The sequence below is a fragment of the Haliotis rubra genome, unplaced genomic scaffold (genome assembly GCF_003918875.1).
Source record: "Haliotis rubra isolate DU_JTF1 unplaced genomic scaffold, ASM391887v1 Scf413, whole genome shotgun sequence".
In the NCBI taxonomy this organism is placed as follows: domain Eukaryota; kingdom Metazoa; phylum Mollusca; class Gastropoda; order Lepetellida; family Haliotidae; genus Haliotis; species Haliotis rubra.
In genome coordinates, this window is record NW_025767095.1 from 22,610 (window position 1) to 166,788 (window position 144,179).

At 45.3% G+C, this 144,179-nt stretch overlaps 3 protein-coding genes across 5 annotated transcripts in view; all 3 read left to right on the forward strand.

Annotated features, from left to right (window-relative positions):
• The first annotated feature begins 28,779 nt into the window (after positions 1-28,779).
• On the forward strand, positions 28,780-33,768 carry LOC124288169. The gene is given in 3 exon segments (XM_046724748.1): positions 28,780-28,850; positions 31,194-32,410; positions 32,413-33,768. Coding segments are annotated over 2 exon segments (1,329 nt in total). The 5' UTR covers positions 28,780-28,850; positions 31,194-31,218; the 3' UTR covers positions 32,550-33,768.
• A 24,892-nt stretch (positions 33,769-58,660) lies between these two features.
• Positions 58,661-86,654, forward strand: LOC124288167 (major egg antigen-like). Of its 3 annotated transcripts, none has more exons than XM_046724745.1 (2): positions 58,661-58,848; positions 83,980-86,654. In XM_046724745.1, the coding sequence occupies exon 2, from the start codon at positions 84,010-84,012 to the stop codon at positions 84,964-84,966; it is 957 nt and encodes a 318-aa protein (XP_046580701.1). In that variant the 5' UTR covers positions 58,661-58,848; positions 83,980-84,009; the 3' UTR covers positions 84,967-86,654. The 3 variants fall into 3 exon arrangements, with proteins under 3 accessions (XP_046580701.1, XP_046580703.1, XP_046580702.1); XM_046724747.1 differs by lacking the exon at positions 58,661-58,848 and adding an exon at positions 74,985-75,236; XM_046724746.1 differs by lacking the exon at positions 58,661-58,848 and adding an exon at positions 74,986-75,242.
• Positions 86,655-116,365: 29,711 nt separating this feature from the next.
• Positions 116,366-144,179, forward strand: part of LOC124288165 (di-N-acetylchitobiase-like) — a 119,868-nt gene continuing 92,054 nt past the window's right edge. The window contains exons 1-6 of the mRNA XM_046724744.1: positions 116,366-116,680; positions 126,402-126,543; positions 129,230-129,444; positions 129,626-129,803; positions 132,330-132,427; positions 133,721-133,903. Coding sequence (XP_046580700.1) covers positions 116,531-116,680; positions 126,402-126,543; positions 129,230-129,444; positions 129,626-129,803; positions 132,330-132,427; positions 133,721-133,903 — 966 coding nt within the window. The 5' untranslated portion in view covers positions 116,366-116,530. The remainder of the gene's footprint in view (positions 116,681-126,401; positions 126,544-129,229; positions 129,445-129,625; positions 129,804-132,329; positions 132,428-133,720; positions 133,904-144,179) is intronic.

The window sequence follows — 144,179 nt, forward strand, 5'->3', positions numbered from 1 at the left end:
GGATATCTAGGCCTGTCGGTGTACCCAAACTTCTTCCCCCGAGAGCCTAGACCCTACCAGTGTGCCGGATTATCGATTGTTTCCAATCACACTGCCTGTACTCTCCGCTGACCTTGACCACACGGCAATATACACATCCCCTAGACAGTTCCTACAGACGTCCTGGGTGTAGGGAGCGGGCTAACATGTAATGTGGATATGTATAGGGTTAAATAAAGACGATTCTATGTGGGATCCCTCGCGTATTTAAGAAGGCAAAGGTGTCTTTATTTTAAGCTAGAACGTTAAAAGGGATAAACATTGGCTGTTTGAGCTGAGAAGGGGAGGTTTGCTAGAGCTGATAAGGGATGAGTATAGGCTGCTGAAGGGAAGGTGATGGATGAGGGCTATTGTTATATTAAAATATAGTCTTCGAGCACCAATAGACTAGATACAGAGTAGGACAAGACTGGCTTATTGGGGAATCTCCACAATACACAGACCCCTAAGAAAGGAGGCATGTGTTGCTTCAGGTGGGGGTATCTGCCATGTTTATTGAGACGAAGACAAAACAGTCATACAGAGTCAAGATATAACTGAGAGACGACATACCCTACACCTAACATTATCTAGAGAAATAATCAGGTTTGAGAACGCTGCTTCCACGTGGCCCCTCGCAAATAAGTGCTGTTGGGAGACTCTCCATTATCACCACTCTAGACACGTGCTGTTGTGCGGCACTACCTCACCACCACCCTAGACACGTGCTGTTGTGCGACACTACCTCACCACCACCCTAGACACGTGCTGTTGGGAGATTCTCCCTCACCACCACCCTAGACACGTGCTGTTGTGCGACACTACCTCACCACCACCCTAGACACGTGCTGTTGGGAGACTCTCCCTCACCACCACCCTAGACACGTGCTGTTGGGAGACTCTCCCTCACCACCACCCTAGACACGTGCTGTTGTGCGACACTACCTCACCACCACCCTAGACACGTGCTGTTGGGAGACTCTCCCTCACCACCACCCTAGACACGTGCTGTTGGGAGACTCTCCCTCATCACCACACTAGACACGTGCTGTTGGGAGACTCTCCCACATCACCACACTAGACACGTGCTGTTGGGAGACTCTCACTCACCACCGCCCTAGACACGTGCTGTTGTGAGACTCTCCCTCACCACCACTAGACACGTGCTGTTGGGAGATTCTCCTCACCACCACCCACGTGCTGTTGGGAGACTCTCCCTTATCACCACCACCCTAGACACGTGCTGTTGGGAGACTCTCCCACATCACCACACTAGACACGTGCTGTTGGGAGACTCTCCCACATCACCACACTAGACACGTGCTGTTGGGCGACTCTCCCTCACCACCACCCTAGACACGTGCTGTTGGGAGACACTCCCACATCACCACCCTAGACACGTGCTGTTGGGAGACTCTCCCACATCACCACACTAGACACGTGCTGTTGGTAGACTCTCCCACATCACCACACTAGACACGTGCTGTTGGAGACTCTCCCTCACTAGACACGTGCTGTTGTCCTACCTCACCACCACCCTAGACACGTGCTGTTGGGAGACTCTCCCTCATCACCACCCTAGACACGTGCTGTTGTGCGACACTACCTCATCACCACACTAGACACGTGCTGTTGGGAGACTCTCCCTCACTACCACCCTAGACACGTGCTGTTGGGAGACTCTCCCTGACCACCACCCTAGACACGTGCTCTTGGGAGACTCTCCCTTATCACCGCTCTAGACACGTGCTGTTGTGCGACACTACCTCACCACCCTAGACACGTGCTGTTGGGAGACTCCCCCTTATCACCACCCTAGACACGTGCTGTTGGGAGACTCTCCCTTATCATCACTCTAGACACGTGCTGTTGTGCGACACTACCTCACCACCCTAGACACGTGCTGTTGGGAGACTCTCCCTTATCACCACTCTAGACACGTGCTGTTGGGAGACTCTCCCTCACGACCACCCTAGACACGTGCTGTTGTGCGACACTACCTCATCACCACCCTAGACACGTGCTGTTGGGAGACTCTCCTTATCACTACCCTAGACACGTGCTGTTGTGCGACTCTCCCTCACCACCACACTAGACACGTGCTGTTGGGAGACTCTCCCTCACTACTACCACCCTAGACACGTGCTGTTGGGAGACTCTCCTGACCACCACCCTAGACACGTGCTCTTGGGAGACTCTCCCTTATCACCGCTCTAGACACGTGCTGTTGTGCGACACTACCTCACCACCCTAGACATGTGCTGTTGGGAGACTCCCCTTATCACCACCCTAGACACGTGCTGTTGGGAGACTCTCCCTTATCATCACTCTAGACACGTGCTGTTGTGCGACACTACCTCACCACCCTAGACACGTGCTGTTGGGAGACTCTCCCTTATCACCACTCTAGACACGTGCTGTTGGGAGACTCTCCCTCACGACCACCCTAGACACGTGCTGTTGGGCGACACTACCTCATCACCACCCTAGACACGTGCTGTTGGGAGACTCTCCCTTATCACCACCCTAGACACGTGCTGTTGTGCGACACTACCTCACCACCACCCTAGACACGTGCTGATGTGAGACCCTAGTTTACCAACCCTGTCCTTATCTTCATAAGGTTTTACACATGTGTTGTTCAGATGGCACCTGGCGGTGAAATTGTACTGTGGAGTTTATTTGTTAGTATTAAACAAAAGAAGAGAGAACACTTGTCCTGCAGTTCTTGTTTCAACCAATCCTAAACAAGTGGATATACCTTGTATATTACGTCATGATAGACACGCAAACACACATTGATGTAGAAACATGCAGAACACGTCGCTACAGTAGCCCCGTAATGTTGGGGACCCGTGAAGGTCCGGGTTAGAATACTCATTTTCAGTAACCCATGCTTGTCGTAAGAGGCGACTAACGGGATCGGGTGGTCAGGCTCGCTGGCTTGGTTGACACATGTCATCGTTTCCAAATTGCGCAGATCGATGCTCATGCTGTTGATCACTGGTTTGTCTGGTCCAGCCTCGATTATTTACAGACCGCCGCCATATAGCTGGAATATTTCTGAGTGCAGCGTAAAACACAACTCACTCACTCACCGTAATGTTGGGATTCACAGATCAGGGGAATGTAGGTGTTTATATGAAGACTTAACCACCACTTCGTATACGATGCTCCGGAGATAGCGCTGTGAGGACCATGACACAAACACATGACTGTAACATGACACACGGCAACATCACGCCAACACTGCCGCACATGTTACGCATGTCTCTAATATGCCATGTATTTCTGGCAAGGTGTTCAGTCAGAACATTAGCTGCCATACACCTCGTCAAGTAGCATCTGGTGATGCATTAACACTGGAATATCTACACTGACGCTTACTCTCGGAAAAATATATCGTTTAATGAAAACATTCTCCTGTGAGACGGGAGATCCTGAACATGACTTAATGCTATGGCATTACAGAAGACGGACTGCCTGACTGAGTTTGGTTTTACGCCGCTTTTAGCAATATTCCAGCAATATCACGGCGGGGGACACCTGAAATGGGCTTCACTCATTGTACCCATGTTGGGATTCGAACCCGGGTCTTCGGCGTGACAAGCAAACGCTTTAACCACTAGACTACCCCACCGCCCCATTACAGAAGAATGAGGGCGGAAAGAAACATAATTTGGTTCAGGGAGTGAGACGACTATGGAGTCCTATGACATGTATATTGACAACTTGTCGGTTTGTTTACCGGAGAAAGACGTCATAAAGCTCTGACTGGGATGAATAGGGAGCGATCCTTTCACCTGGTAACGGCACACTTTGTATGAAGGACTGCACTGCTTGTACGTGCTACTCGCGGGGAGGGGTGTGCCTGTACAGTCATGATAGTGCTGTTAGGGGGAGGAATGCAATACTGGAGGATCCAGATTTACAGATCATGTTCCGACTTCCTGCCTCCCCTCGGGGTAACTGAACTTTGACCAGTAGAGTACGACCATTCAGTAATTTGCTTGACCGATCCATCAGTCCAGCTGTCCGCCATGCTGATGACGTCACTGCTGGCAGACGGTGCGGGAATGTTATGGCACGTGCCAATTGAGACCTGATAGTCCGTGTTTGAGGGGAGAAGAGTGCACATGTAGCGTTATGAGGTGCGATAGTGCATCATACACGATTGTATGTTGTCTGAACCACGCGGTATACGTTCAGACATCAACATCAGGTTGGGAACAACCCTGATCTAACCCAGTCCAGCCTGTGTAACAAACAGCCGATAGTATCTTAAGTAGAGGCTGACATCTGCTGGTCTGTCAGTCACTGTGACGGATAGGCTTCAATTAATCTCTTGATTAATGCTCTTGCCATTTCTTACTCCTGACTGTGACATCTGGGCCCTTATTTCAACACCATAACCATATGATATAGAACACATATCACATTCTCGCCGACAATAGATGACAGCCATTTGATATTGAATTGAACACATATGACATTCTCACCGACAATAGATGACAACCATTTGATATTGGACATATATCACATTCTCGCCGACAATAGATGACACCCATTTGATATAGAACACATATCACATTCTCGCCGACGACATTTAGATGACATAAACCATTTGACAATAGATGACAACAATGATATTGAACATAAATCACATTCTCGCCGACAATAGATGACACCCATTTGATATATAGAACACATATCACATTCTCGACCGACAACCATTTGGTTATAGATGATCTGTCACCGACAATAGATGACAACCATTTGATATAGAACATATATCACATTCTCACCGACAATAGATGACAACCATTTGATATTGAACACATATCACATTCTCACCGACAATAGATGACAACCATTTGATATTGAACATATATCACATTCTCACCGACAATAGATGACAACCAATAGTACATATATGACAATCACATTCTCACATTCTCACCGACAATAGATGACAGACCATCACCGACAATAGATGAGAACCATTTTGGTATAGAACATATATAACATAGATATATCACATTCTCACCGACAATAGATGACAACCATTTGATATTGAACATATATCACATTCTCACCGACAATAGATGACATCCATTTGATATAGAACATATATCACATTCTCACCGACAATAGATGACAATAGATGACAACCATTTGATATAGAACATATATCACATTCTCACCGACAATAGATGACAACCATTTGATATAGAACATATATCACATTCTCACCGACAATAGATGACAACCATTTGATATTGAACACAAATCACATTCTCACCGACAATAGATGACAACCATTTGATATAGAACACATATCACATTCTCACCGACAATAGATGACAACCATTTGATATTGAACATAAATCACATTCTCACCGACAATAGATGACAACCATTTGATATAGAACACATATCACATTCTCACCGACAATAGATGACAACCATTTTATATTGAACACATATAGAACATTCTCACCGACAATAGATGACAACCATTTGGTGTTATTGAACATATATCACATTCTCACCAAACAATAGATGGCAGCCATTAGATAGAGGAACATATATAAAATTCTCACCGACAGATAATTTGATGACAATCACATTCTCACAAAAAATATAGGAACACATATTACATTCTCACCGACAATAGATGACCAACCATTTGATATAGAACAATATATATCTCACCGACATTCTCACCATTCTCACAATAGATGACAACCATTTGATATTAAACATATATCATATTCTCACCCATAATAGATGACAACCATTTGATATAGAACGCATATCACATTCTCACCGGTAATAGAGGACAATAGATGACAACCATTTGATATTGAACACATATCACATTCTCACCGACAATAGATGACAACCATTTGATATTAAACACATATCATATTCTCACCGACAATAGATGACAACCATTTGATATAGAACATATATCACATTCTCACCGACAATAGATGACAACCATTTGATATAGAACATATATCACATTCTCACCGACAATAGATGACAACCATTTGATATTACATATTACTATCCTAATGGAGAGCAACTATAGTCGATATGTATTATACTCAACTACGATGGCTGCCATTTGATACTGAACATGTAAGACCCATTTTTATCACCAATACAGGGAAACCATTTCACACTGAACACATTCTGAACATCAACTGAGTACACTTAGTTGATACTGAACATGCACCATACGTCCTTGTTGTCTATACAGTATATTACTCATTTGGAACTGTTACGTGTTGCACATTCTTATCGTCAATGCTGGGCATCTGTTTTCTGTGGACTGCGCTTTACTGCATACTTTATTAATTATGTTTACCTTGTTTGTGTTCTGATTGATGTTTGTTGGTTTAGTAAATGGGGGAGAAAGTAACCCGTGTTATGTTGCTGTCAGTCTGTTGTTCCCACTGAGAAGAGTAACAGGGGGCTGGTGTCGGACACAAGTGGGCAGGAGATGTGGCAGCGATAAGGAGGTCAGCCATCTTGAATCAGTCAGGTGGAGATAACTCTCAACTCTCACCATCAGATAACAAGGCGCGAGAACAGATAGTCACCTGCCAGAGAGGCTGATATTATTTCTGTAAATATTGTGAATTGCTGTCAAAAGGTGGAAGCTATACTTTCAGGGCAGCAGATTCACTTAGTACACGGCTGGAGTGAGGGCATGTCTCACAGTCCCTGAACCACATTATTTCCCTACTGCCAAGCCCTCTCTGCAGTGCTAAAGCCCTAAATAAAGCAAGTCTAGATTTCCTCAGGTTCTGAATCTTTGGTCTCCCTGGGTCTTCTTTTCAATTTAAATGAGCTTGTTTGTTACTATCAAAATTATATATATTCAGAGACTAAACGTTAGTCTACGGGACTTCCATCCACCTCCTCTCTGTGTCCGTGCGGCACGTGCTGTACAGGGTTGGATCACCATAGGGGTCATAAACGTAGTTGTAGTGGGGTTTTCTTTGCTGTCAACGACTTGGATATCTTCTCAATCTTTGTACACAGTTGTTGCCGATAGTGTCTGTAGAATCAGTTCATGGACACTAAAATAGCAGGTAATTCTATTCTGCACTGACTCTACTGGTGGTTCTCATAGTCTCTGAACCCGTGAACATCCGGGTTAGAATTGATCTTCAGTAACCCATTCTTGTCGTAAAAGGCGACTAACGGGATCGGGTGGTCAGGCTCGCTGACTTGGTTGACACATGTCATCGTATCCCACTTGCGTAGATCGATGCTCATGCTGTTGATCACTGGATTGTCTGTCCAGACTCGATTGTTTACAGACCGCAGACATATAGCTGGAATACTGCCGATTGCGGTAAAACTAAACTCACTCACTCACTCATATTATCTGAATATTAGATTCTCCGTTTCATCTAGTCCTACATCTCCCATCTGACTAGCGCCCCTTTCTATTTATAAATGGAGTTGTTTATTTCTTTAAAAATTATATATTTTCTGAGGCAGTGTTGGTCTATGGGTTGACCTCCTTCATATAAACCCGTGTCTTGAATCATTGAGTCTGCCTATCAACACATGCACTCCATGTTGTATATGAAGGAGCCGGTTTCCGGTCTGCAATGTCTCGGTCGGAATGGCGGATACGTCTGTGAAAAACATCTACCTTCTGTATCGTGTTAAGAGAAGGACATGAACTTCCTCCTGGGTCTGGTGTCGGACTTCTCATAGACATCTAACCAGGCGTGGCCACGTGCCGTCAATCTGGGCTATTAGTGCCCAGCGGGGCGTCCCAGCATGATGTCATGGTTTCTACCTTCACTCCGACTTCCTGTGTTATCACACGGGGCTACATCAACCATATCGCACACAGGTTATCTTGTGGATCATATCTCACGGGGGATGACTGATGGGGCTGCGCGAGATGAGGTGTGGGGGTATTTTACCTGCAGATAACCTTCTGATGTCTGTAATTAGGTTTCAAGTTTGAGATCGGTCGCAGTCAGAATGCTAATAAGAGGCAGGAAGATTATCAGCAGCAGGAGCAGGAGCCAGCTCTCGGACTGTCCACTAGATCACGGACAGTAAGAGAAGGGTCAGTTCTTAGTGACTCGACTTGGGGACTGTATCTTCAGTGGGGCATCTTCAGGTTCTTTCCGTGGCTTTATTTTGAGAAGTTGGTGAGTCAGATATGGACAATCTTTATGGATGAACAACTTTATGCAGGTGATGCGACGTTTCGATACAGATTCTTGTATCGTTGTCAAGCTGGAATGGATCAGGTGGAAAACAGGGTGTTTCTCCTTATCTGTCTTCAGGTTGTTTATACATTTAGAATGACAAGCTCAGTTGTTCAGACTTGCATATCAGCCATGTACGTGGATCGTTTATAAATTGATAATGCTATCTTGAGAAAAGTGTCTATTCCTGGACATGTATCAGTCTGGGATGAATAATGGTTGTCCTTCTACCAGCATTAGCAGACAGGCCGCGGGTGGAGTTCAGAGATCGGATGGATCAAATTATTCTCACCATACATAGGACACAGCATGTAGTCGCTCCTTACAATACCTAATGTCGCTCCTCAACATATACATATAACATCAGCAAAGGATCGCTCCTTACCATACATAGAACATCAGCATAGGATCGCTCCTTACCATACATATAACATCAGCATAAGCTCGCTCCTTACCATACATATAACATCAGCATAGGCTGGCTGACTGGCTGAGTATGGTTTTACGCCGTTTTTAGCAATATTCCAGCAATATCACGGCGGGGGACACCAGAAATAGGCTTCACAAGTTGTACCCATGTGGGGAATCGAACCCGGGCCTTCGGCGTGACGAGCGAACGCTTTAACCACTAGGCTACCCCACCACCCTCAGCATAGGCTCGCTCCTTACCATACATATGATATCAGCACAGGCTCGCTCCTTACCATACATATGATATCAGTATAGGCTAGCTCCTTACCATACATATGATATCAGCATATGATATCAGGTATGGGCTAGCTCCTTACCATACATATGATATCAGTATAGGCTAGCTCCTTACCATACATATGATATCAGCACAGGCTTGCTCCTTACCATACATATGATATCAGCATAGGCTAGCTCCTTACCATACATATGATATCAGCACAGGCTTGCTCCTTACCATACATATGATATCAGCACAGGCTTGCTCCTTACCATACATATGATATCAGCACAGGCTTGCTCCTTACCATACATATGATATCAGCACAGGCTCGCTCCTTACCATACATATGATATCAGCACAGGCTCGCTCCTTACCATACATATGATATCAGCATACGCTCGCTCCTTACCATACATATGATATCAGCACAGGCTCGCTCCTTACCATACATATGATATCAGCATAGGCTTGCTCCTTACCATACATATGATATCAGCACAGGCTCGCTCCTTACCATACATATGATATCAGCACAGGCTCGCTCCTTACCATACATATGATATCAGTATAGGCTCGCTCCTTACCATACATATGATATCAGCACAGGCTCGCTCCTTACCATACATATAACTTCAGCATAGGCTCGCTCCTAACCATATATATGATATCAGCACAGGCTTGCTCCTTACCATACATATGATATCAGCACAGGCTCGCTCCTTACCATACATATGATATCAGCACAGGTTTGCTTTTTAACGTCTATATTACACAGAAAGTAGGTCGGACTAAAAGCCTCATTCGTTGCTTGAACTTGCGACTACAGCCGGACTGATTTAGATATCTGATCAATAACTTCATCCATTTACATTACACAACTGACATCTCAAGTTATTTGTGGGAATATAGTGGGATTTGATCTCTGAAATACTTGCGCTTACAGGCTAGATGATAATTGTTGGAGCTCAGAGAGGAATGTGTACAGAGTGATTGTGATTGAGTTTACCGAGAGATGCCAGGCTAGATGACACTTTGAGGTATCAGGCTAGATGCCACGTTGAGGTACCAGGATAGATGCCACGTTGAGGTACCAGGCTAGATGCCACGTTGAGGTACCAGGATAGATGCCACGTTGAGGTACCAGGCTAGATGCCACGTTGAGGTACCAGGCTAGATGCCACGTTGAGGTACCAGGCTAGATGACACGTTGAGGTACCTGGGTAGATGCCACGTTGAGGTACCAGGATAGATGACACGTTGAGGTACCAGGCTAGATGCCATATTGAGGTACCAGGCTAGATGCCACGTTGAGGTACCAGGCTAGATGCCACGTTGAGGTACCAGGCTAGATGCAACGTTGAGGTACCAGGCTAGATGCCACGTTGAGGTACCAGGCTAGATGCCACGTTGAGGTTCCAGGCTAGATGCCACGTTGAGGTACCAGGCTAGATGCCACGTTGAGGTACCAGGCTAGATGCCACGTTGAGGTACCAGGCTAGATGCAACGTTGAGGTACCAGGCTAGATGACACGTTGAGATACCTGGCTAGATGCCACTTTGAGGTACCAGGCTAGATGCCACGTTGAGGGACCAGGCTAGATGCCTCGTTGAGGTACCGGGCTAGATGACACGTTGAGGTACCTGGCTAGATGCCACGTTGAGGTACCGGGCTAGATGACACGTTGAGGTACTGGGCTAAATGCCACTTTGAGGTATCAGGATAGATGCCACGTTGAGGTACCAGGCTAGATGCCATGTTGAGGTACCCGGATAGATGCCACGTTGAGGTACCAGGCTAGATGCAACGTTGAGGTTCCAGGCTAGATGACACGTTGAGGTACCTGGCTAGATGCCACGTTGAGGTACCAGGATAGATGTCACGTTGAGGTACCAGGCTAGATGACACTTTGAGGTACTGGGCTAAATGCCACTTTGAGGTATCAGGCTAGATGCCACGTTGAGGTACCAGGCTAGATGCCATGTTGAGGTACCAGGCTAGATGCAACGTTGAGGTACCAGGCTAGATGCAACGTTGAGGTACCAGGCTAGATGCAACGTTGAGGTAGCAGGCTAGATGCCACGTTGGGGTACCAGGCTAGATGCAACGTTGAGGTACCAGGCTAGATGCCACGTTGAGGTACCAGGCTAGATGCCACGTTAAGGTACCAGGCTAGATGCCACGTTGAGGTACCAGGCTAGATGCCACGTTGAGGTACCAGGCTAGATGCCACGTTGAGGTACCAGGCTAAATGCCACTTTGAGGTATCAGGCTAGATGCCACGTTGAGGTACCAGGCTAGATGCCACGTTGAGGAATCAGGCTAGATGCAACGTTGAGGTACCAGGCTAGATGCCACTTTGAGTACCAGGCTAGATGACACGTTGAGGTACCAGGCTAGATGCCACGTTGAGGTACCAGGTTAGATGCCACGTTGAGGTACCAGGCTAGATGCCACGTTGAGGTACCAGGCTAGATGCCACGTTGAGGTACCAGGCTAGATGTCACGTTGGGGCACCAGGCTAGATGCAACGTTGAGGTACCAGGCTAGATGCCACGTTGAGGTACCATGCTAGATGCCACGTTGAGGTACCAGGCTAGATGCCACGTTGAGGTACCAGGCTAGATGCCACGTTGAGGTACCTGGCTAGATGCCACGTTGAGGTACCGGGCTAGATGACACTTTGAGGTACTGGGCTAAATGCCACTTTGAGGTATCAGGCTAGATGCCACGTTGAGGTACCAGGCTAGATGCCATGTTGAGGTACCCGGATAGATGCCACGTTGAGGTACCAGGCTAGATGCAACGTTGAGGTTCCAGGCCAGATGACGTTGAGGTACCTGGCTAGATGCCACGTTGAGGTACCAGGATAGATGCCACGTTGAGGTACCAGGCTAGATGACACTTTGAGGTACCAGGCTAAATGCCACTTTGAGGTATCAGGCTAGATGCCACGTTGAGGTACCAGGCTAGATGCCACGTTGAGGTACCAGGCTAGATGCCACGTTGAGGTACCAGGCTAGATGCCACGTTGAGGTACCAGGCTAGATGCCACGTTGAGGGACCAGGCTAGATGCCACGTTGAGGTACCGGGATAGATGCCACGTTGAGGTACCAGGCTAGATGCCACGTTGAGGTACCAGGCTAGATGCCACGTTGAGGTACCAGGCTAGATGCCACGTTGAGGTACCAGGGTAGATGACACGTTTAGGTACCAGGCTAGATGACACGTTGAGGTACCAGGCTAGATGCCACGTTGAGGTACCAGGGTAGAAGCCACGTTGAGGTACCAGGCTAGATGCCACGTTGAGGTACCAGGGTAGATGACACTTTTAGGTACCAGGCTAGATGACACGTTGAGGTACCAGGCTAAATGCCACTTTGAGGTATCAGGATAGATGCCACGTTGAGGTACCAGGCTAGATGCCACGTTGAGGTACCAGGCTAGATGCCACGTTGAGGTACCAGGCTAGATGCCACGTTGAGGTACCAGGGTAGATGACACTTTTAGGTACCGGGCTAGATGACACGTTGAGGTACCAGGATAGATGACACGTTGAGGTACCAGGCTAGATGCAACGTTGAGGTACCATGCTAGATGCCACGTTGAGGTACCAGGCTAGATGCCACGTTGAGGTACCAGGCTAGATGCCACGTTGAGGTACCAGGCTAGATGCAACGTTGAGGTACCAGGCTAGATGCCACGTTGAGGTACCAGGCTAGATGTCACGTTGAGGTACCAGGCTAGATGCCACGTTGAGGTACCAGGCTAGATGACACGTTGAGGTACCAGGATAGATGACACGTTGAGGTACCAGGATAGATGACACGATGTCAGGATAGATGACACGTTGTTATAAAGGAGAGATATCAGTAACGATGAGGTAAAAAGGATGACACGTTGAGGTATTTAGAGAAGGGAGAAGAAAGAAGTGTCGACGTCGTTATGTGTCGTTGTCAACGTCTTCTGTGGAAGACGTGGCTCTATCTTACTGTCCATCCTGTGATCTGCAGCCTGAGTTTCTGACGAATATTACGCCGAGTTTATACATAGATTCAAACCATAGTCTCGATTCTGTAAAGGTTCTGACCTGGTACTTTCTGTTACATTCTGGTACAAAGCTGCGCACATCAACACTGAAACCAGTCAAGCAAGGTTTCCAAGATTAATTGCGCATGTCGACATTCCACTCGTACCAGATGTGCGTCTCCCACGTGACCACAACAGAGTGCAGGTACATGAACTGCGTAATGCCCATCAGAGATGGGATTGTGGTAAATGTTTTGTTTAAGCACGATCAACAAAATGAACAAACGATTAAGCGTTTTGTCTGACTGTATAAATACACTGACATTAACACCAGTGTTCCTGAAGGCCGCGAACAGTTAGCTCCATGGTTATAGAATGTTGTCACGTGGTCTCTGGGATACGCTGGAGACAAATGTTTGACTACCGCATGCAAGTAGAAAGACATCATGCCGGTTGCCATGGCAGAAGGAGAGAAAATCTTATGTAATCAACTTTTATTTGTTATTTATACCAATTGTTCACATTTCGACATCACACTCGCTATTTTACTACCTCTTCCTGGAATATTATTTCAGAGAGCAACTGTCTACGTTGGACTGAAAGGTCTTGCAATACACAAAATGTCTATATTTGGCACCTCTGAGATGTATTTATCGATACAGCCATTACCGGAAGCTGGCAGTACATCCATCACTTGTCCCTGACAGGATATTGTACAAATCAATGTCCCAAGTAAAGAACCAAAACAAGCCTATCTCAGACTCAGACTGTTTGCCTTGTTCTCGGCGGCTGTAGTCGTCGTATAGCTAATAGTCCGTCAACCATGTCTAACACAAGTCGATATGTTACGAACGCGAGTCTGTGTTCAGTTGATTACATCGTCATAAAGGGGCCCCTGCGGACATTGCTGGTGTATGTTGCACATTTCGTAGAATAATTGATTAATCGCACGCGGAGTGTGTGGATGTTGAGGAACTTCCGGTGGTGCGAAGCCTCGTAAAGCAGATCATTACGCGGCGAGGACGGCGGAGCGCACCTGACGGTGAAGGGGTTGCATGCACTGTGGATATAAAAGTGGAAGAACTTGAAACAGGTTGTAAATCCGTCAACTTACAACACACAGTTCGTGTGCAGGTATGCGTTCTCAACAGGGTATAAAACTGTATTACCCCTCCAGTATATTACATGTTATATAACAGCAATCGTTCATTTGTATCGATCATTGATTGACAAAAAATCGATCTGTTGATGGTTTTAATACTTTTGTTTGAAGGTGTCAGGAATGTTGTATCGGTCTGTTTTGACTGCTAGAAATGAGTCATATCGGTCTGAAGTGTTCGATATTACCGTCCTCTATGGCGTGTTATGATACAGCAACAGGTTATGGTCTTGCTTGTTGGAAATCTCGGTCAGCAGGCAGAGATACGATACGCGTTGTGGTGACAGCATATTAAGGACAAGTGTGCCTTTAGTTCATCACGTCAGGGCTATGGTATCTTAGATCATCACGTTAGAGCTTTTGTGTGTCAGGGTCAGTGTGTGGACAAAACAACACTTAAGTGTAACTTCACTAGTTCTAAACTAAGACTAAAGCTTAGTCTCTGTATGTATATAACTCCATTTAAATTTTAAAGGAGCCAGACTGAGGTGGTAACTGTCTCGACACGACATCACGTTAGGGCTAGTGTGTCGGCAGGACATCAGGCTAGGCCTAGTGTGTCGACAGGACATCACGTTAGGGCTCATGTGTCGACAGGACATCACGTTAGGGTTAGCGTGTCGACAGGACATCACGTTAGGGCAGGTGTGTCGACAGGACATCACGTTAGGGCAGGTGTGTCGACAGGACATCACGTTAGGGCTGGTGTGCCGAAGGGAGGAAATCATGTTAGGACTCGACTGAACATAATATGCTCCTCCAAAGTGCAGGATAGAATAGATTTAAACATAACTTCATACAACGTTTGCATGGTGCATTACGTCATGGTGTTAGAACTGATCCCCAGCAACCTGCACTATCGTAACAGATCGGGTGTACAGACCCAGCTAGGCTGCTGGCGGGACGAATGGGGTATTGTGAGGATTAAGGAGTTGCATCCGTACGATTAAAGCTCCCTGGTTTATCAAAGACATAAGGAAACACTCAGAGCATATGTTCCCCACCATTTGAATACATTCTTTCTGTTGGCGTAGATTGACCATGTCTGAGATAGTCGATAGGAACACGTTGGAGCCAAGATTAGCTCTATCACATTTAAAGTGATCACCTGTTTCACTGATAGCAGAATGGTATTTCCCCAACAAGAACTGTTAATAATACCTGATCAAGGAGGTATGTGACTATTTCCGTAACAACTGTTAATGTCGGAATGTCAGTGTGAGGCAGCTGCGGGGAAACCGAACCCTGTGTGTGTGTGTGCGCTTGCGCGCACGTGCATGCGTTATTAGAAGGCACATGTTTATTTTAGTAGTAAATTCCAAGGTTAACCTTTGACGTCGCCTGGCACCCATAGCCGTTAGAACCCTGTCACTGATGGGCAGATAAAATCTGCTGAGGGATTTTTAAAAGTTTGCACTCCTACCTTTAAATTCAGGTCGTCACTGTGGAGACTGCTCCTGTGGCGCCATATTTGTGCATGTTTGTTCAGCCAACGAAGTTTTGTTGTCGCTGAAGTGGTCGTTGTCGGCACAGGTAACTACAGATATGTACCCCACGTACGTTTCTGTATACAGAAATTACCCGAAACAAAGTCAAAATACAGAAGCGTACGAGGCCAAAAACCGAAACTGTATGTAGCTGTTCCCGTTCAAGTGATGGCGAGTGGCATTGTGCATCGCGATATATTCCTTACGGTGTTTGCTCGTTTCTTATATATTGCCAAAGTGACTGTAAATTTCAACTCACTCACTCACTCGTTTCTTATATAACGCAATCAAATGTATCTCATACAGCATTATGACAGTTCCAATTAAGAAAGGGACACAGTGCAGAATGGAATCGTCCTAGGGTACGTTTCTGTATTCTGATTTTGGCATGGTACATTTCTGTCTACAGCAACGTACCTGGGGTACACATCTCTAGTACCCGACCCCCTCAGCATTAATGTTCCATATACGTTTTCTAATGGCGTTGCTATTGGTGTATTTCCCTACCACGTGACGTTACCACATGGTATCTGGGCACGTGCACTATGTATGCATCCAATGAAATATGAAGGTGGGACGAGACCACCCGTTTGCCTGTGAAGTACTGAAAGTCTTTACAGGCATCAACTCTCGTCCAGTAGACACACAGGTTTAAATTGTCGGGCTCTGCCTGGCGGTCAGATAAACATGGCGGAATCGCCACTGACCACATCTGATTTGTTTCAGTGAGGAGGCCGTCTGTCTGAGTTAACGAGGTTTAACACCTGAATGCGCAGCCTCCTGAATACGTTTAATACTGATTCTTGATATTTACCGTAACTCACTTTATAATGGACAGTTCCTATTATTGTAGTGTAGTGTAGTGTAGTGTAGCGTGGTGTGTAGTGTAGTGTAGTGTAGTGTAGTGTAGTGTAGTGTAGTGTAGAGTAGTGTAGTGTAGTGTAGTGTAGTGTAGTAGTGTAGTGTGTAGTGTAGTGTAGTGTAGTGTAGTGCAGGGTAGCACTTGTAGTGTAGTGTAGTGCAGTGTATGTAGTTACATGGTAGGAAGTCAACGGTCCAGTTGAGGTCCTAAGAACTCCAGTAGTTCAGTCTTTTCTTAGTGTAGGCCTTGCGGTGTCAGTAGTGTTTGCAAATGTTTAGTCCAGTAGTTCACCCTTGTCTCATGTGTATGGCGGGAAGTCAACCAGTTGAGGTCCTAAGAACTCTAGTTCTCCATTTTGTGGATATTTAGCCTTTTGTCTCAGTGTGGTTCTTGGTGTTTCTCCAGTAGTCCACCCTTGTCTCAGTGTAGGCCTTGCGGTTCTTGTTGTTTCTCCAGTAGCTCACCCTTGTCCCAGTGTAGACCTTGCGGTTCTTGTTTTTCTATTATCTGTGTAGGGCTTCCGTTCTTGTGGATATTTAATGATCGATTCAAACTCTTTTCTCCCATTGATGTAAATCTAGACTGTGATACTGGCTATCACTATCGCCATGTGTATAGGACACATGAGGCCGCGCATCTGAAACACTAAGACAGTTTACTACTACCAGGATCTGATACAGAGAAATGTATCTGGTTGTTGAGAGAGATCTCCTGCTGGAGGCGGAGGTGCAGGTGGTCAGTGATATCGGGGTCAAGCAGGTGCCCGTCAGTCAAGTGTATTGCCTCGGACAGGGAAACTAAATCAAGCCTGGAAGTGTGGGGATGAACCTTCCGTGAATTTGAGTCAAATTTACTCTTCATAAATTACCCCAGGTTGCAAAGGGTTTACGTGCACCTTGCCTATTGTAAACCCTGCCGTCGACATGTGGTCTGTTCGTCCTACTGGAAGACAACTGGCAATGGGTTTGCAACAGAAGCTCGTTGGGAAACCTTTACCAGGTTAAACTGACCAGACGTTTCTTTGTACGTAACATTTACCCTGATATTAAACTCCTCCATGTCTCGGTATGTGTGATGTTGAGGATAGTCAACATGTGATATTTAACCGTGGTATGTGTTTCATGCTGTGCACATTCCACGACATGCAATGTATCCAGTCACGTGTTCGAGCGTTTCTTCTCGCAGACAGAGGTGCCTATCACGGGAGATGGTGAAATATTTGAAGGGTATTCGTGGTTTACACTTGAGTTGAGATCTTCATCTTCGTCTAATGAGGCACAGCTGCTGGGATACGATAACGAGGCTCACCGCCTCACACCGTCACCGAGGTCATCAGGGGAGCCAATCAGGAGCCACTTTGATGTAACCAGAGATCACATGATAAGATCTCTGATGTAACAAGAGTCAATACTTTAAAAAGCCAGAATTATTTTAATTCAAAATTACTCATTATGGTTTATTTCGAGGTACTTTCTGATCCCAAATTGTTTTATCATGAAACGTTGTGAACGACATTAGTGTCACGACACTGATATTCAGTGTCACGTACATCAGACTGACAGAGAGTCTCACGTTGTCCTGGTTTCACCATAACCTTGTACATCACACACTGTCACGTTATCCTGGTTTCACCATAACCTTGTACATCACACATACAGTGTCACGTTGTCCTGGTTTCACCATAACCGTGTACATCACACAGACAGTGTCACGTTGTCCTGGTTTCACCATAACCGTGTACATCACACATACAGTGTCACGTTGTCCTAGTTTCACCATAACCGTGTACATCACACATACAGTGTCACGTTATCCTGATTTCACCATAACCGTGTACATCACACATACAGTGTCACTTTGTCCTGGTTCCACCATAACCTTTTACATCACACACTGTCACGTTATCCTGGTTTCACCATAACCTTGTACATCACACACTGTCACGTTATCCTGGTTTCACCATAACCTTGTACATCACACACTGTCACGTTGTCCTGGTTTCACCATAACCTTGTACATCACACATACAGTGTCACGTTATCCTGGTTTCACCATAACCGTGTACATCACACATACAGTGTCACGTTGTCCTGGTTTCACCATAACCGTGTACATCACACAGACAGTGTCACGTTGTCCTGGTTTCACCATAACCGTGTACATCACACAGACAGTGTCACGTTGTCCTGGTTTCACCATAACCTTGTACATCACACATACAGTGTCACGTTATCCTGGTTTCACCATAACCGTGTACATCACACATACAGTGTCACGTTGTCCTGGTTTCACCATAACCTTGTACATCACACAGTGTCACGTTGTCCTGGTTTCACCATAACCTTGTACATCACACAGTTGTCACGTTATCCTGGTTTCACCATAACCGTTGTACATTCACCACATCACACAGTGTCACGTTGTCCTGGTTTCACCATAACCTTGTACATCACACAGTGTCACGTTGTCCTGGTTTCACCATAACCTTGTACATCCACAACAGTGTCAACCGAGATCCTGTTAAAAGCCAGAATTATTATTTTAATACGAACATTACATACAGTGTCACGTTATCCTGGTTTCACCATAACCTCGTTGTACATCACCTTGTACACAGTGTCACGTTGTCCTGGTTTCACCATAACCTTGTACATCACATACAGTGTCACGTTATCCTGGTTTCACCATAACCTTGTACATCACACAGACAGTGTCACGTTGTCCTGGTTTCACCATAACCTTGTACATCACACAGTGTCACGTTGTCCTGGTTTCACCATAACCTTGTACATCACACAGTGTCACGTTGTCCTCGTTTCACCATAACCTTGTACATCACACAGTGTCACGTTGTCCTGGTTTCACCATAACCTTGTACATCACACAGTGTCACGTTGTCCTGGTTTCACCATAACCTTGTACACCACACAGTGTCACGTTGTCCTGGTTTCACCATAACCTTGTACATCACACTGTGCGGGAGGCGGCTCCCATCTGTAAACCTCATCAGCAAGAACACCTCGAGTCAGACCAGGCTTTACTTCCAGGGAATGTTCATTCATGTGTTGCTCTGCAGTTTAAAATATGTCTTTCTTTTTTAGCATCTGCTTAAAGTCATCGTTATGGAATGTTCTTAAAAAAATGTTTAGATTTGTACACATGCCAGTGATCGTTGGCACAATGCTAAGTACTGTTTTACCAGTGTGGTGAGCTGCGTCCCTTAGCTAGTCGTGAGTTTGAATCCAGTTTTGATTTTTTCATGTTTTTTATAGGTTACGCCGAAGTCTGAGGTTTGAGTCCCAGTGGGCTTTCTCCCGGCGTTAATCTGACAAGGTGGTTCTGTTGTACCGCTCCATGCCACACAACCGACATGATCATAGTTCACCGTTGTCACTTGACATCTCATTAGTTTCAGACCCTTCAGGCTTTTATATCGTTCTAATGTATCTAACATTTCAACAGACAGGCGACGTGGTGTTACATAGCGTTACACAGTGTTACATTGTGTTACATATCATGTAGAATGTCATGTAAACAGTGTGTTCCAATATAGTGGATATATCGTGTATATCACATCATGTGATATTACACATATCTCGGACTGCACATGCTGCTTGGTATCACGCTAACGTGTCTGTGTGGAAGTAACGGTCTTCGAGTCTTCAGTCGACAGATGGTGTGGCGCAGGTTAATGTGTTGTGATGTTATCAAAACAACAGTTACTTGTCAATATGTCTGTGTCTGTGGCTGGCTAGAAAGTGTCAACACTATCAATAAGTCAGCATATTTACATGCACAGTCGACATGTGAATGTACACGTGTTTCCAAACCACTTGTCATCTATTTTTATGTGTGTAAATATATATGCTTGTCATCACATGCAAATGCTGAGGTTTGTCAGTGGATATCTGTTACACATAGGGCAGCGTAGAGTTTATCATTTTGCAAGTTATTTTCGACCCAAAATTTCGGAGGGTTGATTTGTTGTTTAACGCCACTCTCTGCAATATTCCATTATATGGCGGCGGTCTTTAAATAATCGAGTCTGGACAATCCAGTGATCAACAGCATGAGCATCGATCTGCGCAGTTAGGATACAATGTGTCAACCAAGTCAACGAGCATGACGACCCGAGACCAATTCTAACCAGTATCTTCATGGGTCTTTACCCAAAAGGAGTGAGTGAGTGAGTGAGTGAGTGAGTGAGTGAGTGAGTGAGTGAGTGAGTGAGTGAGTGAGTGAGTGAGCGAGCAAGCTAGCTAGCTTCTCCGTCAAGCAGGACGTTTAATACACTCATTAGTCAAGAAGGGACGTACAGAATAAATTATACATAGCCTGCATCAACGCTGTGTCTGAACTTCAGCATGTGCCTGTGCATTGAGTCCGCCTAGCTGGTGATCAGGTAAATTAATTACCTGCTCATCCTCTCTGACAGTGATTGACAGCAGCCTGTGTTGAGTGACAGCACGTGTCTATATCACGTCGATCTTGCTGTATGTAGCGACATGCTGGTGTATCTGTGTCACGTGGATTGCGTTAAGCGGTGTACATTTCACTCAGCTGTAATAAACGTTATTGATTGTAATGTCAGAGGGTAATCTGTGTTGATGGGCTTCCAGATAGACGGGGCAACATGTTGTCATTAACCCGGCCACATGGAGCTTGCTGTCTTACTTTAATCCGTGTTATAGACAGGTGCTTGTTATATTGTGAATTTAATTGTATAACAAGTAACTCTGAATAGTTTTAATGTTAGGATATGGGCGATCAGTTAGGATCGCAGCGTTTTTTTCGACTTTGTCTCCGAAGGATCCCGTGTAGAGAAAAGATTTAATTTTGGGAAGATGCAGTCTAATTTAACAGGCAGACCAAGCCGAGGTGTAGATCTTTGACAGTTCAAAGACTAGACTATTTGTCTGTCTATAGCGGTATACAGATCTCGGTCTCCATGGGCTACTAATACGATCGGTGTTGGTTTCAACTGAATGGCCTATCTCTTCACAATCAGGCGACATGAACGGCATGACATGCTCACTACACACACAAACCTCCCCCACTCCCTCACCTGCAGGTCGCGCGGGTGCACGAGGGTTAGTGTGTCACGTGACAGCGATGTCATATCTCGGGAGTGAGTATATGATAAGACATGTATATGTTTGTGAAGTGTGCTTACTGCACCCAACACGTAAACAACTTCAGATACTCCGTGTTTACGTCAGTGGTTAGTGTTTATTAGTTGTCGTAACTATGGTACAAGACGATATCCAGCGGCTCAGGAAAGATTACAGGCCCGCGTGCACTTGGTTAATTATGTCCACAGTTATTCATATCACGAGTTTCAGAAATAAACCAAACCATGCTGTGAATAGTCCAGGGTCTAGTTATAGCACGGATATCTTGGTGCATTTCTGATGTCTATGGTATAAATATCCCCGGAAACGACGCAAAGACATGTGGTATTTATCTGCTGTTTGCACTTACCCAACACAGTACATTATCTGTTCCACTAAATGATATAATTTCTAAAAGTTTCCGATGTAAGATGACGTCAATGAAGGCAAATTCAGCATAGAGTGCCATTAGAAAGTATTAGAAAGTATTGTGGTGATAATTCGTTGTGGTAGTGGAGTTATCTCCCTTTAGTTCTGCATATTCAGCGTAAGTTCGCGTCAGCGTTTTTGACGTCACAGAACTGAAGTTATAAACGCGAATGATATTGCAAATGACTTTATTTGGGCGCGCCAGAAAGTTTTGGTGCGGGGTTCGAATCCCATTTGATCTTTGTTATATGTTCCAAGGTCTGTTAACACAATGCACGTGATGGTAGATTTCATTAACATTGTAGACGTCTAAAATTGCTTAACTTCAAACGTTCCTACCACATCAGAAGGACACGCTGTCAGTTAACTGATATGACGTGGTGGATTTGGTGGCATTAAACCTTACACACTCACGCCCTGTTGACGACGACCCCCCCTCAGCTCGTCACGGATGACTGGGTTCTGGACTCCGGCACAACAGACACAATGTGTTGATAGAGTATCAGCTTTAGACGCACATAAGTAGATATTCATGCTTTCCTCTATCGTCCTGACTGAATGACGCTCAGTCAACGGTATTGTGTATAGAGGTATAATAACCGTTTATATCCCTCTTGTTTACTTGTTTACTGACTTATAATGCGTGGATAAATCTTGCCGGAATGAATCCAATACGACTTTGACTCAGTTCGATAACTCGTGTGCAACAATGTATACGTACCCCAGACCTCTTAATACCGCTGTGTATGGCCGGGACAAACACCGTGAATCACAACACTATATATGTGTTGCTGTATAGTGAAATGTTAAAGGAATGTAAGTGTTCATTGTGTTTTATCCACACAGAACGACAGAGTGGGTTAGACTTGATTGATCAACAACTGCATGTATATTGGACAGTTATGTAGAGAGCGGCCCGGGAGGGTGCGGGACTAGCTGACCCCTGTCAATACGCTCGTCATACCTACTCGTCATCCTGGCTTTATAGGTATTGTGCTGCACGGGCTTTATGTGAACACGCCAGGAGGGTATATAGGCTGTACATGGTGTAGACATAGCTAGGACTGGCCCCTCCACCGCGAGGCAGACATGTAAGTACGCCATATCATTTACCTGTGTGATTGTTATTACATAGTCGTAATATGTGTGACTCTACGGGCGTAATGTGTGTGATGATGTTTTACCGAGATGCTATGTCTGATATGTACATACTTAACTGACGTGTAGATATTGAAGGCCTTTAGCATGAAGAATTGCGTCGCTAATGTATCTGTTTGATGAACATTGGCTCAGTCTGATGTAAACATTTGAAGACTAATCAAGGATATTCTCAGAGAACCTGAACACAGCTCTTCATGGTCTCTGTGGAACAGACGTCGATCACGCTATGGTCCTGGATACCGGCACAGTCAACACTGCTGTTGATGAGGACGGAGAATTAGACGCCCGGCTTCTGTAGTGGTCGGTCCACGGAGTTGCTGTGTTATCTGTGATCAGCGCTGGTTCAGCCACCCCCAATCCTCACCCCACCTCCTACTGCACGCTCATGGGGATTTCTGATTACAATAGATCTCCAGCAAAGTGAGCTAGTGTCCCTGTGGGGATCCATGGTTACAACAACCTGTCCTAGTCTCTGTGGGGATGCAAGGCTACAAGAACGTGTGCTGGTCTCTGAGGGATCCATGGTTACAACAACCTGTGGTGGTCTCTCTGTAGTTGGATCCATGGTTACAACAACCTGTGGTGGTCTCTCTGTAGTGGGATCCATGGTTACAACAACCTGTGGTGGTCTCTCTGTAGTGGGATCCATGGTTACAACAACCTGTGGTGGTCTCTCTGTAGTGGGATCCATGGTTATAACAACCTGTGGTGGTCTCTGTAGTGGGATCCAAGGTTACAACAACCTGTGGTGGATCTCTCTGTAGTGGGATCCATGGTTACAACAACCTGTGATCTCTCTGAGTCTCTCTGTAGTGGGATCCATGGTTACAACAACCTGTGGTGGTCTCTCTGTAGTGGGATCCATGGTTACAACAACCTGTGGTGGTCTCTCTGTAGTGGGATCCATGGTTACAACAACCTGTGGTGGTCTCTCTGTAGTGGGATCCATGGTTACAACAACCTGTGGTGGTCTCTCTGTAGTGGGATCCATGGTTACAACAACCTGTGGTGGTCTCTCTGTAGTGGGATCCATGGTTACAACAACCTGTGGTGGTCTCTCTGTAGTGGGATCCATGGTTACAACAACCTGTGGTGGTCTCTCTGTAGTGGGATCCATGGTTACAACAACCTGTGGTGGTCTCTCTGTAGTGGGATCCATGGTTACAACAACCTGCGGTGGTCTCTCTGTAGTGGGATCCATGGTTACAACAACCTGTGGTGGTCTGTCTGTAGTGGGATCCATGGTTACAACAACCTGTGGTGGTCTGTCTGTAGTGGGATCCATGGTTACAACAACCTGTGCTGGTCTCTGTAGTGGGATCCAAGGCTACAACAACCTGTGCTGATCTCTCTGTGGGGGGATCCATGGTGGGATCCAACAACCTGTGGTGGTCTGTCTGTAGTGGGATCCATGGCTACAACAACCTGTGGTGGTCTCTCTGTAGTGGGATCCATGGCTGCAACAACCTGTGCTGATCTCTCTGTAGTGGGATCCATGGCTACAACAACCTGTGCTGATCTCTCTGTAGTGGGATCCATGGCTGCAACAACCTGTGCTGGTCTCTCTCTGTAGTGGGATCCATGGTTACAACAACCTGTGGTGGTCTCTCTGTGCAACAAGTGGGATCCATGGTTACAACAACCTGTGCTGTCTCTCTGTAGTGGGATCCATGGCTACAACAACCTGCGGTGGCTGTCTCTCTCTGTAGTGGGATCCATGGCTACAACAACCTGTGGTGGTCTCTGTAGTGGGATCCATGGTTACAACAACCTGTGGTGGTCTCTCTGTAGTGGGATCCATGGCTACAACAACCTGTGGTGGTCTCTGTAGTGGGATCCATGGTTACAACAACCTGTGCTGGGATCCATGTCTCTCTCTGTAGTGGGATCCATGGCTACAACAACCTGTGCTGATCTCTCTGTAGTGGGATCCAAGGCTACAACAACCTGTGCTGGATCTCTCTGTAGTGGGATCCATGGCTACAACAACCTGTGCTGATCTCTCTGTAGTGGGATCCATGGCTGCAACAACCTGTGCTGATCTCTCTGTAGTGGGATCCATGTCTGCAACAACCTGTGCTGATCTCTCTGTAGTGGGATCCATGGCTGCAACAACCTGTGCTGATCTCTCTGTAGTGGGATCCATGGCTGCAACAACCTGTATTGTTCTCCCTGTGGGGATCCTTAGTAGAAGAACCTGTGGTGGTCTTTCTGTGGGGAGTTCTGGCCTCAACAATCTGTACTTGTTCCTTGTGGGGTATTCTGGCTTCAACAACCTGGAATAATTCCCTCTAGGAAATTCTAGCTACAACAAGACGTGGTGGTCTCTTTATGGAGACTTTAGGTTACAAGGACCCGTGGTGGTCTGTAATGATAACTGGGTGGACAACATGAAACGGCTTGTGTCGTTGTTCATGTGATTTAATCACTGGATTGTGTGGTCAGGATTTACTCGTCACTGCGACCCCCTCCCGACGCCCACCCCCGATTATATGCCTGAAATATTAACCACCAAATAAAACTATCACCACACTTTGTGTAGCCGGCTATTGTTCGCTCCACGCTTCACCGGGTCAGGGAATCAGTGAATCGTAGCCGTAAGTTGATTAACCGCTATCGTATTAACACGATGTAGGTGAACCACCTGATGCTTAGCTTCGTATTACTGATCTATAATTAGTTCCTGGCACAATAGTACTACTTATAAGCTGCTGAGCCGAGCATCGCAACACAAACATTACCCACAGAAGTCACCCAGCCCTGCAGTATAAGACGAGTTCCCATATCTGTAGATACTGCAGTCATCACTACACGAACATACCCGGGACAACTCTCTGGTACTACTTTCATGACTCCTTATTTTTGTGCCTAGTAACCGTCAGACGGTCGGGGCCATGGTGTGGGACATCGTATGCGGCTAGATGAGAGGTGAAGGTCACTCAGTGTATATATACAGGTGTATTATCTCACAGGCTGAACAAATATCTGGCTTTATACAGAAGCTTGTAGATTTATTGAATTACTTATATTGGGGCTGTCGAGTTTAGTCTTCACTGGTGTCAAACGATTCGAGTGATAAGAAATGTGAACAATGACATGTTTCTTGTCGACCTTTCCGCAGTAACTCGTGTCGGTGTTGCAGAAGATACAGGTATCTACATTACTGTATTGTTGATTACAGGTGCTATTTCATATTACAAAGTTATTCGCAGTAAATAATGTTTGACATTACAGTATTATTCACTATATGTGCTTTATGACATTGGAATATGGTGCGCTTTAAGTTGACATAACAATGCTGTTCTCTTTAAGTGCTCAATGACATTACAATGCTGTTCTCTTTAAGTGCTCAATGACATAACAATGCTGTTCTCTTAAAATGCTCAATGACATTACAATGCTGTTCTCTTTAAGTGCTCAATGACATTACAATGCTGTTCTCTTTAAGTGCTCAATGACATTACAATGCTGTCCTCTTTAAGTGCTCAATGACATTACAATGCTGTTCTCTTTAAGTGCTCAATGACATTACAATGCTGTTCTATTTAAGTGCTCAATGACATTACAATGCTGTTCTCATTAAGTGCTCAATGACATTACAATGCTGTTCTCTTTAAGTGCTCAATGACATTACAATGCTGTTCCCTTTAAGTGCTCAATGACATTACAATGCTGTTCTCTTTAAGTGCTCAATGACATTACAAAGCTGTTCTCTTTAAGTGCTCAATGACATTACAAAGCTGTTCTCATTAAGTGCTCAATGACATTACAATGCTGTTCTCTTTAAGTGCTCAATGACATTACAAAGCTGTTCCCTTTAAGTGCTCAATGACATTACAATGCTGTTCTCTTTAAGTGCTCAATGACATTACAAAGCTGTTCTCTTTAAGTGCTCAATGACATTACAAAGCTGTTCTCTTTAAGTGCTCAATGACATTACAATGCTGTTCTCTTTAAGTGCTCAATGACATTACAAAGCTGTTCTCTTTAAGTGCTCAATGACATTACAAAGCTGTTCTCTTTAAGTGCTCAATGACATTACAATGCTGTTCTCTTTAAGTGCTCAATGACATTACAATGCTGTTCTCATTAAGTGCTCAATGACATTACAATGCTGTTCTCTTTAAGTGCTCAATGTCATTACAAAGCTGTTCCCTTTAAGTGCTCAATGACATTACAAAGCTGTTCTCTTTAAGTGCTCAATGACATTACAAAGCTGTTCTCTTTAAGTGCTTAATGACATTACAATGCTGTTGTCTTTAAGTGCTCAATGACATTACAATGCTGTTGTCTTTAAGTGCTCAATGACAACAGCATGATTCGCTTTAGTGTTCTGTGACATAACACGTGTATTTCTATGATATTACAGTACTGTTCGCGTTGTATTTGGTATAGTATACCCTCACTTATCCACTCAGAACGATCAGTCCCACGTGGTAGGTCATCTCTTGTACGTTCTGCGTGGTGACAGTACACTACACTATGAACCCAGTCTGTCTCATGTCCGTGAGTGAATCTCCCTGCTGAGGAGTACCCGGCGACCTCTGACAGAGCACACGGAGGGAGCCGACAAGAAACCTAAACACCCAAAAAGTAACTAAGTGTTTATATTTGTTGATCCTGCGTGTTCATACTTTAAGAGCAGTATCCCTAAACCCAGTTGAAGAAGTATCCATATAAACCCTGTTTAAGCAGTATCCTTGAATAACACGGGGTGCAGCGGCAATACGACAGCATACGCCCTTTATCGCTGGAGATGATGTCGTGTTGTTGTAGTTGGTGTAGATGAGGGTCAGGACGGTGCATCGGGCGAAGGCGATGATGGGGTTATTGCTGGCCATGAGTCACGCTGCCATTCTCTGGCACTTCAGCCTCCAGGGATAGAATTTGAACTTCCCTGGCTCCATGCTGCATATACAACACATTTCCCTAGCTAGACGCTGTGAGAGAGCGGACATGTTCCCTAACATTTAGCAGATTATCATGAAGATAACAGAACTGCTGCATGTCATCGTCTCCCAGTGGCTAAAGTCGATCGATGCCCATGATATCAGTAACTGGTGTGTTTGAGCCAGACTCGAATATTTACCTATCTCCTTATGTTGCTGGAATATTGCTTAGTGTGGCGCTAAGAACAAACAAACAAACATCAGCCATAGAACAGTGCGATCAGAAAGTCCAGAGAAAACCGGTAGAGAAACAAAATAACCCAGTAACACCGAACACATTGGCGCCCGAGTAACCAACCTGAATTGTATATTGTCTTTTTCTACAATATTTCTTGCCTTGAAACCTTGAACCAAGCTCTAAGGAATAATAAATACTAAAGAAATTACTCTACTTACTTCGTAACTACATGTATAAGTTTGTCAGAGATAATGTTACATTGTGTGGATGGTGTTCCTAACCTACTTGTTCCTGCAAACGGGCACAGCGTTCGGTTGTCTGGTTATGCCAAGTTAGTACCGGTCTCCAGCCTGTCTGTCGTCATGGCTGCATCTTACATGCATGGATCTCCCCACCGGAACCACTGCAAGCCATGGGGGTCAAGTGGACGGTATTTTTAGAAACGGGCTGTTGAGCATTAAGCAGGACGAATGTAGACATTATAACCTTTATACGCACAGCGGGTGATGGTGGCACCATCGTGTAAGTATTTATAATTACGTGTAGGTCTAAATATTTGACATATTTCCGGGTTGGTACTGTACACAGGGACGGTAGTCACATGTTGCAGATCTACTGCCAGGTAGATGTATACATAGATATCTAGTCTCCATCCCTAGACCCCCCGTATCACAGCCAGATAGACCGCGTCTATTTATTCAGTGTTTGATAGCAGGCGCGAGATGCGGTCAGGGCGGAGTGATATCCACGTGTGCACGTGCTGTGACCTTCTCACTGCGGCAGAAGGTGATCGTACACCTCGGGTCTGATCCAGAATTACATGTGATATTTGTCAGAGATAATAATACCTGACCCATCGCTTACACCGGATCCCTCCGCCACACGAATGAACACACCTTGCTCACTCTGTGTTCCCGCGTTTGGAAGTGTCCTGATTGCAGCTACAACAGCTGACATTTCCTGGGAGGACTTCCGGGATGGGTACCACACCCGGCTCGTCCAGTGTCTCAGTTTAGTCACACAATGTGAAAAGTGTCTCATTTTAGTTTAAAATAGTCACCAGTGCCTCGTTTAGTAAAAACTTGTGACCAGTGATGTATTTTAGTTCAAAGGTGTCACCAGTACCTCAATTTAGTTCAAAAGTGTAACCAGTGCCGTATTTTAGTTCAAAGGAGTTGTCAGTGCCTAATTTTAGTTCAAAATGTGATCAGTGTCTTATTTTAGTTCAGAGTGTGGACAGTGTCTTTAGTTGAAAAGTATCAACAGCGTCCCGTTTTAATTCTAGAGCAGTACTATGTGACAGAAGCGGTTCAGTTTTACGAACCACATTTACTGAAAACTTCTAATAAGATTTTGGTGAAATCTGACACGTGGTAGTATATACAATATACATGTACATGCGGCCCTGCTGCTACTACAAACAACAAGGAACTTCACTCACATTCAGCCATGCCGCGTGGATACAGAGGCCTGGACCACGTCAGGTTACATGGCAGATCTTCCCCGGGGCACAGGGCTAATGACTGACACGGTTAAAATAAATTATTTATTACATACGGCTGTTGTGGCATTTAGTTCTATGAATATTTCAGTCATCGTTGTTACATTGATGTGGAGTCGGGCAAAAAATAGTATGAAGAACCCGGATGTGTCTGGGTCATCGATGTAAACTGGTTACGTCCCAGAAGAATGATGTGGACTGGGACACGTTGTAGATGATTAATTTTGATGGAACACATACCTTGGTGATTTGTAATATATGTAATATTTTTGGATGACGCTTTTTGAATGAAGTACAAATGATGATACTTTTTGGGAGTGATGTGTGTGTGTGTGTATCGGTGTGGGGTGTGTGGGTGTGTGATGGACTTGCGGATTGATGTAGACTTGCACACGTGTTCAGCCTGCACACCAGTCCGACAGTATTGCTGTCTTACTCAGTCTCAGGGACATTACGCACACTAAGTTCCTTGGATATAGCCGTCAAGCATGTACTGGTTGAAGCGTCGAGAAATCCTCAATCAAACTGAAAGAATCGCCATGTCGGACACCTTCAGTGTTCTGTTTTCATATCATGAGTGAGTGAGTTTAGTTTTACGCCGCACTCAGCAATATTCCAGCTATATGGCGGCGGTCTGTAAATAATCAAATCTGGACCAGACAATCCAGGGATCAACAGTATGAACATCGATCGACGTAATTGAGAACCGATGACATGGTGTCAACCCAGTCTGCGAGCCTGACCACCCGATCCCGTTAGTCGCCTCTTACGACAAGCATGAGTTACTAAAGATCAATCTTTTAACCCGGACCTTCACGGGTTGTTCTCATATCAAGCTTTAGCTGATGTCTGTAATGCGCCAAGAAATATTGCCTAAAGTCTGTAATACGTCATGCACTAAGGCCTAAAGTCTGTAATACGCCATGCACTAAGGCCTAAAGTCTGTAATACGCCATGCAGTAAGGCATAAAGTCTGTAATACGCCATGCAGTAAGGCCTAACGTCTGTAATACGCCATGCAGTAAGGCCTAACGTCTGTAATACGCCATGCACTAAGGCCTAAAGTCTGTAATACGCCATGCACTAAGGCCTAAAGTCTGTAATACGACATGCACTAAGGCCTAAAGTCTGTAATACTCCATGCACTAAGGCCTAACGTCTGTAATACGCCATCGACGAATGACTGTAATATGCTACGGTTTGTTGATAACACCTAGAGCTATAGTGTATTGATAATACCAACAGCTACAATTTGTTGATAACGCATAGAGCTACAGTGTGTTGATATGGTTAGAGTCTAAGAACACCTAGAGTTAAAACTCCTGACAGAGAAGGTGTATTAACGCAGTCCCTCCATGTTTCAGGTACTGACGAGCTCCGTGCAGCGTTATGGCAACACGGATCCCCATCACTAAGGACTCGTTTGGATTTGAAGACCGTCAAGACGACATTTGGCAGAAGATGGAGCACGACATGGAGCGGAGGAGGAAGGAGTGGGAGAATGAGATAGAGAAGATGTCCACCGACTTCTTCTCCATGAGGCCAGACCGAACACAGCGCAGCTTCGACCCTATCCAGGAAAGAATCGGCATCGCTGAGAGCCACGACGACGGCAAGAGCGTCATTGAGAAGAACGAGAACGGTCAACCCGTGTTCAAGGCCAGGTTCAATGTCAAGGACTACAAACCGGAAGAGGTCAATGTCAAGATGGACGCCAATAAGATCATCGTCCAGGCCAAACATGAGGAAAACAGCGGGGGAGCCTCTGTGAGTCGGGAATACTGCCGGGAGGTCAACATTCCGAAGGAGATCGATCCTCTAGCCCTGCAGTGCAGCATCTCCCCCGAGGGGAAACTAACAGTAGAAGCACCAATCCCTGTTCCCGACTACCAGAAGGACGCGCCCGTACCACTCCCCGACTATCAGAGGGAGGCGAACGTACCAGCCCCCGACTATCAGAGGGAGGCGCCCGTGCCAGCCCCCGACTATCAGAGGGATGCACCTGTACCAGCCCCCGACTATTTGCGAGAGGCCTCGGGTACTCCAACAAAGATTAGCATCAGCCAATCATCTAACGCTTCTCACTCCCCATATCATTCAGGGACGTCTTCGCCAGCATCGTTCCAACATCCACAATCACAACAAAGGGTTTCTACACCGCCTTATAAGACCCAAGCACAATTCACACCTTCACCTGTCAATCAACCCCAGCAATTCCAGTCTCCCCCCTCCTCAGGTCAATTTCAACAGACATCTGGCTCATCGTATGGTCAATATCCGTCACACACGGGATCTTCTGGGCAGTTCCAGGTTCCTCCCTACCAAGGACAGAGCTATTCTAAAACGCCTCAAGCTTTCAACACACCTGCCTTCAATTCCTCATCCGCGCAACGCACAGCTTCCCCTGTGAGCTTCACAGAGAAGAAGTTCAAGATCGACGCTGACATCGAGGATTTTAACCCGGAAGATCTAACTGTAAAGACCCTGGACAAGAAGATCGTTATCACAGCGCGGAAAGAGGTCAAGTCGGGCAACAGAACGTCAACTCGCGAGATGAGCCGAGAGTTCGCCATCCCCGAAACGTGGACCCATACACCGTCAAGGCTTTCTTCACCGAGGGCGGGAAACTTATCCTGGAGGCTCCGTACAAGCAGACGACTTCCGGTCAGTACTCCAATGGCGGAGGAGTCAACTGCAGCTCGCCTATGACAGGGAGGTAAACGTGTGAACTTTGTTCAAGAGAAGGATATTATTTTCCGAAGGACGAATGACTTGTGGGTAACATTCTGGCTGTTTGAACCGGGAGTGAGGTGACGTTGGCGTGTGGACACTGGGAGCAGCCAGCTCTTGTGTCATGGTGCTGGTGTATGTGCAATCAACATTTCAGAGATTCCAGATCGCCCTGTTGATCACGTGGTACCAATAACTTTCACTGCAAATGATATTTTTAAAGCAACCAAGTAACCAAAGCAATCACGAGTTATTTCCCTTTGACCATTAGTGATGTAGTCGATGTTGTACCGTGGTGCATTGCTTTTTGCTGTTCCTACAAGAGTAGTCTCCCTTGATGGAACAATTTTTATTGGCACCGTTCGTCATACTTTTGTTGGTATTTTAAAAATATTTGTTATGAGTTCATATTAATTATACATGCGATAACTTATTTATACCGAGACAACACAAAGGGTCAGTGACCTCATGTGATCAGTAGCCAAGTATTAAGCCACCATGGTTCGGACACAATGCCGTGGTGAACTTCTTGTCCGTGTATTAAACAGTGTCTATGTATCACACTGTTAGTCAGACCTATACGTAGCCCTTGAATGTAGCCCTAGACTCAGGAGGATGAGCTGGTGACATGTAGTATGCGCGCGTCCACATGGAAATCGCGTGACATCCACGAGGACTTGTAGACACAATCTAGATGTTCTGAAGATCATTATGTTATTGGAGAGTTGTTATTGGAAAATATTAATCTAGCCAGAGAATAAAACATATGTTCATATTTTTAACACCATGCTTTTTTTCAAAGAATGTCAGTATGATTTGTTAGATATACTAGATACTGATAGATATGTTACTGCTAGATCTGTTTTGGAGGATCAGCTGCTGCTAGGTGTGTAAAGATTTGAGGTGTGATGAAGACTGCTTTTTGATCTATTACTGCTTGGGAGTAGATCTAATATTCCTAAAATATCCTCCTTCAGTTCCTGGCTCCAGCTGGACATTAGATCTGTGACTAATGACTGGATGTGTACAGGGTGCAGCATTGGTGACTGCAACTAAGGTGTCACGTGTTCGGTGCCGTCAGAAGGTGGCAGCACTCAGACAATATCTTATGCATTTCGTTTATTAGTTTACGTCCAACTGCAGATGCCTTTATTATATTATTTGATACATTTATTGTCACCTTTTGTAAATAAAGTATGTATTCCATGAGTCACGTCTCTCTGTGTTGAAGACTGGGCTGCTGGGGAGAGCAGACGACAAACGACAGACCACCAGCAGACGACAGGCCACCGGCAGACGACAAGGGATAAACCATCGACAGACGACAGACCACCAGCAGACGTTTAGCAGTGTCTTGACAGGACAACATTTCTTTCAACCATGACCCTAACTATCCAGAGAATGGTTGTGAGGCAAATATGACTGTTTCACTCTTGTTTTCTGGTCTGATCTGCTTGAAACAATATACATTCAAACTGTGTCATTGTGATGGTAGAAACATGAATTGATGAAATATGATGTTGACTGTCCTTTAAACGAGGTAACTCATAGACAGATATACAGCTGAGAGCTTCTAGCCTAGTTATTTCAGTGGGAAACAGTGATAAATGCTTAACGCCGCTTTGGAAGCATCACCCAGCATGCCAGTCTAATGTGGAAGGAACGCCCAGAGTAGCAACCCCAGCAATCGCACAGCGTTACATTGTATGATCTGTGGGAACCTAGGTTGACACTTGTCACACTAGTAAACACACGTACACACATGTCAGCAATATATCCGTTGATTTTAATTGGTTATCAGGACAATGACGGTATCGAGTATTGGAAATGATTTTACGGACGTTTATAACTTACGACTGGGCGCGATCTGCCGAAGCAACTGTTTGTGGCGTCCGTAAAATATGTGAGCTCCTCCGTAAATAATATATCGCGTTGAAATTTATCATAAACCATATGTAAACTACAGTACGTGCTATTGGAATAGTATGAAACACACCCAGATGTATAAATGCATATATCCCACACAACAGTCAGTGTATCTCTGTATTGTACATTATACAACATACAGAGGTAAACAGATTGCATGGATTGTACAACACCCGATGTTACTTAGACACCGTGTATCGTATGACACCCGGTGGCACAACACAGACACTGTGTGTTGTAAAAACCACTCCATGCTACTAGTACTAGTTTTGTATATGTTTACACTCACTTGTAGACACACTTAAACGCAGACGTAGACATACGTAGACGTAGATGTCCTTACATACAGGCCTACTTATACGAACACGTACTTACACATATATGTTGACGTACTTACACGTAGACGTACGTACATGTGGACGTAGATATACTAACACGTAGACGGTGACGTACTTGCACATATATGTTGACGTACTTACACGTAGCTGTTGACGTACTTACACGCAGACGTACGTACATGTAGACGTAGATATACTAATACGTAGACGGTGACGTACTTGCACATATATGTTGACGTACTTACACGTAGCAGTTGACGTACTTACACGCAAACGTACGTACATGTAGACGTAGACGTACGTACATGTAGACGTAGATGTACTAACACGTAGACGTTGACGTACTTACACATAGATGTTGACGCACTTACACGTAGATGTTGACGTACTTACACGTAGACGTACGTACATGTAGACGTACATGCACTAACACGTAGGCTTTGACGTACTTACACATATATGTTGATGTACGTACATGTAGACGTAGATGTTTTTACATATATACGTACTTACACGTAGACGTACTTACCCGTAGACGTTGACGTACTTACACGGAGACGTACTTAAACGAACACGGATACGTACTTACATATAGACGTAAACGTACTTACACATAGACGTAGATGCATTTACACGTAGACGTAGCATAATGGAGTCTCAGTAGCAACAACCATTAGTTGTAACGACCCACACCTTGCAGCCACTGAACCTCCAGGACCCGTTCCACAAAGCGATCTTAGCGTGTCGATGATTGTAAGCCTATGTTAACGTATATATGTGAAGTTAGAGTCACATTAGCGTTAACATCGCTTTGTGGAACTGGACCCTGAACTGTTACCATTGGGTATGTTTCTGTCATGGCGATACGCCGGGTAAAGGGTTGGAGGAATCACCTCATTAGTATCTCTCAAATCCAAACCTACATGATACAAAATAGACATCATAGACTATAAAACTAACTATAAGTACACATGGAGAGGACATCAGCTGTACGGCCCTCAAAAACCTTCCACCAAAATCAAATGTCTGCAGTACACACAGTGTGATTGACGTACCACAAGCTGAGCTCGTCGTTCACCGCAGCATGTAAAACTCTGGAACACTTTTTATCTATTTTTTTCCACCACACCATAGTCCAAACATCATGCTGCCAACGCGAGCGGAAAGTTTGAGCAAGTTGGTAAAAAAATAAAAGATTACGAAAATAGATCTCCCAATATGCCTGAAGTTGAAATGGAAACCACAGGTTGAAGAGCCACGGGTTGATAGGAACAGGTTGATGAGCCACAGGGTAAAGAGCCAGAGCTTTATGGGCCACAGGTTGAAGAGTCACGGGTTGATGGGCCACAGGGTAAAGAGCCAGGGCTTGATGGGCCACAGGTTGAAGAGTCACGGGTTGATGGGCCACAGGTTGAAGAGCCACGGGTTGATGGGCTACAGGTTGAAAAAAACCTCCGTGCTATGATGCCGAGACAAAGTAAGCAGGTTAAGTCATTTGATGTACCAGGGTTGATCGACAAGTTCAAGGCCACGCACAGAACTGCGTTACAGTGACATCTTTGTTGTTCACATTACGCGATGTTAGAGAGGTATATCCTTATAACTTGAGTCATTTGAACAGATTGGGGTGTTGTAGGATTTACCACACGACATTGTCGGGGTAATGGTGTTGACTTTAGTCCGCAATCCCGGGATGTTTAGTTGTGTATTACCTAATGCTATAAACCCAGGGAATCATCTCGAACACCTGTGTTTGCGTGGCCTCCAGGTGCACGCTGGTGGCCGAGCCCTTGGGTTCTCCTAATGAGTTCCCTGTCGAGGGGAAGAACAGTTTGCCTGTTACAGGGTCACTGTTTCGGGGATGAGGGGTCAATGTGTGGTTGGGTGGTCACATTGTCCTCTGTGTGTGTGTAGAACGTCGTTCACCTGATCGACCACCATGGCGGTTACTTCCGGTTTACAACATTAACGCCTATTTCACTGCCCAGAAGTACACGATTAATTTCTTGTTGTAAACTAATTGTAATATGTATATTCCAAAAGAACCCATCGTGTGTGGAATCAAGGAAACTAGACATGATGTTGTTTCATATAGAAGGCTTTTCGTAACCCCAGCTACTGCCTGAACACATTCGACCTCTGCGGGAACTGAACCCTAGTTTTCTCGGAAGGGCCAACGGTAAACCACTCGGCCCAACATACTAATGGATGTTTTGATTTATTTCGCACCTGGGTCAAAACAAAATAATCAGCTATATTAGTGATGCTGCACTGGGATATTTGTGACGTTGTATCACTGTATTGGTGATGCGGTACATTTAATAAATCTGAGCTGTTGCGAGTTCCCTACTAGGACGATGCTGTCCCGAAGTTCTGTAACTAATTCTGCTAGATATACAAATGTGTTCGCAGTCTGGTGAACAAAAACAGAGATCTGGCCAACACATCTCCACAATTAAGTTTATTTTCGTATCACCTCTGCCGATAAATCTATCTTAAACACAAAGATACGTGGCGAGCAAGTCGAGATGCGATAATAAAGACACCGGCACTGTAGGCGCAGTGCGGAGTTCCAGCTGGGCGATGTAGGGAGCTTAACCCCATCATTCTGCAGGCGGAATGCGTGGCGGAATAAAGTGTTATCAAGTGTGTGGTTAGATAATGTCTTCAACAAAACCCACCCGGGCATCGGCATGGAACACATTGCTGGAAGGTCATACTCCGGAAACATGCACATAGCGATCTGCCATCACAATCTCAGAACCGATTAAAGGCGTACCCCGCCATCTCTACTGACCATACACTGTGCCAGAATAGATGACAACTATCTATTTATGACTATCAATGAAATAGTTTAATTAAGGTCAGAGGTCAAACCAGGATCTGATGACCGCCAGTTCTAACTAGACGATAAAGTTTGGATCATGAACGTAAACATCAGACTCGCCACGCCCCCTGCAGAAGGTCAACTACGGGAGATAACTCCATGTATATTAGTGTGCGATATCGTTTAAGTGAAAGAACAACAAACCCAGTCTCCCCAGCGGAACCCGTGTCACGACGAGGAGGAGTACCTCGGTGTATTGATCAGAGGCTTTACTGCGACTGAATCTCCCCCCTCCCCCAACCCTCTCCCCTCCAAGCCGCCGCAGTAGGAAGATGTTTTTGAAGGTGCAACTCTTCTTCAGTGAGAGGAAGATTAGATCTGGCTAGTTCTGACACATCAAACGCCTTGCATCAATAAATCACTCTGTACTGTTAGCTACTGTGGGTTTAAATGTTTTGTAGAAAGCATGTGCTATTCCATACTATATTTTTGTTATCTGACTGTGTTCTGCGAGTGTCCTGATTCCTTGATACACAGACATACATGATTGTGGCTCTCCCTGTATAATCTATACAATCAGAGAAAGACTGTTGGAATTGTCTGATGCGAGAAAACCAGGCTAACCCTGATTTAAGATGGCCTTCTCGTTGGCTCAGAACATTGCAACGATATAATCATTCGTCACGGTTCAAATTTCCTGTCCGAGAGTAGTCAATAGTTACGTGTTGTCACCATGGAAACCGTGATGTTAAGTACTGGCGTGGCGTTGGTGAGGGCGGGGTGAAGTGAAAGCTCTTCTCCCGCACCAGTAGCGTTAGTATGCAGGGGCGCGGCCGTTGACGCCCACGCAAACAGCAGGGACTGACACAAATACATACTGCATACATACTCGTAACTAACTCAGACTGTTACAATGTTTACAGATTTAAACATTACTGTCAGTAAACTTGTTAGTCAGGCTCAGTCTCTGAACAGCATTATTTTCCCTTCCGCTCAGCCCGTTCTGCAATGCTGAAGTCCTAGATGAGTATAGATTTCATCAGGTTTTGAATCTCCCATCTAGCTAGCGCTCATTGCGGAGAGATCGCCACGTTATCAAGTAGATTGTCTACCAGACAAATATCTTAAAAATGGAGTCTAACGCAAGTCTAAAATTAAGTCAAGATTGCCCCAGAGTATCCTTTTGGATATAATTATTCTTTTAAAACATATAATATGAATTATTTCTGGGACCAGATGTCAGTCGAGTTGTCAATGGTCAACTTGGCCAGCATCACCAATAGTCGCCAGGACGGAGAGCAACGTCTGCAACGTATGGTCAACTTCAGCAAGACACTTGTGGTTGTGGCGACGTGGTAGCTGATGATATCTCAAGTGACTGTTCAGAAGATGTTGCACGTGTAGATATCTTGATGCTCATATCTCCCAGATACATGAGGCACGTGGGATGAGGGAGAGTCGGTGTGCGGCGTGAACAGACGTCGTCTACATCTCCAGCACGGGTGATGCTAACTGCTCTAGAGGACGCTTAAAGATATACCTAACAGCTGGAGCCAAGGGAATGGTGTAATGGCTAAAGCTACGGTCAGGTCAGGACGTCAGTCATAGCTACAGTTACGGTCAGGTCAGGACGACAGTCATGGCTAGAGTTACAGTCAGGTCAGGACGTCAGTCATGGCTACAGTTACGGTCAGGTCAGGACGTCAGTCATGGCTAGAGTTTCAATCAGGTCAGGACGTCAGTCATGGCTAGAGTTACGGTCAGGTCAGGACGTCAGTCATGGCTACAGTTACGGTCAGGTCAGGACGTCAGTCATGGCTACAGTTACGGTCAGGTCAGGACGTCAGTCATGGCTAGAGTTACGGTCAGGTCAGGACGTCAGTCATGGCTACAGTTACGGTCAGGTCAGGACGTTAGTCATGGCTAGAGTTACAGTCAGGTCAGGACGTCAGTCATGGCTAGAGTTACAGTCAGGTCAGGACGTCAGTCATGGCTATAGTTACGGTCAGGTCAGGACGTCAGTCCTAGCTATAGTTACAGTCAGGTCAGGACGTCAGTCATGGCTAGAGTTACGGTCAGGTCAGGACGTCAGTCATGGCTAGAGTTACGGTCAGGTCAGGACGTCAGTCATGGCTAGAGTTACGGTCAGGTCAGGACGTCAGTCATGGCTAGAGTTACGGTCAGGTCAGTACGTCAGTCATGGCTATAGTTACAGTCAGGTCAGGACGTCAGTCATAGCTAGAGTTACGGTCAGGTCAAGACGTCAGTCATAGCTAGAGTTATACTCAGGATGTCATGGACATCATGGCTTTACGTGGAGGCAGTGCTGTTCCCTGTGGTCATGTTTGTCTTAGATACCGTGAGGATATGATCCTCTGTCTCTGCCTGCACTTGTTATAAGTGAAGTAGTCAGTTTTGTGAACGTAACAATGTATATCAACATCGTCCATCCTCGCTTATACAGGCTGTATTTAATTACGATAAACACCCTTGACCCACTGGGCATCAAAGTGACGACAGCCTCTCCACCTACCTGTGCAGAGAATTGCTCTCGCCCATCGTTGTAATGTGATTGGATGGCCATTTTCAGCGTTACTTCATTTGTACAGACTGAAAGCGAAACACGAACAACGTTTTTTGCTGTTTCCATGATTGCTTTCCAATTGCACTCAAACGTTCATTTTCAGAAACAACGTTTATAAGGCTGTGCCGACAACAAGTTTAGTCTCAACACTTTAACCATTTTGTGTATGAACTGACTGCAGACGAGTAATTACTTACTCTTGGGATTTCGTCCATGCAATAACCAAGATGCACGATCAATTTCTGAATCATCACGGAGCGTCTGTGTACATGTGATAGTATCATGACTGACTGAAATTCATGGCCATTTTGCATTGTTTTTGCCAGTATATAATATAACTGCTTACCATAATCAAGGGTGCACATCGTCTTTTCAGGATGAAACCTACTCTACTGTGGTCACCGTCACGTGATCTCATTTACGACATCATCTGCTCGTGGAATAACTGTGCAGCTAATAACATTGTGTATACATACTCCGTTATTTCTGTATACATCTGCAACTGTACTGCACGTGCCAGCCACGTGGGAATGTGCGACTACCCCCTTCAACACTTCCCGCCGCGTTGGGGGCACCGACATCAGGGCTGGGTGGGTAGAGGGTGGCTGTCGAGGGTGGCGTAGGCTGTGTAGAAGTCGTGATTTGGCACGAGTAGGTATTGTGATAGAGGTGGCAGTCGGGTCGAGGTAGGTGTGCAGGGATAGCATTGATCAAGGAGGTTGGGCTGGGCGGGTAGTTGAGGTGAGGCAGCACCAACTAGGGGGTCTGGACACGGGTCATCTTCACGTGCAGTAATGTTAATTATATGTATCACGTTGTACGTGCTCAACTTGACATTGCCCATATCATGGTACGAGTCCGATCGACTAGAGTCAGTCACTGGTTTGTCTGGTCCAAACTCGATTATTGACATTTTACCATGCGTGAGGAGTGAAACATGATTTAGTCACATCAAGCTAGTTTATAACAACCTCACCTCACCATCACAACAACTATTGTAATCGCCACAGATGTAAGGTACACACCGTGCAACGATGTCCACCTTGTGTGACCTTCAGGTAGCATTACCCGAGTCTGGATGACTCTCTGGTAGCACTACTCGAGTCTGGATGACCCTCTGGTAGCACTACCCAAGTCTGGGTGACTCTCTGGTAGCGCTACCCGAGTCTGGATGACTCTCTGGTAGCACTACCCAAGTCTGGGTTACTCTCTGGTAGCACTACCCGAGTCTGGATGACTCTCTGGTAGCACTACCCAAGTCTGGATGACTCTCTAGTAGCACTACCAAAGTCTGGATGACTCTCTGGTAGCACTACCCAAGTCTGGATGACTCTCTGGTAGCACTACCCAAGTCTGGATGACTCTCTGGTAGCATTATTCGAGTCTGGATGACTCTCTGGTAGCACTACCCAAGTCTGGATGACTCTCTGGTAGCACTACCCAAGTCTGGGTTACTCTCTGGTAGCACTACCCGAGTCTGGATGACTCTCCGGTAGCACTACTCAAGTCTGGATGACTCTCTGGTAGCACTACCCAAGTCTGGATGACTCTCTGGTAGCACTACCCAAGTCTGGGTTGACTCTCTGGTAGCACTACCCGAGTCTGGATGACTCTCTGGTAGCACTACCCAAGTCTGGATGACTCTCTGGTAGCACTACCCAAGTCTGGATGACTCTCTGGTAGCACTACCCAAGTCTGGATGACCCTCTGGTAGCACTACCCAAGTCTGGATGACTCTCTGGTAGCACTACCCGAGTCTGGATGACTCTCTGGAAGCACTACCCGAGTCTGGATGACTCTCTGGTAGCACTACCCAAGTCTGGATGACTCTCTGGTAGCATTACCCGAGTCTGGATGACTCTCTGGTAGCATTACCCGAGTCTGGATGACCCTCTGGTAGCATTACTCGAGACTGGATGACTCTCTGGTAGCACTACCCAAGTCTGGATGACTCTCTGGTAGCACTACCCAAGACTGGGTAACTCTCTGGTAGCACTACCCGAGTCTGGATGACTCTCTGGTAGCACTACCCAAGTCTGGATGACTCTCTGGTAGCATTACCCGAGTCTGGATGACTCTCTGGTAGCACTACCCAAGTCTGGATGACTCTCTGGTAGCACTACCCAAGTCTGGGTTACTCTCTGGTAGCACTACCCGAGTCTGGATGACTCTCCGGTAGCACTACTCAAGTCTGGATGACTCTCTGGTAGCACTACCCAAGTCTGGATGACTCTCTGGTAGCACTACCCAAGTCTGGGTTACTCTCTGGTAGCACTACCCGAGTCTGGATGACTCTCCGGTAGCACTACCCAAGTCTGGATGACTCTCTGGTAGCACTACCCAAGTCTGGATGACCTCTGGTAGCACTACCCAAGTCTGGATGACTCTCTGGTAGTAAGTCTGATGACTCTCTGGTAGCACTACCCAAGTCTGGATGACTCTCTGGTAGCACTACCCAAGTCTGGATGACTCTCTGGTAGCATTACCCGAGTCTGGATGACTCTCTGGTAGCATTACCCGAGTCTGGATGACCCTCTGGTAGCATTACTCGAGTCTGGATGACTCTCTGGTAGCACTACCCAAGTCTGGATGACTCTCTGGTAGCACTACCCAAGACTGGGTTACTCTCTCGTAGCACTACCCAAGTCTGGATGACTCTCTGGTAGCACTACCCAAGTCTGGGTTACTCTCTGGTAGCACTACCCAAGTCTGGATGACCCTCTGGTAGCATTACTCGAGTCTGGATGACCCTCTGGTAGCATTACCCGAGTCTGGATGACTCTCTGGTAGCACTACCAAAGTCTGGATGACTCTCTGGTAGCACTACCCGAGTCTGGGTATCCCTCTGGTAGCACTACCCAAGTCTTGGTTAATGTCTGGTAGCATTACCCGAGTCAGGGTGACCCTCTGGTAGCATTACCCGAGTCTGGGTGTCCCTCTGGTAGCATTACTCGAGTCTGGGTTACGCTCTGGTAGCACTACCCGAGTCTGGATGACTCTCTGGTAGCACTACACAAGTCTGGATGACTCTCTGGTAGCACTACCCGAGTCTGGGTGTCATTCTGGTAGCACTACACAAGTCTGGGTTACTCTCTGGTAGCACTACCAGAGTCTGGATGACTCTCTGGTAGCACTGCCCAAGTCTGGATGACTCTCTGGTAGAATTACCCGAGTCTGGGTGACTGTCTGGTAGAACTACGCGAGTCTGGGTGATTCTCTGGTAGCACTACCCGAGTCTGGGTGTCCCTCTGGTAGCACTACCCGAGTCTGGATGACTCTCTGGTAGCACTACCCGAGTCTGGATGACTCTCTGGTAGCATTACCCGAGTCAGGGTGACCCTCTGGTAGCATTACTCGAGTCTGGATGACTCTCTGGTAGCACTACCCGAGTCTGGATGACTCTCTGGTAGCATCACCCGAGCCTGGGTGTCCCTCTGGTAGCACTACCCGAGTCTGGATGACTCTCTGGTAGCACTACCCGAGTCTGGATGACTCTCTGGTAGCACTACCCGAGTCTGGATGACTCTCTAGTAGCGGTACCCAAGTCTGGATGACTCTCTGGTAGCATTACCCGAGTCTGGATGACTCTCTGGTAGCATTACCCGAGTCTGGATGACCCTCTGGTAGCATTACTCGAGTCTGGATGACTCTCTGGTAGCACTACCCAAGTCTGGATGACTCTCTGGTAGCACTACCCAAGACTGGGTTACTCTCTCGTAGCACTACCCAAGTCTGGAAGACTCTCTGGTAGCACTACCCGAGTCTGGGTTACTCTCTGGTAGCACTACCCAAGTCTGGATGACCCTCTGGTAGCATTACTCGAGTCTGGATGACCCTCTGGTAGCATTACCCGAGTCTGGATGACTCTCTGGTAGCACTACCCAAGTCTGGATGACTCTCTGGTAGCACTACCCGAGTCTGGGTATCCCTCTGGTAGCACTACCCAAGTCTTGGTTAATGTCTGGTAGCATTACCCGAGTCAGGGTGACCCTCTGGTAGCATTACCCGAGTCTGGGTGTCCCTCTGGTAGCATTACTCGAGTCTGGGTTACGCTCTGGTAGCACTACCCGAGTCTGGATGACTCTCTGGTAGCACTACACAAGTCTGATGACTCTCTGGTAGCACTACCCGAGTCTGGGTGTCACCTCTGGTAGCACTACACAAGTCTGGGTTACTCTCTGGTAGCACTACCAGAGTCTGGATGACTCTCTGGTAGCACTGCCCAAGTCTGGATGACTCTCTGGTAGAATTACCCGAGTCTGGGTGACTGTCTGGTAGAACTACGCGAGTCTGGGTGATTCTCTGGTAGCACTACCCGAGTCTGGGTGTCCCTCTGGTAGCACTACCCGAGTCTGGATGACTCTCTGGTAGCACTACCCGAGTCTGGATGACTCTCTGGTAGCATTACCCGAGTCAGGGTGACCCTCTGGTAGCATTACTCGAGTCTGGATGACTCTCTGGTAGCACTACCCGAGTCTGGATGACTCTCTGGTAGCATCACCCGAGCCTGGGTGTCCCTCTGGTAGCACTACCCGAGTCTGGATGACTCTCTGGTAGCACTACCCAAGTCTGGATGACTCTCTGGTAGCATTACCCGAGTCAGGGTGTCCCTCTGGTAGCATTACTCGAGTCTGGGTGACCCTCTGGTAGCATTACCCGAGTCTGGATGACTCTCTGGTAGCATTACCCGAGTCTGGATGACTCTCTGGTAGCACTACCCAAGTCTGGTAGTTACTCTCTGGTGGTAGCACTACCCGAGTCTGGATGACTCTCCGGTAGCACTACCCAAGTCTGGATGACTCTCTGGTAGCACTACCCAAGTCTGGATGACTCTCTGGTAGCACTACCCAAGTCTGGATGACTCTCTGGTAGCACTACCCAAGTCTGGATGACTCTCTGGTAGCACTACCCGAGTCTGGATGACTCTCTGGTAGCACTACCCGAGTCTGATGACTCTCTGGTAGCACTACCCAAGTCTGGCACTCTCCCGAGTCTGGATGACTCTCTGGTAGCATTACCCGAGTCTGGATGACCCTCTGGTAGCATTACTCGAGTCTGGATGACTCTCTGGTAGCACTACCCAAGTCTGGATGACTCTCTGGTAGCACTACCCAAGACTGGGTTACTCTCTGGTAGCACTACCCGAGTCTGGATGACTCTCTGGTAGCACTACCCAAGTCTGGATGACTCTCTCGTAGCACTACCCAAGTCTGGATGACTCTCTGGTAGCACTACCCAAGTCTGGGTTACTCTCTGGTAGCACTACCCAAGTCTGGATGACCCTCTGGTAGCATTACTCGAGTCTGGATGACCGTCTGGTAGCATTACCCGAGTCTGGATGACTCTCTGGTAGCACTACCCAAGTCTGGATGACTCTCTGGTAGCACTACCCGAGTCTGGGTATCCCTGTGGTAGCACTACCCAAGTCTTGGTTAATGTCTGGTAGCATTACCCGAGTCTGGGTGATCCTCTGGTAGCATTACCCGAGTCTGGGTGTCCCTCTGGAAACATTACTCGAGTCTGGGTTACGCTCTGGTAGCACTACCCGAGTCTGGATGACTCTCTGGTAGCACTACACAAGTCTGGATGACTCTCTGGTAGCACTACCCGAGTCTGGGTGTCACTCTGGTAGCACTACACAAGTCTGGGTTACTCTCTGGTAGCACTACCAGAGTCTGGATGACTCTCTGGTAGCACTGCCCAAGTCTGGATGACTCTCTGGTAGAATTACCCGAGTCTGGGTGACTGTCTGGTAGAACTACGCGAGTCTGGGTGATTCTCTGGTAGCACTACCCGAGTCTGGGTGTCCCTCTGGTAGCACTACCCGAGTCTGGATGACTCTCTGTTAGCACTACCCGAGTCTGGATGACTCTCTGGTAGCATTACCCGAGTCGGGGGTGACCCTCTGGTAGCATTACTCGAGTCTGGATGACTCTCTGGTAGCACTACCCGAGTCTGGATGACTCTCTGGTAGCATTACCCGAGCCTGGGTGTCCCTCTGGTAGCACTACCCGAGTCTGGATGACTCTCTGGTAGCACTACCCGAGTCTGGATGACTCTCTTGTAGCATTACCCGAGTCAGGGTGTCCCTCTGGTAGCATTACTCGAGTCTGGGTGACCCTCTGGTAGCATTACCCGAGTCTGGATGACTCTCTGGTAGCATTACCCGAGTCTGGATGGCTCTCTGGTAGCATTACTCGAGTCTGGATGACTCTCTGGTAGCATTACCCGATTCTGGGTGACCCTCTGGTAGCATTACCCGAGTCTGGATGACTCTCTGGTAGCATTACCCGAGTATGGGTGACCCTCTGGTAGCATTACCCGAGTCTGGATGACTCTCTGGTAGCATTTCTCGAGTCTGGATGACCCTCTGGTAGCATTACTCGAGTCTGGATGACTCTCTGGTAGCACTACCCGAGTCTGGATGACTCTCTGGTAGCATTAGCCGAGACTGGGCGTCCCTCTGGTAGCATTACTCGAGTCTGGATGACTCTCTGGTAGCACTCCCGAGTCTGGGTCACCCTCTGGTAGCATTACCCGAGTCTGGGTTACTCTCTGGTAGCACTACCCGAGTCTGGATGACTCTCTGGTAGCATTACCCGATTCTGGATGACTCTCTGGTAGCATTACCCGAGTCTGGGTAACCCTCTGGTAGCATTACCCGAGTCTGGATGACTCTCTGGTAGCACTACCCAAGTCTGGATGACCCTCTGGTAGCATTACTCGAGTCTGGATGACCCTCTGGTAGCATTACCCGAGTCTGGATGACTCTCTGGTAGCACTACCCAAGTCTGGATGACTCTCTGGTAGCACTACCCGAGTCTGGGTATCCCTCTGGTAGCACTACCCAAGTCTTGGTTAATGTCTGGTAGCATTACCCGAGTCAGGGTGACCCTCTGGTAGCATTACCCGAGTCTGGGTGTCCCTCTGGTATCATTACTCGAGTCTGGGTTACGCTCTGGTAGCACTACCCGAGTCTGGATGACTCTCTGGTAGCACTACACAAGTCTGGATGACTCTCTGGTAGCACTACCCGAGTCTGGGTGTCACTCTGGTAGCACTACACAAGTCTGGGTTACTCTCTGGTAGCACTACCAGAGTCTGGATGACTCTCTGGTAGCACTGCCCAAGTCTGGATGACTCTCTGGTAGAATTACCCGAGTCTGGGTGACTGTCTGGTAGAACTACGCGAGTCTGGGTGATTCTCTGGTAGCACTACCCGAGTCTGGGTGTCCCTCTGGTAGCACTACCCGAGTCTGGATGACTCTCTGGTAGCACTACCCGAGTCTGGATGACTCTCTGGTAGCATTACCCGAGTCAGGGTGACCCTCTGGTAGCATTACTCGAGTCTGGATGACTCTCTGGTAGCACTACCCGAGTCTGGATGACTCTCTGGTAGCATTACCCGAGCCTGGGTGTCCCTCTGGTAGCACTACCCGAGTCTGGATGACTCTCTGGTAGCACTACCCGAGTCTGGATGACTCTCTGGTAGCATTACCCGAGTCAGGGTGTCCCTCTGGTAGCATTACTCGAGTCTGGGTGACCCTCTGGTAGCATTACCCGAGTCTGGATGACTCTCTGGTAGCATTACCCGAGTCTGGATGACTCTCTGGTAGCACTACCCAAGTCTGGGTTACTCTCTGGTAGCACTACCCGAGTCTGGATGACTCTCCGGTAGCACTACCCAAGTCTGGAAGACTCTCTGGTAGCACTACCCAAGTCTGGATGACCCTCTGGTAGCACTACCCAAGTCTGGATGACTCTCTGGTAGCACTACCCAAGTCTGGATGACTCTCTGGTAGCACTACCCAAGTCTGGATGACTCTCTGGTAGCACTACCCAAGTCTGGATGACTCTCTGGTAGCATTACCCGAGTCTGGATGACTCTCTGGTAGCATTACCCGAGTCTGGATGACCCTCTGGTAGCATTACTCGAGTCTGGATGACTCTCTGGTAGCACTACCCAAGTCTGGATGACTCTCTGGTAGCACTACCCAAGACTGGGTTACTCTCTGGTAGCACTACCCGAGTCTGGATGACTCTCTGGTAGCACTACCCAAGTCTGGATGACTCTATCGTAGCACTACCCAAGTCTGGATGACTCTCTGGTAGCACTACCCAAGTCTGGGTTACTCTCTGGTAGCACTACCCAAGTCTGGATGACCCTCTGGTAGCATTACTCGAGTCTGGATGACCCTCTGGTAGCATTACCCGAGTCTGGATGACTCTCTGGTAGCACTACCCAAGTCTGGATGACTCTCTGGTAGCACTACCCGAGTCTGGGTATCCCTCTGGTAGCACTACCCAAGTCTTGGTTAATGTCTGGTAGCATTACCCGAGTCAGGGTGACCCTCTGGTAGCATTACCCGAGTCTGGGTGTCCCTCTGGTAGCATTACTCGAGTCTGGGTTACGCTCTGGTAGCACTACCCGAGTCTGGATGACTCTCTGGTAGCACTACACAAGTCTGGATGACTCTCTGGTAGCACTACCCGAGTCTGGGTGTCACTCTGGTAGCACTACACAAGTCTGGGTTACTCTCTGGTAGCACTACCAGAGTCTGGATGACTCTCTGGTAGCACTGCCCAAGTCTGGATGACTCTCTGGTAGAATTACCCGAGTCTGGGTGACTGTCTGGTAGAACTACGCGAGTCTGGGTGATTCTCTGGTAGCACTACCCGAGTCTGGGTGTCCCTCTGGTAGCACTACCCGAGTCTGGATGACTCTCTGGTAGCACTACCCGAGTCTGGATGACTCTCTGGTAGCATTACCCGAGTCAGGGTGACCCTCTGGTAGCATTACTCGAGTCTGGATGACTCTCTGGTAGCACAACCCGAGTCTGGATGACTCTCTGGTAGCATTACCCGAGTCTGGATGACTCTCTGGTAGCATTACCCGAGTCTGGGTAACCCTCTTGTAGCATTACCCGAGTCTGGATGACTCTCTGGTAGCATTAGCCGAGACTGGACGTCCCTCTGGTAGCATTACTCGAGTCTGGATGACTCTCTGGTAGCACTCCCGAGTCTGGGTCACCCTCTGGTAGCATTACCCGAGGCTGGGTTACTCTCTGGTAGCACTACCCGAGTCTGGATGACTCTCTGGTAGCATTACCCGAGTCTGGATGACTCTCTGGTAGCATTACCCGAGTCTGGATGACTCTCTGGTAGCATTACCCGAGACTGGGTGTCCCTCTGGTAGCATTACTCGAGTCTGGATGACTCTCTGGTAGCATTACCCGAGTCTGGATGACTCTCTGGTAACACTACCCAAGTCTGGGTTACTCTCTGGTAGCACTACCCGAGTCTGGATGACTCTTTGGTAGCACTGCCCAAGTCTTGATGACTCTCTGGTAGAATTACCCGAGTCTGGGTGACTCTCTGGTAGAACTACGCGAGTCTGGGTGATTCTCTGGTAGCACTACCCGAGTCTGGGTGACCCTCTGGTAGCACTACCCGAGTCTGGATGACTCTCTGGTAGCACTACCCGAGTCTGGATGACTCTCTGGTAGCATTACCCGAGTCAGGGTGACCCTCTGGTAGCATTACTCGAGTCTGGATGACTCTCTGGTAGCATTACTCGTGTCTGGGTGTCCCTCTGGTAGCATTACCCGAGTCTGGGTGACCCTCTGGTAGCATTACCCGAGTCTGGATGACTCTCTGGTAGCATTACCCGAGTCTGGATGACTCTCTGGTAGCATTACTCGAGTCTGGATGACTCTCTGGTGGCATTACCCGAGTCTGGGTGACCCTCTGGTAGCATTACTCGAGTCTGGATGACTCTCTGGTAGCACTCCCGAGTCTGGGTGTCCCTCTGGTAGCATTACTCGAGTCTGGGTGACCCTCTGGCAGTCTGACTCAACATATGGTCTGGCCGACTCGAGACGACTGCTGGGCTGTATACTACATGGGCTTGGCGTGATGGCTATCTGTGCAACTCGCTAACGGTGCTAGGTACGAAATTGATGACAGCACGTGTGCACTTCTTATCGAAGAAGAGACATATATATATTTCTCAGTGAGTACACGATTTTCAACATTATCACTTGGGTCATCTTGGACCTGGATGGGGAAAGTAGTGTCGGTTTATACAGTAAGTGTAAGTCTGTTCCCCAGTTTCAAACCACACCGCTGTTGAAACGGATGCCTGAAGTGTTAATGTAATCTGTTCCTAATTCACCTAATGTTCTTTTTAAATATGTGTCCACTCACATTACGTCATGTCATTCATGTATCCAAACTGCTTTCACTGTTGAACCGTATTCACTATTACTAAATCGTGACAAGTTTAGAACAGCTTTGGCGCGCTTCCGTTGCAGTTCTCATTCTTTAAACATCGAAATGGGAAGGTATCATAATATTCCAAAAAATCAAAGGGTTTGTAAACTCTGTAATAATGGTAATGTCGAAAATGAATTTCATTTTCTACTTGTATGTAGCGCTTACCACATAAGAATTTCGTAAACCCTACAATTCATAAGTTTAACCTCCTATTGTCCAATATCAATGTTGAAATCATGAGACGTGTTGCAATGTTTGTACTACGTGCAAGCAAACTTCGAAACTCTATGGACCAATGATATATGTACTATGGGCCAATACTAAAGTTGAAATTATGAAATGTGCCGCAAACTCTGAACTCTGTTATCAACGATGTATGTTTACTTAGGTTACAACTATGAAACGTGTTGCACTGGCCGTATTATGTAGGACTAACTGTGGACAGATGATCAATGTACCATGGGCCGATGGCCTACATGTACCCTTTGCAAATAAACAAACATATCCAAATGTCTTGACTCATGTCGTGGTGTCCTTGTATGGTTTACCACGAACGTGTCCTGTTTCCTGGCACACTCTGTTACACAAGTGTTCTCGTGTTTCTTTACACCCATTTAACTTTGACCCGTGAAGATTCGGGTTAGAATTGGTCTTCAGTAACTCATGCTTGTCGTAAGAGGCGACTAAAGGGATCGGATGGTCAGATTCGATGACTTGGTTGACACATCTCAACGTATCCCAGTTGCGTAGATCGATGCTCATGCTGTTGATCACTGTATTGTCTGGTTCAGCTTCGATTATTTACAGACCGTCGCCATAAAGCTGGAAGATTGCTGAGTGCGGCGTAAAACATTAACTCATCCACTTACCATTTAACTTAGTGGTTTTATCTCGGTCATACTGCGTCGTGGCTGCTCACCGTTATATATATACATACGAAGGGCGTCCTGACTTGCCTCCCGTCAAGATAGTCATATCTGCTTCTCTACTTAGATTGAAGAGACAGATGCATTGCGAGAGTCAGGACCATCAAGAGTGTTTAAACCCTGTGAAGATGGGGACACCAAGAACGAACCCCGCGCACTCCTTTACCGCCGTAATCCACAGGATATCGAGAAACTCATTTTATGTGATTTCCCCTGAGAAATATAGCCCAGTTGGTAGTTTGATTCATATCACATGTTCGTTTTGTTTGATTGTTTGCAAAAGTGACAATAAAAAGGCATATTGCCACAAATAATTAAATAATAAATATGACCCATTTCGGGGATGACATTAATTGATTGAGCAGAGCTAGAAAATAGAGCTCCTCCATAGGCAAGAATAACGCCATTTAAACACAATGAAGATACAAAAACTACCACCACTACAACAGAATACACACCATCTCCACAACCACCACCACTACAACAGAATACACGCCATCTCCACAACCACCTCCACTACAACAGAATACACCCCACCCCGACAACCACCTCCACTACAACAGAATACACGCCATCTCCACAACCACCTCCACTACAACAGAATACACACCACCCCGACAACCACCACCACTACAACAGAATACACACCATCTCCACAACCACCTCCACTACAACAGAATACACACCACCCCGACAACCACCTCCACTACAACAGAATACACACCACCCCGACAACCACCACCACTACAACAGAATACACACCACCCCGACAACCACCACCACTACAACAGAATACACACCACCCCGACAACCACCTCCACTACAACAGAATACACGCCATCTCCACAACCACCTCCACTACAACAGAATACACACCACCCCGACAACCACCACCACTACAACAGAATACACACCATCTCCACAACCACCTCCACTACAACAGAATACACACCATCTCCACAACCACCACCACTACAACAGAATACACACCACCCCGACAACCACCACCACTAGAATACAGAACCCCACGCCACCACCACCGACAACCACCCCCGACCACTACCACAGAATACACGCCACCCCGACAACCACCTCCACTACAACAGAATACACACCACCCCGACAACCACCTCCACTACAACAGAATACACGCCACCCCGACAACCACCACCACTACAACAGAATACACACCACCCCGACAACCACCACCACTACAACAGAATACACGCCACCCCGACAACCACCACCACTACAACAGAATACACACCACCCCGACAACCACCACCACTACAACAGAATACACACCACCCCGGCAACCAACCACCTCCACTACTACCCCAACAGAATACACACCACCCCGACAACCACCTCCACTACAACAGAATACACGCCACCCCGACAACCACCTCCACTACATCAGAATACACGCCACCCCGACAACCACCACCACTACAACATATTATACGCCACCCTGACAACCACCTCCACTACAACAGAATACACGCCTCCCCGACAACCACCTCCATTACAACAGAATACACACCACCCCGACAACCACCTCCACTACAACAGAATACACGCCACCCCGACAACCACCTCCACTACAACATAATACACGCCACACCGACCACCACCACCACTACAACAGAATACACGCCACCCCGACAACCACCTCCACTACAACAGAATACACGCCACCCCGACAACCACCTCCACTACAACAGAATACACGCCACCCCGACAACCACCACCACTACAACAGAATACACTCCACCCCGACAACCACCTCCATTACAACAGAATGTGGTGGTCTTCCGTGGCTGCGGTGGTGGTGGTAGTGGGGTTGGGTGCCGTATTCGCAACTCGGACAACAGGTCTCATTCATTGACACCCGAAGTGGCAGGTGTCGCTCATTCAGGAGGCATGTGTCAACAATTACTGTGCAGAGTTATGCCCCTTGGAAGTTAGGATCGGCTCATTTCCCCGTTGTTTTTACAAAATGACTAAAGGGCTTCTTGCAACAAGCGAAAGACACGCTTCACACTTATAATATCTCTGTATAACTGCGATAATATAAAATGTCTAAAGTTTCAATAACCCGAGTAAATAGGAGCACTTCTCATTAGACGACCAGCGAACTGTGGTAGAGTATTTGTGGAGGCGTTCGACAAGCCAGATAAAAGACAGAATTCCCAACATTTCTGAGATTAATAAATCCTTGATGATATCTCCATTACACGTCATTATAACACACTCGCCCAATTAATTCTTCACAAGGGCAGACTGGTAGGTCGGAGTGGCAACATCTACCAACTCTGCTGATGGTTGTCTATGAAACATGCTGTTTCCTCCTCTACAATCAGTGGTTGAGGACGCTTGGGGGGAACGTTATCTGTCTGAACGCTGAGAACACAGATTTCCCTGTAGCTCTCTCATAGCCTCTCTCCCCTTCTCCTCTGTTTCACACTCTTCCTGCACCCAGTCTTTCTCCCTCCTTACTGTTACGCATCTGTCTATCTCCCCGCCCCCAACCCAACAATCTCTCTCTTCAATCTGTCGGAAGGCACATTAAAATCGGCTATTGAGGCAAACAATGTTATTTTCAGCCCGATATCACTCTTCCTGGACATATTCTCCCTGGCTCTATACTTCCACAGACCTAAACTTATACAGACATATACTTCCACAGACCTATACTTCCACAGACCTATACTTCCACAGACCAATACTTCCACAGACCTATACTTCCACAGACCAATACTTCCCCAGACCAATTCACCTCCACAGACTAATACACTTCCCCAGACCAATACTTCGCCAGACCAATACACTTCCCCAGACCAATACTTCACCAGACCAAGGCACTTCCCCAGACCAATCCTTCGCCAGACCAATACACTTCCCCAGACCAATACACTTCGACAGACCAATACACATCGCCAGATCAATACACTTTCCCAGACCAACACTTCACCAGACCAATACACTTCCACAGACCAATACACTTCCACAGACCAATACACTTCCACAGAACTATACTTCCCCAGACCAATACTTCGACAGATCATTACAAATCCCCAGACCAATACACTTCGACAGACCAATACACTTCCCCAGAGCTATACTTTCCCAGACCAATACACTTCCCCAGACCAATCCTTCGCCAGACCAATACACTTCCCCAGACCAATACACTTCCCCAGACCAATACACTTCGACAGACCAATACACATCGCCAGATCAATACACTTTCCAGACCAACACTTCACCAGACCAATACACTTCCCCAGACCAATACACTTCCACAGAACTATACTTCCCCAGACCAATACTTCGTCAGATCATTACAAATCCCCAGACCAATACACTTCGACAGACCAATACACTTCCCCAGAGCTATACTTTCCCAGACCAATACACTTCCCCAGACCAATACTTCACCAGACCAAGGCACTTCCCCAGACCAATCCTTCGCCAGACCAATACACTTCCCCAGACCAATACACTTCCCCAGACCAATACACTTCGACAGACCAATACACATCGCCAGATCAATACACTTTCCCAGACCAACACTTCACCAGACCAATACACTTCCCCAGACCAATACACTTCCACAGAACTATACTTCCCCAGACCAATACTTCGTCAGATCAATACAAATCCCCAGACCAATACACGTCGACAGACCAATACACTTCCCCAGAGCTATACTTTCCCAGACCAATACACTTCCCCAGACCAATACACTTCCACAGACCAATACTTCCCCAGACCAATACTTCACCAGATCAATAAACTTCCCCAGACCAATACTTCCCCAGACCAATACACTTCCCCAGACCAATATACTTCCACAGACCTACACTTCCACGGACCTACACTTCCACAGACCTACACTTCAACGGACCTACACTTCCACGGACCTACACTTCCACAGACATATATACTTCCACGGACCTATACTTCCCTGGCCTACACTTCCATGGACCTATACTTCCCTGGCCTACACTTCCACGGACCTATACTCCCCTGGCCTACACTTCCACGGACCTATACTTCCCAGGCCTACACATCCACGGACCTATACTTCCCAGGCCTACACATCCACGGACCTATACTTCTGTTATAGTGACTAATTCAGGACAGCCATCGTCCAAATATTTAAAAAGTCCAAACCTATGTACTCAAGACATGTGAGACTTAATTGTAATATATAAATGACGCTAAGCTGTATTTTTAATCACTACTGTACATCCTTATCACTACCGCATTGTAAATTGACTTGTCAGCCCATTAATTATTGTATAAGAGTCTGACATTTATAACCTCCATTGGTAATCCCCCTTGGCCGTGTCTGCCATCACATCAACTGGTCAAGGAAGTACTATTGTTTTTCTGTCTGTCCATTGATGAGTCGTCGCCTGACCATTGTTGTCAAAAACTGTATATATATATACTAGGTATGCTCACAGGTAGACGGTGAATGAGGACAGTGGAAGGAGTACGAGTTCGGTAGTTGGACTGTCCGTTGGGACGACCACGAGCAGGATAATGCCGCTCGTTGGAAACGCCCTGTGGTTGAGCAGGTACTCCGCTGTTTATGTATGTCTTGTGTATTTGTTTGTCATGTAACTAAAGAAGTTTGAACTCAACTATGCCTTCGTCTTCATCAACGCACACTTCATCTTAATTATGAGCTAATTCCCCAGTTGACGCGTACACCACGCGTTGACATTTTGGTGTTAGAATCCGGCTGGAGTAACTTTTTTAGCTTACTCCCGATCTTGGAAACCTCTCTATGTGCCTACCATTAACATGATGTATCAAGCACGATTCCCCAAGTTCTACGTCTACTTGAAGATATTACAAGCGTCTTGATAAACATGGATCCTCAACGCCGTCATCGTCACTGGTGCATCATACAACAACCACCTGATGGACAACCTACAAGTTAAGGATGAAACACCCAGATACCACAGTCCATGCAAGTACTTGTGTCTTTCCCACAGAGATCTGATCACAGCCATCAATATGGAGATCCTGTATTCATACAGAAGATACCTCAAGGACATCTTCAAGATGGACATTGTGTACAACAGAACTCATTAGGACGTATTTATCTGTGTGTTCTTAATTGGACTCAGTTCAGGATATACAATGTGTTATTGTTGATAAGTGCATCCAGGTATGTTAGATCACAGACCAGTACATTATTACGTTCTTATGTCTATACCATAATGTATTAATTGCATGAGAACAATGTGCACCAAATTACTTCTGTAAAATTAAGTCAGAATAGGGATATTCTTGGGCCCAGCCACCCACAGACGCACATGTATATTATGTGTCAGTATTAAGAAGACATTGACAGCGAAGTAATATTCAGCATTTTAGTGTTTTGAAGTCAGAGTAGGATTATTGTTATTTTTTTCTCATTGGGCATAGTAGCCGCAATATATGGGCAAGCTCTGTCAACGACACAGGAATAGCACCCATTGTAGGATTATTATTTTTTTTATTGGGCATAGCACCCACACTATATGGGCAAGCTCCGTCACAGACACGGGAAGAGCACCCATCGTACTTAAACGGGCAACAGTACCCACAAGTACCGTCTGAGTCGCGCGGTAAAGTTAGACTCCTGGTTTCAAATTTCTTAATGTGAAATATTTGCTGAGATGTTTATGTGTACTTTTATGACGCTAATTACATGTATTGTTATTATTTGGCACTGATCCTCTAAAACTCTCAATTCTAGCTTATTACTAAAAATCTTGCTTCTCACTAACAACTGTAATTTAGCAATGGGATAAGATAGGTCTCAACCTTAACACGTAGGTGTTATTAATAGTGCTAGGAGATAGAGACGGCCACTCTACTTCACCCCAGACCTATCTCACCCCTAATTTCAAATATCTTTTTAATGAATGTTTATTGAATCTGTCCAATGCAGTAAATACCTGCATGTGAAATGTACATTACAACACATCAGACTGGCAAGATGATCATTCCTATACTGTCATGGCATAGGCATATCTGTTGCACGAGATTTCAAAGACTTTAAGAATTGTTCCTTTGTGATTATTTACTGATCTGAACTGTTGGTATTTATATAGCTTCACTCTTATCAGTTTGGACTCAATTTATTTAAGCTTGGGGTCCAAGCTTTACGGAGCAGAGGGAAGTTGTTATAGTGACTAATTCAGGACAGCCATCGTCCAAATATTTAAAAAGTCCAAACCTATGTACTCAAGACATGTGAGACTTAATTGTAATATATAAATGACGCTAAGCTGTATTTTTACATCACATCAACTGGTCAAGGAAGTACTATTGTTTTTCTGTCTGTCCATTGATGAGTCGTCGCCTGACCATTGTTGTCAAAAACTGTATATATATATACTAGGTATGCTCACAGGTAGACGGTGAATGAGGACAGTGGAAGGAGTACGAGTTCGGTAGTTGGACTGTCCGTTGGGACGACCACGAGCAGGATAATGCCGCTCGTTGGAAACGCCCTGTGGTTGAGCAGGTACTCCGCTGTTTATGTATGTCTTGTGTATTTGTTTGTCATGTAACTAAAGAAGTTTGAACTCAACTATGCCTTCGTCTTCATCAACGCACACTTCATCTTAATTATGAGCTAATTCCCCAGTTGACGCGTACACCACGCGTTGACACTTCCCTGGCCTACACATCCACGGATCTATACTTCCCTGGCCTACACATCCACGGACCTATACTTCCCTGGCATATTCTTCACATATTCCCAGGACGTCTTCACGGTATTCTATAGAAACTACATCTGATATGGTAAACATTTTATTTCGAAACAACCAAGTATACCTGCAAGCATATTTTATGACGAAATGATTGTCCATTTCAGACTACATTCTCACAGACACCGAATTGTACTGGTGCTTTCTCGCTATAGAGTGTTCACACCATTTGTGCAGGAACTTCTTCAACAAAGAAATTGTTTATAAATGAAATACACATTCCTCTAAATGCCAAAACTACTCGTTTAATTATTTATGCAAATTACCTTTGTTATGACGTCACGATCAGTACAGGTTGTGTATTTTGTTCAGGTTCTACCCATATATCGTCTGCCCCCGCACGTGCCGACCGCCATCTTGGATGGGTGCAACGGTAGCGGCTGTTTCGCCGAGAGTAGTGACAGATATCAAAAACACGAGAATTATTCAGCATTGCTCAGATTCCGTGTAGGGAGGATCCCAAACCATATCCCTCAACCCCTACTTCTACAAATAGACTGGCCCTGCTAGCGGTTGCACCCAGTAAAACAAGAGTAGGAATCGGTCGTCTGCTAGCTTCCAAACAGGTTTACATTTTACTGGATTTTTCTCGCATTGGATTGTATCGACACCGACAAGGAAATCCCACCAGGTAAGCCCCGTTCTCTTGACTTGGTGTCTATGAATGACATGGCTCAAGCGCCGTTGAAAGGCGTTGATTTCACGCCAAACACATCACACTGGCTCCGATCAGATCCAGATATCGATTTGACGGCTGTCACGTGACTTGGTACTACGCGATTTTATTCCCTGTTTTAAGGTCGGTGGACGACATGACTGTTATTTGATGAGGAGGCTGACGGTGATTTGACTGTTGTTTTTATGCAGCACTAATGGTAGAGTGACACTGTGTAGTAATGTTTAGCAATAAAGTGAGTACTCTGGGATGGTAGTTTAACATAAATGTAGCATCGGAATTTATTTGCAAATCAGCAGGGAAATAGATCAGTTAGCCAAAAATATTCTGTATCGAGAATAGAATTAAAGACGGAATATCGCACGGAGAATCTGTAATGATACTAAATACATGTATATTCTTGCTGTCATATTTATTTACTGAGTGATGTCAGTTTTTTAAAAAGAATAACTCCAAGTAGCAAAAATATTCCCGTTTTCTCACGGTTCCTTGAGGTGCAACAGACTTGCACCCGTGTTTCAGTATCAGCATGTGTGTTCCGGTGTCGGTACATGAAGTATGTTTACAGGTAGTGTTGCTGTCACTGGTGACATTTCCCTAGACAATATCCACGAACATGTGCTGCGTTGTTTCCATTGTTCTGTCTGCTGTAGGCGAGTTGGTCCGACTTGTGCCGTGGGTCAGTGTGAGATATCTATTCCCATCTCTCCTGGGCGTGGTAGATAGTCGACACACACGGAACCAGCCCCCCTGCTGTGATAACGGTGGAGGAGGGGTCGACTGCAGCAACTTTATCTCACTTTTAACGTTTTTTATCTTACTCTCAGGACTCTAGACTGATTTCCATGCGGGTAAAGGCGCCAGAAAAATGGCAAAAATCGTTTCCTCATTTCTGTAATGGACACGTGAAACAAATCCGAAATCAGTGATGAATGTTTCAATTTCAAGGTCGGTCACCTGTTTAATAGTTTGATGTGGTTTGCTAGTGGGTACCTGCGCTGTGTTCATATAACCTTGCAACAACACGACTATATGGGACCCCCCTCGTGGCGAAGGAATTGCCATTACCTAATACTGATCTCTGGCCTCAGTCTGCTGCAAAACAGTTTGCCACTAAGTGGGTATATACATTACTGATACTGGGAAACACTGGGAATGTTTGGGGCTTTGGAAGATCTTCCGTTTGTAGATGGTATCTGAGCAGAATATTGATTGTAGGCCGTATTCACGGCTAAACGTGAAAAACATTTATCTTTTATAGTTTTGTTGATAAAATGTACCACACAAACGAAGTTAAGGAACCCCATGTTTTATATCATGGTTTATTTGCCATGTCGTGACATGACAGCTATAGGAATATGAAAGAATCGTCATGACATGCTAGATGAACTATCGTAACATGACAAAATTAGGTGTTCCTAATCTCTTTTGAGTAGTACATATGTCCTGCATCACTCAACCACGCCTTCCACTGTTTCCGTAATGATGATGAACATGCATCTGCTTCGTGGTTTACCTGTTACCATGGTGACGACGCGTCTCTTGTTAAGCAGTTGTGGACACGGGTTGATGTGAATGAGGTAGAAGATGCTGCCGCCTGTGTACACGTGGTGTTGGAGTGATGAAGCAGTGTTCCCCGCACGCACCTGTTGTGAGCTCCTGTCTCCCGGCTGGGGGACGACGTACCCCGTGTCTTTATATGGCGGGATGGAGTTACCGAGATTCGTTGAAGGCATAAAATAGTGAAGTTTCAGTTGTAGCGAAATACTTTGTGATCGGAGATGGTGGAGTGAGTGGGTTGTCCAGGACGGGGTTTGTAGAAAACAGGACGGTGGGATGAGGTGGGTAGTTCAGGGCGAGATAGGGGTTGTACAGGGCGGAGGGTAGTTCTGGGCGAGCTAGGGGGTTGTACAGGGCGGAGGGTGGTTCAGGGTGAGATATGGGGTAGTACAGGGCGAGTGGGTTGGGGGTTGTACAGGGCAGGGTGAGGGTTGTACAGGGCGAGACCAGGGGTCTGTACAGGGTATGGGAGTTCTGGTCACCTTAGTGCTCTGGTCGCAGGTGTACAGCGGCGAGACAGGGGGGTTGGGTCGGCGAGATAGGGGTTGTACAGGGCGAGACAGGGGCTGTACAAGGCGAGATCAGGGGTTGTACAAGGCGTCAGCAGTGAAGGAAGGGTTGTCACTGAAGGCGTGTCAGGCAGGGGTTGTACAGGGCAGATAGGGCCATGTACAGGGCGGAGAAGTGGTGTCAGGTCACTGGAGGGTGGTCAGCAGATTGGTCAGGTTGGGATGGATATAGTTCAGGGCGGTGGATTGGGGTGGCTAGTTCAGGGTGCGGTTGTACAAAGCATGTGTCAGGCGCTACGTCTGTGTGAAGTTGAAGTATGTGTCAGGCAGTGAAGTGATGTCTGGTCATTGAAGCCATGTGTCAGGCAGTGAAGCACCAGGTCTGGTGGTTGTCATTGTGAGTCTCAGATCGTGAAGCATGATCCTGCAGTGAAGAGTCAGGAGTCATTATAGCCATGTGTCAGGCAGTGAAGTGATGTCTCGGGTCATTGAAGCCATGTCTCAGGCAGTGAAGTGATGTCTCAGGTCATTGAAGCCATGTGTCAGGCAGTGAAGTGATGTCTCAGGTCATTGAAGCCATGTGTCAGGCAGTGAAGTGATGTCTCAGGTCATTGAAGCCATGTGTCAGGCAGTGAAGTGATGTCTCAGGTCATTGAAGCCATGTGTCAGGCAGTGAAGTGATGTCTCAGGTCATTGAAGCCATGTGTCAGGCAGGGTCATTGAAGCCATGTGTCAGGCAGTGAAGTGATGTCTCAGGTCATTGAAGCCATGTGTCAGGCAGTGAAGTGATGTCTCGGGTCATTGAAGCCATGTGTCAGGCAGTGAAGTGATGTCTCGGGTCATTGAAGCCATGTGTCAGGCAGTGAAGTGATGTCTCGGGTCATTGAAGCCATGTGTCAGGCGGTGAAGTCGGGTGTCAGGTCAGGGAAGTGGTGGTGTTGAATCTCCGCTTTGAAAAATATTTCAGTATTTAGTACTTTGGATAAACTCCTGGAGCACGCAGATGATGAAAGCATTATAGCCGGAATATATCACAGCTTCCACCTCGTCACATACACACATCCCTGTGTAACGAAGAAAACGAACAATGGTCGCTCATATTATATTTTAGTCTGTCTCACAGTCCCTGAACCCTCCCTGCAATGCTTAAGCCCTAAATGAAGCAAGTCTAGATTTGCCCAGGTTCAGGCCTGAATCTCCCAACCCACTGGGGCTCCTTTTCAATGTAAATGGGTTTATTTGTTACTATCAAAACGATATATATTCAAGGACTAAGTCTTAGTCTAATTTGATTCTACCAGAGTTGAAAACACTATAACGTTAATCACTGTGTCCATGGCTAGCCACTGACTGATTGGTTTATGTGATCAGATGAAACTATTGGCTACTGTCATCAGCTACTGTCATCAGCTACTGTACACTGTGTTGGACAGCTAGCTATTCTAGACGGTTCCCAGTCGATTGCTGTTCCCTGGAGTATGTAGTTTTGGGCAGGGTTTAGCCGACTGAGTTGAATGAAAATATTAATGGGAGTTGAGTCCCTGATTACTCGCGGAATGTACGGTGGCCCGTTTCGGTCATCTGGAAAACTCGTGCAAATAATCAGGAAAATACATAAATAAACACTCAGCGTGGATGGTTTGAGCTTAGCTTTACTCGCTCATAAACACGGGGAAAGATTCACTGATTGCTCTGAGTAAAGTAGTATAGCTCAGTGCCCTCTTTGTTCATGACGCCATTGAGTTCGAAACGCTTCCGTGGTTTTGAATATTATCTATACAAATTCGATTTTAGCCAATTACCCTAAAAGCGATAAATCTGCCTCAAAACCAACAGCATCATCTCTTCCTTACGATTCATTTACCAATTTCAGGAAGATTTGAATTCCAAATCAATATCAAATAGTTTGGCATAAAACTGGTTTTATAGGAAACGGTTTCTGCAGATCTTATAAGAATATTTCTAGACTTCCCTTTGTATTGTAGAAGTATCTGCGGCCGCTGGGGATGTAAGTGTGTGTTGAGGGAACATGGCTGTGTAGACTGCCAGACCTGTATATTTATAAGCTTCGTCTGATTGATCGATAGGTTTGTATGGAAACCCGTATGGACAGTAACACCCAGGTCAATTCATGGTAGGCTGCAAGGAGACGCTTTGACATAAGTTTTTACCGGATTTGCTACAGGTCTTGAAATGTCTACCTCCCTTATACTCTTGCTCGTATGGTACGTCAGGAGCGATTGTCTGCACGGATACATATATACATGCTCCGATATAAGTAACAGTATATAAGAACACACATCATGCCTCCAGTCACGCACATGCGGCCTGTCACGTGGTATGTCATGGCAGTCAGTGATGTTATAGGTGATGGACATGTTGGAAAGTCCCGTTAGATTATAATGACTCACTCCATCATAGAAACACAGGCTAAGTCTCGTTAGACAATAGTCTCTTTCTATCATAGAGACACGTTACGTCATGTTAGCTTGTGACGTGACGTGGATTGTCATCATCAATTATAAGGCCACATGACACGGGGAGCGATGACGTCACGTTAGATCAGTCGGACTAGATCAAGGATGTGAAGTTACTTGGGAAGAATACACGTGGTACGTCACATTAGACGTGGTGCGTCACATTAGACGTGGACCGTCACATTAGACGTGTATTCAACATGGCAACTAACGCTGGATTGTAAAGACATCAACACGGCATGTGACAATAGTGTATGAATCTCGTATACACATGGTCATCTGATTAGAATAGTCAAGCTGGTTTGGTCTTCAGAGATCATCAAACATTGTGAATTGACGTTGTAGTGGTTCACCTTAACACCGGAATACATCTTTGGCGTGTCATCCACATTCTTCTATCAATAACAGTTTAAAACAGGTTAGGAATAAAAGTTATAGAATTAAAGGTGTAGAATATGTTTAGCATTCCGTCTATCAAATCTGGTATATGGGTATATGCTACATTATTGCCGTATAAATATCATCCTGATTCAACCATTCGCAAGGACGTAGTCATGGCATGCAAGGTGAGTGTGGAATCTCGGTCTTCTGAGACACGTGACCCAGGTACCTTCCTCTGTCGGCCACATCCACTGGTGAGGAGCACCCTGCAGTGTGAACACGTGGAGTATTCGACCAAAACATGGTTCATATCTGGTTCCTTGAGTTCCTGGAGTGTTACTGAGTCAACAGCAGCAGGCAGCAACACATGGAGCACCTCCCACGGGTCGCAGCCTTCGCAGACATCGTCACCCGCTTTGTCTCAAGGTCATTTGCTGATTGAATCAAGATGTGATGGACACTCCAGTTGACATCCGTCCGTGCAAGAAACTCTAATCCACACTCGTGGTTGTCACTGACTAGTACCCGGATGGAATCCGGAAACACCACAGTTGTAGTCGCTCACACTATCGACCATCGGTCTGGTACGAGCACAGTCTCCGGGTCTCCGTCACGGTCAGTGTCCGTGCACGGAGTTTTCTTCAGCACAGCTTGGAACGGTCATACGAGCTGTGATTATAGGGAAGCGGTTTATGTGGCAAAAGTTTCCATGTTGATAAAAGCCACGAACCTGGTTATAGTATATAATAAATTTGTATCAAAATCAGGAATCGAATTATTAACACATGGAACCTCGCTAGGGAACACCTCTACTGTGCGAATTACAACGCTTTGAGGGTCGTTCCTCTCTCTACTGCACGTCACATCTTATATTGTCTATAACGTCCATCCCATGCGTCGTGTCTGTAGTACTGGTGACTGAAAAAATATACCCCCAACCAAATACCCACGTGATGTCATATACACGCTCAACCTATCAGTCCCTCTGTGACGTCAGTCATATTGGACGGAACCCAGTCCACGAGGACCATTCCCATTGATCCACTACATCCGTGGAGATAATAGCTTCACCTAATCAACAGACGTGCAGCTGAATAACGGACGGGAGGTAGGTCAATACAAGAATGTGTGCTAAAGAAGGACCTTTCTCTACAGCTTGATGACAATTTCTGTTCCAGGTTCCGATCTTTATGTTTGTTTGTTTGTTTGTTTGTTGTTTAACGCCGCAGTCAGCAATATTCCAGCTGTATGGCGGCGGTCTGTAAATAAGAATCCAGTGATCAACATCAGTGATCATCGTTCTACGCAATTGGGATACGATGACATATGTCAACCAAGTCAGCGAGCCTGACCACCTGATCCCATTAGTCGCCTCTTACGACAAGCATGGGTTACTGAAGATCAATTCTAACCCGGACCTTCACGGGTTGATCCCATTAGTCTTTTCACGGATCTCCACGTGTTGCGACCTATTGGGCAGGTGTTGTATGTAGACATTGTTGTAGGTGTTGGTGGAGGCACATAATGCTGCCCTTGGTTGTTCGTGGAACAGCTTGAATATAGAGAGACACCAGGTGTTAAGTGTGATGTTTGAAAGAACATGCGTGTTTCTTTGGCTTTATTGACACATAATAGTCAGATTGACACATGAATGAAGATCCGGGGTATAGTAGGTCTTCATTACATTCTTGTCACGTGACTGCTCGACTAGGTTGGTATCCTTGCCCTTACTGTTTAGATCGATTGAAGCAGTGTATGAATTAAGCCCCAAACCCAGCCAGACATCAGGGCTGGTAGCTTCAAAATATTACCAGCCCAAAATGGATTTAACCAGACCAGACAATCCAAAGAAAATAACTCAGTTTTTAGTTACAATGAATAATACAACGCAGTGCTTTGAGCTTGCGATACGATAGTTCAATGTTGAAACAGTAATTGTCAAGTCTAAATGCAATGCTCAATTTATAAAATAGATTTTAAGATGTGGTGAATTTACTCAGATGTATGGAACAGGTTATCTAAATTTTTTACCAGATCATCGGGCTGGCTAGCTGTAAGTTTAGACAGTCCATCAGAAATCTAGCCCGTCTCGGGCGATCGGACGGGCCTTATTTCACACACTGCCTATGGCAACTACCAGTACTGTTTTGACCACCTGACAGAAACTGGCAGTGATGTTTGGACCGTCATACGGCAACCAAATAGTGTCTGGTCTGTTTTTCCAAGACCCTGTACAATACGCTGTAACAGGAATCACAACATATTATCAGTATAATGCCAGCAAATGTCAAGTATTGACGACATTTCTGACCTGCTGAGAAGGTTTGTTATTCGCTGTAAGATCCGCCATACTGGAGTCACACAAGTTAACCACAGGTGTACCCGGGGAGCAGGTTCTTCTCTCAGCGCATACCTCTGCCAGGTGATGGGATGTGATGACATCTCACACATGTGTGTTGTTTATCCCCAGTGCGATATAAAATTAGATAAAGATTAGATCTGTTAAACAACAACTAAGGAGATATACCACCATACCCAGGGCTGATCCTTGAAGCCGTTGAAGGGCGGAGTAGATGGGTAAGTTAGTGGGAAGCGTGTTCGCCTGTCTCACCTCCATTAGAACTGGGTTTGTCACCATGATACACAGTGGTAATGCCTACACAGACTTGCTGACAACTGCTCACCCTTCACGGAGTTGTGGGGAGAGAGGTAGATTCTACCCTGTGCTAGAATAGATGCTGTCTGTGGCCAGTGTGCGAAGTAGTTTCCAAATTTTGCTAGCCAGTCGAGCTAGCTATGACTGAAAGTTACTACCCCACAACATAATTCAGTAGCCCGAAATTTGAGTGTAGACACGGGCTTCATCATTAAGTTTCTAAAATGATGAATATTTTAAATCAGGCCATAATCTTGCATGATTTAGAAGTGTATTATGACTTAACAAGTCGGAGAGAGTGATATTTACAAACTGATCCCATGAAAATTCACTAGCCAGTCGGACCAGTGACTATAGATTTTTACTAGCCACGGGCTAGCCGGCCAATGGCTATTTCGCACACCGTCTGTGGCACAAATCTGCGCCTGACCCCACTTACCGCGACCTCCATGCACCCGAGCCGTGAATACAATCCCTGCATGGTCGTCAACGATGGTACTGAGGTAGGAATTAATGGAATTGGATAACTGACAGGAACCGACTTAGTGGTTTAGTGCCCTTGAAGAATCCTACCAATTTCAAGACAGACTTGACGGCGATAATTCCGTGGCTCCAACCACTCCAGTCGGCACTCCATCCTGTACGACATTACGTCTACACGATTACTCACAACCATCACACACGACATCAACCACGACATAACCCCCGTTCTCAGACTCAGAGCTTTGGTGTAAACTATTTAGTTACAGACAACTAAAGACCTGCTCCAGGCATGAGGTCGTGACAGGAACACCAGGCAGTAACTTACCCATAGAGAAGTCTCTGGCTTTAAGAGAGGATCAGCCAGATTAAATCGCGCCTGTATTGCCACATTCTGCAACATTTATATCCAATCGATGTCGTAACGTCCGACTTTTAACATGAGATGTTGCACAGAGGGTGGGGGATGTCCTGCAGGGGTGGGGTATATTACCGTCAGATGGGGTCTGTTGGTAGGGGTAACCAGTCATCTGGTAAATTGTCGGGCCCTCAGTTTGTGATATGGATTGAACGTGATTGCCTAGCTCTGGAATTTATCGCATTGCCAAGATTAAGAGACGGTACATTTACGACAAGCGGGTTTTTGAGAAGGACGTTTATTCGCAGGCTATTGCCCAAAGCAGAATGTTCATGTTTACACATCTAATCTAGCCATTGATTCGATATTGGAATGACGAGAAAGTGTTTGCTCAGTGGAGAAGGTCTGTAGTCAGACGGACAGGTCGGGGTAACCAGCAGCTGAAGGTCCGGGACGAGCCTCATCACTCTGGAAATGTTCTATTTACATCGCGGCCATGTTCCTACACACATATTCCTTCCACCGTCTCCATCTTTGAAGACGCCAATCTTGGTAGAGCGAGGTCACATAGACATCATGAAATATGCATGACAATACCGTCATATAAGGTCATACGAAGGTCATGCCGATATTGAAAACCGTGGTCATACCTGCCTAATGAATCAACATGTGGGTCACGACGACAACAGTTGTATAATACTTGGTTCGCTTTGCTGTCATCAAAGATGATGGCAGTACAACCACTGTCGTGCTGACCCAGCATTTCCTCGGTATTTTGGGTTTGAGCAGATGAAGTAGATACTATGTCGTGTTTTGCAACAATGAAGCGAACACGAACTGTATGTAGGGACCTTGTAGTTTTGTGTGTGTAAGGTTGATGGAGTTTTGTGTGTGTAAACACGTAGTCTCGTGTGTGTAAATACGTAGTCGTGTGTGTGTAAGGACGTTCTGGTTTTGTGTGTGTAAGGACGTTGTAGTCTTGTGTGTGTAAGGTTGTTGTAGTCTTGTGTGTGTAAAGACGTTGTAGTCGTGTGTGTAAGGAAGTTGTAGGTTTGTGTGTGTAAGGACGTTGTAGTCTTGTGTGTGTGTGTAGTCTAAGTGTAAGGACGTTGTAGTCTTGTGTGTGTAAGGTTGTTGTAGTCTTGTGTGTGTAAAGACGTTCTAGTTTTGTGTATGTAAGGTTGTAGTCTTGTGTGTGTAAAGACGTTGTAGTCTTGTGTGTGTAAGGACGTTGTAGTTTTGTGTGTGTAAGGACGTTATAGTCTTGTGTGTGTAAAGACGTTGTAGTCTTGTGCGTGTAAAGACGTTGTAGTCTTGTGTGTGTAAAGACGTTGTAGTCTTGTGTGTAAAGACGTTGTAGTCTTGTGTGTGTAAGGACGTTGTAGTTTTGTGTGTGTAAAGACGTTGTAGTCTTGTGTGTGTAAAGACGTTGTAGTTTTGTGTGTGTAAAGACGTTGTAGTCTTGTGTGTGTAAAGACGTAGTTTTTTGTGTGTAACGACGTTGCAGTCTTGTGTGTGTAAAGACGTTGTAGTTTTGTGTGTGTAAAGACGTTGTAGTCTTGTGTGTGTAAGGACGTTGTAGTCTTGTGTGTGTAAAGACGTTGTAGTTTTGTGTGTGTAAAGACGTTGTAGTCTTGTGTGTGTAAAGACGTTGTAGTCTTGTGTGTGTAAAGACGTAGTTTTTTGTGTGTAACGACGTTGCAGTCTTGTGTGTTTTAGGGTTTAGTTATCAGACAAGACGTGATCTAACGGAGGCCGCGTCTACGGCAGAATGGCAGTTGTTATTGTTTCGCCTTCTGGAAGCAGGCGAGAGATGGGTCCATCTTTAAGTCATCTTCAACATTAATAGGCAGTATATCAAGGCCAGCTTGGACATATATCCTTCAGCTGATGGGTAGTTAGAGTCGGCGATGTCCTCGTTACTGAGGCGAGGCGTGATACAGACAATAGTTTCCTGATCAGTCACACATGGACGCCACACCTGGCTCACATTGCCTCGCTGGACGCGCCCACCGGACATCTCAGCGGTCAGTTCACCTGACACGACCTCCACACGTCTACATACGTCGGACGTTAACCAACATCACCAGGCCATTCCATCTCACCGCGCCCTACAACTTTCAGAGCTTTCTCTATACTCCTCACTGCGCCCTACTCACACCTCAATGCGCCCAATGCACACCCCCAGGGCTCCTTACACATCCCACAGCTTCCCTCCAATTGCTTCCACCTATTGCTGCACATCACACTCTGGCGTATTTCTACATCCCAACACACACAGACCTATAGATTCAGCCACTTAAAGGTGAGGTGAGACAGAAACCATATAATATATATTACATGGTCTCTGGGTGAGGTGAGGCGAGGTGAAATGTGGTTTAACGTCGTACTTAAGAATATTTCGCTCATATGACGACGTGCATGCGGGTGTAATTGCAGGTACTAGCCCAGACTTAAGCTGGTTTTATAGTGCTAGGTCTCTGAGATACCATGCCGCAGTTAAGCATGAATACCCCACACAGACACATTATACTGACTCCGAGCCGACCAGTCCTTGCTGTACCCCTTATTGCCGAGCGCCAGACAGGGACCAAAAAGTACCATATTTTAACGTCTTTTGGTTTGACGCGGCCGGGCATCGAACCCGCGACCTTCCGCTCTCCGGGCGGACGCTCTAACCACTCTACCACGACGGCGGTAATCAGTAAAGGGGTGGTGGGGGAACCCAGTGTTTGTCCCAGGTTCGATTCTCCCAAAGTTTACAGTTTGTGAAGTGCATATCTGATGTACGTGGTATTCAGGGAATATTGCAAAAAGCGGCAGAGAACAATATTCACTCAATGAAACTACATGCGTATCATCCAGATGTAACAGGTATGTGATCAGTTGTACATCTGAGGTTGACTGACTCACACAAGGTTTGGTTTGAGAAAAACTGGTCTGGACATATTTTCTGCTCTTTAACAGTGAATAACATGGACATGGCACCACAGGGGCTTGTAACGCTAAAAACTGCCATAAAGGCAGTATATGCCTTAGAACTAAGACCCCGTCAGTGACAGTATATGCCTTGATGGCAGTTTTTAGCGTTACAAGCCCCTGTGCATGACACAACAGTCGATGGGTTTGAAGATTTCTCTCTCAAAACAGACATGTAGTTTATATCTAGGTGTGATCAGAAGGATGAGAGTGGTTCTTCATCGATTGTTCCACTTGGGGGTGATATACAGCAGGTTTATGACAGCCGGAATCCATCGTTTCCCGAGGCGAACCATGCCATAACACGTTTTAATCACCAGCTAGTTGTTAAAACAGAATATCATCAACGCCCGATTATTCATAAGCGCAGCAGGCGCTTGGTGAGATGGGATGTATTATACTAAGGGGCATGTTTCTGTAAAGACTTATCGATTCCATCAAGCGAGCGTCTTGTGGTACCCCGTCCCAGAACACCTTCATCGGGGTTGGAGAATCGCTTCCAAATCACCACGTTCTTGCCACATTGCTCGTTTCTCGGCCGTTACAGATTAAGTGATCATTTCCACATTGTAATCATGTTACTGAGCTGCATCGCTTGGGTGAGTCTAGACTTGCTACAGGGCCAAGGTAGACTCTTCCTGGGATACACCAGAAATAGGATACGTTATGAATGCTATGTTTTGTAATCCACGTAAAATAACGCTTCTCTACATTCCACCGAGAACAGCGAATGGAGGTTTCCATAAGTTTAGTGTTGGTTGATTAACGTGATGCCAGATGGGTGCCATTTACTGCTGCTGTAGCTCTGTAACTAGATTAGTCGGAACACGTCTGGTCAGTTACTCAGATACGTTCATGCCTCTGTAGATACAGCGTATGGATGAAAGGCGTCAGGCTGCTGTAGGGACGGAGACGTCCTTAAGTCATGCCAACAAACACTGATCACGGAATCCCACACTCAGGTCCCAGGCTCCCCTGATTAGTATCCCAGTTCTGTCCTCAGCTCTAACTCAAAGTGGCAGACCTCAACAATTACCTGCCTAACTGACTGACTGACTGACTGACTTTAGTTTTACGCCGCTTTTAGCAATATTCCAGTAATATCACGGCGGGGGACACCAGAAATGGGCTTAACACATTGTGCCCATGTGGGGAATCGAACCCGGGTCTTCGGCGTGACGACCTGCCTAACTAAATGGTTTCACCTCAGTGTTAGATCTTAACAACCTGCCTAACTCATGGATTTCACCTAATTGGTAAACCACAACAACCTGCCTAACTCATGGATTTCACCTAAGTGGTAAACCACCTCAACAACCTGCCTAACTCATGGATTTCACCTAATTGGTAAACCACAACAACCTACCTAACTCATGGATTTCACCTAATTGGTAAACCACAACAATCTGCCTAACTCATGGGTTTCACCTCAGTGGTAGACCTCAACAACCTGCCTAACTCATGGATTTCACCTAATTGGTAAACCACAACAATCTGCCTAACTCATGGGTTTCACCTCAGTGTTAGACCTCAACAACCTGCCTAACTCATGGATTTCACCTAATTGGTAAACCACAACAATCTGCCTAACTCATGGATTTCACCTAATTGGTAGACCTCAACAACCTGCCTAACTCATGGATTTCACCTAATTGGTAAAACCACAACAATCTGCCTAACTCATGGATTTCACCTAATTGGTAAACCTCAACAACCTAACCTAACAGTGGTAAACCACAACAATCTGCCTAACTCATGGATTTCACCTCAGTGTTAGACCTCAACAACCTGCCTAACTCATGGATTTCACCTAATTGGTAAAACCACAACAATCTGCCTAACTCATGGGATTTCACCTCAGTGTTAGACCTCAACAACCTGCCTAACTCATGGATTTCACCTAATTGGTAAACCACAACAATCTGCCTAACTCATGGGTTTCACCTCAGTGGTGGACCTCAACAACCTGCCTAACTCATGGATTTCACCTAATTGGTAAACCACAACAACCTGCCTAACTCATGGATTTCACCTAGGTGGTAAACCTCAACAACCTGCCTAACTCATGGATTTCACCTAATTGGTAAACCACAACAATCTGCCTAACTCATGGGTTTCACCTCAGTGGTGGACCTCAACAACCTGCCTAACTCATGGATTTCACCTAATTGGTAAACCACAACAACCTCTACCTAACTCATGGGTTTCACCTCAGTGGTGGACCTCAACAACCTGCCTAACTCATGGATTTCACCTAATTGGTAAACCACAACAATCTGCCTAACTCATGGGTTTCACCTCAGTGTTAGACCTCAACAACCTGCCTAACTCATGGATTTCACCTAATTGGTAAACCACAACAACCTGCCTAACTCATGGGTTTCACCTCAGTGTTAGACCTCAACAACCTACCTAACTCATGGATTTCACCTAATTGGTAAACCACAACAATCTGCCTAACTCATGGGTTTCACCTCAGTGTTAGACCTCAACAACCTACCTAACTCATGGATTTCACCTAATTGGTAAACCACAACAATCTGCCTAACTCATGGGTTTCACCTCAGTGGTGGACCTCAACAACCTGCCTAACTCATGGATTTCACCTAATTGGTAAACCACAACAACCTGCCTAACTCATGGATTTCACCTAATTGGTAAACCACAACAATCTGCCTAACTCATGGGTTTCACCTCAGTGTTAGGCCTCAACAACCTACCTAACTCATGGATTTCACCTAATTGGTAAACCACAGTAATCTGCCTAACTCATGGGTTTCACCTCAGTGTTAGACCTCAACAACCTGCCTAACTCATGGATTTCACCTAATTGGTAAACCACAACAATCTGCCTAACTCATGGGTTTCACCTCAGTGTTAGACCTCAACAACCTGCCTAACTCATGGATTTCACCTAATTGGTAAACCACAACAATCTGCCTAACTCATGGGTTTCACCTCAGTGTTAGACCTCTACAACCTGCCTAACTCATGGATTTCACCTCAGTGGTGGACCACAACAATCTGCCTAACTCATGGGTTTCACCTCAGTGTTAGACCTCAACAACCTGCCTAACTCATGGATTTCACCTAATTGGTAAACCACAACAATCTGCCTAACTCATGGATTTCACCTCAGTGGTAGACCTCAACAACCTACCTAACTCATGGATTTCACCTCAGTGTTAGACCTCAACAACCTGCCTAACTCATGGATTTCACCTAATTGGTAAACCACAACAATCTGCCTAACTCATGGATTTCACCTCAGTGGTAAACCTCAACAACCTGCCTAACTCATGGGTTTCACCTCAGTGTTAGGCCTCAACAACCTACCTAACTCATGGATTTCACCTAATTGGTAAACCACAACAATCTGCCTAACTCATGGGTTTCACCTCAGTGTTAGACCTCAACAACCTACCTAACTCATGGATTTCACCTAATTGGTAAACCACAACAATCTGCCTAACTCATGGGTTTCACCTCAGTGTTGGACCTCAACAACCTACCTAACTCATGGATTTCACCTAATTGGTAAACCACAACAATCTGCCTAACTCATGGGTTTCACCTCAGTGTTAGACCTCAACAACCTGCCTAACTCATGGATTTCACCTAATTGGTAAACCACAACAATCTGCCTAACTCGTGGGTTTCACCTCAGTGTTAGACCTCAACAACCTGCCTAACTCATGGATTTCACCTAATTGGTAAACCACAACAATCTGCCTAACTCATGGGTTTCACCTCAGTGGTGGACCTCAACAACCTGCCTAACTCATGGATTTCACCTAATTGGTAAACCACAACAATCTGCCTAACTCATGGGTTTCACCTCAGTGTTAGACCTCTACAACCTGCCTAACTCATGGATTTCACCTAATTGGTAAACCACAACAATCTGCCTAACTCATGGGTTTCACCTCAGTGTTAGACCTCAACAACCTGCCTAACTCATGGATTTCACCTAATTGGTAAACCACAACAATCTGCCTAACTCATGGGTTTCACCTCAGTGTTAGACCTCAACAACCTGCCTAACTCATGGATTTCACCTAATTGGTAAACCACAACAATCTGCCTAACTCATGGGTTTCACCTCAGTGTTAGACCTCAACAACCTACCTAACTCATGGATTTCACCTAATTGGTAAACCACAACAATCTGCCTAACTCGTGGGTTTCACCTCAGTGTTAGACCTCAACAACCTACCTAACTCATGGATTTCACCTAATTGGCAAATCACAACAATCTGCCTAACTCGTGGGTTTCACCTAATAGGTAGACCTCTTCAACCTGCCTAACTCATGGATTTCACCTAATTGGCAAATCACAACAATCTGCCTAACTCGTGGGTTTCACCTAATAGGTAGACCTCAACAACCTGCCTAACTCACGGGTTTCACCCCAGTGTCAGACCTGCCAAAGGCTCGGGGTTTCTCCTAATAGGCAGATTTAAAAGAAAGCAAAACTTGCTTTACCAATTGGTTTCACTGAAGTGGCAGACTTCAACAACCTATTTCAACTCACTCACTCAATCAATCACTCAATCAGTCATTCAATCAATCACTCAATCACTCACTCATCCTGACCTGTGGCATATCTCGATGCTCTCGTCTTAAGGGGATCGTTTTTCTGATGCACATATATTCTAGCGGGGACTTGAGTAAGTCTAGTCTTGAGGGAATCTCCCCTTGCTGTGCCGTCCGTGAGGTTGGAAGAGTGGTCGGGATAGACGTCGCTGGTCGTCGACCAAGTCGGTTCGGGCGGTGTTTGTGTTGGCTGTGTCTGTCGTTACTGTCACGTCACACACCTGGAGTGTACTTTACCTGCTGATTACCTGTCAGGTACCATCAATAGGCGGCGTTCTTTCATCTGTCAGTGGACCAGGATACCACAATGAGGGCGAACAGCGTCTCCTGTATCAGGAACATGCTGGGTAGGGGTGAGTGTTGTACTGTTATATGTTCATATGTTGAGTAAACCGAATGAAGGATAAGAGTACGTTGATTACAATGTTTACAGGTAGTCTAGATAGGGACGGTTGTGACAAAGCCGTCCCAGATGTAGCGATACTGTCATACAACGCAAAGTGACATCGCCTAATTCAATGTCCTCATACTATATTTGAAGAGTTTTACTACAGAATTTACCACATCATACTAGGATGGGGTGTGATGACGTCAAACCAGGAAACAAGGAGAGTCCCTGTTGCAACAAGCACCTGAATTACGAAATCGGTGACACGACGGTGAAACTGACACACCACTTGTATATCTGTCAATTTAACTTCTGTCTCTCTCATATCTGTCAATCATGCCTCGCCTTCAACCACGTATCAGTCGACTGAAGGTATATTATATATATCACGCTGGGTGATATCATCCATATTCATGTCTAGTTATTGTGTCACCAATGTCGTCTTGCTTCAGTTGACGTGTCGGGTATAAACACGCCGACAGTGATCGATATAGATGCATATGTCACTGGTTACAGTCTGTACCATGTGTCACTGGTTACAGTCTATAGCACGTGTCACAAGGGTCGTTACCTATTGCAATGCGGACCTTGGTAAGATACTTACTCCCAGTGTTAAATAACGGTCGATTATGGTCGCCACTGTATGAAACTATTGTGTTCATGGTGGTTGTGGTTGGGACATTCATATGTTAATGTTTCATGTAGTTTCACGGCAATGACAGGAAGATATTTGCGAGGTATTGTGACTGTGCATAATCCTGTTAGCGGGAATGATTTACTATACAATAAACACTACTACGGTAGATCTGACCACAGTCTTATGTCAACATCTGACGCAGGTGCACAGGAATGTTGAGTCTATTTACGGTCGATTGGTAACACCCACACCCAAGAATATAGGTGACCCCTGACAATTGGCCCATTGACAATATCAACCCTGGGGATGCTGTAGGCGACATCGGCAGCCCTAGTGATGAAGAGTATGGCACATGGCACATCATCTATCTCTAACACAGGGGTTACAGTACATATGGACGTACATACTTGGTTATGTATAGCCAACACCGGTAACTATACTGACTGGAGGCGTTATTGATTACTGTTGCAGCTGGTTAGCATATACTTGCATATTGACAACAAGGAAAGGTGTTTCTCTGTTGATCAATGAGGAAAATATCTGCGCGGCGGGGTGTTACTGGCTGGAGATACGAGTTTAACATCCTAGTTAGGGGATCAGGCTCTCCTGATTCTTTGGAAGTATTTGAAAAACATTTGACAGTGAAGTTTGCGCTCCAGATAATACAAACAAAGCCAAAAATAGTATTGGACGGCTTTACAGCTTGCGATGTTCCTTAATACTTCCTGAAGCATTGTGTGAAGGGGGAAATATTCCGGTTGCTGAAATGATCGGTAGTACCTCCTTGTTAATCTCTGCTATTACTGGGATTGTGTTTGTCGGGTTCCGGTTAAAACAGCGGCGTGTTTGTTCAGTGACGGGTGTTTGCCAGTGTTAATTATGCTGTGCCAGCAGTCGATGTTGTTGAAGCAAGCTCAGCGACGTTGAACTCACCGTGTTGACAATGAAGGAGTGGACGTTAACATATCGCATAATTATGGCAGACTCGCAGGGACATCCTAGTTAAAACATTATGTATATGTACGTCGAACTATGGCACATCAGTAGGGACATTCTAGTTTATGAAACTGTCAGTAGGGACATTCTAGTTTATGAAACTATAAAGCGTACGTCGAACTATGGCACATCAGTAGGGACATTCTAGTTTATGAAATTATAAAGCGTACGTCGAACTATGGCACATCTGTAGGGACATTCTAGTTTATGAAACTATAAAGCGTACGTCGAACTATGGCACATCTGTAGGGACATTCTAGTTTATGAAATTATAAAGCGTACGTCGAACTATGGCACATCTGTAGGGACATTCTAGTTTATGAAACTATAAAGGGTACGTCGAACTATGGCACATCTGTAGGGACATTCTAGTTTATGAAACTATAAAGCGTACGTCGAACTATGGCACATCAGTAGGGACATCATGTTTATGGACAGGACATATGATCTCATTGACAACATTGGGAATATAGGAATGAAGCATTTCGAAAACAGTATCCAGCGTTCTGTTTTGTTTTAAATTTTGTTATGAAAATATTCACGGCTTCTACAACTTGAGTACAATAACGTGTAGTCAATAACTGGTACATCCCGTCTTGATGTTACTAGAACATTGTTAAAATGGCCGTAAAGCCATAATCCCTCACTCACCCAACATCGAGCAGTACTGATGCTGTATTCCTGTAAGTTGTCTGTGAGTGTATTTATATGTATAGAGACTAATGAGATCGTGGTGTATATTACATAACCTTGTTACAGTTGGAGGCACAATCTTCCTATCTCGGACACGGTTCTCACTCGCGTTCTGATCGTGTTTTCACCTCATTTCCACTTTACGAGACCATAAATAGACAACTGCTTCAATATGTGCCCTGGAAATACCACAGTAACACTTACTACTCTAATTCTGCGTGTGCTTCATAGCCGAACGTCACCCCCTCATTCCGCACCTCAACAGATCTGGCCTGCCATGTAGCATTAGGGGGGATTCTCTCCCGTGGTCAGATCTCGTAGCTCACCTCTCCGGCACAACTGTCTGACCACATCAAGGGTCAGTCCAGGAATTCAAGCCGACTCTTGCAGTTGTTTCACCTTGTGGCGATAGGCTGTTCTGTCTAAAATGTCAGATCTCTTTTATTCGAGTTTACCCGTGAAGGTCCGTGTTAGAATGTACCTTCAGCAACCCATGCTTGTCGTAAGAGGCGATTGACGGGATCGGGTGGTCAGGCGCGCTGGCTTGGTTGACACATGTCATCGGTTTCCAATTGCGCAGATCGATGCTCGTGCTGTAGATCACTGGATTGTCTGGTCCAGACTCGATTATTTACAGACCGCCGCCATATAGCTGGAATATTGCTGAGTGCGGCGTAAAACTAAACTCACTCACTCACTCACTTTTATTCGAGGTACATGCGTTCGTGTTTGCAAGCGTTAGGGTGAGTGAGTAAGTTTAACACTGCTTGCGGCCGTATTTCAGTTAAATCAAAGGGTATCCGTTTAACGATGGAGGTGAACCGAAGTGAACCAGGTCCAACCGTTTATCACTTTGGTGAAACCGAAGACTCGGCTTCTGTATGAGCTTGTATAGGAGCGTACTGCCAGGCTTCTTTAGATCACTACATGCCCGTTCTTCATAGCGACCACAGCGCTCGACTAGAAAGTCATGTTGAAGTCACGATCACTTTAATACTTCGCTTTGTGGAACGGAGCCCAGATACTAAAAACGGAACTTGAAGTTCGACGAGAACCGAGTGATGTTAGCTTGTGATGTGGAAAAAGTGTTCATGGTGATGGTATAGGTTGTCTGTGTTTACAGCAGATGGACGTGTCGGTTCATGGATACACCCTGACTGCAGCTTCACATCAGGCAGAGGGCACACATGAGACTGTACACGATACGCTGTACACCTGTGGTTGCACACGATACACTGCACACCTGTGGTTGCACACGATACACTGTACACCTGTGGTTGTACACGATACACTGTACACCTGTGGTTGTACACGATACACTGTACACCTGTGGTTGCACACGATACACTGTACACCTGTGGTTGTACACGATACGCTGTACACCTGTGGTTGTACACGATACACTGTACACCTGTGGTTGTACACGATACACTGCACACCTGTGGTTGTACACGATACGCTGCACACCTGTGGTTGTACACGATACACTGCACACCTGTGGTTGTACACGATACGCTGCACACCTGTGGTTGCACACGATACACTGCACACCTGTGGTTGCACACGATACACTGTACACCTGTGGTGGATTGCACACGATACACGGTACACTAGAGACTGTGGTTGCAAGATACACATGTTGTTGCACACGATACACTGTACACATGTTGTTGCACACGATACACGGTACACTAGAGACTTACAAGATACTCCGTACACTTGTGGTTGCACACGATTTACCTCGTGAGACTGTACACCTTGGCCTGTAGTCATGAAAGTAAACACAGTGAGTTAAATACAAACACTGTACACATGAGACACGTGCGACTGTATTGGTGTATATGTAGACTCGCAACCAGAGCTGTCAGATTCACGTGAGCGTGCAAGGCTGTATTTTGTACGTGGGTTTTATCATCAACAAGTGCATCTATGTCGGTGTTCACACAGAATCCTGTGGTCCTGGGAGACAGTGCACCTGCTTCCCCATCAGTGTTTGTGTGGAGTACATGGAGACGCGGTGTTTAGTGCCACGTGTAGGTCGAAGCCCTCAATCCCGAGGGTTTATCACGTCTAGAGGTCAGCGATTAATCGATATTACAGAAACTTTGAAAAAAGCTTCATCGTATTTTCCTGAAGAAAACTTTCTAAAATAGACGTTGTAAGCATTTCAATAGCAGCGTCGATTTGTGATAAGATGGCAGCAAAGACCGTACTGAATTTACTTCTTGTGAACACAGTAGGAAGTGTTCAATGTACTGCTTGTGAACACAGTAGGAAGTGTTCAATGTACTGCTTGTGAACACATTAAGAAGTGTTCAATGTACTGCTTGTGAACACAGTAGGAAGTGTTCAATGTACTGCTTGTGAACACAGTAGGAAGTGTTCAATGTACTGCTTGTGAACACATTAAGAAGTGTTCAATGTACTGCTTGTAAACACGACTGGTGGTGTTGTATGCACTGATTTCGAACAAAACCGCAGGGAAACATAGTGAGCGTATCTACTCGACATGTCAGTCTAGTCCCCTGTGTCATGTATCTACTCGACATGTCAGTCTAGTCCCCAGTGTCATGTATCTACTCGACATGTCAGTCCCCTAGTCCCCTGTGTCATGTATCTACTCGACATGTCAGTCTAGTCCCCTGTGTCATGTATCTACTCGACATGTCAGTCTAGTCCCCTGTGTCATGTATCTACTCGACATGTCAGTCTAGTCCCCTGTGTCATGTATCTACTCGACATGTCAGTCTAGTCCCCTGTGTCATGTATCTACTCGACATGTCAGTCTAGTCCCTGTGTGTCATGTATCTACTCGACATGTCAGTCTAGTTCCCTGTGTCTGTGTGTGTATCTACTCGACATGTCAGTCTAGTCCCCTGTGTCATGTATCTACCGACATGTCAGTCTAGTCCCCAGTGTCATGTATCTACTGACATGGTCCCCAGTGTCATGTATCTACTCGACATGTCAGTCTAGTCCCCTGTGTCATGTATCTACTCGACATGTCAGTCTAGTCCCCTGTGTCATGTATCTACTCGACATGTCAGTCTAGTCCCCTGTGTCATGTATCTACTCGACATGTCAGTCTAGTCCCCTGTGTCATATATCTACTCGACATGTCAGTCTAGTCCCCTGTTTCATGTATCTACTCGACATGTCAGTCTAGTCCCCTGTGTCATGTATCTACTCGACATGTCAGTCTAGTCCCCTGTGTCATGTATCTACTCGACATGTCAGTCTAGTCCCCTGTGTCATGTATCTACTCGACATGTCAGTCTAGTCCCCTGTGTCATGTATCTACTCGACATGTCAGTCTAGTCCCCTGTGTCATGTATCTACTGTCATATATCTCTCTGACATGTCAGTCTAGTCCCCTGTGTCATGTATCTACTCGACATGTCAGTCTAGTCCCCTGTGTCATGTATCTACTCGACATGTCAGTCTAGTCCCCAGTGTCATGTATCTACTCGACATGTCAGTCTAGTCCCCTGTGTCATGTATCTACTCGACATGTCAGTCTAGTCCCCTGTGTCATGTATCTACTCGACATGTCAGTCTAGTCCCCTGTGTCATGTATCTACTCGACATGTCAGTCTAGTCCCCAGTGTCATGTATCTACTCGACATGTCAGTCTAGTCCCCTGTGTCATGTATCTACTCGACATGTCAGTCTAGTCCCCAGTGTCATGTATCTACTCGACATGTCAGTCTAGTCCCCTGTGTCATGTATCTACTCGACATGTCAGTCTAGTCCCCTGTGTCATGTATCTACTCGACATGTCAGTCTAGTCCCCTGTGTCATGTACTCGACATGTCAGTCTAGTCCCCTGTGTCATGTATCTACTCGACATGTCAGTCTAGTCCCCAGTGTCATGTATCTACTCGACATGTCAGTCTAGTCCCCAGTGTCATGTATCTACTCGACATGTCAGTCTAGTCCCCAGTGTCATGTATCTACTCGACATGTCAGTCTAGTCCCCAGTGTCATGTATCTACTCGACATGTCAGTCTAGTCCCCAGTGTCATGTATCTACTCGACATGTCAGTCTAGTCCCCTGTGTCATGTATCTACTCGACATGTCAGACATGTGTGTCAGTCTAGTCCCCTCATGTACCTACTCGACATGTCAGTCTAGTCCCCTGTTTCATGTACCTACTCGACATGTCAGTCTAGTCCCCAGTGTCATGTATCTACTCGACAGATGTATGATTGTATCAGAACACCCTGATCTGATGGAGACGGGGAAACACTCGCGTCTTGATGTGCCTGGAATCCGTGTATAAAGCGGAGAATCCGTGACATTTGCCGAGTTCATCCGACTTGTTCCAAGAATCCCCTCCTGGAGGCGGGCACACCACCTTTTCGTTGATACTCCTTTTGAACGTACCTAACATCCGGGGCATGAGGAGACGGCACCGTGTATATCTCTGGCCCGTGGGGACGCTGGCTCCCCGAGAAGTTCATACTGAACAACACGTCATCAGTCTGTGGTGACCTTGTGTACACTCGCTGGTCATTTGTTTCACAGTTATGTTGGCATTGTATGACGGTATATGATTTCATCCCCCAGTTGTTTTGTGAAGTGCAAGTTTTGGAGAGGGAAGGCTTAAAGGGGAGGGCTTGATTTGGCGGGCAAGGTAGGGAGTAACCCAGTACATCTGTATCTTGAAGAACATCCTCAAGTGTCGACCTCTTGTGTAGAAGATCCGGATGCTCCCTCATCTGTAGGTACGGTATTTACTGTACAGAGGGTGCCTTCTTACTGTACGTGTAGTGTAGTGACCCGCCATTCTGGCTGAGTGGGTCGGGGTGTGAAGGGTGTAACCTATCTACATCAAAGCCCTCAAGTAGTAGCAACACACTGATCTACCTGACTCAACACTCCTCACAGATCTAAAGTAACCAACTCATAGACAACAAGTCACTGTACGCATTCTTTGAAGATGTAAAGTGTTTTGAGACCTGTCGGCTCTTTTCTTGCTCTTTCTCGGGAATCCACACGAATCGGTATGTGAGAGAAAGACAGCAGAGCGAGAGTGAGTGAATATGGTTTTACGTTTAAGCTAATATTCCAGCCATGTACCGGTGAAGGATATCAGAAGTGACTTCACACGAAGTACCCATGTCACTGTAAGGAGCTACCACTGGGCTTCTCTAGCTTGCCGCCCTGACAGGGACACTAGTCACGGAGAGAAACGGGTTGTCTGTATCTGCCTGTCCCGGTCTACCCTGTATTGTTGTAAGATAACCTATAACCTCATTAATTAGCCCCGTTAGGTGTGGAGGTGCAGGATGTCAGGGTGTGTCAGGAGATAACAGAACAACGCTCACGTGGCTCTAACACCATGCCTTACCTGTGATACAATTATCGTATACTTCATGCATTGTTTATTTACCTTCGGGTGGGGAATGTTTAGAAAATAAGCTGCTGAATAGCCGTGCACGATGTTGATGCTGATAACAACTACACTGCAACAGCAGATGGAAACACGGCCGTCCATGATGAATCCATTTCTAACGTGCCAGCATTCAATTATCTTGCCATCTGACTGAGATCTCTCGAGGATAAGGAACGATGGAAACCTGCATGTGGGTTCTACACAAAGTTGGCAAGTTGGCAAATTAAGAGAGTTTAAGTATTTCCCCGGCAGTGAATTCCTGAGGTACTGCTGGGTTACAGTAACCTGCAACACTCTCGTCCCCGTGATGCTGCTGAAATGTAGTTGTGATGATCAAGGTCGCCAAGGACGTGGGCGGAGTTAGGGTCATTCCTGTTACAGCTGGTCAGTGTAGGCATTAGTTGGATGACTGAGGTCAACGTCTCATTCTGTCTGTGAGAGTATAAACCTATCTGAATGGAACTATAACTGTTATATTAAAATGGCTGCTCCCTGTTACAGGAATTGGACTCACGTGCTTGGCTCTTGTTATAACCATTATTTTTATGGCAATTTGTTCTCATGTTTTAATCAGTATGCCTTGTGATTATCTGGACGACAAATGTACTGTTGGGAGAGGGTCAGTGGTCAGTTGTCGCTGGTGATCAGATTCCATCCTTCACACTCCGATCCAGCATGGTTTTGTCACGCAAAAACAGTCAGTACCACGTGCCTTGGTATAAAGTTCTCTTTACTTATGGAAAGGGAAACTCACTCAATCGCACACTGAAATTTACTGTCCACCAAGCCATTCTCCCACTCACTTACTCAATGATCCCCACCAATAGATCAGAGGGTCCGGCTGGGTCGATGCGCAGACCATCAATCACTGGATTGTCTGATCTGACTCCGTTATATAAAACTCGTTATTCAACACTCATTGTCACCATTACACCTACTCCTACTGAAGGATGTTACAACTGTTTCTTCTGTTTCAGGTGCATCGTCCCCTCCTCCGACAAGCTACGATGGCGAGATTCCGATCTGAGCTCCACATTCCGATAAAGAAAGATGATCTGAACTTCCAGGACCGACAGATCAGTCTGTGGACCGACATGGAGAGCAGGATGGAACAGCGGAGGAAAGAATGGGAAAATGAGTTCGAGAAGATGCGCCATGACTTCTTCACTCTTAAACCCTCAGAAAAGAGGGCTAGCATTATTCAAATGGACAATAACAAAACATTGTTTGAAACGGACAGTGAGGGACGACAAAAGTTCAAGGTCAGATTTGACGTTAGCGAGTTCAAGGCTGAAGAGATACAAGTCAAAGTTCAGCAATCAAAGATCATTGTGAACGCCCGCCACGAGGAGAAGACCTCCAACTCGACGGTGAGTCGGGAGTACAGCCGCCAGGTGGACATTCCCAGCCAGGTCGACCCCGACAAGCTTCAGTGTCTTCTCAGTAAGGACGGCATACTGAGTATTGAGGGACCAGTGCAGAACTTGCTGCAAAGGGAAGTAATGCTTCCTATCCAGAGCGACACCACGTCAAAGCCACTAGGTGTCGCCACACCCGTCAAGAATCCTATCATAACGGAAGCGGACGGGTCGAGGAGACTTCGGCTTCAGGTGGACGTCGGGGAGTTCAATCCCGAGGACATTGTTGTCAAAACTATGGACAAGAAGCTGATTGTCCACGCCGAGCGACAAGAGAAGATGACGAACCGGACACTACATAAGGAGTTTAATAAAGAATACGATCTTCCAGACAGCGTGGACCCTACAACCATCACGGCCTATATAGCAGAGGACAAACAGCTGACGATAGAAGCGCCCCTCAAGCCCCTCCAGACACAGCGGAAGTCGTATGCCGTTACCCAGAGCTCTAATGTAAGGAAAGTGTCTGTTACCAAGGATTCGGCCGTCACGATCACGGACAGCCAGGACAGACCAATGGTGACCATCAGCGTGCACAGGAGATAGGCGGGTCACGTGGCCGCACATTTTGATGACGTTACACATTTACGGTTCTGCTGTTAAGCTATGGATATATCGTCTGTAGACCCCTGGAGGTGTAGATGTTTCCAGTGGCGATGACGTCATAAAGCTTTCATTCTCATCACGTGATGTCATCACGCGAGATGTCATGGAGACATTGTTGACAAGTTCACGACTGCTTCCGATGCATGTTCGATATCACCAGACAAGCTTTCCGATTCAATCCGATGATGGCCGATTCTTTCAATATTGGTCCTTAAATATCTCGGACCACAGAACGTGCTTATTCTGTGCAAACGGAGCGCATATATTCGTCAAGTAGAGAGAAGGTGGGGTGTACGCTGCGTCCAAGGACAGTCAATGTGCTTCTGTGAGAGTTATGTCCCGTGTGAGACCCCGAGTGGCCCCGTGCAATATGGTCACCGAGACCTGACCCTTGATCAAGTATAACATCCACAATTCTAATGAATTTCCCAGAATTCCAAGTGTGACTAAGGAGTACTGCTTCCGGTAACAGCAGCAGCAACAGCGAGTCGTGTGCTTGTGATACGACAACGTTTCTGGATGTAGATATAGATAGTTTGCCCATGCTTTCCTTTGACATGAAACACTGTGCCTCAGTGTTGTGGTATAGCTGTTGGTAAAGCTCTAGCTTCGGACATCGCCTGTAACTTACTAGATATGTATATAGAGATAGGCTATTTATTCAACTTGTTTAAGCATATTTTGTTGATTTTTAGAACTGTGATAGTTTCTAGTCTGTGTATATTTGAGGCACACAGGTATAATGTTCTCAGTGGTGCTTGCCAATCAATATGGTATAAACTGTATACTGTATGTTATCAGGGGATGTCTATTACTCTGACTCACTCACTCTAAGTGTCCGTCTGTCTGTCCGTCCGTCCGTCTGTCGACAAGCATCTGCCATGATGTATGAAGGTTTGGTTCAGAGTGTCAGTTACTGCACAGCTATATTTGTCTAGGCAACCTCCAGATACGAGATAGTTAGTCTGTATTACCCTTCGTCACAAAGTAAACTATCCATAAAACCATAAGAAATCCGAAATTGTGTGATTAGTATCGGCACTTGTGAAATCCAAGACGAATTTGTAACCTCACATAGTAAATACACCATAGCAAGCCCTTATCCCAGACTGGTTATAGTACTGTTGTCTAGGCGGGAAGGGAACCGCCGTAGCTAGATAACCAGTGACTCTCCTGTTATGCCAGGAATCTCGTGGCGTCATCGCTGAATGAAAGATGGATAACCAAAATAGAATAATCTGTTTCAAGTTTAGTTATCTTTTTAAGCATTATATCTTCCCCCTGGCAACCCGAGCCGCAGACGTGATCTATTTCGGTTGAATGTGTCGGTTATGTATGGAGGTTTGCATGTTTGGGGGGTCAGGACTAACACTACTGGGATAGAGGATGGTGGGGGATTGCCCCATAACATCTGTCGGGGTATCTCGGGAACGAATCATTCACAATGTGCATAAATATCTTTGAACTTCAGGTGCAGGCCTCCATCCTATATAAGCGTGTATAGATTCCACTCTGCAGATTCTCTACTACTATAGTCCTGGCTCCAATCTACTGTGCTTAGTGGTTATCAGTCTCAGACTGTCAATTTAGTCAGACCTTAACTGTCCCCGCAGTCAGACTTAAACTGTCAATGTAGACTTGAACTTAAGTCAAACTTGAACTGTCCCCTGCAGTCAAACTTGAACTGTCCCCCGCAGTCAGACTTAAACTGTCAATGTAGTCAGACTCGAACTGTCCCCGCAGTCAGACTCGAACTGTCAATGTAGTCAAACTTAAACTGTCAATGTAGTCAAACTTGAACTGTCCCCGCAGTCAGACTCGAACTGTCAGTGTAGTCAGACTCGAACTTTCAATGTAGTCAGACTCGAACTGTCAATGCAGTTATATTCGACTGGCATGTCACTGACAACAGCTTTCCCTCTGTGTCGGGACACACGCCTCCCCCTGCGGTATTGTCAGGCACCTTGCACACAGATCTGCTATACACGACTTGATTGTATGTATAATAGCGACTAAATCAACAACACATATCAAAATAGTAGTCACGTGATGAGTTGCGTCGTCTGTATAACTGATAACCAGCAGGTACCTCCTCCCCGAGATGTAGGTCACAGGTACATCGTAATTCCTCCACAGGATACAGAGTGAAGTTTGATTTTAAAGTCTCAAGATTGAAACACCTATTGTTTATTTATTCGTTTATTTATTAGTACCCAATTTAGGGGATTTCCATACACTAAACTTAGTGCACAATACAGCTGGCTTCCTTAAAACTAATCTTAGTAGCCGACAGATGTGGGTTTCCTAACAACATGTCTTAGTACCCGATAGACATTGGTTTCCTTACTCAGTACATCTTAGTACCCGATGGATATATGGGTTTCCTAACCTGTCTTAGTAACCGATAGACATTTGTCTTAGTACCCGATAGACATTGGTTTCCTTACCCAATACATCTTAGTACCCGATGGATATATGGGTTTCCTAACAACCTGTCTTAGTACCCGATAGACATTGGTTTCCTTACCCAATACATCTTAGTACCCGATGGATATATGGGTTTCCTAACAACCTGTCTTAGTATCTGATACACGTGGATTACCAAAAAACATTTCAGTATTATATCGGGGACGACCCCAACAGCTTTATCAACTGCCACCATCGTTGCTGGTTTGTGTAGTCCGCCATCTCGGTTCTGCAGAATCCATGCTACAGTTTTCAATCTTAATTTGTTTTCTGGAATATTGTGTTCTGTTTACTTACAGTCTCGATGTCCACGCGGATCTGCTGTTTGTTTCACGTCCATGGAAGTTGTCGTTTCAGGTATCAGTCTTGTTGTTGACAAACGGTTGGGTGTGTAATACTATATACGTTGAAACAAAACATGTTATAGTTGTCAGTTACATCTTTATTACAGTTACTCCGTTCCTTGTCGTTATATCGGGGGAGTTATCTCCCCTTGACTTCCGGTGCCGTATGGCCATACCGTACTCTTTAGGACGAACGTGTACTTGTGACAGTGGTTGGATTTGTATGGCAAACTGGAACATGTTACACGGTAATCCTAGCGGCAATAAGATCAAGGGGAGATAAGTCAACCTACACTTCCGTTACGTCTATTATATTCCTTCGTAAAATGTTAATAAATGATTCAACAGGTTCGTGTCTCGTTCTTGTTGCCTGCCTATGTATCTACGGTGAGGAGGCATACAGCGAAACCCCGATATACCGGATTTCACGTCACTCGGACCACTTAATGAGGGATATATTCACGGATACAGGCGGCCATTCATCCATGATGACACCGGCTGGATTACCCCAGGAACTGTACTGTCTGGCTTAGTGGCACCCCAGTGTGTGGGCGGGACTGGGCAGCGGCACGCATCTCTCGTAATGACAAAGTTTCAAACGATTTACGTGTCAACAAAAGCATTTGTGTGCCCACAACAGCATTAAAAACACAGGTAAACCGTTGATTTAAACAGGCCAATGGTTGATTGTAAGTGTTTAAATTCATATTTGAACATTAAAAGTGTATAAGACTAAGCCATTTGAACATATCTGTAATTTACATACGAATATTTCAGTGTTTCTGCAGAATTTGAACTATCAGTGGCCCATGGCCAGCCCATGTCGTATGTAAAAGGGATTCAATTTTACCATTATACTTTTAGTTTAAAAACAAATATTTCCATCCAAAATGACAATTGTACCAATGTGCTTGATTGGCATTTTAGAAGATGCTATTTGATGAACATAGAGATTTTTTCAGTATTATATCGGGGACGACCCCAACAGCTTTATCAACTGCCACCATCGTTGCTGTTTTGTGTAGTCCGCCATCTCGGTTCTGCAGAATCCATGCTACAGTTTTCAATCTTAATTTGTTTTCTGGAATATTGTGTTCTGTTTACTTACAGTCTCGATGTACTCAAGAATAAAAAGAAGATGTAACCCAGAAAAAGTCTCTATGTACCAATGTGGTACCCAAAACCCATGTACATATAACAGCCAAATGACCCCACACCTTCCTAACAGAGGCACCATGTGGGTCATTTAAACTGCCACATCTCCCAGCACAGTTGTCCATATTGTGGCATGTAATTGTGGCTGAAGTGCCAGGTATGCTAACTGCCTCACTGGGCGAGCTGAAACAACTACAGCACATGAGCCGATTACTGGTGTGGGCTTTGATCTCGAGGAACTGTCGGAGCACCAATGTGTGAGAAGCACGCTATGTGTTCCCAGACAGAATGTATGGGGGAAGGGGTGGGTGGATTGTGTTTGGGATGCTTAGAGAACCTCGGTGTTCAGAACGCTAATTATGTTTTCACGTAGAGAAAGAACGATAAGGTCACAATAAAAGGGGTCTGTATGAGGAATATGTTTAGCAATAAACTTACCGGAGACAACCACTAGAAGCAGTCCAACCCTAATAAACTGTCCCTACCCCTACAGCCAACCCTGCCCCCACCCCTACAAGCGAAGAACACCCTTCCTTCCTCCTCCCTGGTGCTTGGAACGCAGCTGCCCCTCCACAGCGACCTTGGGAGGGTGACCCCCAGCTAAGTGCCATTACTTCATTTGGTTTTCCAGCAAGATGAGCTAATTGTGTTGCGATGTCGTTCACGTTTTCTGGAGAATTTGGGAGGTTGTCCAACAAGTTTAGTGGAATTGTGCTGTGGTGCCAAACACAAGAGGCATGTCGGTGTCTCTGCGGTGTAAGTATCCATGTTGGGGGCGGAGGGCTGACTAACTCAGGGTGAATGTTGGTTTAAAATAACGGTATATTTCAGGCACAACTGGCGCTATATCCAGACATGGCTATTATCTAACAATGTGTCTCGCGGTAGAGAAAATGTTTTATGCATGTATAACAGTAAACGGTAACCAGATACATCATCCACTTAAACTCAGGAGCATGTTATCTCAGTTTGGTGCTGGTTTTAAGATTAATCAATATCTTAGTGAATAACAACATTTTGTACAAAGGGCACACACTTAGCAATGGAACCTTTAGCTCTGTAACAGGGACAGCGGCGGCCGATACGTTAGATGAAAGAAATCATAAGTCTGTTGCTTGGACGAGTACTTGTTTAGTTAGTTATTTGTTTATTGATTTATTTATTAAACTTAAAATTAACAAATGATGAATGATTAACCAAGATATCATAAAGTTTCGCTCGACACAATCTGCCACCTGTCGTCGACGTCGTCTGGTGACCAAGCAAAGCTGCTGTTGACGTCGCCGGAAGCATCGTGTGTAATTCAGCGGTTAATGGAGATTTGAAGATTAACAATATGTCAGTCATTCGAGTACCTCTAAAGCCAGACCACCTGCACGATCGTCATAAAACCATAGCTAATAAATCAGCGTATAATACCATATTGGTGTCACGTTGCTCGCTGTGCTGCTCATGGTAATTAACTAACATCTAACAATGTACACAATGTTTGCCGTAAAATAAACAGCTACTGAGAAGTGATCAGTATGGTGTACGTCTGGCGTGACGCCAGCATCTCCCGGCAGCGACAGGGACGTGCGACCTGGACGTCTTCCAACGACATCACGGCAGGTGCTGCTGGTATTCGGTGACAAGGCTGTAAACACGGAAGTGAAGGTTGCATGACGGGATAGAGACAGACAGAGATGTGTAATGAGATATGCTGCAGTCTTTGGCAACGTTTCCGTGCGACGTCGTGGCTTAAAGACAGAGGACGGGCACGTCAGAAGTGTTGTCAATGTAGCTGCTGTCAGAGTTTGGCGCACGGGTACATTCTTGTGACATCCACGTACCCCATGTCCTCTGCAGCCAGTGAAGCAACACGTCTCGGTGAGATATATATGGGCAGACAACCTACCCTGTCTACTTGGTCCTCGTTTAGACATCATCATGACGTCTGCTGTCACCTTGCAGCATTTGGTATAACAAATAATGTAGACTACAGCGATAGATGGTGTTCATGACGAGGTATGGACACAGTGAGGTCAGTGCACAGGGTTGAAGGTCAAGGTTTTACTATACCGTACGTCAGTCCGAGCCTCATATTATGAAGTGGCAGCTTTGTTTTTGTCCTATTTGTTGAAACATGGCATCTGACGACTTGAATAAAAGACAACCTGGAAGCTCAACTCAGAAGTCTCGATAGCTCTGTCACTTTAGACAATACAGATATAGAAGAAATATATAATCTTAACCTGAAGGTCAATTCAGTCAAGGTCATACTACATATCACACTATAGATTCTATCACACTGCACACTCTATCATTCTACAGTATCTATCATATGTAGGGCTCTACAATACCTAAGGTACTATCATTCATCAGACTATATACAACAGGATCTACCATGCTCATCCATACTACAGGGTTGTGATACTACAGACACGGACAGGGATGTTATCTAGTGACTGGGTAACAGGACGCTCTAAACTGGCGCTCGTGTCCATCTGCCCAATCCCCTGTCAGCCTACCAATCTCACTAACACCATGATAGGGCCCTGGCGTAATTACATCAATGGTTTAATAGCGTAATACAACATGCGATCTCCCGATCTAACGCGAGATTGTAGGCGATAGAGCGCTATCCTTCCAACTAGTTAGACTTTATGAGTGTTTGACGGTTGTCGGACGGTAATCGCGCTTTCAGGTAAATTACCCGCAGATGGCCCGGCTGCGTGTGTTATAGTAATCAATAGCATATTACATGACGGTATATGTTGTACAAATGTTCACAGTTAGTGGTTAGGAAGATAGCAGCGACTATACAGCGGAACCAACAGCCCCTTACGTTAGGAAAATGTCATAAGTCTACTTAAACTCTCGCTGATTAACTACCACCCCTAATGTATTGAAGTGTAGTGTCAAGGTCGCGGTAGATTCTCTGACACTACTGAATGTCTTGGATGTCTGCGATCCCACCTGACGACGCCCGGGATGAGTCACGTGATGACGTCAGTGTCAACAAAGATCTGTGGCAACATCACGCCTGTCAGCGTCTCCTCTCTCAATCCGTGGATCCCGTGTATGGTGTTAAAACGATACTGTAGTGACCTTTGTGTACCGGAAGTAGACCACACGTGGTAAAGAGTTTGAAACGATTTGGATGCAAACAAAACAGGAGAAACAAGCACAGGCCACGGGCAGTTTCACATTCACACACACACACACACAGAGAGAGAGAGAGAGAGAGAGAGAGAGAGAGAGAGAGAGAGAGAGAGAGAGAGAGAGAGAGAGAGAGAGAGAGAGAGAGAGAGAGAGAGAGAGAGAGAGAGAGAGAGAGAGAGAGAGAGAGAGAGAGAGAGAGAGAGAGAGAGAGAGAGAGAGAGAGACGGGTCTATTTCATTTCGCTTTGCTTGGTTGTCGTTGAACGCCGCACTAAGCAATATTCAAGCTACAGGACAGTGGTCTGTAAATAATCGTGTCTGGACAAGATAATCCAGTGATTGACACCAATCGGGATACGATGATATGTGTCAACCAAGACAGAGAGCCTGGCCACTCGATCCAGTTAATCGCCTCTTACGCCAAGCATGGGTTACTTGAAGATCAATCTAACCCGGACCGTCACAGGTTAGGTCTATTGTACAATCTGGTGTTTGTGTCTATTGTACAAGCAGGTGTTGGATCAACTGTACCACCAGGTGTTGGATCAACTGTACCACCAGGTGTTGGGATCCGTTGTCACGCCAGGTGTTGGGTTCGAACACCTATATATTGCCTGTACGACGCTGCTTTAAAGCCAGGTGAAGTGTTATGACGTCATACATATAATATTTTTTTACCAAAAAAATAACAGTCAGTAAGTACACAGAGATCATGCATGTCCTCACTGTCAAACTGCATCATGCCAGCACGCTCAGTAGAGCCCGGAACAGGAAGTGCTGACGTGACATAATGTATTTCCTCCCACTTCGAGAGATGTGTTTAGACAGCGGGATATGAAACTACCTCTCTCAAGTACAGGTCGGCACACTCTCACGCTGATTTGATAACGAAGGAAATTACGAAAGCCATCCAGAAATAACTTCTTAAATCTGTTACCTGGCAACCTGCCATTACTCTGTGCGCTTGAAGCCAGCGTTTCGGTTAAACTTAGTTCGAGATTGCACAGCTTAAAATACTCCATGGTTGTTTTTAAATCTAATCAGACTCGGATTGAAACGCAGCGTTTTTAACCCAGGAAATGAAAGTTGCGCGAGACCAGATTTCTTTGAACCTACTATTTAAAGACCAACGTCTGATAGGTAAATCCCCTAGCGGAAGACGCTGGGCAATGAAAGACGACCACAGCACTCAGGAGGTTGAATGACGATACCCCGTTAATCCACGAATGTCACACTTGATACAAGGGTTTGTTTGATTGCATGGCGGGTTGGTGACCTGTGGTTTTCTGTTATATCTGCAGGTTCAGTACGAGTGTTTGCCTGATTGAATTTGAGGGAGGAAGGCCTATATGTGTGTTTAATTATATGGGCGGGCTGAGGTCGTGAGTTTGTTTGATTGTGTTTGCAGGCTGATGTCGTGTGTTTGTTTGATTGTGTTTGCACGCTGAGGTCATGTGTTTGTTTGATTGTGTTTGCAGGCTGAGGTCGTGAGTTTGTTTGATTGTGTTTGCAGGCTGAGGTCGTGAGTTTGTTTGATTGTGTTTGCAGGCTGAGGTCGTGAGTTTGTTTGATTGTGTTTGCAGGCTGAGGTCGTGAGTTTGTTTGATTGTGTTTGCACGCTGAGGTCATGTGTTTGTTTGATTGTGTTTGCAGGCTGAGGTCATGTGTTTGTTTGATTGTGTTTGCAGGCTGAGGTCATGTGTTTGTTTGATTGTGTTTGCAGGCTGAGGTGAAGTGTTTGCTGGATTGTGTTAGCAGGCTGAGGTCATGTGTTTGTCGTTTGTTGCTGATGGATGTCGTGATTGTTGCAGGTGGATGTAGTTTGATTGATTTGCAGGTGGATGTCATGATTGCTGCAGTGGATGTGATGTGATGATTGTTGCAGGTGGATGTCGTGATTGTTGCTGAAGGTGGATGTCGTGATTGTTGCTGATGGATGTCGTGATTGTTGCTGATGGATGTCGTGATTGTTGCTGATGGATGTCGTGATTGTTGCAGGTGGATGTCGTGATTGTTGGTGCAGGTGGATGTCGTGATTGTTGCAGGTGGATGTCGTGATTGTTGCTGATGGATGTCGTGATTGTTGCTGATGGATGTCGTGATTGTTGCTGATGGATGTCGTGATTGTTGCAGGTGGATGTCGTGATTGTTGCTGATGGATGTCGTGATTGTTGCTGATGGATGTCGTGATTGTTGTTTGATGGATGTTGTGATTGTTGCTGATGGATGTCGTGATTGATTTGCAGGTGGATGTCGTGATTGTTGCAGGTGGATGTCGTGATTGTTGCTGATGGATGTCGTGATTGTTGCTGATGGATGTCGTGATTGTTGCTGATGGATGTCGTGATTGTTGCAGGTGGATGTCGTGATTGTTGCTGATGGATGTCGTGATTGTTGCTGATGGATGTCGTGATTGTTGCAGGTGGATGTCATGATTGTTGCTGATGGATGTCGTGATTGTTGCTGATGGATGTCGTGATTTGCAGGTGGATGTCGTGATTGTTGCCGATGGATGTTGTGATTGTTGCTGATGGATGTCGTGATTGTTGCTGATGGATGTCGTGATTGTTGCCGATGGATGTCGTGATTGTTGCTGATGGATGTCGTGATTGTTGCTGATGGATGTCGTGATTGTTGCCGATGGATGTCGTGATTGTTGCAGATGGATGTCGTGATTGTTGCTGATGGATGTCGTGATTGTTGCTGATGGATGTCGTGATTGTTGCAGGTGGATGTCGTGTGATTGTTGCTGATGGATGTCGCGATTGTTGCTGGTGGATGTCGTGATTATTTGCTGATGGATGTCGTGATTGTTGCTGGTGGATGTCGTGATTGTTGCTGATGGATGTCGTGATTGTTGCTGATGGATGTCGTGATTGTTGCAGGTGGATGTCGTGATTGTTGCTGATGGATGTCGTGATTGTTGCTGATGGATGTCGTGATTGTTGCTGATGGATGTCGTGATTGTTGCTGATGGATTGTCGTGATTCGTGATTGTTGCTGATGGATGTCGTGATTGTTGCTGATGGATGTCGTGATTGTTGCTGATGGATGTCGTGATTGTTGCTGATGGATGTCGTGATTGTTGCTGATGGATGTCGTGATTGTTGCCGATGGATGTCGTGATTGTTGCTGATGGATGTCGTGATTGTTGCTGATGGATGTCGTGATTGTTGCTGATGGATGTCGTGATTGTTGCAGGTGGATGTCGTGATTGTTGCTGATGGATGTCGTGATTGTTGCAGATGGATGTCGTGATTGTTGCTGATGGATGTCGTGATTGTTGCTGATGGATGTCGTGATTGTTGCTGATGGATGTCGTGATTGTTGCAGATGGATGTCGTGATTGTTGCAGGTGGATGTCGTGATTGTTGCAGGTGGATGTCGTGATTGTTGCTGATGGATGTCGTGATTGTTGCTGATGGATGTCGTGATTGTTGCTGATGGATGTCGTGATTGTTGCTGATGGATGTCGTGATTGTTGCTGATGGATGTCGTGATTGTTGCAGATGGATGTCGTGATTATTTGCTGATGGATGTCGTGATTTTGCTGATGAGTGTCTTGATGATTGTGCAGGTGGATGTCGTGATTATTGCTGATGGATGTCGTGATTGTTGCTGATGGATGTCGTGATTGTTGCTGATGGATGTCGTGATTGTTGCCGATGGATGTCGTGATTGTTGCTGATGGATGTCGTGATTGTTGCTGATGGATTTCGTGATTGTTGCTGATGGATGTCGTGATTGTTGCTGATGGATGTCGCGATTGTTGCAGGTGGATGTCGTGATTTTGCTGATGAGTGTCTTGATGATTGTTGCAGGTGGATGTCGTGATTGTTGCAGGTGGATGTCGTGATTGTTGCAGGTGGATGTTGTGATTGTTGCTGATGGATGTCGTGATTGTTGCAGGTGGATGTCGTGATTGTTGCCGATGGATGTCGTGATTGTTGCTGATGGATGTCGTGATTGTTGCTGATTGATGTCGTGATTGTTGCTGATGGATGTCGTGATTGTTGCAGATGGATGTCGTGATTATTTTGCTGATTGATGTCGTGATTGATTGCTGATGGATGTCGTGATTGTTGCAGGTGGATGTCATGATTGTTGCAGGTGGATGTCGTGATTGTTGCTGATGGATGTCGTGATTGTTGCAGGTGGATGTCGTGATTGTTGCAGGTGGATGTTGTGATTGTTGCTGATGGATGTCGTGATTGTTGCAGGTGGATGTCATGATTATTTGCAGGTGGATGTCGTGATTGTTGCTGATGAATGTTGTGATTGTTGCAGGTGGATGTCGTGATTGATTGCTGATGGATGTTGTGACTGTTGCTGATGGATGTCGTGATTGTTGCTGAATGATGTCGCCATTGTTGCCGATGGATGTCGTGATTGTTGCTGATGGATGTCGTGATTGTTGCTGATGGATGTCGTGATTGTTGCTGATGGATGTCGTGATTGTTGCCGATGGATGGATGATGGATTGTTGCAGGTGGATGTCGTGATTGTTGCTGATGGATGTCGTGATTGTTGCTGATGGATTTCGTGATTGTTGCAGGTGGATGTCGTGATTGTTGCTGATGGATGTCGCGATTGTTGCTGGTGGATGTCGTGATTGTTGCTGATGGATGTCGTGATTGTTGCTGATGGATGTCGTGATTGTTGCTGATGGATGTCGTGATTGTTGCTGATGGATGTCGTGATTGTGTGCAGGTGGATGTCGTGATTGTTGCAGGTGGATGTCGTGATTGTTGCAGGTGGATGTTGTGATTGTTGCTGATGGATGTCGTGATTGTTGCTGGTGGATGTCGTGATTGTTGCTGATGGATGTCGTGATTGTTGCTGATGGATGTCGTGATTGTTGCTGATGGATGTCGTGATTGTGTGCAGGTGGATGTCGTGATTGTTGCTGATGAATGTCGTGATTTTTGCTGATGGAGTGTCTTGATTATTGTGCAGATGGATGTCGTGATTGTTGCTGATGGATGTCGTGATTGTTGCTGATGGATGTCGTGATTGTTGCTGATGGATGTCGTGATTGTTGCTGGTGGATGTCGTGATTGTTGCTGATGGATGTCGTGATTGTTGCTGATGGATGTCGTGATTGTTGCTGATGGATGTCGTGATTGTTGCTGATGGATGTCGTGATTGTTGCTGATGGATGTCGTGATTGTTGCTGATGGATGTCGTGATTGTGTGCTGATGGATGTCGTGATTGTTGCTGATGGATGTCGTGATTGTGTGCAGTTGGATGTCGTGATTGTTGCTGATGAATGTCGTGATTGTTGCTGATGAATGTCGTGATTGTTGCTGATGAGTGTCTTGATTGTGTATTCGTGATGACGCCAGGGAGGTCCAGGGTGCCGGGTAATATACGTGGGTGTTCAGGGTATATCCACATAGTGAAACCCACAGAAAACGGGTAGTAGTTGAAAACTACTGGGCCCCCCCTCCCCCCTGAATGCGGGTCCAGCTGGAGGTACCACACACCCACTGCTTCCGATCAAGTTCCCAGTGTAGATGAAGTCAAGAACTGCTTACTTGACATACTTTATTCATGAATACTTGGCTGTACAGACACGTGACCGTGGGACTAGGATCACTGGCAAACAGTAGCGCCATCTACCACTAACAATGACCGTTGGGTACTGAAACCGAGATCACTGATTGATTTCACTCCATCCTCATCTAAGTCGTCTTTTAAATACACTGGGTCACGTGTCAATCCTGATTCTGTTGAAGACCGCCATGGCAACCTTTCCGTGTGAAGCAGACCAAGTTCGATGTATTGATAAACCAGCGCTATTTTCAGGTGCGTATTTGTACAGTTATTTTGTGAAGCAACGTGCCAATATTGACTCAGCATAAATTGGCGCGGAAGACGTGACCACGTGATGCAGGGAATACTGCTTCCCTACAACTAATTACAGACACACACTGGCAAAGAATTTCTCATAGTTTTGTATTCAAGAATAAGAAAGAAAAGATTGAAATCTCAGTTCAATTAATTAATTGCTTAGCTGCAGATAAACCTGTCGTCTAAATCTATGGGTGTATTAGATTATATGCTGTCTTATAGCGTCTATTTCTCTAGTGCGACGGTAACAGAGTGTCTAGTTATCTAGTATGACAGTTGTGAAGCGTATATTTATATAAACAGTGTTGTATAATTTGTAATAAATCTTACACCTGACATGAAGCTAAATTTCAATTCCGGATTCACGTCTGCTTCTACTCAGATTCGTGCTCCAGTTATTTTCAAGGGGCGACTTGACGCCTAGATCTTCCCGTATCAGCCTTGTTCATAGACGTATGCAAGATTTGACTTGAATGAAAGTGGTCTGGACACGGGTCAAAGAAGCATATCGGAACATCTAAGTCTGAGTGGTTCATGACGGACGTGACAGCTACAGGTGCCCAGATCCACTTCCATCGTTAGTCTGGCATCACGTCATCTATAATATATCCCTTGTTGAAGGAGATTCCAACTTGGGTGAGATTCTAACCAACAGCGGTGTGTAATAAAGCCCTACGACTTTCTGGATACATTAGACAGGAATACATCTAGAAAACAGGAAATGTGTCTACGATAAATACAATCTCTAATAGCAGCAGGAGCCCTTCCTCACTGATAGTTCTTTGCGCGTTCTCGAACGATGGTCAGTTTGGATGGACACCCACGCACTTTGGCTTAAACCAGGGAATACACTGATGTTTCAGTATACCTGCAACCGACGTTACAATATTGTAAATCCTTCCATTATGTGCAGCGCTGTACACCTCACTGGCTATAGCCGCCATATTGTACACGTAGTATGACTTCTCCATGAAGGGACCCGTGAAGATCCGGGTTATAATTGATCTTCAGTAACCCATGCTTGTCGTAAGAAGCGACTAACCGGATCGGGTGGTCAGGCTCGTTGACTTGGTTGACACATGTCATCGGTTCCCAATTGCGCAGATTGATGCTCATGTTGTTGATCACTGTATTGTCTGGTCCAGACTCAATTATTTACCGACTGGAATATTGCTGAGTGCGGCGTAAATCTGTGTAGTCGTAACGCTGACATGTCCGCCTGTATGACATGACGTCATGCTCTGGGAGAGGGATGAAGATAAAGATGTCTGACAGCCGGAAACACTTCGCTTCGTAACTGAGGATGTCGTAATATGCATCCGTCCGGACCAGTGCCAACATCTGGTTCTGGTGTGAGCAGGAGAACTGGTCTAAACCAGTCACAGATCCATTACTGGACAAGCTCTGCTGACAGTTGTCGTTATCAAGTAGTTGTTGTTACGACAACAAACCACAATACGGCAGGAATTCCGGTCATTACATGTGTACCTTGGACACGTGTCAAGAATACTTGCTTCAGAAGCACTCACTGTCCTTGGTAAACCGCATTACAGACTGAAAGAGAACAAATTGTTGCAGATGTTTTTTTCTGGGAATATAACAGTTTTCCAGGCTTACAGATAAATGTTGAAGTGCCTCGGTCACATGTTACCTCTACAGTATATGCGCTACCTCCTTGTCTGTGTTATCACCCGCTTCCTATATTGTAATGTCGGGGAGAGACTTGAGTCGGATAACGGAATATTCATCACCATGGCATCAGTCCAGGAACTCCGTGAATGCCTTTGTCCATGATGAAATCTTGCTGTGAAATGGCTGGAGTCAGTTTCGATCTCCCTACCCCTCCCTGTTACCTGTGCCCGAGGCCATCAGCAGGGCGGGTCTCTGTCTGGATGTGGTGATGTACACCCTCATCTATACTCCATATATATATATAACTGTCACGTGACATGGGGGAAGCTTTTCCACACAATAAGTGTCGAGGGATGAACCTCAACCTGGACCTGTGAAACCATCGCCCCTTTCATACTTTCAATTGAGAATCCTCTTGACATGAAAGAGGTTCCTGTAATTTGTTTATTTGCTCGTTAGTCCTACGATATAAGTATGGTTTTACGCCACTTTCAACAATATCATAGCAATATTACGGCGGGGAAAACAGAAATCCACTTCACAAATTGTACCCATGTTGGGAATCGAAACCGGGTCTTCAGCGTGACGAGCGGACGCTTTAATCACTAAGCTTCCCCACCGCCTGAGTCACGGTGTTGACAGCGGCCTGTAAATAATGCAGTGATCATAACAATGACCTTATTTATTTATGTGCAACGACCCACGCTAGCCGTGTCTTCTGTCAGCCGGGTCTTCTGACAGCCGGAGAGACATGTTGGACACACCCGTGAAGATCCGGGTTAGAATTGAACTTCAGTAACCCATGCTTGTCGTAAGAGGCGACTAACGGGATAGGGTGGTCAAGCTCGCTGACTTGGTTGACATGTCTTCGTATCCCAATTGCGTAGATCGAAGCTCATGATGTTGATCACTGGATTGTCTGGTCCAGACTCGATGATTAACAGACCGCCGTCATATAGCTGGAATATTGCTGAGTGCGGCGTAAAACTAAACTCACTCACATGTTGGACAGGCTAAGTTATGTGATGAAATGCCCATACATTAGGGCAACGCTGACATTACCCTTGCCAATACAGAGGAATATAAGGTGTACTGAATATTGGTAAGCATTGTTGGTGTCCCATTGTGCAGCCAGCACGTGTGATGAATCAGTAGTGAATATTGTACATAGTTGCTGGCTATAGAATGGCCAGACGTTATATTGGTGTTTTTGAGCTTGGCCATACCTTATTATCCCGTTCACATATTTCCCCTCGTATAGGCCACGGAACGTGGAAAGGGGGCGATGCGGAGTTGAGGAGGACACCTTAATGCTACTTCTGTCTCTGTAACAACGATCAAAGCCCGTATAGGAGCTGTGTTTACAATCAGATGGTTGTGAGAGCCTAGATTACTTTAGCCTCGAGCCCATTGCTGTTACTCTCAAACCCACCACACGTGTAAACTGTTTTCTATCTACTGACACTGTGTAAATCTTCATAGGAGATCGCATTTGTAACAGGGATACCTGACCACGCCTGTAGATCGTCTCAATAGCCTCGAACCCACCACGCCTAATTAACCTGCATGCACACTGACATATGTAGACGAATGCCCAGTCTTTGAGACTACGCCCCAACAACCACTCATTAGCCTCAAACCCGAGACTGGCATTAGATATCCCCACAGATCTGAACATAACTAGCAGACGGCATGTAAACAAGGCAGAACGCTTTGTCTGATCTTACAATTGACTCCAGCTTAAAGTAAACAGAAGACCGGAAACATTTGGAATCTGGAGATTTATGAAAGATGTTTAATCACAAATGACCATTAAAAACAGCTGCCATAAGTTCCATCTCAATATGTTCTTAGATCGAGGTTAAAATATGAAACCTAATTTCTAGCAAACTTATGATTCCGTGTATATTGTTTACCGCCGCACGAGCAAGTTTGGGTCCATTTGCCTTACATCTACAGATAGTATCAAAGTGAAAAAACATGGTTTCAAATTCACTCTGTTTATCTCTCATGTGGCATGATCTGATGAGTGAAAAAGACGCTACACATTTCAAGTGGTTATTTATGGCGACTCTAAAAACGATGTGCAAGTTTTATTAATGTAAATATGACCCTCCCTTATCTGTTATCTACCAACGTATTTGGAAGCACGTGAGAGTGATGACATAGAATCCGGAGCAGAAAGTTAATTATTTAGCCGCGTTATCGTATCCGTGATCATATCAGTAGAGCTAACATCTGTAGTTCCGTATTCACAAACTACCTGGTGGAGATTGCAGTCAGATAAGTACAGTAGATCATTGCCATATATAGTCAAGAGGATGGAATCATCATACTTGAAGCAGATTACACCTAGATTACTGTATGTTCTGAAATGGTTCGGACGTTATATCGTTGCTTTCAGTAATGTCGGAGTACAGCCGTGCGGGGCTATCAACCTTTATACCTACCTTCCTTAACCAACCCAAAAAAAACAACCCAAGCAGTCCTGCGGAGCCATCAACCATTATACCCAACTATCAACCATTTTACCCACTTTCCTTAACCAACCCATCAACCAACCCAGACTTTTTATGCTTTTAAAACCAATGTAATGAATATATGTTTTTGAAATAAAACTCACCGAGTATGTACTGCGGGGCTATGTTTATTATACCCACCTGTCAACCGTCACCTATATTCCCAACCCCGATGTGACGCAAAACCCAACTCAACACAACAACAACTTCACCAACCCCATCAACCAACCCAGGAAGTCCCGCGGGATTATCAACCATTATACCCACCTTCCTTAACCAACTCATCAACCAACCCAGGCAGTCCTGCGAGGCTATCGGCCACTATAACCACCTTTCTTATCGCAACCATCAGCATGTTTTGACCCAGGCAGTCCTGCGAGGCTATCGGTTCTCGTCACTATACCCACCTTGCCTTAACCAACTCATCAACCAACCCAGGCAGTCCTGCGAGGCTATCGGCCACTATAACCACCTTTCTTATCCAACTCATCAACCAACCCAGGCAGTCCTGCGAGGCTATCGGCCACTATAACCACCTTTCTTATCCAACTCATCAACCAACCCAGGCAGTCCTGCGGGACTATCAACCATTATGCCCACCTTCCTTAACCATCCCCATCAACCAACCCAGGAAGTCCTGAGGGGCTATCAACCATTATACCAACCTTCATTAATTAACCAACCCAGGCAGTCCTGCGGGGCTATCAACAGGTATACCCACCTTCCTTTACCAACCTAATCAACCAACCCACGCAGTCCTGCGGGGCTATCAACCATTATCAAGTGAACAAATCGATCAGTCCAAGAGGATAAAATTCCTGCTTTTCACATACTAGGATGACACGGCTGATAGATGAATATGTATCGATTCTTAGCAGACTGTACCAACAGTCTAATATGCCTGATATTTGGGAGATCACGGACAGGGTTGATGCAGAAAAGATGTACTGATTGGTTTGAAGTGGTTTCCAGTTTTGGTTTGACTTGTTTTATCAATTAAACTTCTGAATTCGACTGTCCCCCTCTGACTGGAAGGAAAACGGCTGCGGTCTACATACATACGTTACAAAGGCGATACAGAATATAACACAGTGTGACCTGAGTGTATGATATGGAGTAGTGCGGTACATGCTGATGTATCTTGAACCATGTTCATCGGTTTTGATCAATAGCTTGATTTCTGTTCATGCCCTTCATCAAAAGTGTTCAACGTTTTTGTGCTTGTGCTGTCCTTGTCCTGGCAGACAAAGGGGTGTGTCATGACATCTATCTGCCCAATATCACCTCAGTGTCCACATCAAGATTTAGGACCTCGCCCTTTCTGCCATGATTTCTGATCAAGTTGATGTGACTGGACTTAAAAGTCTTAGAGAATGATTGACTGACAATGATGTGCACCATGTGGGGTAAACCGGGTCCCAAGAACTATTTAGCTCCAGGCTTGGGGGGCATTTCTGGCACATGCCCTATTTAGCCCCAGAGGAAGGCGCAAACGCAGAATCTGTGTCTCTCCATCCTAGACACGTTTGGCGTAGACGTGTATGTCATGTTGGACTCCATGGAACTCGATGAAGGAACAAGAACTCTTCTTGGGGAATACTTCCTCGATATTGATGATCATAATTTGCTACACCTTGTGGGACTATTCTTCCTCGCCAGTGGACTCATTTGCCATTAACATTTTAAGTAATTAATTCTTCACTACTGCCCAGATAGAAATCTCGGAGGAGCTTGGAAGAGCTAAAGACACACATTCACACTTCTGTACAGATCTGTCCTTTCAAAACATGATATTTGGTACAGACAACTGCAACCCGAGGTTAATGATTGCAAGGGACTTGAAGGAAACACCCTCTAACATTGTACTAGGATTAACGACATTCTTTAAGTGGTCCTCTTTGTCCCGGGCCTCTATATGTTAGTATATGCGTGTTTAGCGCTGTGCTGTGAGTGGGTACATATGTTCTTGTCAATATTATCGTTGGAAGTGTGTACCAGGACTAAGTGCGTACGCACTTATAACCAGAATAAAATTTAAATGTAGTTCACATGTACGGTTTTGTTGTCAATGTAAAACACACCATTATTCTGATGAAAACGAAAATTAAGCAGCCGCCCTATTAGTTAACAGAGAGATTACGCATAGAGAAGACTGTCAACCACTATACGTCTGCTTCTTCCGCCAATATCACGGGGAAACAGCACTGGGCGGGGATGCTGGTGGAAGGACTAGTCTGTCTCACAGTCCCTGAATCACAATTATTTTAATTTCCTACTGCCAAACCCTCTCTGCAGTGCTAAAGCCCTAAATAAAGCAAGTCTAGATTTCCTCAGGTTCTGAATCTCTGGTCTCCCTGGGGCTCCGTTTCAATATAAATGGGCTTGTTTGTTACTATCAAAATTATATATATTCAGAGACTAAGCATTAGTCTAATCGTGGGAGGTGCAACTGCTGCTGTGTGAATGATTTGCCTGGGAGGCAGTTCTGCTTATACTGGCTGGAGTACAGATGAGCGAAGCTGGACTGGGTTCACACTGGTTCAGCATTATTCATTCAGATATTAATCCCTGCACCGACGGGCGGCTTGGCTTCACCCAGCTGTGGAAGGTCGTGGCTACTCGGGCCAGTTCCGGGCATGGCAGACACAGTTGGGTCATGTCAATAATACATTATACACTTACATTAATATTATTGCTAGTCAGAATTCCAAATACGCGATCAATCGTCTACAGCCTTGCACTCCGGGTCGTGGGAGAGAAAGCGTTCTATCATTTATTGGATGCCGCGGGCTCAAGTAGATCCTCGCAGTAATTACACAATCTTCTGTTGCCAGGCAGAAAAGCTCGAACAACCTTGCGTGCAACTGAATCAAGTTTAAAACAAATCGGTGTGAACTCATGCGTGAACGCCCTAAACCTCCTGGATGTTTGTCTGTACAGACCTGTGAAGATCCGGGTTAGAATTGGTCTTCAGCAACCCATACTTGTCGTAAGAGGCGACTAACGGGATCGGGTGGTCAGGCTCGCTGACTTGGTTGACACATGTCATCGTATCCCATATTGCATAGATCGATGCTCATGATCACTGTATTGTCTGGTCCAGGCTCGATTATTTACAGACCGCCGCCATTTAGCTGCGGCGTTAAACAACCAATCAACAAAGCTGCCTGAATATAACATGATTGGTGCCCAGACTCCATCAGCTCAGATATGTGAGGAAGGTTATTGTACTCGGACGTAGGAGGAAGGTTATTGTACTCCGACGTATGAGGAAGGTTATTGTACTCGGACGTATGAGGAAGGTTATTGTACTCGGACGTATGAGGAAGGTTATTGTACTCGGACGTATGAGGAAGGTTATTGTACTCGGGCGTATGAGGAAGGTTGTTGTACTCGGACGTATGAGGAAGGTTATTGTACTCCAACGTATGAGGAAGGTTATTGTACTCCGACGTATGAGGAAGCTTATTGTGCTCGGACGTATGAGGAAGGTTATTGTACTCGGACGTATGAGGAAGGTTGTTGTACTCGGACGTATGAGGAAGGTTATTGTACTCGGACGTATGAGGAAGGTTATTGTACTCGGGCGTATGAGGAAGGTTGTTGTACTCAGACGTATGAGGAAGGTTATTGTACTTGGACGTATGAGGAAGGTTATTGTACTCCGACGTATGAGGAAGGTTATTGTATTCGGGCGAATGGGGAATGTTATTTTTACTTTGACTTGCGGGAAAGTTATTGTACTCGGACGCATGAGGAAGGTTATTGTACTCGGACGCATGAGGAAGGTTATTGTACTCGGACGTAGGAGGAAGGTTATTGTACTCGGACGTATGAGGAAGGTTATTGTACTCAGACGTATGAGGTTATTGTACTCAGACGTATGAGGAAGGTTATTGTACTCGGACGTATGAGGAAGGTTATTGTACTCGGACGAGTGGGGAAGGGTGTTGTATTCGGGCGAATGGGGAATGTTATTTTTACTTTGACTTGCGGGAAAATGTGTTGAACTCTGACTTGCTGTGGTATACAAAGACGAATGGGAAACGTTACAGCTCGTTCAGCTTGACGTATGAGGAAGGTTATTGTACTCGGACGTAGGAGGAAGGTTATTGTACTCGGACGTATGAGGAAGGTTATTGTACTCGGACGTATGAGGAAGGTTATTGTACTCAGACGTATGAGGAAGGTTATTGTACTCAGACGTATGAGGAAGGTTATTGTCCTCAGACGTATGAGGAAGGTTATTGTACTCGGACGTATGAGGAAGGTTATTGTACTCGGACGAGTGGGGAAGGGTGTTGTATTCGGGCGAATGGGGAATGTTATTTTTACTTTGACTTGTGGGAAAATGTGTTGTACTCTGACTTGCTGTGGTATACAAGGACGAATGGGAAACGTTACAGCTCGTTCAGCTTGACCTGATCGAGCTACTCTACATATGCATGGACCGGGAGGTCAAATGGCACAAACGGCAGGTCGAGGTAACTTCATTAAATAGGGGAGCAGAGGATGTTATTAACGTTGCGTTCGTGCAAAACATGCATGCATGGATTCGTTACAAAACTTGTCCCGGAAATCAACACTTCTGAAAAAACAATCTTTTCAATATATTGTTTATACAGTCATATGTTATCTAGTTTGGTTTACTATCTTTGCAACTTACAGACGTCAGTTACTTTCACAATCTGTTCCACTCGCGCTATAACTCTCTACACCCAGTTCAATTATCACTTTTTCTATTTCATGTTCAACTGTAATATGTTTGTAGCTTCATTTTTAAAGAAAGTTAGATATTGCGGACGATTTCTCGACACTGAGATGTGAAACGGCGACCTTGTCTCGGCTGTTCGGACATGTTGACAATCAACAGACAAAGGTGCACCCCTTCACAATAATAGACCCAGCCAGCTGTGACACGGTCATACAATTCATTAGTATTCACTTGATCAGGTCAAGCTGAACAAGCTGTAGGCTTCTGCACTCGGGCGAATAATTAACAAACTGTGTCTTAGGTCTAGGACACTCGTTAAAAGTAAATATATAACATCAACTTTAAATAATATAGTCAGCCTCGATTATATGCGGAAACTCTTCTATAAGGGACGCATATCCTGGGCGATGCCTGCAAATTACATGGTACGTGTGTGTTGTCAAACTTGCGGCGCCGTTCACGTGCTCATCACGACACAAGGGAGGTAACCCTTGATGTTTTCCAATATGTCGGTAACACAGGCTAGAAAACATTCAGTTTCTTTGATCAGTTTAATAGATTCGAAAAGTGCGAAACTGGACAGTTTTCATAATTTTTTTATTTATGTTATTTCTTAAATCAATACTTCTCTAAAGTGAGAAACAAAGCTTTGCAATATATATTTCCAGATGTATAACGTGTACCATGATAATACTGCAAGTCCATGGCAAAACAAGACTAGTCTTCCATGTGAACGCAGTAATTTGAGTGCGGCACTGAATTTATGTCTTAATATCTTGTGTTGCGTCCGAACCTGAGTAAGCTCACGAGCCATTTCATATTTGATGTATTTATCAAAGTGGCTTTAAACTGACTCACTCTCGCTCAACCCGCTCACTCACTCACTTTAAGAGATGGACACGGAGCTTCCCCGAACGTCCAGTATCCCGTGCGCTCCCTCGACTTCCACACGTGAACATGGGCCGAGGTCCTGCTTCAGGAGCACTTATCTCTGTAAGGAGTTTCAAAGCGACATCTGACGATGTCAGTATTTCATCTAATTGAGACCTAATTGGCGTAACTGGCGTGTCGTGGAGTTCATTGACATCCGCCTGGTGGCGGTTTAAAGAGGAAAGTCGGTGTTATCGTTGATAGGAATGGGACAGAGAGTCAGCTGAGTGTAAAGGGCCAAGCTATCAGATTATGTTAATAGGAAAACTTGAAAAGAGGTATTTGCTGCTAATAAAATCTTCACATCTGTTTCAGATGCCCGTGTGTCGTATCAGACTCCTGGTACGGGCACCTGTTTCACCTGATAAAACCACGTGTAATCTGTATAACTAACAAACACAACCAGTAACACGAGTGAAGACTGCGCTTGTAGAATTCTTTACATGTAATAAAACTGTATATATCAGTTTACAGATTTTGCCAATATTTAATCGGTTTAACGAGGTACATATCGTTAAGCACGCGCGGTCTGGGCGCCGTTCCACGATTATGAGCGACTCATTGACCTTTAATGGACACACATTGTCATGTTAGGGGCCGCTCATAATTTATGGCTAGGAAGGGGGGTTGGGGAAGGTGATGATTTTATGGAGTAGCATGTACAATGTGAATGCCCTCTCCCCCAGTTTATGTACAAAGTAAGTGACACCCCACCCACCCCCGCATGTCATGTACAAATCTGTTATCCCCCACCTAAGTTTTAAGCATAATTTTAAATAAATATGATGTACAAAATTGCTGATCCCCTAGTACATGTGTACAATATTGATGCCCCACCCTTTCTCCAGAAGAAAATTGATGGGAACCCCTACCCCACCCCAAAATCATCATCATCCCTCCAGCCATAAATTATTAACGGTATTTCATGATAACTGTAGACATTTTTTTCTCAGCCGAGCACATTGTCACGTAATCGTAAGTCATTAATGAAGGGAAGATACAAAAACATCGTCACAAGATCACATCCATGGGCGGACCCCCTGAACGCCCCATTGGTTCCACCAACGCAAAAAAAATCTTCAATGTGGTCCGCCAAATGACGTCAATCCTGGAAAGAATTTCCACAAATTGAATTATTTCACATCGGTAAATTTCCTGTAATAGGAATAAACATTGTATTTCTAAGAAGCCTTACGTTTCCTAAACTGCCCAAACTCTGAGAATATCGGAGCCCGCCACACCCCTGTAAGACACAGGCTTCCTGTATCTTGGACCAGTATTTTCATAATCATAACACATATTCCAGGAATGTGTCCACATCCTCGACGGTTAATAGACAAGGCCAACATCGTTTGTAAACACTAACTCGTGTACATACCGACCTATAATATTTGCATATATTTTCGTGATATTACGATGGAGGATACCGTTTTTATCCGTGTGGTGTTTTATTGCTTGGTTATATCTTGCGGAGAAACCAGCCCATACGATGACTCAATTTCTTAAATTTTACCTATGTGAGGATTGAAGTCCGGCCTCTGAGCGAGTTGTTGTACTACGCGTGTGCTTCAGTTGGAGACAGTATTAACGTCCCATGTCATGAAGAATACCGTCAGTAAGTGATGGATGTACGATACATTCGAAGTTGATAAAACAAATGCACTAAGAAGCTCCACACCGCCAGCTTTTGGTTATGATGAAATGGACGTTAAGTTATATACAATTAGATTGACTTGTATTGTCAAATATTGGGTGAACATTTTCCATTGAGGTGAAGAGAGGCATAAACATATATAGAGCACGAAGTTTCCAAAGGTAATGCTCGTGATAGAAGAATATAAGGCGTATGCTGACTAGAGAAATATCTACAGTAACAATCTGTCCATGCTACAAACTTACTGTTATTATTAAGTATTTTCCCCATACGGGACAACCACTGCTGTACGAACGAAACGTGTTGGTCAACACACATAACAAGCCGGTTGGAGTTGTCTCCCTTGTATATCCCACGAGTGGGTAGCCCGTCTTCAGTTTGTCTCGCAATCACTGAACCATATTACTTTCCCTTCCACCCAGCCCATCCTGCAATGCTAAAGCCGTAAATGAAGCAGGTATAGATTTCCCTCTAACTGGTCTCCTTTAAAATTTAAATGGAATTGTTTGTTCCTGTCAACATTATCTATAGTGAGAGACTGAACGTTAGGCTAGTCTGTTTTATTACACTGTTATACTATTAGACATACCTATTGTATTAGATCACTGGATATTTTTACTCCAATAAAGGTTTCATTCAGATACTCAACGGGTGTTGATTCGGTGTTCAAATTAGCAAGTATGATACACCATACATTTACAACTGAGTCCTCTAGTCACGTGACAGGCCATACTGAATACGTCGGCTCAGTGGTTAGATCCCTTCGAGAACGTTCGGCTTCTCTCGTGACCGAATATATATACTGCTCCGAATGTAACTAGGTCGGATGTAACGATAAATAGGTTGTAGTATACGAAAACATTCTTACACAAAGGGAGTGAGTGAGTGAGTGAGTGATTATGGTTTTACGTCGCTTTTTTAGCAACATTCCAATACGTCGACATGGAATACCAGAAAAAATCTTTAGACTTTGTACCCGTGTAGGAACTGGAGATTCTTCGGCGTGGCGAGCAAACGCTTTAACCACTTAACCACCGCCCATCTAACACACATAGAGTGGTACTGAATTCGTCTGAAATATTCCCTGTTCGTGACGTTGTGAGAAGAGTGAGTGAGTATGGTTTTACGTCGCTTTTAGCAATATCACGACGGGGGACACCAAAAATGGGCTTCACACATTGTAACCATGTGGGGAATCGAACCCGGGTCCTCAGCGTGAGGAGCGAACGCTTTAACCACCGCCCCGGTGAGAAGAACGGAAGGGCGGATCCAGTTCTGTGCAAGAGATTTCGTGGTTGGGATGGGTCTTTGAAGTCTATAAATAATCGAGTCTGGACCAGACAATCCAGTGATCAACAGCATGAGCATCGATCTACACAGTTGGGATACGATTAAATATGTCAACCAGGTTAGAGAGCATAACCACCCGATCCCGTTAGTCGCCTCTTACGACAAGCATGGGTTACAGAAGACCAATTCTGACTTCGCGGGTCTAAAAGAAAAATGGATTTGACCACAGCAAACATCATCGGAACGTTGTTAGGCTGAAATCAGTCGCCCAAAAGCTGCAAAATGAGCCCAAAACACAACAATGACCCCGCATCAATAACATCGCCATGTCTTGTTTGTATTGTTTTGATCCGCGGCCAAACGTCTTTGGATCTTCTGGCTCCTGGACCCGACTATGCTGAGCAGGGTGTGTTGTAAGCGTGAGTGGGTATCGGTGTGGGTGGAGGTAGATGACCACTTCAACATCACCGAGTTGTCTCCTCTACAGTTTACCCAAAGCCAGCGCAGATGTTCAGACTATCGTCCGCGAGTTGGTTCAAAGCCCACATGCAATATATGAGTAATACAGTTGAATCATCATTGACTAACCGGGAAACAGGCCAACCCAGCGAATGGACTGAATTGCTGATATAATTTATTTCTGACATTTATTGGTTGTCAACAGATCACAAGCACGTGTAACAAGCGAGCATAAATCTGCATAACCTCCTCCATATTACTGCTGCATCTCAAGTCAACACAGACCACGTGACCCTCAAACCGCGGTATGGGCGGTCACGTCCGTCTCACATTGACCCAGTTATTTATGACGTGTCCACTTTGTTCTCCTATTGTGTTTGTGTGGACTTTGTACAACTCACCTCCGTATTCAGGCATAACCTGGACTGTAACCCTGCACAGTCTAACTGAGTTAATACCTCTGTGTGGATTACCTGGTTTTGCAGGTGTGTGCAGGACAGGTGTGGCTACCCGGCCGCGACAGGTAATCTAGGTCATCTGGCTGACCGATCCCGTAGCATTTCTCGGGTCTGAAAGCTGTCAAGGGACTTTCAAGCACAGACTTGTGCACAGCAGTCAGCCTCTTATCATATGACAAAACAAAGCCATCGACTCTGCATCATATACTCTCCAGCAAAGAAACGTGTATATTTACGAATGTAATCTGCTAACTTAAGAGTGAGATAACACATGTATTTTTGGATCTGTTGCAGCCAAATTTCACAATATAAAAGCTCAAATATAAAATGTATAAAAGGTTCAGTAAGTGAAGGAGTCCGTTCCCATTTGGGCGTTGTCTTCAATACCTGTTGTGGCCATCATAAACCCCAAAACCTGCTCCGCACTGTCTCGGCATGGGCTGGAATTGAATTCTGGCCCATTCCTCTTGCAATGCCTGCGACAGTTGATCTGACGTCTGGGGTGACGGTTGACGTTCATGTAGGCGTCGGTCGAGATCATCCAACAAATGCTCGATGGGGTTGAGGTCGGGCGCTTTGGAAGGCCATGGAAACACTGTAATGTTCTCATTCTGAAGATACGGAGTAGTGGCAAGTGCTGTGTGGGGCCTGGAGTTATCTTGCTGGAACAACTCCCCTCTCTGTACCGAATAGCAGTTTAATTTCCCTGAAGGAGCACAAAGTTAGTTTTCTGCGTGTAGGATATGGCACCCCACATTACGACGCTGTCACCACCATATCGGTCAACCTGGGCGACACAATTCTGGGCAAAACCCATTTCGACGTGGATAGACACGTACTCTTCTGTCACGGCACTGAAGCAGAAAGCGTGATTCGTCACTGTACCATACACGTCGCCAGTTTTGTAGATTGCAGAATCGAACGTTACTGCGCCACTTGACCCGTTGACGTCGATGTAGTCGTCGTCGCACAGGTCCAACATAGGGTCTTCTGGCTCGAAGTCCAGCTTCACGTAAACGATTACGAATGGTTTGCGCCAACTTTGTCCTGCACTTGCAGTTGCTGTGACAGTTCGATTCTGCAAATGAAGCACCCGGATGTACCTATGCTGCTAAACTGGTAATCCGAGGCCGATCTTGCGTAGATTTAGTTTCTTGACATCGGCCCCATAAACGACTGAAGGTAGTCTGGTGAACAGTGAGGTGACGTGCGACTGCAGATTGAGACTCCCCAGCCTCCAGACATCCAACGGCAATGTTTCGATGTACAGCAGTGAGTTGCGGCATAACGATATTCCTTCATTTAGCTACGAAATGCCAATGACCGTCTGAACGCAAAACGGCCTTATATAGGTAATTCCCTGCTCACGATTCCTCAGACCTGCACGCGAACCACGTGTTTGTCCATAACAAGTTGACACTTTCGAAAGTAAACGTGCATCAAAGTTTCCGAAGATGCCTTTTTGCGCTGTGCATTCGTTCCATATACTAGTGCACAAAACAGCATTATGTTGGCGAAATTAAAAAAATAAAACACTAATTTTGAAAAATATTTGACATTTCTTCTGTCAGTATGTAGGGCGGTGGGGTAGCCTAGTGGTTAAAGCGTTGGCTCGTCACGCCGAAGACCCGGGTTCAAATCCCCACATGGGTACAATGTGTGAAGCCCATTTCTGGTGTCCCCCGCCGTGATGTTGCTGGAATATTGCAAAAAGGGGCGTGAATGCAAAACTCAGTCAGTCAGTCAGTCTTCAATCTGTCCTATGCGGTTTTTTGGGGGTTCACATCAGTCGGTCTAATAGCATATGTAAAGCATACAACGATCGGTCTTCCATCATTTGTAATGCACACAACAGCACTAGATGGCCTCTCAGATGTAAAGATTAAAACAGTCGACCTCACGGAGCAGTCGACCTCACGGAGTCTTCCATCATTTGTAATGCACACAACAGCACTGGATGGCCTCTCAGATGTAAAGATTAAAACAGTCGACCTCACGGAGTCTTCCATCATTTGTAAAGTACAGACCCTGTACACCTAGCAATGCCTTTCCAGCTATTACCGTGATTATGCACATATACTAGCCATAAAAAGAAACGGTGTACATGGTATAAAGGGTGTGATGGGTGACATGGTGTGATGGGTGACATGGTGTGATGTACGTGGTATAAAGGGTGTGGGGGATGGCATGGTATAAAGGGTGTGAAGGTGACATGGTATAAAGGGTGTGATGGATGACATGGTATAAAGGGTGTGATGGGTGACATGGTATAAAGGGTGTGATGGATGGCACGGTATAAAGGGTGTGATGGTGACATGGTATAAAGGGCGTGATGGATAGCATGGTATAAAGGGTGTGATGGGTGACATGGTATAAAGGGCGTGATGGATAGCATGGTATAAAGGGTGTGATGGGTGACATGGTGTGATGTACGTGGTATATAGGGTGTGATGGGTGACACGGTGTGATGTACACGGTATAAAGGGTGTGATGGATGGCATGGTGTGAAGTACATGGTATAAAGTGTGTGATGAGCGACACGGTGTGATGTACATGGTATAAAGGGTGTGGTGGATGACATGGTTTAAAGGGTGTGATGGGTGACATGGTATAAAGGGCGTGATGGATGGCATGGTATAAAGGGTGTGATGGGTGACATGGTGTGATGTACATGGTATAAAGGGTGTGATGAGCGACACGGTGTGATGTACATGGTATAAAGGGTGTGGTGGATGACATGGTTTAAAGGGTGTGATGGGTGACATGGTATAAAGGGCGTGATGGATGGCATGGTATAAAGGGTGTGATGGGTGACATGGTGTGATGTACATGGTATAAAGGGTGTGATGAGCGACACGGTGTGATGTACATGGTATAAAGGGTGTGGTGGATGACATGGTTTAAAGGGTGTGATGGGTGACATGGTATAAAGGGTGTGATGGGTGACATGGTGTGGTGTACATGGTATAAAGGGTGTGATGAGCGACACGGTGTGATGTACATGGTATAAAGGGTGTGGTGGATGACATGGTTTAAAGGGTGTGATGGGTGACATGGTATAAAGGGTGTGATGGGTGACATGGTATAAAGGGTGTGATGAGCGACATGGTGTGGTGTACATGGTATAAAGGGTGTGATGGGTGACATGGTATATAGGGTGTGATGAGCGACATGGTGTGGTGTACATGGTATAAAGGGTGCGTTTCTCCACACTCATTTCAATATTCCAGTTAAGGCACGCGGATCACCAGGTATGATGTTCGGGTTGTACCCACAGGGAAATCGAACTGATCGCAGAATAAACGTCAGAAAAGCAGCGTTATAACGAGGTGATACAGCTGCTCACCGTAACCGATCTCCTTATTCTGTAAAGTATACAGTACACTTGTCACACAATGCCCTGCGTGTTACATGGATACGTCTGTAATCTACATGTAGTAACAAGTGATCAAACGCAAGGTGAGGCTCATGTTGCGTGTAAAGTGAAGGTGTAAGATGTAGTTTGAATGACCTTCACTCTCTTGTTGCAACACAGCGGTGTGCCACCGCATACGAACCAGAATATAATAGACGGGCGGTCAGGGAATACGTGCAGGAACCAAGGACTGGGACCGCGCTGTGCGGCGACGTGTTGCAGTCAAGTTGTAAAACCAGTCACTGCGTAAAATGTAACTCACTGACGCAAGTTACAGCAGGCAAAAACATCTTTTGAGGGTTTACAACATGACCCAAAATCTGTCCTTTTATATGACAGACAGGCTACTAATTATTTATAAGTTCAAATGGCCTGTAATATCACAATAGACTATTGTATATTGGAATGAAAGAAAACAACACCCCCCAAAAAACCCAAAACAAACAATACAAACCCCACCCCCCAAAAAAAACTCCCCAAAACAAACAAAAAACAATAACAACAAAACCCAAACAAACAAAAAAAATAATAGAAATTATACGTCAAAATGTCTGCAATTACTTATCATAACGAAACAAAAGGACAGCATCTCAGTGAGCTTGTGAAATAACTAAATATTTATGGGTTTCTGGAAATTCAGCCAGTTAACACATTGACTGAAAAATAAGTACATGTAGATACTCTTCAAGTTGCATGTGATCAGTTAGTTATTTTGGATGCAAGGTTTTACGAGTATGTTTTATCTCCTCAACACAATACACGTGCCACTATAAAACCTTCCAGTACATTGATTTATATTCTTTAAAACCACTGGCCGCTGTGATCTGTTTTGTTCTGCTGCAAGGTCCCCGACAGTCGATCCTAGCTACCTGTACACTCGTCTACACGTCCCGGTCGACCAATGGTCACCATGTCGTATTATACACAGGTGACAGTGCGTGCTACCTCAACTTGAATTGTCCAGCTTGTATATAATCATTTAGTGAAACGTGTTAAAAACAACTCAAACAACCTATCGATATTCTTTGTTAGTATGTATCAACAGGGAGAATAGAACACAGCTGTAGATTATCCCTGGTATCAATGCATATGTTAGTTTGGATAAATTATAATAAAATCTATCAATTTAGTGCTGAAATAAAATGTTCAAAACATGTATTTGACTACATGAAGATGGGCTGAAAACAGTTCAGCGTTTATTGACATAAGCACAAAAAGAGATTCACCCGTATCACGGAATTATTCTAAATAAGTCGTCATTCTGTTAGTCAGTCGTTGCGCAGTTGCGGCGTGGAACCAGTTGCTGGGGAACTAGTATACGCACACATTAATGGCGACTGGCATGCCTGTGGACAGCGACGCTTGGTCCCTGGAGTGATTGCCGAGATCCATTGCAGTAACGAGAAACACACTCACCATATTCATTTCTCATATTTGCGTTTTTGATTACACTCGTTGACACGGACTGAAAATGGCGTTTAGCTCAGTGTACACCTGTGCTTACCTGTTGGTGATAGGAATGTCGGCTCTCATCGGTTCATCTGCTGGCGCGGTGGTGTGTCCGTGTAAGACGAAGGATGGGTGTGTTCGTCCAAACCGTATGAAGTCTACAGATAAAGAGGTACTGGTATCTCGATTCTGCAATTCAGTCGTGGTGATAGGGTGTCTCTGATTATTGCCAATCCGTAATACAAAACGCGGAAGTGGAGTCAACCCTAGACTTGCCCCGGCTCTTAACAATATACACTTGCGCGATGAAATATTCCTAAGCTGTAACGAAATTTGGTGCCCTGTCTTATTTTTGACATTAGTACAACCAGATTTAGTTTTTTTTAATGTTTGTGCGTTTTATTCATTGGTATTTATGATAAAATGTTTGAGAAAACTTGGTGTCTAATGACGTGATCGCATTTTCATAAATGTGACCTCCATTTCGGTATGAATCTATGAAGATTACAATGTTTGATTTCTGTCCTAAAGTATGAATCTACAAGATGATGCAGCTGCACTAGTTATAAGCACATACAAGTGTTGAGTCACCAGCCTCTGTTTCTACTTTTAAACTTTGCACGTGACCATGATGACAGTTGCAATGGGTGTAAAATGAAATGGGTAGAAACTATTATTGAATAAATGAAAATAAACAATAATACTTTTCAGTCCACAAAATAATCAATGAATAACTTATGTGAGAAATATGCTTTTTATTTCAAACACTTTGTTACATGCTTCATTTAGGCTAGCAAGAAGGAAAATAGTTATCTAAAAAATGAGTGATGATGACTCCCAGTTTTGATGTCAGACAAGACTCCCTCTTGGTGTGGTTTACACTTATACATAACAGTGATGTTGATGGATATATTGGATTATGCAGTCCTTGACATTGTTTATGTCTGTAAAACCTTTGCAATCAGTTTCCTAGAACAATGTGGAACCTGTTCATCATGATATCATACCTGAAGTTTGATATTACTCACGCCAGGGTTTACCAGGTGATTGTGAAGGATTGAGATGTTGATATTAATCATGGCAGGGTTTACCGGGTGATTGTGAAGGATTGAGATGCCAGGGTTTGCCAGGTGATTGTGAAGGATTGAGATGCCAGGGTTTACCAGGTGATTGTGAAGGATTGGGATATTGATGTTATTCATGGCAGGGTTTACCAGTCGATTGTGAAGGATTGCGATATTGCTATTAACCATGCCAGGGTTTACCAGGTGATTGTGAAGGATTGAGATGCCAGGGTTTACCAGGTGATTGTGAAGGATTGGGATATTGATGTTATTCATGGCAGGGTTTACCAGGCGATTGTGAAGGATTGCGATATTGCTATTAACCATGCCAGGGTTTACCAGGTGATTGTGAAGGATTGAGATGCCAGGGTTTACCAGATGATTGTGAAGGATTGAGATGCCAGGGTTTACCGGGTGATTGTGAAGGATTGAGATGCCAGGGTTTACCAGATGATTGTTAAGGATTGAGATGCCAGGGTTTACCAGATGATTGTAAAGGATTGAGATGTCAGGGTTTACCAGGTGAATGTGAAGGATTGAGATGCCAGGGTTTACCAGGTGATTGTGAAGAGTGAAATGCCAGGGTTTACCAGGTGATTGTGAAGGATTGAGATGCCAGGGTTTACCAGGTGATTGTGAAGGATTGAGATGCCAGGGTTTACTAGGTGATTGTGAAGGATTGAGATGCCAGGGTTTACCGGGTGATTGTGAAGGATTGCGATGGCAGGGTTTACCAGGTGATTGTGAAGGATTGAGATGCCAGGGTTTACCAGGTGATTGTGCAGGATTGAGATGTCAGGGTTTAGCAGGTGATTGTGAAGATTGAGATGCCAGGGATTACCAGGTGATTGTGAACGATTGAGATGCCAGGGTGTAGCAGGTGATTAGAAGGATTGAGATGCCAGGGTTTACCAGGTGACATTTGTCCCTTTTGGTGGTTTGCTGTGCCTGATGTATAATTTCTATGCTGATTGAAAATAATCTCCGATGTAGAAACAAGATCCAAAGGCTATCCCCCATAGACTGACTGACTGACTGAGTTTGGTTTTACGCCGCTTTTAGCAATATTCCAGCAATATCACGGCAGGGGACACCAGAAATGGGCTTCACGCATTGTACCCATGTGGGGATTCGAACCCGGGTCTTCAGCGTGATGAGCCAACGCTTTAACCACTAGACTACCCCACCGCCCCTTTATCCCCCATAGACATGATAGATAGGTAAATCATGCACTTATTCATTCACTGCCTTTACTTTATTGAGTCACCCCTTAAAAAGTTAGCCATTTGCCTAAAAATAATAGTGTTTTTTTTTCTTTGACTTTAAATTTGACAGAGTGATATAATGTTAAGAAACAGAATGCTGTGTGGTGCTGTACTCACAAAAGTCAGATGACAATTATTATATGAATTATAAGCAGGGCTCCAGATAATTTTTCAACATCAGGAGTACGTACTCTTTATTTTTTCAATATAGGACTACTGGAAAAACTTAAAGGTCACATGCAACGTAAAACACAACTTTGCAGATTCTGATACCTTTCGGTATGGACTTACCGAAACAAATCGTCAAAAATGCAAATTCAACTTATAAAGTTGAAAAATAACGCGATGAAAAAAAACGCGCGAAATCGGAGTTCAAACGTTTCACTAAATTTCCCCAGACTTTTCTGGGGAAAACGGGTTTCTACAGCTGGGCTGCGCTCATAGCATGTGCGCAGTGAAATAGGTTCGCGCAGCTTGGAAGCGGGTTGTCCGGTGAATACTTTCGGTGAAGGCTTTGGTGTGAGCTATTTTTCTAATGTTTTGTTGATATCTCATAGGTGAGCTTTTATATGTTATGACAGTAAATTAACTGTTTATATAATTTCATTTGTCTATTTCACCACACGGTCTTCTTACCGAGTCACTTTCTCAGTTCGATACTTAAAAGCAATGTCATTATTTAGCGTTGACAGAATTTCTAACTGTGATATAGATATGATTTTCCTTTTCCTGATCCTCATGCTCTTTTGCTTGTCTTCTTCTTCTTGCTAACATAGTGGAACACTTGTATCTCCCTAATTGAAGCTCCCTTCAATTTAAAATCACTAATTAGTATTCACCACGAAGTTACCTCCTTTCCACAAGCTGAACGAGGGTTTCACCTCTACCCATGTGCCTCACTCTCTCCTTCTTCCAGTGAGCTGGACGTGAGAGCTTCTGTGTCTCCCGACACACTATATCCTTTGATTTATATTTAGTTAGTTACCCTCGTGATAGACATCTATAGAGGTTTAGCTAGTATCCTTCAACGATTATATATTGATATTTAGTCGCTTTTTCTACAGTTTATTCAATGGACTGCGGTTTGTTTCAGTGGATTACGCTTGATGAAAATTCTGTACTATTGCAGATTACGCTTTTTATGCTGCTGCTGATCCGCCTTTAATATGATGTACGGCCATGTTTATTATATTCACACTGCAGTTGGGCGGTACTAATTTATCCAATTCTACCTTTTATTAATATTTACTTTGCGCTTGGCACGCACAGCAGATAGGTCGCGTGATGCAGAGTCTAGTATGACTGATACACGGAACCCTCGCCAGTCTACTGCTGTTGGCCGACTCTCCCCGTGTGGTGTTCCGCTAGAGTGGTGGAGAGGTGTGGGACGAGTCCGCCATCTCCAAGAAGCATCCTGCTTCCCCAGACATCCCATCGCCGCAGCAGAAGACTAGAGGGTTTTTCTACTACATCTCAACAACCGAGACCGCTCCCATCGAAGTTTTGGGCCTGTATGATGATCAGCCGGTCATCATACCGGGTTGTACATCAAAGATTGACCGATGTCGCACAGATCAGCATGCAGCCTGATGTACCAACGCAGATATGCGATGATCGCCCTGAGGGTCCCATCATTACCAACACTCAACGCAGACGCCGCGACACCCAGGGCAGCGCCGACCTCTGAGGGAAAATCAACTAAGTCTACTAGGACTTTCAACCGAGATTGTTCCAACCGATGACCTGGACCTCTACGATGATCAGTTGATCATCATCCCCGACGACGCCACAAGAAACGACCGGTGACAGCTACAACGACATCAGCAGAGATCACCATGCAGCCTGATGCCTCTACACTGATGTCGGACGATTTTCCGTGGACCCTCCATTAACACCGCAGATAAAGCACCGACGCACTTCGCCGCAGACCATCCCAGAAGACATGATGCGACAAATTATGAACATCATGGAGGACCAATATCTGCGCGTAGCAGGGTCCGAAGTTTCGCGAAGGCTCCAACGTAGACAGCACCCCAGAGGCACCCCCGCCAACGTAGCAGCCAGGACGATGTCACCTTCGCAAGGAAGTCACGGACCACCTTGACGAAGGACCTAGATGTACAGCTTCGCGAAGGCCTTCGCTAAGGCGGAAAGGACCTAGATGTACAGCCTTCGCTGGAAGGCGAAAGAACCTAGATGTACAGCCTTCGCGAAGGACTTCGCTAAGGCAGGATAGATCATCACCTTGGCGCGGTTTCATCCCTAGATGTGGACTCGACCATCAGACATCACGGAAGCCTTCGCGAAGGTCATATCGTCGCTCTCCGACCGACGCAGAGGAAGCTTCGCTAAGGCATGCGCGAAGGACACCTGAATCCAGATCATCATCATCTAGAAGGACATCGAGGGACTATACAAGAGCTTCATAAACTATCAACGCTCCCTCACAAGTCTCCCAGAAGATCAACCCATAGACAAGTTGATCATCGATATCAAGTATAAGAACTACAATCGTGATATTGGTTCTGTTGAATCCATGACGAGACGTATGTTCGCTGGCCTAAATAGATCTAGAACGATCAATTAGACACTTATCACCAGACTTCAGAACACGACTTCTGAATATGATAAGATGATCCATGCCCTATTTTAGGCAAGCGCCGCCGATCCCACATCCTGTTAAACACAGAGGCTGTTCACGAAGCAAGCGCCATATATATATATATATATATATATATATATACTAATCGGCTTTGATTCGACACCTTCAGCGATGGTCGCTAAGGCTAAGTGGCTCCAAGTCTACTTCACCCAGAAGATCTAGAAGGGATACTTCGAGAACTTCGCTAAGTCTCCGGGCGCTCACCGAGGAAGTCTCCTCCAAGGTTTCCATATACCAGCCACTCGCCATATATAGCTACCGTCAGTCCGTTTCAAGACGCCGCATAAGTTGATTATCAACTGTATGCCAGATGCCGCCTATAAGCCTACGCGAAGATAATTGCTTAGGCTATTTACAACACAGAACGCCGCTGTATTATTAGTCAACGACATTTCATAGATCTTCACAGAAATCAACTATTCCGTGATAAATTGCTAATATACAACTCGACGACGACGATATACGACATTATCTACATGCGACCATTACGCATATCTGCAGACAATTCAATATCGAAATTGAACAGCAGCCTTGTTACAGCGCAGTATAACTCTTAATCACAAAGTTTCTGAGAAGAAATATGTACAACAAGTTCAACGTTAATTCTACAATTATGACGCATACATTCATGTATACAGTCTACAAGCTCACAACTTGCAAGTTGTTTATACCCTTATATATAAGGAAGTCGGAATTATATTCAAAACTGAAATTATTTTCACGACAACCAGGAAAATAACCTACCCAGCATAAAATTACAGAGCTGAGATATTTCATCATACGGAGGTTTCAAGGCATGTTACCATTAACCCTCAAACACGTGGTCACCGGATAACTTCGAAGCTACGGTGAAGACCGACGCTTATGCTAATATCAACGCATTTTACAAGAATTTATTCAAGGTGGGTTTTTTCCCCGCTACACCGGGTGACATCACAGCTGGTATTTATACAGAATCAAAATGCCTTGTTCTGATTGGACCGCGAGGGACAACGACTCTACACAGAGGTCGATCTCTGTTCACAGTTCAAGACTTACGCCACAAGTGACAACTATATATCAGTGAACGAAAGCAAGCCTCATTACAGTCCAGTTAACCTGAACATTCATGATTAGACTGCCTTTCTTCAGTTAGAGACCTCCCCTGTCAAGTTAAGACGAGGGATCGGCAGTCAGGCGATTTTACATAAAGTTCAACGAGGACAGACACACCTGGTTGTGCACCTACATCGCCAAGGACTTCTCAGAGCTTAATTACCTAGACGAAAGATACAAGTGGATCTAAATCCACAGCTTCAGACTACAGCTGAATTTCATCAAGTTTAATTAACACAACTAGATGGTTAGTAAACCTACTAAACTTCTGTTTGGAGAATAAAACGGAAATTTCACGCCCAACCTGGGGATATGAATATAGTGCTCCAACACCTCACAAGTGAGGTTTATGAACACTGGATGACATACTTGGACCCCATGATACGATGATTCTATCAAGATGGCCAGCAAGAGCACTGTAAATTTATCTCCACCAAACCAAACAGGAGGAAAAATGCAACAGATTATTTCCTCTATCATCAACTTACGCAGAGTGAAGTCTCATGTACTATATCTCCATTTGGATCAGAACTGTCATACTACGTGCATATGCGGATGGACCTATTCCGACCCTCCATGAGCTTAATACTCATGATATTATAGCTTAACTTCTAGAATTGTTCTACACAAATGTGATTGAAATAATGGAGGGTTTATTTCTGAAATCCGATATGGTGGTTGCAAACCATTATCTGAGAGATATCACCACCGAGGACGCCTCAGGTATACACCATTTCGATCCCATGGTCCTCAGACAACAGCTGACAGTTCTCGGAGAAGATAAGTCAATCTAACAGATTTTTACTTATCTTATAACAATACTAAATAGCTTCATGCTATATATATAATTTACTTAAGTTCCTTTTATCATCACAGTACTATGATTATTACATCATACAATATATAAGTTAACAACTCTACAGAGTTTGTTATTATATATATTTACCTTAAGTTATTCATATCTTAAGAGTAATACTATGGTTACATGATAAATGCATTAGCTAACAAACTCTACAGAGTTTTTGGCTATTTTATACATAGCTTAAGTTAATTAAACTAACAAACTCTACTTGGAGTTTTACTATTATATAGGTAACTTAAGCTAATTATACCTTAAGCATAGTACTATACTCATATTATTAAAATATATTGGCCAACAAACTCTAAGGAGTTTTGCTATTATATAGGTAGCTTAAGCTTATTCATATCTTAAGCTTAGTACTATGTTTATATCATATAAGTAGATTAGCTAACAAACTCTAAAGAGTTTTTGCTATTTGGCTTAAGTATCATCATATTTCTAAGCAATATGGTTATATTATAACATGTATTAGCTAACAAACTCTACAGAGTTTTAGCTATTATATATGTAACTTAAGCTTATTCATATCTTAAAGTTTAGTACTATGTTTATATCATATAGGTATATTAGCTATCAAAACTCTAAAAGAGGGTTTTGCTATTATATATTTCGCTTAAGTTTCATCATATTTTAAGCTTTATGGTTACATTATAACATGTATTAGCTAACAAACTCTCTACGGAGTTCTTGCTATTATATATGTAGCTTAAGTTTTCCTTCATAAGCTCAATACTAGGTTTATATCATAGCTAACAAACTCTAAAGGGTTGTTTTCGCATTATACAATTAGCTTAAGTTTTCATCATATCTTAAGCAGTATGTTTACATTATAGCAGTATTAGCTAACAAAACTCGACGGAGTTTTGTTATTATATATATATAGCTTAAGTTTCATCATAACTTAAGCTCAGTACTATGTTTTTAACATAAAAGTATATTAGTTAATAAACTCTAAGGAGTTTATTTTGCATATATACATTTAGCTTAAGTCTAATCTTATCTTAAGCTTAGTACTATGGTTACACTATAAACATATTAGCTAATAAACTCTACAGAGTTTTTGGCTATTATATATGTAGCTTAAGTTAATAATATCTTAAGCACAATACTATACTCATATTGTAAAATATGTTAGCTAACAAACTCTAATGGAGTTCTGCTATTATATATGTAGCTTAAGTTCATTATATCTTAAGCACACTACTATACTCATATTGTAAAATATATTAGCTAACAAACTCTAATGGAGTTTTGCTATTATATATGTAGCTTAAGTTAATTATATCTTAAGCACACTACTATACTCATATTGTAAAATATATTAGCTAACAAAACCCTACAGAGTTTTGTTATATATATGTAGCTTAAGTTAATTATATCTTAAGCTCAGTACTATACTAATATTATAATATATATTAGCTAACAAACTCTACAGAGTTTGGCTATTATATATGTAGCTTAAGTTAATTATAGCTTAAGCACAGTACTATACTCATATTATAAAAATATATATTAGCTAACAAACTCTACAGAGTTTGGCTATTATATATGTAGCTTAAGTTAATTATAGCTTAAGCACAGTACTATACTCATATTATAAAAATATATTAGCTAACAAACTCTACAGAGTTTTTGCTATTATATATATAGCTAAAGCTTATTCATATCTTAAGCTCAGCATTATATCTATATCATATAAGTATATTAACTAACAAACTCTAAAGAGTTTGCTATTATATAATTAGCTTAAGTTTAATCATATCTTAAGCTTAGTACTATGTTATATCTTAAAGTATTTTAGCTAACAAACTCTAAGGAGTTTATACTAAGATATTAACAAGCTTAAGTCTATTAGTCTTAAGCATTGTATTAATGTTATATATACTTTATCATAATAAGTACATGGTAATAACCTTTATATGGCAGCTGATAAGTTAGCAGCAGGAATTCATCAGTTCAGTGCCTTTATGAAGTTCCCATAGGGTTATTACAATCATCACAGTTCAAATCACTAATTATTAAAAATCCAAAGTATTAGTATTCCCACCTCCGTTCCGAGGATGCTACAAGCAAAAGAGATGAGTCAGGATAAGGAAAAATATGTAATTTTGGAGTAAAATTGATATTTTATACTTATCCTGACTCATGAGGTCAGCCCTCCCATCCTCCCCAAATAACACTTTGGATTTCCCTGTAAATTCAAATGTTGGGCTCAGTATATGAGGAGAGAGTGAGGCACATGGGTAGAGGTGGCGCGCCCTCGTTCCCGCGCTTGTGGAAAGGAGGTAACTCGTGGTGAATACTAATTAGTGATTTTAAATTGAAGGGAGCTTCAATTAGGGAGATACAAGTGTTCCACTATGTTCGCAAGAAGAAGAAGACAAGCAAAAAGAGCATGAGTCAGGATAAGTATAAAATATCAATTTTACTCCAAAAATTACATTTTTTATTATGTTTGATTTTTTGGTTGCATGTGACCTTTAAGAGAACATTTAGAGTACTGAATGGAAATTAGTAATCAGTATTCTTGTGTTTCATTTGGTATATGCACCACAACATTGCTACTCTTGTGTCAACAGGTCAGTAAACAATAAAACAAAACTTTTTCATATAAATACGTCTGTAAGTGATTTGAACACCATTGCTGTGGTGCATATCTGCTACATTTTCAATTTATTTCCTATCGTATCATGCATATTTTCGTACATACGTGGATACGGCCCTTATCTGGAGCCCTGTATAAGAACCAAACCAAAGACTGATATGGCATACAGATTGATCATGGCTTGAGGACATCTGTTTCAAGTCAGCTGTAATACGATAATAACCCAGACCAGAGCTGTGACACTGTTTACAGTTTCGAGGTATTTGTTGAGACAAATGTCGTCAGTTTAAGTCTATGATATCATCCAGTCCATAGCAATGACACTGGTTATTGTTCACAGGTATTTGTTGTGACAAACGGAACTGCAGACTACAAGACCTGGGAATGGGGATCCCTGACATCGGTCATCGCCACCGAGGACAATGTCAAGACTGATGTCATGTGCTTTGCTCACCAGATGCATAAGAAATATGGCTTCATGGGTAAATATTACAGGATCATGGATGTGGGGAAGATCGGGAGACATTCTCCTTTGGTTCTTTATAAAGTAAATCCCATGCTAAACAGTGTTTCCCCATTAAACATGTAAAGGATCTCATGTTGGATAGATTTGTGGTGTATTTCATTGATACGCTTGTCTTGAAAATATCAGTTGTATAACCAGTGATAACCTATAACTGAACAGCATGTTTCTGTACGGCGGAGTGAGGTCTGGTGGTTTGGCTAAGTGGGGTTGTTTGTTGAGGTGGTAAAGTCTGGTTGTCTGGATGGGTAAGTTGTTGTCTGATGGGATGGGTAAGTTGTTGTCTGACGGGATGGGTAAGTTGTTGTCTGTTGGGATGGGTAAGTTGTTGTCTGATGGGATGGGTAAGTTGTTGTCTGACGGGATGGGTAAGTTGTTGTCTGATGGGATGGGTAAGTTGTTGTCTGATGGGATGGGTAAGTTGTTGTCTGTTGGGATGGGTAAGTTGTCTGGTTGTCTGTTGGGATGGGTAAGTTGTTGTCTGGTTGTCTGATGGGATGGGTAAGTTGTTGTCTGATGGGATGGGTAAGTTGTTGTCTGATGGGATGGGTAAGTTGTCTGGTTGTCTGTTGGGATGGGTAAGTTGTTGTTGTCTGATGGGATGGGTAAGTTGTTGTCTGATGGGATGGGTGATGGGATGGGTAAGTTGTTGTCTGATGGGATGGGTAAGTTGTTGTCTGATGGGATGGGTAAGTTGTTGTCTGATGGGATGGGTAAGTTGTTGTCTGATGGGATGGGTAAGTTGTTGTCTGACGGGATGGGTAAGTTGTTGTCTGTTGGGATGGGTTGTCTGATGGGATGGGTAAGTTGTTGTCTGATGGGTGGGATTGGTAAGTTGTTGTCTGATGGGATGGGTAAGTTGTTGTCTGACGGGATGGGTAAGTTGTTGTCTGATGGGATGGGTAAGTTGTTGTCTGATGGGATGGGTAAGTTGTTGTCTGTTGGGATGGGTAAGTTGTCTGGTTGTCTGTTGGGATGGGTAAGTTGTTGTCTGGTTGTCTGATGGGATGGGTAAGTTGTTGTCTGATGGGATGGGTAAGTTGTTGTCTGATGGGATGGGTAAGTTGTCTGGTTGTCTGTTGGGATGGGTAAGTTGTTGTCTGATGGGATGGGTAAGTTGTTGTCTGATGGGATGGGTAAGTTGTTGTCTGTTGGGATGGGTAAGTTGTCTGGTTGTCTGTTGGGATGGGTAAGTTGTTGTCTGGTTGTCTGATGGGATGGGTAAGTTGTTGTCTGATGGGATCGGTAAGTTGTTGTCTGATGGGATGGGTAACTTGTTGTCTGATGGGATGGGTAAGTTGTTGTCTGATGGGATGGGTAAGTTGTTGTCTGATGGGATGGGTAAGTTGTTGTCTCTTGGGATGGGTAAGTTGTTGTCTGGTTGTCTGTTGGGATGGGTAAGTTGTTGTCTGTTTTGTCTGTTGGGATGGGTAAGTTGTTGTCTGATGGGATGGGTAAGTTGTTGTCTGATGGGATAGGTAAGTTGTTGTCTGATGGGATGGGTAAGTTGTTGTCTCTTGGGATGGGTAAGTTGTCTGTTTTGTCTGTTGGGATGGGTAAGTTGTTGTCTGATGGGATGGGTAAGTTGTTGTCTGTTGGGATGGGTAAGTTGTTGTCTGTTGGGATGGGTAAGTTGTCTGGTTGTCTGTTGGGATGGGTAAGTTGTTGTCTGGTTGTCTGTTGGGATGGGTAAGTTGTTGTCTGTTGGGATGGGTAAGTTGTTGTCTGTTGGGATGGGTAAGTTGTTGTCTGTTTTGTCTGTTGGGATGGGTAAGTTGTTGTCTGGTTGTCTGTTGGGATGGGTAAGTTGTTGTCTGGTTGTCTGTTGGGATGGGTAAGTTGTTGTCTGGTTGTCTGTTGGGATGGGTAAGTTGTTGTCTGGTTGTCTGTTGGGATGGGTAAGTTTTTTTCTGGTTGTCTGTTGGGATGGGTAAGTTGTTGTCTGTTGGGATGGGTAAGTTGTCTGTTTTGTCTGTTGGGATGGGTAAGTTGTTGTCTGGTTGTCTGTTGGGATGGGTAAGTTGTTGTCTGTTGGGATGGGTAAGTTGTTGTCTGTTTTGTCTGTTGGGATGGGTAAGTTGTTGTTGGGTTGTCTGTTGGGATGGGTAAGTTGTTGTCTGGTTGTCTGTTGGGATGGATAAGTTGTTGTCTGTTTTGTCTGTTGGGATGGGTAAGTTGTTGTCTGTCTGTTGGGATGGATAAGTTGTTGTCTGTTTTGTCTGTTGGGATGGGTAAGTTGTTGTCTGGTTGTCTGTTGGGATGGGTAAGTTGTTGTCTGGTTGTCTGTTGGGATGGGTAAGTTGTCTGTTGGGATGGGTAAGTTGTTGTCTGTTTTGTCTGTTGGGATGGGTAAGTTGTCTGTTGGGATGGGTAAGTTGTTGTCTGTTTTGTCTGTTGGGATGGGTAAGTTGTTGTCTGGTTGTCTGGTGGGATAGGTAAATTGTTGTATGGTTGTGTGGCTCCGTTGGGTAGTCTAGTGGCGTTGCTGAGTTGTGTTGTCTAAATGGGTTATCTGGTGGGTTGTCTAAGTGGGTTTGCTATATGGGGCGAGTAGATTGGTGGAGTACCCTTGTATGTTTGATAGATGGTACAGATAGTTGAGACTAGTGCATGAGGACCCTACTTCACCAACAGCTGTGTTTCAGTCCAGCTGGATTACAAGTCTGCCAACTCCAGCTCCCCTGCTTGGGTCGACCATGTCGTCAGCCGCAGGAACTCCTCCCACGCCGACTTTGTCACAGTCAAACTGATGAATGTCCTCAAAACCAAGGATCCGTCGATAGTGTCGAAGGTGCACTCGATCCTCATGGACCTCAAGAAAGCGCTAACTCCAAAGATACACTATGGACATCCTATAGAGGTGGGTACACTGTCTCTCAAGCAACCTAGGATATCGTGATGTTAAGTGTTGTACTGTCAGTTAGCATTGGAAGCCTGCTTCTACCTTAACATGTGATAGAATGGACTTAAGTTTTATTTTGGTCTAATTTTGTGGTCTTCCGAAGGCATGTGGTTTATCAATGCTGATGTTGTCATTATAGATGGTGTGTGTGGTGCCGTGGAAGCCAGCTTGCTACAGTGGTGACTGCAGCCTCACCCAGGATTCTCTCTATCATTCCTGTGACTGGATCATGATTGATCCCAGCAGCTTTGAGTATCAGCATGAAGGAAGCGGGTGTAAAGCTCGAGCAACTGTGCCCTTCACCATGATCAGTCTAGGTGAGTGCAGGTGCTTGTTGTGGAGGGAGGTCTGTGTTAAGTGTCACTGTGCCCTTCACCATGATCAGCCTAGGTGAGTGCAGGTGCTTGTTGTGGAGGGAGGTTTGTGTTAAGTGTCACTGTGCCCTTCACCATGATCAGTCTAGGTGAGTGCAGGTGCTTGTTGTGGAGGGAGGTCTATGTTAAGTGTCACTGTGCCCTTCACCATGATCAGTCTAGGTGAGTGTAGGTGCTTGTTGTGAAGGAAGGTCTGTGTTGAGTGTCACTGTTCCCTTCACCATGATCAGTCTAGGTGAGTGCAGGTGCTTGTTGTGGAGGGAGGTCTGTGTTGAGTGTCACTGTGCCCTTCACCATGATCAGTCTAGGTGAGTGCAGGTGCTTGTTGTGGAGGGAGGTCTATGTTAAGTGTCACTGTGCCCTTCACCATGATCAGTCTAGGTGAGTGCAGGTGCTTGTTGTGGAGGGAGGTCTGTGTATAGTGTCACTGTGCCCTTCACCATGATCAGTCTAGGTGAGTGCAGGTGCTTGTTGTGGAGGGAGGTCTGTGTTGAGTGTCACTGTGCCCTTCACCATGATCAGTCTAGGTGAGTGCAGGTGCTTGTTGTGGAGGGAGGTCTATGTTAAGTGTCACTGTGCCCTTCACCATGATCAGTCTAGGTGAGTGCAGGTGCTTGTTGTGGAGGGAGGTCTATGTTAAGTGTCACTGTGCCCTTCACCATGATCAGTCTAGGTGAGTGTAGGTGCTTGTTGTGGAGGGAGGTCTATGTTAAGTGTCACTGTGCCCTTCACCATGATCAGTCTAGGTGAGTGCAGGTGCTTGTTGTGGAGGGAGAGGTGTGTTAAGTGTCACTGTGCCCTTCACCATGGTCAGTCTAGGTGAGTGCAGGTGCTTGTTGTGGAGGGAGGTCTATGTTAAGTGTCACTGTGCCCTTCACCATGGTCAGTCTAGGTGAGTGTAGGTGCTTGTTGTGGAGGGAGGTCTATGTTAAGTGTCACTGTGCCCTTCACCATGGTCAGTCTAGGTGAGTGTAGGTGCTTGTTGTGGAGGGAGGTCTGTGTTCAGTGTCACTGTGCCCTTCACCATGATCAGTCCAGGTGAGTGCAGGTGCTTGTTGTGGAGGGAGGTCTGTGTTGAGTGTCACTGTGCCCTTCACCATGGTCAGTCTAGGTGAGTGCAGGTGCTTGTTGTGGAGGGAGGTCTATGTTAAGTGTCACTGTGCCCTTCACCATGGTCAGTCTAGGTGAGTGTAGGTGCTTGTTGTGGAGGGAGGTCTCTGTTAAGTGTCACTGTGCCCTTCACCATGGTCAGTCTAGGTGAGTGTAGGTGCTTGTTGTGGAGGGAGGTCTGTGTTCAGTGTCACTGTGCCCTTCACCATGATCAGTCCAGGTGAGTGCAGGTGCTTGTTGTGGAGGGAGGTCTGTGTTGAGTGTCACTGTGCTCTTCACCATGATCAGTCTAGGTGAGTGCAGGTGCTTGTTGTGGAGGGAGGTCTGTGTTAAGTGTCACTGTGCCCTTCACCATGATCATTCCAGGTGAGTGCAGGTGCTTGTTGTGGAGGGAGGTCTGTGTTGAGTGTCACTGTGCCCTTCACCATGATCAGTCTAGGTGAGTGCAGGTGCTTGTTGTGGAGGGAGGTCTGTGTTGAGTGTCACTGTGCCCTTCACCATGATCAGTCTAGGTGAGTGCAGGTGCTTGTTGTGGAGGGAGGTCTATGTTAAGTGTCACTGTGCTCTTCACCATGATCAGTCTAGGTGAGTGCAGGTGCTTGTTGTGGAGGGAGGTCTATGTTAAGTGTCACTGTGCCCTTCACCATGATCAGTCTAGGTGAGTGCAGGTGCTTGTTGTGGAGGGAGGTCTATGTTAAGTGTCACTGTGCTCTTCACCATGATAAGTCTAGGTGAGTGCAGGTGCTTGTTGTGGAGGGAGGTCTGTGTTGAGTGTCACTGTGCCCTTCACCATGATCAGTCTAGGTGAGTGCAGGTGCTTGTTGTGGAGGGAGGTCTATGTTAAGTGTCACTGTGCCCTTCACCATGATCAGTCTCGGTGAGTGCAGGTGCTTGTTGTGGAGGGAGGTCTGTGTTGAGTGTCACTGTGCCCTTCACCATGATCAGTCTAGGTGAGTGCAGGTGCTTGTTGTGGAGGGAGGTCTATGTTAAGTGTCACTGTGCTCTTCACCATGATCAGTCTAGGTGAGTGTAGGTGCTTGTTGTGGAGGGAGGTCTGTGTTAAGTGTCACTGTGCCCTTCACCATGATCAGTCCAGGTGAGTGTAGGTGCTTGTTGTGGAGGGAGGTCTATGTTAAGTGTCACTGTGCCCTTCACCATGATCAGTCTAGGTGAGTGCAGGTGCTTGTTGTGGAGGGAGGTCTATGTTAAGTGTCACTGTGCCCTTCACCATGATCAGTCTAGGTGAGTGCAGGTTGTGCAGTGTTATGATGCGAATCAGTCTAGGTGTGTGCAGGTGCTTGATAGCTGGTGTGCCTTGCCTGTCATCAAAAGTGTCATTGAGTTTCTGTACTTTACCAGGTGTGGATGAATATGCATCAGTCGGTATCAATGAGGACCGCATCATCATGGGCATCCCGTGGCACGGCTACAAGTACAGCTGTAAGGACTTCAAGTTTGTAAGTGGATGAGCAACTATTGCAATACTTACCTCTGTATGTCCAGTTGTCTGACTGGCTAGATGATTACATGACTAGAAGAGCAACTGTTGCAATACTTACCTCTGTATGTGCAGCTGTCGCTGTCTGACTGGCTAGATGATTACATGGCTAGAAGAGCAACTGTTGCAATACTTACCTCTGTATGTGCAGCTGTCTGACTGGCTAGATGATTACATGACTAGAAGAGCAACTGTTGCAATACTTACCTCTGTATGTCCAGCTGTCTGACTGGCTAGATGATTACATGGCTAGAAGAGCAACTGTTGCAATACTTACCTCTGTATGTGCAGCTGTCTGACTGGCTAGATGATTACATGACTAGAAGAGCAACTGTTGCAATACTTACCTTTGTATGTCCAGCTGTCTGACTGGCTAGATGATTACATGACTAGAAGGTAACATGACTTATTGATGACAAGGCTAAATGACATGACCCGATGGTGACATGGCTTGTTGCTGGCATGACTAAATCACATGATCAGATGATGACATGACTTGTTGCTGGAATGACTAAATGACATGATTGAATGATGACATGACAATTTGCTGACATGACTAAATCAGATGACCAGATGATGACATGACTAAATGACATGACCAGATGATGACATGACTTGCTGCTTACATGACTAAATGGCATGACCAGATGATGACATGACTTGTTGCTGACATGACTAAATCAGATGACCAGATGATGACATGACTTGTTGCTGGCATTACTAAATGCAATGACCAGATGATGATATGACTTTTTGCTGTCATGACTAAATGACATGGCCAGATGATGACATGACTTGTTGCTGGCATGACTAAATGACATGATCTGATTATGACATGATGTGTTGCTGGCATGCCTAAATGACATGATCAGATGATGACATGACTTGTTGCTGGCATGACAAAATGACATGAGCAGATGATGACATAACTTGTAGCTGGCATGACTAAATCAGATGAACAGATGATGACATTACTAAATGACATGACCAGATGATGACATGACGTGTTGCTGACATGACTAAATCACATGACCAGATGATGACATGACTTGTAGCTGTCATGACTAAATCACATGACAAGATGATGACATTACTTGTTGCTGGCATGACAAAATGACATGATTTTTTGCTGGCATGACAAAATGATGACATGAATAGTGATGACTTATATAATAATGGCCTGACTAGGTGATTGTAAAACTTCGACTGTGTTTCGTGTTAGCCCAAACTAAGCGATAGATTTTTTTGCTAGGATATGGAACTAAGTACCTGCACTCTGAAGGAAGTTACCGGTGAGGGACAAACCACGCCACACTGTGATGTTGCTGGGTCCAGGGAAATGATATCTGTCGGAGAACTACTTGACAATCATCAAGATGAGCTCACCAAGAAGTACTGGAGCAAAGCCTACAAGGCTCCCATGTTTGACCATTGTGTAAGTTGCATGATTATGTAGGCTGTTCCTGTGTTGATACTTGCTAGATGGGGTGGTATGGTTGTGTTGATAGTTGCTAGATTGGGTTGTGTGGTTGTGTTGATAGTTGCTAGATTGGGTTGTATGGTTGTGTTGATATTTGCTAGATGGGGTTGTATGGTTGTGTTGATAGTTGCTATATGGGGTTGTATGGTTGTGTTGATATTTGCTAGATGGGGTTGTATGGTTGTGTTGATAGTTGCTAGATGGGGTTGTATGCTTGTGTTGATATTTGCTAGATGGGGTTGTATGGTTGTGTTGATAGTTCCTAGATGGGGTTGTATGGTAGTGTTGATAGTTGCTAGATGGGTAACTTGTTTGAGTGGCATTTTTAGAAGTTGAGACGTACAATATGGAACATGTCTTTATGGATAACAACTTCTTTAATTTTTCCTTATCCTGACTCATGCTCTTTTGCTTGTCTTCTTCTTTTTGCGAACATACTGGAACACTTGTATCTCCCTATTGAAGCTCCCTTCAATTGAAACATGTGTAAAATCACTAATGACTACTCACCAAGAATTGCCCCTCTTTGTTCCCCTGGCGGGAAAGACGGCGCCACCGTATCCCACATGCTTCACTCTCTCCTTCTTCGCCCAGTGAGCAGGATGTGAGAGTGCCTGTGTCTCCCTACGGCACTATATCCTTTGATATTTCTTACTTAGTTACCTCTACAAGTCCCTTATAGAGGTTTAGCTAGTATCCTTCAACAATATGGTTGGATATTTATTTGTATTTACTGCTGTTTATTCGCAGTGTATGCAGTGATTGTTCAGTAGGTTCCGTTCATGAAAATCTGTACTGTTTGCAAGTTACGTTTTTCTGCTGCTGATCTGCATTTAATATGCCCTAGCTGTACTGTACCGTGTTCCTTCAGTTCACGTTGCAGTTATTGTAATAATTTATCTAATTCTGCTTTTAACAAATATTTACTTTGCGTCTTGAGACGCGCAGCAGATAGGTCACGCAAACTAGATCCAGGCATGGATAATGCTACTGAGTCCCTCTCAAGTCAACTGCTGTCGGACGACCCCTTCCGTCTGGTGTTCCGCTAGAGTTTCCTTCAGAAGAGAGGCGTGGGACGCAGTCCGTTGTCTCCAAGAAGCGTCCTGCATCACCAGACATCCCGTCGTCGCAGCCTAATACTAAGAGGGCATCTACTTCTCAGCGCAGACTCCGCACCCCCAGGGCAGCGTCTACTAAGAAACCAACGCAGACTGCAAGAACTTTCTCGGCCGAGTTTGTTCCCACTACAGAACTGGGCCTGTATGAAGAGCAGCCGATCATCATACATGATGTGCATCACAAGAAACGACCGGTTTCAGCTACAGTGAAGTCTGCGCAGATCCGCAATCAGCCCGATGTATCAACGCTGATGACTGACGATCTTCCCATGGGCCCCATCGCTACCACCGCAGATAGGGCAGCACCTACAGCTTCGCAGACCGTCCCGGACGACCTGGTGCAACAACTTATGAAGTTAATGGAAGACCGCTACGGCCTGGAGAAGAGACAACCAGCCCGGGACCTGAGCCTTTAGACGTCAGCTCTGAGGGACCTCCTATCAACGTAGCGGCTGCTACCAAGTCACCACTGAAGGACCAGCCTTCGCGAAGGACGTCACAGCCCACCTCTGCGAAGGACCCAGACGATCAACGTTCGCGAAGGACCTCTAGATCGTCACATACCTCGGACTCCGATGACCAACGTTCGCAAAGGCGTTCGCGAAGGAGGATCCTATCACCCTGGACTCAGATGAAGCTTCGTGAAGGACAAGACATCACTCCCCAGATGCGGACTCGGATGAAGCTCCGCGGAGGCCTTAGGGAAGGACACCAGTTACAGTTTCCAAGTCATCTTCGTCCTGGAGGTCATCAAGGGATTCCCCAGGAGCTTCGCGAAGCTATCGTCGCTCACCTTCGCGAAGGTCACCTCATAGGCGCGTTACTCGTCGGGCCGGTCTCCACGTCGATCTCCACGCCGTTCTCCACGTCGATCTCCTCGCCATTCTCCTCATCGATCTCTTCGCCGTTCTCGTCGCGTCGATCTCCTCGTAGGTCTCCACACAGATCACCACGTAGGACACCACACAGATCACCACGACGCTCGAAGTCTCCATGCAGGTCGCCACAAAGGTCTCTGGACAGGACTCCACGTCAGTCACCATCTGAAGAGTATCATCGGCCTCTAATCAGCGATCCTGTTACTGAAGATGATGGAGGCATCATATTCTCCGACGCGGAAATACGGTACTGGATGGTCAACAACCTGGACTTTGCTTCGCCCTCTAAGGATGATAATTCAGCCAACACCTATATTATGAAGGAGGACGACGTAGACACAATCACCCTACCGCAAATTGATCATATAGCATCGGTTCGGCAGAACCTGGATACAGCATTCCAGACAGCCACTAAAGCTCAGGCGCCGCACTTGCCCAGTTCAACGCCAAGAAGTTCTCTATGCATGATATGGGACCCTTCCATAAAGCACAAGAAATCGACTATAACTTTAAAGTCATCAACGATGCCAAGACCAAGGTGTACAGAATAGAGGACCGCAAGCTGGCTCAAGTCGAGACTATGACCAGAAGGATGTTTTTCGGCCTCAACAGATCCAGGACTGTTAACGAAACTCTCACCACTAGATTTCGAGATTCCACATCAGATGACGACAGAATGGTATACTCGGCCCTCCTTATGCAAAAGAAGGACCAACAGTTCATGACGGATCACCTTTCATCCATCTCCGCAGCTATTACTCTGGCTCGTCGTCAAGGTTTCCTCGCCAACTGCAGTTGGGGTGAACAGTTCATTACACCGCTCTGCTCAGCCCCATGGTCAACACCATCCATCTTCGCTGGAGGAATTGATAAAGTCTCTAAGGAAGTCACCAAGGATTCTAGAGAAGTCCTCATGATAAAATCTATTGACACTCTGGCCAGCGTCATCAGACAGACATCACAGAGATATTCCAGAAGATCCAAATTTCCTGGTCTACAGAGAGCACGGGACAGGAAGATGGTCAGCATCAGAGGTGGAAAGGACGCTTTTCGTCGTCCATCTGGCAACTACAGAGGAGGATCTGGAAGAGGCAGGACACCCAGAGGCTCCCGCAACTATCGTCGATGAAAGACGGGTTCGGAACGACTGGAGTCTTCCACCCCCAGCCGTTCCTGTACAACCTTCACAAGTGGGTGGACGCCTTCAACTGCACTGGGAGAACTGGGGAATACTACAAGATCCATATGTCTCCAACATCCTACAACACGGATATCGCATCCAACTACAGGCCACGCCTCCGCTTACAGTCAACCCTCACAAGTTCGACTTCCAGGCACAACAACTACTGAAGTTACAAGAAGCTGTTTCATCTCTCCTAACCAAGCAGGCCATAGAACTCGTGGATCAAGTAAACATCGAACCAGGTTTCTACTCCCCAGTTTTCCTAGTGCCCAAGAAAAATTCCAAAGAAAAGTTCTGACTCATCTACAACATGAGCACGTTCAACAGGGATTATCTACGCAAACCGCCAACATTTCGCATGATACAACCACCTCAACTAATGCACCTCTTTCATCCGATGGACTACATGGCCAGTATAGATCTACAGGATGCCTACCTGCATATCTTGATACATCCTGACTCAAGGAAGTACCTACGGTTTACACTAGACGGGCTACACTACCAATGGAAGGTCCTACCGTTTGGAATATCATCGGCCCCCTGGTTGTTTACAAGAATAACGAAACCCATCGTCACTTACCTACATCGTCAAGGGCTACGCAGTGCGTTCTACCTCGACGACGGGATTCAAGTAGATCAAGATCCAAAGCGTCTCAAACTACAGTTGAATTTCACCATCAATCTACTCACTCAGCTAAGATGGTTAGTGAATCTACTCAAGTCGGACCTAGAACCTACACAGGACCTGCAATTTCTAGGCATCAGATTCCTCACGACACAGAACCGGATCGTTGTACCAGAGGACCGATGGCTCAATATTCAACAAACGATCCCTCAAGCCTTACTCTCTCCGTTGACACTACGACAGTGGCAGAGTCTGTTGGGTCTCCTAACGTCAGCACAAGACATGACAGTCAGAGGCAGATTACAGTTACGTCCGTTACAGGTCTTCATCAACGCTCATCTCGACGACCTTCAACCCTTCAGTCTACCGAATCAACTCAGACCTCATCTACTTTGGTGGATCCAGAGGTCGAATGTTTGCGAAGGCATCTATTTAACAGAGCAGGAGTTCAAGACCCATCTCTATGTCGACGCGTCGCTCCAAGGTTGGGGAGCTCATCTCGCCAACCGGACGGCAGCAGGGGTATGGAACCAAGAAGAGAGCAATCTGCACATCAACATGCTCAAAATGAAAGCAGTAATCAATGCCTTACGTCATTGGAGCACCATTCTACAGAATGCGCATCTCATGATCCACACCGACAACTCAACAGTGGCGTTTTATATAAACAAGCAAGGCTCAACAAGATCATTGAACCTACTCACTCTATGCTTTCAACTGTTCGACATGATCGACGATCTCAACATACATGTGAGAGCATGTCACATTCCCGGAGCCAAGAATGTACTAGCAGACACACTCTCTCGGCCAAATCTACTGTCACCAACAGAATGGAAACTCCACCCAGAAATCTTCGCTCAGATTATCATGGAAATAGGAACTCCATTAATAGACCTATTCGCCACTCGCTTCAACAATCAGCTAACAACATTCGTCTCACCAGTCCCAGACCCACAAGCGTGGGCAACGGATGCTCTAAGCATATCCTGGGAAGGCCTCAACGCGTATGCGTTTCCGCCCGCCATCGCTAATACCAAGGGTATTACAGAAAATCAGATAAACTCAGAACCTCCAAGTGATTTTGGTCGCGCCTTACTGGCCAGCGAGAACATGGTTTCCCATTCTAATACAAGAATTCGGACAACCAAGGCTACAACTACCAAGGAGTTCGAATCTACTCGTACATCCTCACACAAAACAAGCACACGTCAACCCAGGAGCATTCCAACTTCACGTATGGACTGTATTAAAGCGTGCTTAAACAAGAGTGGTTACTCAGCCAGAGCGGCGAAAGCAGTCACGCTTGCTTTACGCAATTCTACACGCAACTTGTATGATGACAAGTGGCACAGTTTGGAGACATACACTGCTTAAAAGGGATTTACAGCTCGAAATGCTACACATCCTCAAGTGGCAGACTATCTTTGTCACCTACGACAAACCAAACGTCTAAAAGGCTCTACACTGTCAACGTACCTCACAGCACTAAGTTCAGTGATAACTATGAGGACGGGTGCCAAGCTAACCAAGACGCCAGAGTTACTGGCCTTGCTACGCTCTTTCCGATTGGAGGATCAGAAACAAAGATTTCACGCTCCAGCATGGGATCTCAATGTTGTGCTTCAACACCTCACAAGTGAGGCTTACGAGCCACTGGAATCAACATCATATGAATTCCTGACACAGAAAACTTTGTTTCTGCTATCTCTAGCTACGGCAGCCAGGATGTCAGAAATGTACGCTCTAGACTACGAGAGGACACGATTTGACGACAATCAAAACTCAGTGCATATGGAACTGCGATGGGACTTTATCGCCAAGAATCAGCTACCAGGTCAACCGGACAGACAATTCCACGTCCCTGCACTCTCCTCCGTACTTGGACCTCATGATACGTTGGACTTATCATTATGCCCACTCAGAGCTCTCAAAGTCTATTTGCAATGATCCAAAAGGAGGCGACGAAAATTCAAGCGATTATTCATCCTTCTCGCACTACGATATCCATATGGATCAGAACTGTCATACTACGAGCCTACAAGGCTGCAGGACTCAAACCTCCAAGAGCATCTAATCCTCACGAAATCAGAGCACTGGCATCAACACTCGCTCTACATGGAAATTGCTCACTGAATACGATCATGGAGGGCTGTTTCTGGAGATCGGACATGGTGTTTGCTAACGACTACCTGAGAGATATCGCCACCGAGGACGTCTCAGGCATTCACCATTTCGGTTCCTTGGTCCTCGCACAGCAGTTGACAGTTCCTCGTAGACGATGAGACATAGTCTCACTATAATACTTCTGTAATTATCAGCTTACAACTCTACAGAGTTTTTGCTTTGTCTACATATGTAACTTAAGTCTATTTTAGTCTTAAGCCCAGTACTAGTTTTACTTGTACAGTTGGGTCGCTTCTCCACTTTGGAGTCGCCTTATTTCTATGTTATTTTAATATTATAAGTACCCCCATCTATGGCATCTGGTAGAACTTATGTATGATAGCGGCAGAAATTAATTTATTTACAGTGCCATTATGAAGTTCCCATAGGGGGTTATTATACGTAAAGTCACTAATTAAATCCAAAGTATCTTTTCCCACCTCCAGTTCCGTCGGATTCTACAAGCAAAAGAGCATGAGTCAGGATAAGGAAAAATATGTAATTTTCTGAATAAAATTGATAATTTTTCCTTATCCTGACTCATGCTTATTGCTTGTCTTCTTCTTGCGAACATAGTGGAACACGTGTATCTCCCAATTGAAGTTCCCTTCAATAAAGAAATCACTAATTAGTACTAACCACGAGTTACCTCCCTAGCCCAAGCGTGGGAACGAGGGCGCCACCTCAACCCATGTGCCTCACTCTCTCCTTCTTAGCCCAGTGAGCTGGTCGTGAGAGCACCCGTGTCTCCCGACACACTATATCCTTTATTTATATTTAGTTTAGTACCTCTTATATTCATTTATAGAGGTGTTACTAGTATCCTTATTTAACTTGCATTGATTATTAGTCATGTTTCTGCTGTTTTATTCACGGTTCGCCGTGTTTGTTCAGCAGTTTACGTTAATGAGAATCTACACAGGTTGTAAACTACGTTATTCCGCTACCAATCCACATTTAAAATGCCTTAGTTGCATTACTCCATGTTCTATTGTTCTCGTTGTAAATTATGTTTTAATTTACCAATTTCTGCCTTTGATAAATATCTATGTTCCGTTTTGAGACGGAAGGCAGATAAATCTCGAAAACAATCTTCAGTCATGGCTAATAGATCGGAAGCTAATATTCCCTGTCAACTATTGACTGACAACCCGCCACCGGCTGGTGGCATGCCTGAGTTTCCCTCGGGGGATAAGCGTGGGACGCAGTCCGCTATGTCCAAGAAGCGACCTGCATCTCAAGACCTGCCGTCTTCTCAGCCTAAGACTAGGAAAGCGTCCATATCATCACGTACGCTTCGTACACCCAGGTCTACAACTACGTCAAAAGGGAAATCTACAAAATCTAATAATTTTGCCTCCGATATTTTACCTGTCACAGAATTATCTTTGTATGATGATGACATTCCGATTATCATTCCAGATGTTCGTCATAAGAAACATCCTGTTTCTGCGACTGTCACCTCATCGCAGATTAACACGCATCCAGAGATGCCTACGTTGTCACCAGAAATTATGATTGAGGGTCCCGTCACCTTCGCAGAGAGACAACCCTCATCATCAGCGCAGACCGCCTCAGACGACCTGGTCAACCAAATCATGAGGCTGATGGAAGACCGTTACGGTTTACAGAGGCCCCAGAGCCACGGGCCCCAGAGCCCAACCCATATTAAGTCATACAGGGCCCCAGAGCCCGCCTTGGCTTCGCGTAGGGCCCCAGAGCCCACAGACGCGCCTCCGCGAAGGGCATCCCAGCCCGGAGCGAGCTCTTTGCATAGGAAGTCCCAGGCCACCTCCGCGAAGGAGCTAGAGCCTCACCTATTGCGAGAGGCTTCGCGGAGAAGGAGCGCTTCACCGAGCACGCACCTTGTAATTCACAGAAGTCGTTCGCGAAGCAAGAGCTTATATGTTGATTCGGACACTGACTCGAGACATTCGTGAAGGACGCGAAGGCTAAGTGGTTCCATTTCTACCTCGCCTAGAAGAGCTTCGCGAAGCCCCCAGCGTTCGCGAAACCCCCAGCGTTCACGAAGCCCCCAGTGTTCGAGAAGCCCACAGCGTTTGCGAAGCCCTCACCGTTCGCGAAGCCCCCAGCCTTCACGAAGGATGTCTTCTCCAAGGTCTCCGTACACTAGCCACTCGTCAGTCCGTTCTCCACAGTCCTCTCATAGATCTTCCTATAGATCTAGGACTCCGACATATGACCCTACGTCAGAAGAGGAGGAAAGTATCATTTTCTCAGATGCTGAGATTAGATACTGGATGGTGAATGAGTTACAACTTGCTTTCCCATCGAAGAACGAGAATTCAACTCAGACTTACGTCATGAAGGATAATGATGTAGACTATTTCACCTTACCTCCTATTGACCCGATTGCAGCGGTACCAGCTAATCTGGATACAGCTTGCTCCAAATCTTCGAAAGCCCAAACGCAGATCAGCAGACAATTCAATTACGGAATTGAACAGCAGCCTTGTTACAGCGAATAAAACTCATATCGTCAACGATTTCCTGAGAAGAAATATGTACAAGTTCAGCTTTAATTCTACAATTATGACGATACATTCATGTATACAGTCTACAAGCTGACAACTTGCAAGTTTTATTGAACCTTTATATAAGGAAGTCGGAATTATCTTCAAGACTGAAGTTACTTTCACGACAGCCAGGAAAATAACCTACCCAGCATTAATATTACAGAGCGAGGTATTTCGGGCCGGAGGTTTCTGACGTTTACCATTAACCCTCGAAACACGTGGTTACTCGGGTAACTTTGGGAAGCTACGGTGAAGACCGACGATTGTTCTAATATCAACGACGGCACTATATTATACAAGGTTCCTTTTCCTGCTACACCGGTGACATCACAGCGCGGGTACTCTACAGAATCAAAATGCCTTGTTCTGATTGGACCGCGATGGACAACGCCCTACACAGAGGTCGAGCATAGTTCACAGTTCAAAACATAGGTTGCAAGTGACAACTTTATATCAGTGAACGAGCAAGCCTCCTTACAGTCCAGCTAATCTGAACCTTCATGATTGGGCTGCCTTCTTGAGGTTAGAGACCTCCCCCTGTCAAGTAAGGACGAGGGCACGGCAGTCAGGCGATTTTTTTACATAAAGTTCAACGATGGCAGTCACCCCTGGTTGTGCACCTACATCGTCAAGGACTTCGCAGCGAATTTACCTCGACGACCGGATACAAGTGGATCCAAATCCACAGCGTCTCAAACTACAGTTGAATTTCATCATCAAGACCAAGAGATTGAATGTTTGCGCAGGCGTCTCCTTAGTAGAGCCGGAATCGAAAACACATCTCTACGTAGACGCGTCACTACAAGGTTGGGGAGCCCACCTTGCCGGCAGGACAGCGTCAGGTCTATGGAGCAATCAAGAGAGCAAATGTTACATAATCTGCTAGAGATGCAAGCAGTCATAAATGCCATAAGTCACTGGAGCAACCTACTACAGAACGCTCAGTTGATGGTTCACACAGACAATTCAACAGTGGCGTTTTATGTGAACAAACAAGGTGCAACAAGGTCACAGAACCTACTGACTCGATGTTTCAGACTGTTCGATCTAATCGACAATCTAAACATACACGTCAGAGCTTGCCACATTCCAGGAGCATAGAATGTATTAGCAGACACTCTCTCTCGGCCACACCAACCGTCGCCGACAGAATGGATGCTCCACACAGAGATATTCAATCAAATAATCATGGAAATAGGATCTCCTCTGATAGACCTATTCGCCACTCGATTCAACAAGCAACTGACAACATTCGTTTCGCCAGTGCCAGACCCACTAGCATGGGCAACGGACGCACTAAGTATATCGTGGGAGGGACTCAACGCGTATGCTTTGCCGCCTCCAGCGTTAATCCCACAAGTCTTACAGAAAATCAGTCAAACGCAGAGCCTCCATCTGATCTGGTCGCGCCCTACTGACTAGCGAGAACTTGGGTTCCAGATCTCATACAAGAAATCGGAAAACCAATTCTTCAGCTCCCACAACACACCAATCTATTGATACATCCGCACACCAAACAGGTGCACGAAACACCAGAAGCATTCCAACTTCACGTATGGATTGTATCAAGGCATGTCTGAATAAGAGAGGTTATTCTGCCAAAGCGGCTAAAGCGGTCACGTTTGCACTACGTAACTCAACTCGTAACTTATGCGATGACAAATGGCACAGTTTTGTCAATTACGCTGCTAAGAAAGGATTCCCAGCCAGATATGCTACACATCCTC

Coding starts and splice junctions, on each gene's coding strand:
- LOC124288167 (XM_046724745.1), top strand. CDS start 84,010: ATGGCGAGATTCCGATCTGAGCTCCACATTCCGATAAAGAAAGATGAT.